The following is a 144,179-nucleotide window of genomic DNA, read 5'->3' on the forward strand; positions in this document are numbered from 1 at the left end:
CTTACTAGTGCCTTAACCATTCCCATATAACAGTTGTCATGGGTTTGGTGGTTGACTTGGCACTAGAGAATTCCCTTAGCATACACTTGCTTTATCACATGTTCATGGCACTTAGCCTCTTGATAAAGAAAAAAATGACGATGATGGTATAATTATTGGAAGCCTCTTGTTGACACTCCAGACCTCACTAACATATGAGATAAACCGAATGATTAAGAACCCCTCCTCTTACTTGTGCCTTAACCATTACCATGTAACAACTTGTTTTTATGTTTCATTAAAAAAAATCATTTAAATTATATAATATGATTTCTAACACAAAACATTTTCTAATATTCATAAAGACAATTATTCATGAAAACGGAATCTTTATTCAATTAATTTTTTTAATCCAATATTTTAGATAGAATAAGTAATGGATGGACTAAAAAACCTAGATATGAATAAAGCAGATGAAAGGTTGAAAGAATTTACATTAGTAAAGTTGTGTCTCGAAATAACTAGAGAAGAAATACCTAAGATTTTAGGTCTTGCAAAGGAAGACTTTAGGAGAAAGCATAGAGTGAATAAATAATGTTCGGAAGGGTAGACGAAGTAGTGAAAGACACTTAAGGTATTTTGAAAAAAAATTTAAAAGAGAATAACTAACAAGTTATTTCAAAGAGGGATTATTTCTAGCTAGAAGATCATTTAAGCAAAGACACTTCTCCTCCGCAGATCCATGTACAGATAGAAGTTCCACAAGATCAGCCAATAGTACAAATTGATCCGATTGAATAGGAAACCGTTGATGATTCTACCAATGATCAAGCAATGGATAACTCTAGTGATGCTACTCAGGATCCTCCTGAGAGAAATAATTGCAGAGATGATAGCAGAGGAGTTACGTGAAGTGGGAAAGACTAAAGATGATGGAAAAGAGAGTGAAATGGATAAGATTGCAGAAGTTGAGAAGGAGAAGGGTGTGCAACCATGACAAAAGCTATTATTCCTAATAAAGGAAAGTAGATTGAAGTTGAAGATGGTCTTTCTCATGGTATAGTAGACTTAAGCACCTTATCCCCTCTTCAAGCACTAAAATTGGTTACTCTTGCACAGATCAAGGCTAGTGAGGACTTACTCAAGTCCGCATCAAAAGAGAAAGAAGTGATATCTTTGGCAACTATAGTTTTGGAGAAAGTCTTGCCTAACCTTAAGTAGATTTCCAATGACTCACCCTCCGGTAAGCTTAAGGATATGTTATAAAGTAGAATCAAAATTTGTGTCATTAGAGAAAGTTGCAGATATAAAGGTTTTGAATAAGTTTAATGAGATGAGGCTTCAATGAAGACAGTTGAAGTTGATAAGAAAGTTTTGAAGACTGCAGTGAAGAGTGTAGAAGATGCATTAGATGAAGGCGGAAAAATATTTAAATCATGTCTATTTTTGCCTATTTACTGTAGATAAGAGATCTTGAAGGGAAACTAGCCAGTATTGGTCATTCATTTGCCCCTCATTCAGTTTTTCCAAGTTCCCTTGAAGCTCAAATAATGGATTTTAATGACAAAATTAAGAGATTGAATAAGGAAAAGGAGCAAGTGTTGAACAGAGTGGGAGAATTAAGAAGTTTGATCACGCCTTGGATGGACACTTTACTTGGATCTTAGCAAAATGCAGTCAGTGCCTTAGGTAAACTAGTGCCATCTGATCTCAAAGGCTTTGAAGTTCATGCATACATGTTTAATGCTCTAATTAATGTTTTAGATTTTTTTTTGAGAGGATGGAATGGGTACTTGCAATCCTTGAAGGTTACTTATGCAGACACTTATTGCATTCATTTGTACATAAGTTGTGGCGGATTCCTACCCTTTTCCATTGATGTCAAAGGGGGAGCGAGTTAGCAAAGAGTAGTGAAAAATGATGCTTATCCTTAGGGGTAGTCAGTTGAGTGTACAAATTTCAGATTATCGGATTGTTTGTAGTTTTTGGAGTTTTGAAACACTTATCATTTTTCACAGTGTTGCCATCAATGCCAAAGGGGGAGATTGTTGGCAAAAGACACTATTTTGGTTATGCTCTAGTGAAGATTGATGATGTCTAGTGCATGAGATTTCTTAGGAGTTGCCATTGATGGAAACTCAACTTGTTGATCTTATCCAGTATGAAGATTGGGATATTTGGTATGGATTTTTGGTGTAAGTCTGTTGATGATACTCGGTGTACAGCTTTGGTGAACAATTCTCATTTTCAGTGATGTGTTTTTTGGTTTCAGTGATCTGAGTTAAGTTGATTGAGTATGAGAAGCAGATTATCAAGCAATCCTATCCTTCGGTGATATTGTTTCCTAAGCATGTTAGAAGGTTTAGTATCTAGTAGAGTAGTAAAACAGGGTTATCTTCATTGTTGATGGTGTAACATGTGCACCAAATTCTTTGAGATGATTCTAGTGGTTGTTGGTAAGCTCAAGGTAATTGGATCGACTTATGGCAAATGTGTGATCATATGTTTTGGATCTAGTATATGGTTTTGTGAAAATTTGGGCCGACTTGAAGTTACACGTTTCATAATTTGACATTGTGTGAAGCCGACTTGTGGGAGAGCAATTTTGGTGGTGCGGATATATAAGGTGGTGTTGGGTGATCTTTTTGTATATATGTATGTGTGTGAAAAAAAAATTTGTGCGATTGAGCATAGTTTCACTTGCGCATCTTGAGTGTATGATTCGATATTTAGTAACAGAGCAGAACGGAGCAGTTTATCAAAATAGCTGCAACAGATCATTCTTGAGCCTAACCATGACTGACTTCTACCGTTTGTAGATGCTATACTCCAATTCACACATTGTATTAGCTTCTATATCTTATTTGTAGGACAGTGAGTCCTTCGGGGTAGCAGCCCTTTTGTAATTTAGCAATGTGCTTGAATGCATGTGCATTCCCCTTATGTAATATTGTTTTACTATTAGTCATAGTATAATAATATTGTGGGTTCAAATTCCACCATGGTTTTTCCCTTTCCAAGTTTCCACGTAAAAATATTGGTGTTATGGTTGTATGTTTATTTGGTTTTTGTTTCTGCACTTTGCTTTCAGTTATTTGCATCTGGTGGTTAAAGAATCAGATTAACAAATTTACAAATACTGGAACACTGATTCAATATTATGTCTTCCCATAAGTTGTCTTTGTCAATATTTGTAAAAGCCTTAAGATGAACATTAGCAAGCTGCAAAATGTGTCCTCTTAAATGTCAATGGGTTCCTCAAATTTACCGTTCTATATCAAATATCTTGATTTCAAGCTAGAAGGATATACAATTTTGATTGGATACTAAACAATCTTCAAGTTATTCAAACAACATCGACATTGATTTTTGTGATAACCAAAGTGCTCTCAAGATGGTGAATAACCCAATCTATCATGCCAAAACCAAGCATAGTGTATTGCATCATCAATATAGTAGCCAATTTATTGATAATAAGGATATTTATCTTTACCATTGTCCTACAATAGATCAAACTCTTGGCATATGTCTCAACAACTTAGTACGATAAACTCAAAATTATTGTGATATAGTCAATAAGGGCAAGTATTAGATTAATGTAGCTTTGAAATAATAATATAGACAATGTTCATATATTTTTTAAGAAGGTAAGGAAGGATTTTGAAAGGGCTCAAACCCTTTAGAAAAAGACGAAAGAAAAGGAATAAATAAAGTGACAAAGTAGATCCCAACCTATGTAAAGTTGTCATAAGGCAAGGCAATAAGCTCAAATTGGCCAAAAATAGAAAAGAAACAACACAACCAATACAAAAGAACAATAGCAACCAACTTGTTAAACAACAAGAAGGGAATGAATGGGTTGGCCTCTTGCCCAACTCTTGAACATGAGTTTGGGGATATGATGTGGGAGGACCTGTCTTCCTCCGTACGATAGTCTAGGAGACACTAACATCTAAATTATTAGAACAAGGTGGGGCAGGGGGGACTCCCTAATATAAATTTTATTAGCACACAAGGAGAGCCATAGAATGGTGAGTTGAAGGGAGGCCATCCATCATGAGTAACTTGGAGATAGTCTCAAGCCAAAGATAGATTGAGTTGTGAGGTCAAGGCAAGGGATCCTTAATAGGGGCTGAGGGACACATCAGATTCGCACTAGAAGCAAAAGTCTTGTGATCTTCCTTTGCATCTTTCCATGTAGTAGAGTCCTTACTATGTGAGAGAGGACAAACCATAGCTAGGTGGTCAATGGAGAAGCATCAATGACATTGAAGGGGGAGTCTCTCTTAATCAAGAGGTTGAATTCAAGGCCTATCCCCAACCATCAAAACTACATCGTTGTGAAGAGGCTCGCAAATGCCAAAATCCACCAAGATACAAACAAAAGTAGAATGCCCCATGTATGAAGTGGAATCAACTTTCAAGAAATGGCCAATAGAGTTGCTTGTGGCCTCAAAATATGAAACCTCCCAAAACTGCAGATGGAAGTTTGGAATCTAACCCACATCAAACACACATTTAGTGGCTTAATAAGATGGTTCAAGGAGGTTGACCAATTCTTAGTGGAGAGGGAGTGCTCCCCACAAGCCCATAGCATGTAACATAATTTTTGTCCTCATAAGAGATAAAGGAAGCAATGAAAAAACCTCTACCACAAGAAAAGAGCTCAATCTTACTCACCATAAGAGGCAAACGAAAAATCTAGCACCATTTGTAAAGATCAAAAAGAAAAGGCCAAATATTGAAAAATCTACACATCGTACCCTTACATCGGTAGAAGTCCTTAGTTATACCCCTACCTTGGTAGAAGTCCTTAGTTTCCACCACATTCTTAACACAAACCACCACTAGAGATAATTTAGCATTAAGAAGAGGACCAAAATTCTCCCTCAAAGGGCAATCAACACTAGAACTAATTGCCAAATAAAAGCTAATTCCACCAACCAAAAATGCAAGCACCAAAGGGGGGACACAACTGACATCCACAACACTAGAGCAAGGTGTGAGTTAACCCTAGGTGAAGAAGGAAGCACATCAACACCAAAGCCACAACAATGTCAACAAAAGGATCTAGCACCAAAGAAATAACCTACGAAACCTAAGGATGTGGATCCTCGATGCAAGTCAAGGGCACATTGGGGCCATTCTTCTCAATAGATTTGAGTAAATGCATTCAAGAAAATGGTGTTGAAATGTTTCATCATTAAATTGACAATTAAGGCAACAAGTGGACCCAATCAATCCTTGTTTGCAAAGATTGTCTTTAGTTAGCACATTGCCATGATATAGCAATCATATAAAGGCTTTGATTGATCCAAAATGGTTCATAAAATTTAGTAAGTTCAATTATCTAAGCCACTAATCTCATTTCACTAGTCAAATTGAATGAAGTGGGTCACTTTAAGAAACTCTTAGTAACTTCCTAACACAACTTTGCAGAAGAAACCAATCCTCCTCGAGGCCACAAGGACAAGTACAAAATATCCCCCCATCCCATCCTAGTTTTTTGTTAAAATTTAGGACATTTCAAGGATGTCAAAAGAATTGCAAGGTATGTTAGGTGATCACAATTTAAGTTACTTCAAAAATTTACTAAAAAAAACAATTGTGCCATGAAGATCTACGTGGTTTTGAAGGTGTTAATTTGGGAAGGGGGAAGGGTGGTGAGGGATTACCCCTCGAACTCTCCCTATATCACATAGAAAATGTCAAGGATGTTGCCCCTAAACCCCATCAGGGTTATTGCCCCTAAACTCCATAGACGGTGTTACCCACAAACCCCTATAAGTCTACCAAAATTATAGACTCATGATGAATCATGATCAAAAAATATACAATATATACATCCCCTATCACAAATCTCCATGTCTTCAAAATATACAATGTTGGCATGCTATAATTATTATACCGTTGAATACGAGTTAAGTCATCTTTAGTAGGAAATGTCATTTTCAAAATGTAAAAATATATTAATCATGCCTCCATAGATAACTCATAGGGCAATCCTATCTATTAGTATCCCAACTAATGTCAAAATGAAACATAACCAAATATCTTTTTACTTAACCATTCCAATTTGTTAATGAGTTTGACTACAAAACATGTAGTCTTAAAGGCTTCAAGAAAAATTATAAATAAATCCCTCACTACAATGTACACACTAGTCAAGCATGTCTTTATTAACTCATGTTCATATGTATAATGAACATCATAATTCCTATTCAATTACCCATGCTCACAAAAGTTCTATAATGTCTATGATCGATGCTTCTTCAATGATATAATGGGTATATCCTCTAAAAAGATGGCCAACAAATCCCCATACTATAAACATGTCCCCTATCATCCCCATCTCAAAAGCTTGGGGGAGCATAGGAAGAAACAAAGTTAGCAATAGACACAATGGTCTTTGAGACGTGTCTTTTTTTTTTTTCCGGGGGGGGGGGGGGGGGGGGCATCTCTGGGTTACTATTGCTAGTATTCAACATTTTAGGAAATCTTTTGTTAGATTTAACATGAGACAAGTGCCTCATGAATGATAAATGACTGCTCATGACAATTTCTTTCCCAGATAATTCAATATGGCATATTTCAAAACCCCTAGAGACTTCGTGAATTCAAATGCTATGACATTCACCAATATCATCCCTGATCCTTATATGAGAATACTATTGCTAGTATTCACTTGGAAGAAGAGGAAGTCTCACCCAAACTACGACCATGTTAGGGGAGTCTTTTGTTGGACTTATAGAGAATTGGACCTTGGAATGGATTATCAGCTGGAGATAACAGTCATTCTCCTTTTTCAAAGGGAATAATAGTCCTTCGACAATGATGATGAATTAAACAATGTAATTCAACCTTGGAGATGTGACTGGTTTCAGGGGTGATTTTCATTCCCAAGTTTGGATTCTCTAGGAGAAAGAATGATGGCATGAGGTGGCAACTATGGACCACTCAGCCAAGGAATATATGGTAACAGTCTAAAATTTATCAGCTGGAGATAGCAGTCATTCTCCTTTTTCAAAGGTTTTCAAAGGGAAAAAAATCCTTTGAAAATGATGATAAATAAAACATATCCAATTGGTGCCATGGGCGACCTTCATTCCTAAGTTTGGATTCTAGGAAAGAGGATGATGGTAAGAGGTGGCAGCTATGAACCACTGAGCCAAGGCATATATGTATAACAGTCTAAAGTTTAAAATGTAACATGATGAAGAGGAGATTATTGGTGTAGGATGGTGCATCAACGGGGAGGAAAGAGAAGAAAGATCTTAATTTGGAACTATCTCAGCAGAATGCATATGCTTAGTGCTTGAAAAGGCTTGCATCTCTACCACTTCATTAATAAATTGCATTGAATGGCATCATTCAAAGAACATCTTCACTTATGAGATGTCTCTTGACCCCATTTTATATTAACTAGCCTTCTTTTTGAAGTACATTATATTACACCACCTTTTCTTATGTAAAAGATTATAATATTATCATATTACAAATTACAATATGCAATCACTTGATGGTTGACAACATAGGCACTTTATTCCACTTCTTCCTCGGCATCCATTTCTCCATCATTGCCCTCATCTGCTTCATCATTTTCCTCATCTGCTTCATCATTTTCCTCTTCATCTTCTACCTGAGGTTTCATTGGCGGGGGTGGTAAAGTACTCTTGACCATTTCAAGGAATTCATCAACAGTTGAACTTGACATTCTCTCCTCACAGTCTTCTATTATCTGTTTGCCCATGATGCAGAATAAAATCATAGATAAGAAAATCCTAGTTTACTCATAAAGTAGCCAAAAGTTCAAAAGCATAGTACAGTGGCTCTGAAATATCCAAAGCTAGTTATAAAATGAAAATAATAAATATAGACCAACGAATAGGAGATCTACCATATGGACTTCAACTGCTGTGGAAGGCCTAAGATTTAGAACTTGAAGTCGTTCTGCTTTTGTAAGTGAAAACTTTTCTGCCTTCAACAAGAACTCCCGTACAATCTCCCGAGTCAGGGTTCCCGCTGGAGACTGCACCAAGTAATCAAAAACCTGTTTGAAAGAAAAAGTCACTGCTGCCTATTAGATGCCATAGTATGCCCTTACAAACAAATAAATTCATAGTCCTTACCATGGACATTTATGCTACTAATGAGAACCAAGGTTGCAAAAACATTTACCTGGCATTCAGATCGAGTTGCAGAGCCAGATGAACCCAAAGGATCTTGAGTGGCTCCTCTGGATCGCAACAGGTCCATCACTTCAAAGTTGGAGAGTAGACCAGTATTAGCATCCAGTCTACATAAATAAAGCATGTTAGGCACAACTTGCATGCAATCGGAATCTAGGACAACAGCTCATGTTATTACTTTGGAGTTATAAAACAGTTTTTAAAAAAACATAGAAAAAATCTTTAGCATCTTTCAATCTTCAAAACAATTTCATAAGAGAATTCAATCCAAAAAATCTTACACTTTCATGATGAATGGAAATGGAATCCCATGCAATATCAATTCTGACCAGACCTTGAAAACCTCGTAATATGAATAAATTTATAATATTTTCAAAGACAAGATGTTTGAGGCATCCTCAATACCAATGAAACATCCATCTGCTACACATGTTCTCTACCTGAATGAGCAAAACAGCATTACAAAATCATAAATGGTATTGTTGAAATTCATAATCCTTAAAGAAAGGTATGTCAAATTCATTGAATATAACTTTAAAGGTTGCAATCATACATATAAACCTCAATACCTTGCATGATTATGATTATATGCCTACTGATAATTTGCATACCATACTTTGTTTGTCTGCGAATTGATCACAGATAATTTTTATAATTGAACAGATACTAGTAATACACATGTTTGTCTGATCTGCTCATCAAATCTTTGTGGGTCACTTCCAAGGAAAGAGCGTCCAATTTAAATTATATATAATAAGTAAATCATCTATTATTCTTCAACATCTTTTGAACAGATATGGATTGGGATACAGCTGGATACACATTTTATATAAAAACATGTGCATGTTGTGTACCTGTGTGCATACATGTGTGTGTATTTGTGTGCATGGATATGTGTGGTCGTGCACATAAGCATGTACATGCAAGTATATTTCATTATAGAAATGAGAAAGTATTGAATGAAATCCATCTGACTAAATGAAGGGTCGAGTTTGCAGAGGTATGAAGAGTTACCACAGTGAAAAAATGTTTATTAAAGGTCAAATCCCCGCTAAATAGTGAATGAAGTCTTTGATAGGCCATAGGACAGTTAGGGGTTCTGTTACTGACCATTGTATTTTTGTCTAATCAGCTGCTCTGTAGCATCAGATAGTGGATAGGACTGTCTTGATAGATGTCACTCCTAGCAAGGGTTTGGGTAGTTGATCCTTTCTATATGAACACCAGAAACTATAAACAGTGAAGAAGACCTCATCACTTTCAAACCCTAAAGCCATAAAAAAACCTGTGCCATCAACAAGTCAAGCAAGCCATTGTTGCCTTGAGGGTTTACAGTCATGCTTCGTAAACAGAATAATTATGATTATTGAAGTCTGTGTGCAATGAGTAGTGTGTGAGCTGTTTCCTTAAATTGGTCCTTGTTATATAATGATGTGAGGTTAAGGCCTGACAGGTGTTATTATCTCTGTCAAGGGATGCATAAGATGTTCTCCCAAACCATATATAGTAGTAAAGGCCTTCACAGGCATGAATGCAAAGGAGCAGGAAAACAGTAGAAGAATGCAGCACAAGGCCAAAGTATGGGAGTTGACAGGTTGAATATAAAAGTTTCAAGCACCACAGTTTTGCAGAGCTATCAAAGGTTTATGGCATAGTGAGAGGAGATCACACAGTTCTAAAACACAGTTTGAAACAACAGTTGTATGCAGAGTCAATGGAACAGTTTAAGGACCCAATTTTGAAGTCTATAAAAAGGTGTGTAAGACCCTAAATTGCTTTTGAAAATCATGCTACAAGCCATTCAGATGGATAGTAGTATGGGATAGTCTAAGAGCGGTATGATGCTACTTAAGACAATCATCAAGGTCTACAAGAACATTGTAGAGTTGGAAGTATCCTTGAAGGGAGTCTAAGGCTGTCAAACAAGCATGGAGCCAGCTAGTATGCAAGGATGTTGAAGAGCTGTGAATACCATACTCTTTGATACATTATCCAAGAACTGCATAGTGGGTTAGATGACAAGGTGTGTGCCAGTGAAGATAGCATCTCTAAAGGGGAGTTTTAAAGGGCAAGTGGAGGTTCCATAGAGAGGTCCAGACTACTATCAAGCACAGAACAGCATGCAGAAGATGAAACTTATGCAATGACACACTAATGATCACCTAAGGGACAGAGATTAAATCAGAATAATAATGAACACTAATGATCACTTAAGGGACATGTTGTGACCTAATCACACATCACCCCATTCACAATGGGGACCCCCTACTTTTTAGGTCTTCTCAGTCTTTTGGTTTTCGTTTTTGGGGTCTTTTGCGGCAGTCTCGTTGGTCTCTCTGAGTTTGCAAGCAGGGTCAATTTGATCAGGCCTGCAGCTCATTCGAGCAAGTTTGGTTAAGTCTAGGGCTGGTTTTGTCAGTTTAGGGTTTCAAATTCAGTCCTAGATTTTAGGGGTTTCCGTTTAGGGTTTTCGAAAACTGAAAGTTGCAATAAAGTCGGGACCCTCTAACGACCCAACACGTGCAATTTGAACGAATTCTGAGCAACTTTCTATTTTTAGAAAGTTCCTATTTTTTAAGGATTTCACTGCCTCCCAGAATGTCTTCATTTCGCCGAAAATCAAACTATTTTTAGTAAGTTTCTATTTATAGTAAGCCACCTTGCGTCCTATTTTGGCCCTAACATTGACATTTTGGAAACACTTTCTATCTTTGAAAAGTTCATTTGTGGCAGGTCCTCGCAAGCAAACACTGAAGATTGAGCATTCACGATCATTTCTAAATCCAAGGAATTTAAAAAGCAGGTAGAGTGATCAAAATTCACATCAGTCTAGGAATGGAAAGCTCAAAAAATCATCTTGTCTGGAAATTCACATCAATTCTTAAAATGGCATTCTAATCTGGAAGCATCCAATTTGACTAAGTCTGTAAAGTGAAGAAGTCAAAATCCTTCATCCAGTGAAATCCACTACCAAATGGGGCACTAAATTGGAGGTATCATGGAAAATCCAAAAATTGCAAAATTCCATCACCAATGGAAATTAGCGCCCAAGAAGTGGATAGGACACCAAATTGACTTGAGCATGGAAAATGAAAAAATGCCAAATTCCATCACCAATGGAAATTAGTGCTCAAGGTGGAGATAGGGCACCAAATAGAGCCAAGCAAGGAAAAATGAAAACAATGAGAATCCTTGACCAAGTAGAAAATGCGCCCTAGTTAGAGTCAGGGTACCAAAACTAAGGTGTCTTGGAAAGTGAAGCAAACCATGAAATTCCACCACCAGGGCAAATTATCGCCCAAGGAGGTTAATAAGCGCTAAACCCTCCAAGTCATGGAAAAACAAGAAGTTGCAAAATTCCTCCATTAAATGAATTTGGCGCCCAAGGAAGGTGAAGGGTGCCAAAACCGGGGTGGCATGGAAAACTCCAAATGCACAAAATTCCATAGCGTAGGTAAAGCAGCACCCATGTCAAGAGAGGGGGCTAATGACTAAGGCAAGAAAAATGAGAATTCTTTCATCAGCTCGATTCCACGCCCAAGTCAAGGAAGGTGAAAATTTTCCAAGGCAAAAAGAAAATTGAGGGTCAGCAATAGAAAGAAAAAGTAGGAAATCCCCTCGGGAAATTTTTAGAAAAATCCATTTTTAGACACAATCTTATCAGAATTTCAAAAATTTTATAGATTTGGACTCGTGAGAGAATTCTCTCTCCTGGACCTGATTCCTAAATTTTACGAAAGTTCCTAAAAATAGGAGATGGTCGAAAAGTGTTGAAAATCCCCTCCAAAGCCGGAAAAGCTAAAAAAACTTCAAGAAAGGTCTTCCCAAGTCGAAAATTCTCTTTCCTAAGATTTTTGCACCAAGTGGATGGATGAATAAGATCAAGTCAAACTTTCAAAAAATCCCTCCAAAATTCGAAGAATGGAAGTTGGTGAGTTGGCGAGGGAATATTCTAAATCATGACACAACTCAATGCAATAAAAAAAGTTTCCAATTTTGAACTCAACTGCGGAGGTGGAGCCCATTTGCATGGTGTCTTGGAGAGGAAAGTATGATGCACAATTAAAACAATTGCCAAATTTGATTCCTCTCAATGTAGCAACACGTCAGAGAAACTCTATATAAGCATGCAAGTACAATTCATTTCTCACATGCAAATTTGGAGAAAGAAGAGTTGGAGAGAAAGTGAGTAAATTCAGACTTAGAGAATTTTTTCATCCTTTCCAAGAAATTTTCTTCGCAGGAAGTGCTGATTTATTTCTGAAATGGCTAAATCAAGCAAGGTGGTAATTGTTACCCAACAGACGCAGATAAAGGTAAAGATGAAGGGCTTTCTTCCGGATTCCAAGATTGTTTCCAGGTGGAAGGAGATCAATGATACAAATTTAGGAACGTTCAACATGGCTGCCTTCAAAATCATGATGTTTGGAGCAGCAGGACATAACCCATCTCCTACCGCTGCCAAGATAGTCAGAAGTGGAATTGTTGCAACAGCCAGGTTTCCCCCTTCTATTCAATGTCCAAACTTGATATTGGAATGTGCAAAACATTACAATCCGGAAAGGAGAACAATGTCAACATCAGGTGGCAAGTTGTTGGCCACCTCGACTTCGAAAGCTATCTGGGAAGCCTTCGGAAATCCTTCACATCATTCCATGACCTACAAGACCATGAATGGAGCAAAGGCAGTATATGAGGCAGGTCTTGACAAATATCATTAACAAGACTTGGTTGCAGAAGCCTAGACCGCACATCTCTAAAATGCCTAAGACACTCACCATTTTCAAATTCAAGCAGGAGTGTGGACCTGATAATGATGTTGAGCAGGATAATGGGGTGTTCACATAACCGTAAATTTTGAGCCATGGATGTTTTTCTACATTGGTGAAATCATGAATGCCAATGAATTAATGGACTAGGCCAAGTTAATCAGCCACTACGTGCATGAGCAGCTGAAAGATTTGAAAGAAAAGAGGTCCCAATCCTTCTACATGAACTCCTATGTAATTTATATGCTTGCAAGGATGGGTGGTTTTAATGGTCTGTCGAGAAAAGGAGTCATGGGTTGCGGACCAGCACGGCTTAAAGTTCACGAATGTTATCCTCAACTACATCTCTACAATACTAATTCTTTCAAGTTGGCAAATGACACTTTCACCATGTACCTGACTAGGCTCATGCAGAATGAGCTCCATACAAGGGTGTCCCCATAGGCCAGGGCTTTAGAGCAAAAATTTGGGGCCACATTCTTGTAGTTTCCAAAGTTTACTTATATCAGGACGCGAGGATTCATGTACTAGCCATATAAATTGCCTAGGTATCCATCTGACAACTTGGTGCTGCTAGAACTCATGAGACAACCGATAGCATACGATCAAATTCAGAAGAAGTTGTTTATTGAATTTCCCATTGTCCTAGATGACTATGAGGAGGTGTGCCTGAATTTGGCAATGGTTGAGAAAGCGACAGAGGAGATGCCAATCTACCGCTTTGCGTTTTACAAATCCAGAGCTCATTACAATATGTTGTGACGTCTTCAAACATCACCCTATTGCAAATGGGGACCCCCACTTTTCGCTTTTTAGAGTAGAAGTTTTGCCTAGTTTCCTAGTGTTTGCCTTTGCCAATGAGAAGGTTTTTGAATTTTGAATAGGATCATGTGTTTAAAATGTCAAAATGTTAGAGTGATCCTGAGTTTTGCCTAAGTCTAGGGGTTGCCTTAGGGTTTTGATTTATTCTTGCTAAGTGTTGACCTTCTTGAGCGTTAACGTGTTTCTAAACACGCGCATCAGTGATTTTAAAGTGCCAAGGTATTCCCACACTTTTTGGAGTTGTTTTCTCGCTCCTAAGGTATTATTTAAGTTGATTTCACACTTAATCTCGACAAATTTCCTAGTGTTTCGCTCAATTTTTTGGAAAATTTGCCTAAGTCCAGCCTAATTTTGAAGTTTCTAAGCGATTTTGAGTGGTTAAAATGCGAAATTCCTAAGGGAAATCCATATTTCAAGGGTTAGAAGGTCAAATTCCATGCTAGAGGTGCTTTTCCCCTCATATTCCAGACTACCCACCCTTTTCCCCCACTCAAAATCCACACTACACATGGGTTTCCCCTGAAATCCATACTAGCTATGGTTTTCCACCACTATTTATCCATGTCTGAGTCGTTTTTCCCCTGGAAGCATTAAAATTTGGCTAAGTGTCAGGATTTTTCCAGACTGCCTTCATTTTTCCACCGAGAGTGCGAACTATAGTGCGGATGAAGTTGAGGATGATTCCATGCCTGGGTCGATTTTCCACCAAGTTGTTTTGTGACAAGTTAGTGCGCATTTTTGTGTAGACTCTCAGTCCATGCCCAAGTCGATTTTCCACCAAGCTGTTTTGTGACAAGTTAGTGCGCATTTTTGTGCAGACTCTCAATCCATGCCCAAGTCGATTTTCCATTGAGAATGCATTTCATGATTTTGAGTCCAGATAACTGTCCAGACAGGGGTCGATTTTCCCCTAGAGGCAAATTTGTGCAAGTTTGATGAAATTTTGTCGAGATTTTTATCCCAACATGGGGCGATTTTCCCCCATGGGTTAATTTTGATCTAAATTTTGGAATATTTTAAATAAATTGACCCCAAATTTAATTGTTTTTACAAGTGTTGATGATCATTTAAAAATTAAAAACAATTATTTAATGACTTGCAATGTTTTAAAAAAATAAAAAAATATTATTTCCCAAGCAAGTTGATTTTTCCAACACAAGTGTAAAAGTGCAAATGTTTTATCCCACATTGCTTGTGTGATGAAAACTCAAAGTGAGAACATGTTTAAAGAGAGGTGACTGGCATTAAAATATCATTATATTTGCTGAGTGTGATTGCTAAGTTGTTGATTTGGGTGATTTTCTCCAGCTGTGCGATTTTGGTGAAGTGTCTACTTGACACATTTGGAGCTGAAAGTTAGTTTTGTTGTTCATTTTCTGCCTATTCGCAGCTGGGCAATATTTCTTGGCAGCCATTGGAGCAAGTTTTTTAGAGTAATTTTCAGATTTGGGAGGTGGCGCCATGGCTGAAGTTGGGCGATTTTATTTGGGAGGCTGATTCCTCCATATCTTGATGAATTTTGGTGATATTTTTTAGTGTTAAGGGGCTGCCATTATTTTCAGACCTTGTTGGGTGCCATTGCTAGGAGTGATTTGACCTCCATTGTTGGTTGGGAACACATTTTCAGAATTATTCTTCATTGCCCAACTCATCCATACTAAGGCAATTTTGGTTAAGGGTTGTTTGGAGGAGTTTTCAGTGCATTTTCAAGGGCTGCCATTGTTGTTACAGTCTGAAACTCCATAGTTGCAGGTTGTCTTCAGACTGATTTTCATTTCCAGCCACTTGCCAACTTGAAAAATTTTACTTGGACGTCATTTCTTATGAGTTTTTTGGACATATGGTGGAGCTTCCATTGCTGATCTAAGTCTGAAACTTCACTTTCAGATTTGTCTTCAGACTTTGATATTTTTTACCAGCCCTTTGTTTGTGCCCAAATTTGACAAACTTCACTTTGGGAAGGTGAAATTCATCAAATACAAGTGTTTCCTATGACTGCGACAAGTTTAAATGACTGATTTATTGAAGTTACAGGTTGTCTTCAGACACTGGGCAGTCATTGTTGGACCTTGGAAGGGTGACTTCAAACTTTAAGAACTAAAAATCAGACTTTTCCACTGTTGGCATTTTGATGATGTTTTGATTGTCATTGATGGACACACACTTTCTTTATGATGGACACACACTTTCTTGATGTATGAGTTATGCTCAACCGGTAATTGTTCCATCCAGTATTATGTATTATAGTCTTTAGACTATCGGTGTTTTGCAGAAGATGTTTACGGGTCATAAATTGACTTAAGACCCAAGCGGTATGAAGACCTCAAGCGGTATGGAGAACTCAAGCGGTTCGAGGATCTCAAGCGGTACGAAGGAACAAATCGGTAGTTAACATTTTCTAGTCTTCATTTTTTACAACCGGTAATCGGTATATTGTATGAACCAGTATTACTCTGTGATGAGTTACCAACCGGTATTTTTGTGATGAGTTATCATCCACTGACACTTTGGCAGTGATTTTGTGTCGTGTTACCAGATGTGTCTAGATGCACTGAACCTAGGAACTTGTAGTTTAATCCTATTGGACCGACATGAAATTAGTTTCCTTTATAAGGACATCATGTCTAGGGTTTGCATGTAAGAGAGATGTATGATGTATGAGAAGGTTATGTGCGATCTTTGCATAGAAGATTAGGTCTGTGTGAAGAGTTAGAGTGTGGAGATATTGAAGACTGAAGTAATGCTGAAATGCATTCACAATGAGCTATCAAAGATCTAACCAAGCATACTGTGCTAGTATCTAGATCACTCACTTGTTGATTACTCACATCTTCGACAAGTCTGAAACTCTTAACGAGGTAGGCCCAGCAAAGCCTTTGTAAATCCTCTAACAAGGTGGTTCACAACTGTGGATCTGAAATCCTTTAACAAGGTAGTCTTTAACAGGACTTATCTCCTAACAGAGATCTAGATTCCTAACAAGATCTGTTCTGGTGAAGAACATTGTATGACCTTAACCGGTCTGGTTTCTATTATGCAGATAGTTACTTGTGAGTTTCTGCTCACCGTGGTTTTTCCCATTTGGGTTTCCATGTCAAATATCTTGTGTTATGGTGATTGTGCTTTTGTAGGTGAATGCTTTGTTAGCTATTTGGTTTGCATTTGTCTTAACCGGTTTATTAGTAAATCTGTTGTACCGGTTATCTGCTAAATTGTTTAAGAGTTTGTTTACAGTATTTTTTGGTATACTAATTCACCCCCCCCCCCCTCTTAGTATTCATCATCCACACCCTTTTCCAAGCATTTTCAGAATTGTGATATTTTTCTGAGTATACCAGGTTGTCTTCAGACTGAAACTTCATTTCCAGCCACATAGTTGTGCCCAGATGTGACCATTTCTGAGTTTTGAAGGTCAAAATAATTCAAATGCAAGCATGTGACATGGCTGTGACCACTTCCAGCCATTGATATTCATCATTTTCAGAGTGTCTTCAGACTTTTTGGAGCCATTTTCAGACTTTCAGAGGGTGTATCCAGATTTGAGAATCAGAAAATCAGACTTCAATACACCATTTTGAGTATTTTCAGGCATTGGAGGGCGTATTCAGACTTTGTCCTCAGAAAATCAGACTTCTATCACAACTTTGATATAAAAAACCAGTCACTTTCTGGGTGTTTTCAAACCTCCAAGTGATATTTTCAGACCTGGACATTCATTTTTGGGCTCCAAGTACTCAATTTTCTGAGTTTACATGGGTGTCTTCAGACTTAGCAATTGTGATCAGACTTATCCCAAGTCTGAAAATCAGGTTTTCTTGAGGAGAATTTTCCAGATTTCAATCCGGACCTTCATATTTTCCAAAGTTGGTGTTACAATTTTCTAAGACTACCTATCACATGTTGGGACAATTGTCAGGAACAAAGTCCTGATGGTGTCCAGATTTCCACTCCATGGAATGGTGATCCAGTCAACACAAGATTTTCAAGGACAATGAGTCTGGATGAGAGTCGGATTTCCACTGCAAGGCGGAATTACAAAGGAAGGAAGTTGTCCAAATAGGCATCAAATTTCCACCAAGGGAAGAATGGACAAGGATAAAGTGGATGGTTTTGAGGAATGATCAATCCATATGTGGATGGATTTCCCACCAAGGTTGAAATCAAGTTTATCACATGGGTGTTTGATTCAATGCTTGTCTGTTTTGCAAGACTGTTATGAGGAAAGGAAGCACAATGATCAAGGCTTGAGGTGAAGGAGGATGCACGCAATGCGGATAAGGAAGATCAATACTTCAAAGATTGGATGAGGAGTTTAGGATAGAGATTCCATAAGGTGAAGATGAGGACTAGATCAATCATGAAGAAGACTTCACTTTGATGGTGAACAAATGAAGGAAAGCAAGTTCAAGAAATGAACACAAAGGATTTTACATCAAGAAAACCAGAACTAGATCAAGGAATTTCAATATCAAAGAGCGCCAAGGAAGGAAATATTTCAGGATTCCAAGATTGGGAAATTTTCCAAAACATAAGGAGGGAATAGTTCATGGAATTCCTTCACATAAGGATGGAATGTAAAGTATCATGAGGGATTCCAAACATTGTGAAGATGAAGAGTGTACAAGGCAAGATGAGGTGGCATCCTAGTCACCATTCGTTCAATCAAAGGGTGCCAAGTCAACATTCATTCAAGGAGGGAATAGGTGACACATGGTGCTACATCAAATATTATTTATCTTACCTACCCTCGTTTCTTATTGGCCAATGTAATGGTGGTTGTACAAACCCTAATTAGGGTTTTATCTTGTAATCTTGGCCGTTGATCTTGAATCAATCTGAGCCATTCATTTCTTTTGAGGCTCTATATAAACCTCATTGTCTCTCATTTGTAAGAGAGTTTTTGTAGAATTGTTGGTATATGTTGCAGCTATTTGAATCATAATCATTGTTCAATTGTTGGTGATTTTGCTCTTCAAGTGTTGAGTTTGCATTCATGGTTCTCAATTCCTCCAAGTTAGATTAGAATTTTAGATTAGAATTTATTTTCATGTATGTTAGATTGAGTGAAAGATTTGTTGAATATATTTGTGTGGAATCCTTAATCCATACCACTAGCCTCTTGCCGCTGGTAAGTGCGCCTTGTGTGGTCAACTGGAAATTTGAGTAAGCTTAACTTCAACTATTACGTGTCCCTTGACAAGCATCAACTTGGATGGTGTCAACGTATGATGGTGATAGTCTGAAAATCCTTAAGTATACCTTAGACGATTGCACTAAGCTTGTGTCAATACCTGTTTGTGAGACCTCGCCTAGTTTGATTCCACTAGATCTGTTCATCATTTCCTACATTCCTAAGCTTAAAATAGATTTCCTGAACCCAATTCCTTTTGCCCATTTTTTAGTAAGAATTAAGTCCGGAGCTTCATTGCCAAATCCTAAGTTATCGGCATACCTATCCTGATCCATGATAAGCTTGAGCATTCATGTACAATGTAAGTCCCCTTGTCATTCCAGCATTATCACATCAAACCACTGAACTTATCCACAAGTCAAGATCTGACATTTCGTAACCTTGGAGTTGTCTCATTTGATCGCGAAGCATAGCATATGAGAGACTTTGTTCAAGAGAGGATAAGATACCTTGGTATTTTATTCTGTGTTCGCATGTGCATAAAAACACATCAACACGATCCTTATCGTAAAATCAGGAAAGTTGCCAGATTAAAATTTGTACATAAGTTCCACCTAGAAGACTACTGGGCATGTGCCAAGGATGACCTTGAGGTCAGGAAGAAGATATATTCCAAATTGCCCCTTGACACCATCAGAATAGGTGAAATAATCCAAGTATCGGATCAAGTGAAGGAGGATTCGGAGTTAACCCAGCCGAAATTTGAAAAGGTGAAAGATCAACCCATTTAGCTCCCAGACTGGTCGGAACTTGAAATTGACGATCTGGACATTTTGGCCAGACCTATTTTGAAATTCACCAAACATTGGGTTGATCGACATATCAAAAAATTCAAGGAAGTGTTCGTTTGAGCTACCAATTAATGGGAAACCTGGATTCCCATAGTGAAGCTACCAAAGGATCTTCACAGGCTCAGGCTAAAGAAGGAGAAGTTCAACAGAAAGGAGTTGAGCTTGATAAAGGAAAGAGTGCTCCGAAGAGGCCAAGGACAACAAGGAAGAAGGAAGCCCAGCCTGAGATTCAACAAGAAGCCCAGCATGAGATCCAACAGGAAGTTTAACAGGAGGAACCCCCACAGAAAAGAGAAAGGGTGGAAAGAATGCAATCGCCAGCTAGCTCTTCCAGCGTGCAAGAGGTTGAAATGTTTGCACAAGAAATTCCAGCCAATCCACCTCAATGTAATGTTCCTGGTAGTGCCCCAGCGCAAGATGTTGGCCTAATCAACCAAGAGTTCAAAGTCAACAACTTCCTCTCCATCCAGAAGAGCCACGCCAAGATAGCTTCGTAGAGGCCATCCTAGGGGAGATGGAAGAAGTTTCACAGGAGCACAAGCAGATGGAGATTTATAATCATCCATTCCCGCTCCTGATTGGCTAAAGGATGTGTTAAGGAAGGAGCCAGAAAAAGAAATTGATCCAGCACGAGAATTAGAAGAGCTTTTGAAAAGAATGGATCAGCCAGCAGAGAAGAAGGCTCCCTGAAAATTGTCCAAGGTGATAACAGATGAATCTGGATCTCGAACTTTACAAATAGCTAAGCCTCCAGCAAAAAAAGATAGGAATGAGATCATGTCGAAAGAGTACCAAATCAAACAAATTGATCTAGGGCATGCTTCCACAAGGCAGGTGATAGAAGACTTTGAAGGATATTCCCTGGTTATGAAAGAAAAGATGCAGAAAACAAAGGCAAAGTGTAAAAGGTTGAAATAAGAAAACAAGGCCTTGTACGAATATATCACGAGGCTCAAGCAACCGCTTAGAGAAGCAGATCCATCCTATGTTCCTCCTTCCTCACTCTCTAAGGAAGTCATTGATGACACGAAGACAATCAAGGCAATGGCCCAATGTTCCAGGGAATGGGTGGAAGACGTCTTTGCTACAGCTGGAAAGTTCATTGAAAACTTGGCTCGTCTTCATTCCAGATTTGTTGCCCTTCTGAATAGATTAGAGGTAGCAGAAGGTTTATGGGAGGATGTTCACATCTATCAAGACTTAACCATTATGTGGCTCAGAGCTCTAATGAAAATTCCGAAGCAAGCGCTAATTGATGGGAAATTGATTCAGGAGAATGCGATCTATGATTTCCCTCGATGGTTTTGCATTGTTTGCATCGGAAAGAATACCTTTGAAAAGTTTAACATGAAGTCTTTGACTTTAAAAGACTCAATTAGAAGGGTGCAAGAAGAGATTATCAGTGTGATCGAAGCATTGTTCGCAAAGAAGTTGAACGAGGATGGAGTAACAGTCAACTTCCTGAGAACTCAGCTGCACGAGTTCTTCTTCGTAGGTTCATTCTCCAAGGAACATTTTGAGAATGTTTCTTCATTTTCTAGCATAATGAAGAAGACACGGGAAACAATGGTGGAATGGGAGAACTTCTCCAAGAGCGAAGAAGAAATCATCTTGATGGAGTTCGACATTGAAAGTGTGCCAAGTGTCTCCGTAGGAGAACTAGAAGCTATCATCGGCAAATTCATCACTTATGCAATTAATGAGCGAGACAACGGTCGTCCATTCCTGGACGAGAATCTTTTGACTAAGTAGTGGTGGCACACTTATTGCTGGAATATCTTGACTAAGCGGCAGCCCAGTCAATGCATGTTGAATTCATGAAGAATCTTTTGCATGCAACCGCCATATTTATGATTTTACGACAAATTCCTTCCGCATGTCGTCATTGCATGGAGTGATGGGCAGTTATGTCTACATGAACATTTCTGCATGGGGAATGTTCATGGTGTGTTGGGCGAACTTGATGTAAATGGTGCATTTAATGCACAAGTGGATGCCATTTTGGGCATGTTTGAATTAATTGTATATGGGTTTCATGGGCATTAATTGTTGATTCCCACCTTGTTGCATCATGTGTGGGGAATCTTTTAGGGTAATACCCTAATTAGGGTTTGCATGTCCTCATGGCTTGAGGCCTATATAAAGGGGTGACCCCCCTCATTTGTAAGGAGGAGAGATTGATTTCAGAGATTGTTGCTATAAGTTTTGAAGCAAATCACTTAATACATTATTCAATTGTTGGTGTATTCTTGTGTTGCCTTAAGGCTTGCATGGTCTCACTCTCTTCATTTAGCATAGATTTTCTTTTAAGTTATTAGATGAATGGGATTTGATAGGATTGCTTGTTGTAAAATCCGAGCTCATACCTTTTGTTTGCAGCTAATTGTTGTCTACTTTGTAAGGTTAGTCTAAGCCTATTTTATGTATGGACTTAACTTTGATTATCAAGTCGATGTTGTTCGAATTGATGGCATTCATTGGTAATCTGAAAAAATTATTTCACAACCCCTGAAGATTGCACCGCCTTCGTGTAGTTGTGCTATGCTGGCGAAGCGTGGTTTGATTTTACACTTGTAATCTCGTCTCTTTGTTCTTCGAATTAGACTAGATTTAGAATAGCTTTCTAAAACCCTATCCCATTTACTTTCTGCATATTTCAACCCCAAAATCCAAAAGGAGAGCTTTTATTGTAAAACATTCGCGAAAGCTATACTTGAAGCTACAAATTTGTTGAAATCTCCTTTGAATATAAGTAAGGCCCCTTGGATTACCAGTAAACACATCAGCCAACTGAGTCACATCCATGCATAAAAGAACCTTGGAGTTAGCGGTTTGATCTTTTTTGCAATCTTAGCATATGGCCTAACCTTGATCAAGAGAGAGTAAGTTGACTGTTGGTAACTTTATTTTGTGTTAGACATTGTCATAAAAACCACATCAACATGACAAAGATTAAAGAGAAGCAATATACTATAAGTCACGATTCTATTATTTTAGAAGGGTCAATGATTAGCACAAAGGCAAAAGAAACAACATTCATATTATGCTAAACAGTGAGGCACCTGAAGCAGCGATTAATAAGTAAACAAGGCAGCGGTTGGTTTTGATTATGAAGAGGCATCATTAAGAAAGCTTGTGACCATTCTTAAGGGTCAGCATCTTTCAAAGGGTGTGTCTCTCTTCATAGAGACATTAAGATATAAAATATAGAGCACATTGGAGGAGCGCATCAAAGAAGATAAAAAGAAATGAGTATTGAGGAAAGAGATCTGCAATTCAGAATACAGCCATATTCCATATAGTAAATATTGTCGTGTGCATGAGAATATGCTTGATGCATATGCCTAGGGTATGCAATGTAGATAAATATTATCATATATATTTATGCTCTTTAAATATCTCTTACCAAGATATTAATAAACTTTATTATGCTTCTTTAATTAATAAATAAGTTGTCTATTCTTTATTTCTAAAAGCAATCATTAAGGAAATGGAGGGAAATATGTTAGGGAGAGGTATTAGACGGATTCCCCCAAATTAAGTAGACCAACCCAAGGGATGGAATTATCAAAGAAGGATGTTCCTACCACTTGTGGGCCAAGGGGCGAGTTGTCTTAGTTGGATGCTCCGTGCCCTTGGGCTTAATAGGGCTGAATAGTCTTCCTCAATAGACCAGTTCCCTTGAATTAAGTAGACCCCCCCAAGGGATGAAATCATCAAAGAAGGATGTTCCTACTACTTGTGGGCCAAGGGGTGAGTTGTCTTAGTTGGATGCTCCACGCTCTTGGGCTTAATTGGGCAAAACAATCTTCCTCAATAACCTAGGTTCCCTCGAAATAAGTAGGCCACCCCAAGGGGTGGAATTATCAAAGATGGATGTTTCTGCCACTTGTGAGCCAAAGGGCGAGTTGTCTTAGTTGGACGATGCACGCTCTTGGGCTTAATTAAGTTGAAAAATAAACGGGTATCCTTTGTGGTTTTCCTCTCCAAACCATACTATGATCAATTATGGGAGATGGAACTATTGATGCCTGGTTCCTAAAGTTCAAAACCCATTGCATGATTATCTAAATAGATTAAGATAATTATTGATATATATGCACTTATATTTGTTGTTGGTTCCTGTTGATGTGTTTTTTAGGCATATGCGAACACTAAATAAAATACCATAAGTATCTTATCCTCTCTTGAACAAAATCTCTCAAATATTGAAGATTAGCTTAAGGATCACTTGAGAAGACTCCAAAGTTCATGAATGTAGGGTCACTACGTGTGGATAAGATCAGTTGGTTTGATGTGATTATGCTGGAATCACAAGAGGACTTACATTTGAATGCCTGAATGCTTGATTTGCTGGAACTTAGGTCCTATCTACTCAATTGGAAGATAAAAAAGTGCAAAAGAGAAAGGCTTTGTCTCACATTCGTCATGTTTCGGTCTTGTCAATATCTTAAGATACCCTTTTATATCTGGTTCCTTCATTAGCATTAAAAGTTCTTGCATGAACTCACATCTAGATGTATCTATTGTAAACATTCTTCCAACCCTATACCAATGATCACTACCCAACAGGCTAGCAAGGAAACTTGTGCTCTGATACCACTATAATGACCAACCTTGATTTTTTTTTAGATATGTGATGCTAAAATTCTAACCAATGAAGATAGATTGCCATTTATTTTGCTTCAGTCTGTATTCATGATAATAATGAACAAAAAGCAGGATATATTTGCATAAAGGCATAGGATAGCAACATTAGATTGTAACTAAACCTCAGTCAAGATTCATAGGACAATGCAAAAGATTACAAATCAGATTTCAATTAACAGTGTTCTGAAAATCAGATTAAACATTCAAATTGCAGACCTGATACAATCACCATTCACTAAAAAAAGCAGCTTAGAGATGTTCCCAGAACCAAAGCAAGGCATAAACGGACTAAGGCGATTTCTTGAATTAATAAATACGTCTCTAGCTGCTCCAAATCTGCTCTAGTAGTCACTGTTTGTTAACAGCAGTATTAAACTCAGAAATTTACCACTTTCTGATGCTTGGAAAACACCTTAAACATTCTTCTCAAAGCCCATGAGCTAGCAAGGGGATGGCACTAGGCTTCTAGGGATGATTGGCATAAATTAATCAGTTCTTCAAATCTTGCAAACAATAACTAAAAAGACAACGCCCAGTCAAGAGGAGCACAGTGATCTCTAAACTCACACCACACTATCAAAAACCACACACTACACCAAAACCAACAAACCCATATCAAAATACTGAATATATCTTCATTTATTCAACTCCAAAATCATCCAAATTAAGCCAAAATTAGTGTAAGATCTGATTACTGAACTCCAACCAGCTAGGGTTGGTCTTTTACCACTGAAACCAGCCATCTAGCAGAGGGTTTTTGTCATACAACCAACAAAGATAAACTTTGGAAGCATTCCAGCAGCATTACTTTATGTTGTCAAAAGCAATCATGTCAAATGAGCGCTCAAAACATGAATATATAGAGTGAAAAGGAAATTAAAGTTGCAAGGTATATGCCCTTGGTCTCCTTGTGTTGTGTAGAGCAATGCTCAGGTTTGCGACATGGCTTAACCACCTCCCGTGGATTCATTAAGTCTCACGATTGTATCAGCCATTAACAAGTTGATCTTTTGGTGCAACGACAACTATGTTTCCAACAAGTGATATCAAAGCCTAGATCATGGGTTCAAACCCCTCGCTTGCACTAGGGAAGATTGTTGCAAGGTGTGTCCCCTTGGTCTCCTTGTGTTGTGCAGCGGAGGGCTCGAGTTTGCAACACGGCTTAAATGTCTCCCATAGATTCATTAAGTCTCACGATTGTATTGGGCATTAATAGGTCGATCTTTTGGTGCCACGACAATTGTGTTTCCAACAATTAGAGCAACCATCCTTCAATTTGAAACCTTTTCCCTCCAAAACCAAAACTTGAAAGCAACTTAAAATCCTCATTGAAGTTCGAACTTTTTTGAGTGCTCAAATAAAACATTCAAAATTTACTTTATGTTGTATTATTCCTCCTTGACATTCCCTTTGGAAGCATAATATAAGCTCAATAAAATAAATATTTTTCCGATTACTTAGGCATCTAGTTTGGATGTCAAATGCCCCATCTTTTAAAAACTTTATGTTTATAAGCCTGAAAAATAAATTGAATGAATGATTCAATAATCGGATGATTACATTGAACGATATACAAGCGTATATAAAGAGATTGCAAGGACGATGTTCTAAATTAAGAACAAGTCCTTTAAAGTGAACTACTAAAAAGCCAAACGCTAAATAAAGCTTAAAAGCTAATTAACTAAAAAGCTAAATGCTAAATAAAGCTTAAAAGCTAATTAACTGAAAAGCTAAATGACCATTAAACAAGGAACTAAATATAGGTGACTAAAATATAATTAAATATTCTAATACCCTCCTCCCTTAATGGTCATTCTATCTACTAACTACCCTACAGAAGACACTGCAGGTCTTTTTATCACAACCGAAGAGAACACTCTGCTGCAGTGGAGACCCTCCCTGGATCTGAAAAGTGTTAATGACCAAGAATAATAAAATCCATTCAACTTGACGTTGGGTAGCCAAACTAAAACGTGAAACCATGATTTTGAGGAAAATCGGCAAACCCTTTTGCAGAAGAGTATCAACTCCAAAACTGACTGCAAGATACCACGATTGCAGATGTTTGCCCTGGCAGGTGTGACCCAAACTAACTGCAACATAGCATGATTTTGAGGAGAAAATCGAAAAACCAAGAAATCTGAGGTTACAAATCATCGTTTTTGTGGAAAAAAATGGTAAAAACCCTTGAAACGATTTTTGTGGAAAAAATCAAACAAAACCCTGAAACTTTGCATGGCAAGACCCAAAACACCACGTGGTAAGACACCAAACATCACGCAGTAAAACATCAGACATCATGCAGGAAAACACCAGACAACATCACGTGGTAAAATACTAGACATCACGTGGTAAAACAGCAAACGTCATGCGGCAAAATAGCAGACATCACATGGTAAAACAACACTCCCTGATTTTTGAGGAAAAATCAAGCAAAACCCTCCCATGATTTTTTTGTGGAGAAAAATCAGAAAACCCAAGCAAGCTTTGCCAATGACAAATAATAATTTTTAAGGAAAAAATTCTAAACCCTGTGAATAAATTTTGATGAAAAAAAATGTGAAAACCTGAGACTTGTAGGACGAGGTTTGGCCTAAATCAATCTATCAAGGCAACAATATTCAAATATCGTGAACATGCACTGTTTCCAAGTGTTGTGGTAGCTATTGAACTTTTGTCTGTGTTCCAACATGATGCTGGTCAAAGATGTCATCACGGAATCCGAGGTTGATCGAGGTCAACTAAGTGAAAGCAAGAGACAGAAGAATCTGATTTTTTTTTTTAAATCAGAACAGAAGCAACTGCTGAAAAAACTGAAACCTTCGGAGGAGAATTTTGGCACAAATTCCAAAGTTCCAATTTTGAGGTTTGGAAGAAACCCAGAAATTAAAAAATTTTGCAAACTTAAAACCTGAAATTTTTCTCGAAAATAATTAAAAAAAAAAATAATAATTTGCAGAAAATAAAAAAATACCTCTGATTTTTTTTGTAAAAAAACCCGAAAAATATTGACGATTTTTTTTCCAAAAAAATGCAAAAAAAATAGGGCAGAAATCCTAGGTCGGATGTACAACATAAACGGCAACTAGAAGACACCAAAATTCCCGACGTCCACAGAATTAGCAGAAATCGGTCTGTTTTTAAATTCCAAAGCAAATTTGCTGCCACAAAATTCAAGGCATGGAATCGAGGAACCTAGAAAAATATGAGACCAACCCAAAAAAGCTCTTGAAAAACCCACCAAGAATCTGAAATCAAAATGCAGATCTAACGGCTCAAAATCGAGGCACGAAAAACGATGCACCTAGAAAAATATGACGATGACCAAGTTGAGGTCTCAAAAAACCCACAAAGAATCTGTATCCAAAATAAAATTTTGACTTGAACTGAAGGGTCAAAACCCTAGTCAAAAATTGCAGAACCTTAGGAAAATTTTCAATCTACAAAAACAACCTCCAGGTTGCAGGCCCGGAAATCTGTAGAACCCTAAAAAAACATGAACTGTTGCCCGCACAAAGAAATTCACCCACGAACCAAAAACCCTCAAAACCCTAAAAAACTTTCAAGAAGGCAAAATCGTTTTTTATAAAAAAAACAATAAAAAAAATCTGGAAAATATTCCAAAAAGAAGGCCATGAATTTTTATTAAAAAATTCGCCAAACTTTAAAGAATCCCATCGACCCGCTCTGATACCTGTTGACGTGTGTTTTGTACACCGTCATACACAGAATAAAATACCTAAAGGCATCTTATCCTCTCTTGAGAAAATAGTCTCTAACTGCTGAAGATTCGCGTAAAGGATACCTGTTGACGTGTGTTTTGTACACCGTCACACACAGAATAAAATGGTTCTCAACCTAGCAAATTCATCCTTAAATACAGAAAGCCAAACTCTCACCATGCATCTCTCATACTCAAGCATATTTTCACTCAAAATGATCAACTGGGGTAATTCGTTAGGACCATGATCAATCCAGATGCAAGTTGTTTTCCCAAAATCCCCATAATCAAAATCATAATAACTTTCAAGGCTAGGATTAAGGAAAGAGACGACCTGGCATATTTCAGGCTCAGACGACATTGTATTGTTGGAAGTGAAGTCACCAGCTGCTTCAGGAGGTCGCCATTGATGATGAACTATTCCACGAGCGTCCACAATATGTTGATCTTGATTAGGAAATTCCTCTTGAAACAAGCTTAGCGCCCCTTCGAATAGCTCAAGATTCTCTGTTTTCACTGAGATATCTTGCATAAACCAAGCATCTTCATGAAACTTTGTAAGCATATCCTCAAAAATGAGAGTCTCCTTGATAGATTGAGCTTCAAACATCTCCTCTAGTGGATCAAAGATAATCTCTTGTGGCCTTTCTTCTTCAAGCATAGTCTCGGGAGGTCGGAGCTGATGATGGATCATATCACTCACAGTAACTTGTTCATCTAGAAAAAAATTTGGCAGTGATTCCATTTGCGTTTCCTCTACAAGATCCTTCAATGCTCCCTCAAATAGTATAATGGGGATGAAATCTTCAAGCGCCCCTTTGAATTGTTCTTCATATCCGGGCTCACTTGTGATGATTTGTATTTCTTTGTTCAATATGTCAACTTGATTATCCTCTTTAATGAGAACATTTGAAAACTCCTGTAATTCAATCTCAAGGATCTCCCTTTGTAGCATAAGTGAGAATTCTTCAAGGAATGAGTCGTCCTCTCCTTTAATTGCTTGTTCAACTCCTGGATCTTCCTTTATCACTATTTGAGTATTCTCAATTGCTTCTTCAACTTTTGTCTCATGGTATTCCTTTTCAGGTGCAAGGCATGGCGAGCTATCCATTGTAACACATTGATCATCAGGTGCACTTGTATTGTCAACGTACACTTGTTCCTTCTCACATTCAGATGCTGGAGCAATGTCCCTTTCATAGGTTCTCCTGAATTCAGCTGCGAGATGTGCACCCCAAGATCCGTTCATGATGCATTCTTCCTCGGACAAAGTTGGCATTCCAAACTGGTTTCTGACTTGATTGATAGCCATTTCACATACTGAGCAAGTAAATTCGGAGTGAGGTGAGTTGTGAATTCTACACCACAATGGTAGCAATATGTTCTCTAAACGCATTTCGCCATCCAAAATGAGTTGACTCTCGATCATCCACATGAAGCTTAGAAGAGGATCTTTGCTCTCTGGGACACTGAAATTGCCTTCTTCCGTTTCTGGCCTTGGGACATCCCAAAAGAAGATTTTTCCCTGCGCTGCCGATTCCATCCTTGATAAGTACTTCAAGCAATGCATTTCATCATGTTCCTCTGTCTCGTGAACTCGACACTGCCTTGGTCTTGCAAACTCGGACAATCTGCGTGGATAAAGTTGTGTATCTAATCTCCACCAAAGTTCAGGAAAATCAACATGTTGCTCCTCGTGAAACTGTTGTCGCTCCATTGAGAAATCTTTCTTTTTTGATTTTTTGATTTTTCAATTTTTTTGGATTTTCTATTTTTCACTTTTTTTTCGATTTTCTGGTTTTTCACTTTTTTTGGATTTTCTGGAATAAGAGAGATCTTGAATATCTCGGATTCAACTTGAACGTTCAACTGGTTCCAGCTTGATTCCTTCTTGCGTAAGTCCAACTGACGACCCAACGATCACCTTCCTTCTTTGTATCACTTCCGTCGAGTGTTGAAAAGGCTTTCCACTGATCTTCCTTGGATTCAAGAGTTCGTGTTCGCTGTCAGGCACTCCTAATTCGATTCTGTCGAGCGTGGACGAGGGTACCTTGATAAAATTTTGAAGTCCAACTGTTCGGCCCTCCTTCTAGCGCCAATTCTGTTGACGTGTGTTTTGTACACCGTCATACACAGAATAAAATACCTAAAGGCATCTTATCCTCTCTTGAGAAAATAGTCTCTAACTGCTGAAGATTCGCGTAAAGGATCAGTTAGGTAGACTCCAAGGTTCTTTGATGTAGGGTCTCTACGTGTGGACAAGCTCCAATGGTATGATGTGATTTGCTGGGATCACAAGGGGACTTACATGTGATGATTGAACTTCCGATCTGCTTTGCTGGACATAGGCTCTTACTGACTTAGATTTGAAAAAAAATGAAAAAGGATAAGGGCGAAGAGAGGATCTAATCCTAATACTAAGAATGTAGGAGCAATGACTTGATTTTTTGATGAAACTCTAACTAGGTCTTGTTTTGACATCAATGGAACATCTACACAAGACTAGTGCGATCTTCTAAGGGAAGCTTTATGATGTTCAAATCATCACCGCAGGCATAGATACCATCCAAGTTGATGCATATCAATGAAAAGGCAACAAATTGAAATTGAGCTTAAGCTGAACGATTCCAGTTGACTACACAAGGCAAGTCTGCAATCAACAAACTGCTAGTAGTATGGATATATGAATTCCACCATCAATCAATCACATTTCCTCCATTCATCTAATCATCTACCATCTAAGATTGAAGACTCAACAAGAAACCATGCAAATTGCAAGAAAACGACATATTTCACCATTACTTCAATGAAAATGGAGTTTGTTTACAATCAATGGCAACAATTTCTTGCCTTGTCCTCCTATTCTACTCTAATTACTATTCTATCCACTATATTCTAACTCTTCCAACTATTTACATACTATCTCTAACTTATTGCTAATTATTGCTAACTAGCCTTTACAAATGAAATGCCTGGGCTTATATAGTGCCCACAATACAATTTGATGGCTTAGATCAATTCAAGATCAATGGCCAAGATTTTACAATGAAAACCCTAATTAGGGTTTGTTACAACCATTACATAACTTTAAATGCTTGACCAATGACAAAATTGTATTGCTTGGACACATGTCCCCTCTAGAAAAATCGACCAATGGATAGCCAGGGTAGGTACATCGGAGTTTGTGCCACCTTCCATGAGTTAAGTACATTGAATTTGGACATGCTGAGGTGGACCACACTGACTGGAGGAGCGATGACTAGGATGCCACCTCATCTGACACTTGTAACTTGCTAGATATTCAATTTGATGTCGTTGAGAGGCTATCTTTAATTAACTCTTGTCCTAACTCCTTTTGTCCTTGATGTGCAGGATGATGATGTACCTCGCCTTGGAACGCTGGATTGAAAGAAGTTGCCCATGTCCTTACTTGATCGTCCTGGCGAAGACCGTCCTTGATCCGGCTTGATTTTCCTTGAAGAGATCTCCATTTGATGCCTACACAACATTTCAAAATTAGTACCATGATTTTGCAATACATAACATAAATTAGAGAGCAAATTTTAGGAAACTTAATGATACGTCCTTTATTAATCATTTCCTAAAAACGACTATTGAGCTATGAATTCAAAATTTAAGCTATGACGATCAAAATTCGGAATTAAAACAAGAGATCTTGCCATACCTTACTTGAGAACTTAACTCTAAAATGCAAAATAAATGGAATTCGCCTAGGCAAAAATCAAAATTTGATGACTTCAGCGTGATCTCTTCTTCAAATTAGGAAATTCGCCACCTTTAGTATGTCCTTGACGTGGTCTCCAAGTTCGCTCAAATGAAACTAAGTTCGCACCCCTTAGATGATCTTGGCGCCTTCCTTTGCTTGAAATGACTCTAACACACAACTCGCACTTCTCCTTCCAAGATCGCATGTAAGATGATAAAAATGTAAATGTGAAAATAACAATCTTCAACACCCTCCTTTTATAGCGCTCACACCTTAATTTGCTTAGGCCGACTTTGGAAAAATTAAGCAATTAAAACGATTTTTACATCAATAACAAGGCCGACCCTTGTAAAATGAAACAAATTTTAAATCAAGCGCCCCATTTGATTTTTTATTAATTAATAATTAATTATTAAATGCCTTTATTATTTAAATTAATAAATTTCGATTTTTATAAAGGCAAAAATAATTAATAAATATCAAGCGCAAATTTTAAATGCCATTTTTAATTAAATTTGCAATCCATCGATTTTAGCATTTAAAATAAATTCAAAAATATTTGCTTGAGCGCCAAATTTTGAAGATGAAAATAATACGTACCTCATCGCCCTGGTCCCTGACTGAGGGACAGGAGCGATCCATCAATTTGGTCTTGATTCTTGCAATTTCGACGTCCAAAGTCTTCATCTCCACGTTCAAATCGACATTTTTGTTAGGTCCTTCGAGCTTGATTAACTTTTCCTTGCGATTGAATGTCCTTTTGTGGTGATATCGCCCTGGTCCTTGTCCAAAGGACAGAAGCGATCTCCATGTTTTCACGTTCAATATGCATCTTTGATCCTTGAACTTTCATTGTAGGGCGAATAACTTCATTGCTTGTTCCTTCTACGCTTGTTCAACTTGTTTGTATGAGGTGTTTGGACGTTTAGAGGGATCATCGCCCTTGTCCCTTGGAGAGGGACAGGAGCGATCCATGTCTTTCTCTCTAATCTTGGCAACTTTTAACTTCAATCTTCGTTGTGATGTCTTCCAAACGCCGTCCCTCACCTTGTCCATCCTCGCCTTGCCTTGACTTTGAAGGAATATGAGTGTTTTTGATGGGATCGCCTTGGTCCTTGTCCAAAGGACAGGAGCGATATGAGCTCTTTAACTTGATTAGCAACGTTTGGACGTTCAAAACTCTTACATGTGATCTTCAAAAAACACCTTGAACCTTGCATAACCTTGCGAAGCTTTGACTTGGCATGAACTTGGAGCAAAACGAAGAATCCAAAGCAAATCGCCCTGGTCCCTTGGAGAGCGACAGGAGCGATATGGTCTCTATGTTTAATTTGATGATCATTTTACGTTCAAAATCCTTTTGTATCACCCTCTAATCATGCCATGGACCTTCTACAATCTCGCAAAACTTTGACCTTACGTATATCTTGCATGAAGTGGCCAATATATCCAACATCGCTCTGGTCCCTTCCTGAGGGACAGGAGCGAAGTTCATCATTATGTGCTTGTTCTTGCTTTTACCAACTTGCAATTATCTTCAATGCGTGAAATGACGTCCTTTCGATTCTCTTGGTAGCTTGACACTTGCTTGTCTTTTGAAATTCATGCCTTGATGGAAATATCGCTCTGGTCCCTTCCTGAGGGACAGGAGCGAATTGGGTCTTAGAGTGCAAATTCCTTCAATGTGATGACCTTGGTAACTTGTGCTTGATTGAAATGCCTTGAAACGTCCTTGCCTCCTTGTTCCTCATCTTGGAAGGTCTTGATCTTGGAGGAACGGTTTTAAACTTGAATAAGAAGCAATATCACCATCATATCGCCCTGGTCCCTTGGAGAGGGACAGGAGCGATCCTGCTCTTGTAGGCTTCACTTGACTTCATATCCTTCAAAAATTATCTTCAACGGATTCGTGATGTACCTTTCCACTGATTCATGCCTTGAGATCGGTTGTAACTTAGCAAGAAAATCATCTACAACAAAAATCGCTCTGGTCCCTCCCTAAGGGACAGGAGCGAACTAGGACATTTGGGTCGCTTGTTGATGTTTGGCAATCTTCAATTTATCTTCAATAGGTTCAACTTGCCCTCTTTCTTGCCTTCAAACATAAAACTTGCTTGATCTTTGCCGAGATCGTACCTTGTGAAGAATTTCGCTCTGGTCCTTCAGTGAGGGACAGGAGCGAATTTGACCCTCTAGGCAAAAACTTCATCATTTCATTGTTTTTGATCAAGTCTGGATGCTCTATCATGCTCATTTCGTCCTTCACCATGCCTTTGATGTCTCGATTCGTCCAAACAAGGTCAGGAATGGCTCAACTAAGCATTTTCGCTCTGGTCCCTTGGAGAAGGACACGAGCGAAATTTGACTTTTCGCACTCTCAATCAGGACAATTTTAATGGAATATAACATTTAAGTATAAGTTTTCTTATACTTTAAGTTATATTCCATATATACTTTCAGGATGTTTGAGAGTGGTTTCAGACCTCCAGGAGTTATATTGCAAAATCTAGTTTTTGGAGGTTTTTCAGTTTCCAGACTTAGTCAAATTTCAGGATCAGGACATTCCAGACTTAGCCAAAATTCAGGATCAGGACCTCACTCAAGCGGGACTTGCTTATCCATGCGATCACCCCGACAGCACTCAAAAATGCAAAGGCTAACTAACAAAACCCTAAAAAACTAACCCTAAAAAGCAAAAAACATGGGTCCCCATTTGCAATGGGGCGATGTGTGAAAACGTCACAACAATACCATGAAAAATAAATTGAATGAATGATTCAATAATCGAATGATTACATTGAACAATATACAAGCGTATATAAAGAGATTACAAGGACGATGTTCTAAATTAAAAACAAGTCGTTTAAAGTGAACTACTAAAAAGTCAAACGCTAAATAAAGCTTAAAAGCTAATTAACTAAAAAGCTAAATGCTAAATAAAGCTTAAAAGCTAATTAACTAAAAAGCTAAATGACCATTAAACAAGGAACTAAATATAGATGACTAAAATATAATTAAATATTCTAATAAGGCCAAGGTCGGAATGTAATGTCCCCAATTTTAGCCTTTAGGCTAATAGGTGTTATAAGGAGAAATTAATTAAATTAATTTCTTATAAAGTCATTAAAATAAATTATTTATTAAAAAGTGACTTTATATTTAATTAATTTAATTAAAAGTGACTAAAGTATAAAAATAAAATAATAATTAATAGTCACTTAATTAAGAATAAATATATTGTACCTACCTCCTTCTAGAAGGTGTCTCATGACAGGTTATGGAAAAGGTTAAATAGAAGAGGGTAAGAGAAGGAAAGAAGACTTGGAATTGATATTGTGGAGTTGAATTGGTTTTGTAGAACCAGTTGGTGTCTGCAAACTAAGGGTCTTTGGGAATGGAAACTCCCATTGATCGCATAACTGAGAGAGTGAAAGATCTCTCGAGGGGTTGCATAGAAGAGGTGACATTTCAGTCATCTCACTTGAGCTCAATTGAAGATTTAAATCAGATTGTTGGAAGATTGCTTCAGATTTCAGATCTTGCTGTTAGGTTTATTAATGATGGTGAATGTTTTCTATTTGACAGCATTTGAACATTAAGGCAAAATTCATTGATGATTGGAAGAGGCAAATTGAAGGATTAAGGGACTGATTTTTTGTTTCAGGTTGCAGACCTCTCCTACAACAATTCCTGGTTATACATCTCCATTGTACAACGATCCTCACATCAGAAGGCAACAGTGACAAGAGCTGGTAAGGGCGATCTTTTAGAGACAATATTGGAGGTGATTCGAAGTCATCTTGGCCTCTGATCAAACTCAGATCAGAAAATTATATCGGACTGTCCAAAACCCGATTTTGCTCATATTTCTCTCAAGGTGCATCAATCTTCACAAACAAGGATTCCAAATTGCAGTGCAGGATATGGTGATATTGTTTGGACAGGTATAGGGCAGTTTGGAGTTTATTTTTAATTCTTTAGAGGGGCCGAACCTTGGCAGGTCCGCCACCCTCTAACTCCTTCAATTTCACCTTTTGAAGCTTGTGATTGGCCAAAGTTCTTCCAAGGAGCAGGCGCTATCATTTAGTGTGGAGACCGATCAGGTTGTACGCAGATTGGGTAACATTGGTGTGCAGTCTCAGCAACATCTCTGAGACAACCACTTACAGCAGTCATGGTGGGATCTAATAAGGGCATCTTTACACATCGAATTTGATCAAGGGTCTTCCTTGGTGTTTAGCGCTATCCTCTAGTTGGCAACCAAACCATTTGAAAGAAGAATTTGGGATGTTAACAGCTGATCGCTTAGTGTTCTCAGACCTATAGTTGCAGCAGCAGGGCGTTAGAGAAAGGAGTTAAAATTGGCATAGTGAAGGCTCTTTGGTACACAATTTGCTTGCCTCTTCCTTTGTTCAACAAGGCAATACATGTCAGGTGCCACCAATTAACATTCCATGTATTATTTCAGTTAGTTATAGTAACCATGACTGTCATAGTCTTCAGAATTTTCTGTCTTAAAGTAGGCTATTGTATGATCATTATAAGGATCCATTGCACATGTTTTGGAGATAATTAAAGAAGGAATCAAGTTGCACCCTTATGTATGAATGTTAACAGGATGTTAGCCAACTATTTGTCAAAATGTCAGCAAGCTGTTGATAGGTGTTTATGGGTCAATATGGGCATAGAACTATATGATTTAATGACATGCATCTTGACAATTGTCTAATCTACTAGTCATCATTAGTTTTTGATGTTTCATGAAATATGCGTTTGACAACCTCCCTCGAAATCTGAAAATTCTGTAAAAGAAGACATATCAGCAAGACATTAACTTGGTATCAGCAGATATTCCTTGTGTACTTAGTCATAATTCTTCAGGGAATATTACAGGGAAATTTTTAAAAAACACTTTATAAAGACAGTGAATAAAATAAAATAAATCTCTTCTGAAAGCCATATAACTCACCAAGTCCAACTAAAACCCATTGTATTGAACTGAGAGAGAAATATAGACCATGACCAAGTGTTAAAAATAGCAAGAATTGCCCAAATTCTGCAACTAAAGATGCTGCACACTAAAAATAGACCTGAGTGAATCCATGGAACAGAGTAAAGAAGCAGAATCGAATTCATAAATAACATCAGTTGCAACCCTATAGTTTGGATTCCATCCACCATTAGAGCAAAATCCTGTAGCAAACATGTCAGAGACTGATTTGCTGTGAGGGTGAAATTCTGATATCTAGGTACAAATTGAACAAACCAGGTTCTGATTTTCAGATCAGACCTGAGTGAAGGTGGGACACAAGGAGATACGAAATTCGAGCATCATTCAAGCAGTCCTAATTCTATGCATAGGCAGAGCAGAGTGAAATACTTCAGGTCAAGGCAGCGATCTTGATCATTTCATTGATCAAACTTACTTCAAGGTGGTGCTATTTTATTTAAGAAAGTTTAAGCTTTACTTGGAGACATTTTTTGTCCTCTTTGAAGGTGATCTGGGCAGAACTGTGTGAAGTTTCATACACCATCGGACCTGTAGCAGAATCAAAGCTCAGACCATGAAGTGGCTAAAAGCATGAAAATTAGACTTCAGGGACTTCAATCAGACCTAAGACATCATTTGGTCAGACAAATCAGAGCACATGAGATGAAAGATGGATGAAATTAGTATGTATTTTGTGTTTGATACCCTCTTGTTTGTTTTGCAGGTAAAAGCAAAGGATCGGGTCTGATTGTGAAGGATCAAAGCAGCACTTCTAGGAAGGATTTCACCGATAAGTAAACGCAAGGAATTGAGTGAAGGAACTCAGTAGCATGAAGAAGATTCAATGAGGAGAGAGATTTTGTATCAAGGAGAAGCTTTGCAATGACAACATCATGACAAGAACAAATTTCAAGATAAAGAAGTTCAGCAATGCAAGTGTAAAGATCAGCATGTTTAAGGTGATGACAAAAGAAGATAATGCAAATAAAGGCTATGAATACAACAACCTTAAATTTTCTTTAAAATTCAAAAGGTCAAGGTCAAGTTCATCCGAGGTATAAGAAGATGATGAAAAGAAAGATCAAGGCAAGAAAGATAATCAAGAGGAAATAATTTTGCTAAGGAGGTAGAAGAACTAGCAAAGTTAGAAGGATTGCTTGACCATGCTTAGGTGATGCCTGCATCGTCATCACACCTAGCTTGGCGATGTTGAGTATCAAGAGATACCCAAGGTATCAACACTCCATGATGATTTATCAAGTCTACAATGCAAGTTGAGTTGGCATACCAGTCATTGATCAACCAATTGGAAGGTTCCAAGTCAAGATGTCCAAATACAATGCATCTAACTCATCCATGGAGGCACAAACTTCAAAATACCTAACCTCATTTTCTATTGGTTCGCATTCCATATTGGACCTAAATGTAATTTTCTCATTGGCCGAAAGGGTGTTGTTGTTACAAACCCTAATTAGGGTTTTATTGTTGAATCTTGGCCATTGATTGTGAATCAATCTCAGCCATTAAATCATATTGTAAGCACTATAAAAGGCTCAATCTCTCATTTGTAAAGGTTAACAAAAGTAGAATAATAGTGGAGTAATCGATAATAGTTCATAAATAGCAATCAATAGTTAGCAATTAGAGTAACAGTTAGATTAGGAGAAGGCAAAGATTGTTGCCAAGACCAAATTGTAAAGATCATATGATTTCATTGAAGCTATGGTGGATTTGATGTGTTATTTCAACAAGTTGCATGGTCTCTACTTCTCATTTGCTTTCATGTTGATTAGATGAATGAAAGGAATTGTGAATGATTAATGGTGAAATTTGTTTATCCATACCACTAACAATTTGCTGATTGTAAGTTTGCCTTGTGTGGTCAACTGGAATCCTTAAATGAGCTTAACTTCAATTGCTATTCATACCTTGATATGCATCACCTTGATGGAATCCTTGTTGTTAATAGTGATTAGAACATCACATGCTTACCTTAGAAGATCACGCTAGCTTTGTGGAGTTGTTCGTTGATGGTGAAGCAAAGCTTAGTTGAATTTCATCCAATCGCTCATTGTCTCTCGCATTCTTAGGAGTAGCACAATCTTCTTAAACCCTATCCTTTTGCCAAGTTAATTTCCAAGTTCCAGCAACATCCAAACATTCAACATTCAAGTACTCAATGTAAGTCCACTTTGTGATTCTAGCAATATCACATCGAACCATTGAGCTATCCATATGTCAAGACCTAACAATAGAAACCTTAGAGTCGTCTTGGTTGATCATCTAATTTAGCATCCGAGGAGATTTTGATCAAGAGAGAATAGAGTGTCTTTGATATTTTATTTTGTGTTGCATAGTGCATAAAAACACATCAAGTCCCGAACAAGAAACAGATCTATCAATTTCAAGGGACTAGTAAAGACGATGTTTGCATAACTAGTTCCCTATAATCAGCTAACCAAGTAAAGCCTTTGTGATCAACAACTAGAATCATGTCATCAACACTCTATCTTTGAGTGTCAAGGGAAGAAACTCAAATATGCCAAGAAACCCAACTCGTTGCAATAAACCAATCATGATCCTGAAGCATGCATACTAAAAATCATGAAATGACTGCAATGACCCAAACTCTCCCAAGTGGAAGTGGAAAATAACTGAAATATACCCAGAGGATCTCCCACAACTGGTTGCACTGAAGTTTGCAAGAGTTCAAACCCAAATTCCCCAAAGATTAATGTCAAAACAATGCGAAAAAACTAGGACAGCAGTAGACAATATGAAATCTCACTAAATACATAGCAATCATGAGTATGAAAGTTGCTGAAAATTCATCTCCTATGATCAACCATGTCCATCATGTCCATCAACCAACCTCCACCATAAAGAACTCAACTGCGGGTCTAAAGAAAACATACAACACAACTGTGCGTCATGAACTGATGTCATGTGTAGGCTGATCAGAAAGTGGACAGCAGTGCTAATGCTCATAGTTACAATTCCATGGGCCTCTAAAAGATGAACCATAGTATAAGGAAGTTCGCTGTCCTGAACCAACTCCAAGGGTAAACTATCAAAGCTTACAACACAAACCTTCATAACGTGAACTCCTTGAGTTTGGAAGGTCTAAAATAAACAATAACTACTACTGTAAATGACTGTAATCAGCAAAGTCCAATCTGATTTAAGTGCTTTACACAGAGGACAACAGCTGCAACAATGGAATCTCCAAGAACAAGCATGAAAGTTGAGCATTGCAATGGTCAAAAATAACTCAGAAGTGGCTAGAAAACACCTCCAAGCAATTTCCAACTAAAAACCATTACTTCCTTGACAAAAGAAATTGTACCAACTCCCTTGAATGAGAGCAAACCATATAGTGAAGTGACTGATCTGCAAACAAGTAGCAAGCTCCAAACAGAATAACAGATCTATCATTTGCCATGAATACTCCCAAGAGTGGCCATACTATCAATGCTCCAATATTAACTTAAAATCTCTCCCCAATCCATTTGTAAATGAATGAACAAATGGAATCACAAGATGGTTGGTAAGGAATAGATTAGCACTATCAATTCGAAAATTTAGAACCTTATCCCTCCAAAAATCACTCCAACCATCCCCAATAAACTCAATCAATTCTAGTTGAGAATCCCAAGCATTGATACATGTTGCGACCTTTTCACACATCGCCCCATTACAAATGGGGACCCAACCTGTTTTTGTTTTTTAGGGTTTTGCCTTGGCGTCGCAAATGCTAATTGCCAGTCTTTTTACAATGAGGATGGTCATCCAAGTCAATTGGAGAAATCATGCTCAACATTGTGTCTGGATGTCACAGAAGTACTTAGAAGGCCCGAAGGATGAAGATCGCAATTGCTTAGAGTCAAATCTGACACCTTCCTATTTTTTAGGGATTCTGTTTTTTTGCTTTTTTACTTTTTTTTATTTTTGGCACTTTGGGACCAATCTAGGAAGTAGCTTTTTTGGCCTGCTTTTTTCTTTTTCCATCTCTTTTGAAAGTTGACCTAGGATTGGGTCCCTCGGGTCATGGCAACAGCATTGCTATCTTTGGAATCAAAAATTTGTCTCCAAGTGTAAAAAGCAAGGTGAAATCTCCAGACAGGGTTTTGTTCTAGATGTTCTAGATAAACATGAATGGTTGAGCGAGAAAATCTATTAAGTGTTTGTGCCAAGAACAAGTTCGAATGGAGATAGCAATGGAAGAAATTCAAAGTGTTTGGCCAAACGTGAAGTTCGCCATGCCAAAGAATGGATGGCAAATCATGTGCCAACTCTGCCCAAGGTAGTAAGCAAAAATGGCACAAGTATGGAGAAAGTCCGCCCAAGGGAAGATGTCCAAACTATCTCAAAGTCCGACCTAGCCATGAATGGCAATGTCTAGGGCAAGTGCCAACTCCACACAACCTTGGCATGGAAGTTAGAAAGTCCGACCAACCTTGGAAGAATGTCCAAGCCATCATGAAGTCCGCTCAAGGTAGGAGTTTCCACATCTTGAACAAGTTCAAAGTCAACTCGAGAAAATGTCCAAACAAGGCTCAACTCCACCCAAGGAAAAAATTCAAAAAATTGGCGTTGTTTTGATACCTTGGGGAGAATAAAAAAATCAAAAAATTGGCCAAGTGTTGATACCTTGGGGAGAAAAATTCAGAAAATTGTCTAAGTGTTGATACCTTGGAGAATAAAATTTCGAAATTTGGTTAAGTGTCAAGGAGATTCCCCAAGCAATGAGCAGCTCCGCCCAACCTTGGCCTGCTGATCTCAAAGTCCGCCCAAGCAATGGGCAAGCATGGCCTAAAGTTCATAAAGTCCGCCTTGGAGGAATGAGAAATGTCCTGCTAAACATGAAGTCTGCCCTCCCAAATAAGGATTGTCCAAGGCAAACTGAACTCTGCCCTAGCAAAAAAGGTTGAAATGGCTGGCCAATGATAAAGTCCGCCACAAAGTAGCTTGCTGATGACAAAATCTGCCCAAGGGGAGATGACAAAAGAAGTGCCAAGTCTGCCCAACAATTGGCTTGCAAATATTCAAATCTGCCTAAGGGTCAAAGCAAAAATGGTACAGCAATCATGAACTCCGCCAAAGAATGGCTCTCCAAGCACCAAGTCCACGAAGGAAAGAATCAAGGGAAGTGGTGGCATAAGCATGTCAAAGTCCGCCACCTCTAAGACACAAAAATGGCACATAAGTACAAACTTCGCTCAAGCATGGCCTAAAGAAGGCAAACTCCACCAAGGAAAGAATAGAGAGGAAATGGCATGCCGAGTACCAAGTCCGCCTAGCACTTGGCTTGCAAATGTTAAAGTCTGCCAAGGAGAGATGAAGAAGAATGTCTTGCCAAACATTCAGTTTGCCATGGCAAGACGACAATGTCTTTGACCACTCAAAGTCCAACCTAGACATAAAGGAGAATGGCAAGGAAAATATGAAGTTCACCGAGGTTTATGGCCAAACAATGATGAAGTCCGCCATGCCATGGCTTAAGGAAAGTGAAGTCTGCCTTGACATGTCCAAGAAAATGTCCAACCAAGGTTGAAGTCCGCCTTGGTCAAAGTGGCATGAATATTATGAACTCCACCCAAGGAGAAAACAAGGGCAACGTCCAAGACAAGTTGAAATCCGCCATGAGGGAGATGTCCAGCCAAAGCTAAACTCCGCCCAACATAAGGCACAATTTGACCTATCATATGATCAAATTTGCAGAGAGGAAACAAAAAATGGTTGTGTGGAGTTTTCCACAACAAATGTGTCAAATTTTGACTCAGTGTTGCAAAGCAAACATGAAGAATGAAGAAGAATAAAGAGGAAAAGTAAAGAGGAAATGAATAAAATCCTCATCCAAGGATGGAGTTTGTCCTACTTCAATTCAGAATTGAAGACAAATCCACAGGCAAAGTTCGTCCAAGCATGGAGATGGCCAAAATTTGGCTAGGTGTTGAAAGGTCCGCATGAAGGTGTTACAAAATGAAATTGAATAGCCAAAATTTGGCAAGTATGGGAAATACTTCATAGAGAAAATTCCAATTTCCTCCATTGTGGCAAAAGCACAGAGGAATTCCAAATTCAAGGCACTTGAAAGAATTTCAAGGCATCAAGAAAGAAAAGTCCTCAAATTTGGTGGAAATATAGAGAAAAAAAAATGAATTTCATACTTCTTGAAGGATTTCATCTCCTGAAGAATTGAAGGCAAGCTCCCAATCAAAATCAAATGGTGACAAGAGGAGTATTCCAAACAAGTTTCCATACTTAGGCAATTTCTTGACACAAATTGGAGGAAATCCAAAGGAATAAAATCAGTCCAATTCAAGCAGGAGGAATTTCAAAGCAATAAGGAAAGAAAAATTTAATAACTTCAAATCCAGAGATTTGCTCCAAGGGGACATTTCTAGACCTCAAAGGTAAAACAGTGCGAGACACGCAATGGATTTCAAAGAATTGATTGAATAACAAAATGAGCAAGATGCTCATAAATAGTACAGGAGTATTTACAAGAATAGCAAGTTTCTAATAAGAAACTGCTGATAAGATCGTAGAAGATCTTACTAAAAAAGAATATACACTATTGAGCATTAATACTAAAAATAACAATATTTTAATATTCTAATACCCTCCCTTAATGCTCAATCTATTAACTACACCTATAGATCCCCTGAATTTTACAAATTTATCAGGACCGAGGGGCTTGGTGAAGATGTCTGTTGACTGCTCCGAGGTAGGAACATACAGCAACTAGATGGATCCGTCTTCAACCAGCTGTCGAATATAGTGACAATGAGTTTCCACATGCTTGGTTCTTTCATGGAAGATTGGATTCTTGGCGAGTTTGAGCACTCCCTGATTATCACAGAACAAGGGAGTTGGCCCTGCCTGGGAGACATGCATATCCGCAAGCATTCGTCGAAGCCAAACCGCCTCACAAGATGCCTTAACTGCTCCCCGATACTCTGCTTCTGTCGAGGAGAGAGCCACTGCCTGCTGCTTCTTACTCGTCCATGTGACAACACCAGATCCCAAACTAAACACATACCCTGTTGTAGATTTACGATCATCAACCGAACCTGCCCAGTCAGAATCTGTGTAGCCACTAAGTGTAGGATCAGAACTCCGAGTGTACAGAAGTCCATAATCAAGAGTGCCACTCACATAACGCAGCATCTGAAATTCAAGACAATTGCTCCGTCAACTTTTAACTATGCTATAAAAAATATGGTGATGTCACTTTGCATATATATTCAGATTGACTCAACATACATAAAATAAAATTGCTCTGAGACTCAAGATAAGGTGCATTTGTCCAAAAAAAACACAGGCAATACAAATACTGATCAGTCATTCATCGGCACAGAATTCTAACACATTCTAATCAATACAAAAAGAAACATCACAAAATACAAACATTTCAGTCTGATAACACTCTACTATAGCCATAATGTCATCACACTATGACATATACATTAAACAAACAGAACCTCTTCATATTAGATAAACAAAGGCTAAGACAAATATTAAGCATATGATGACCAGGATATGCAAGATCTGGAGATTAAATGTGGTGTCTGTAAGAGACCACCATTGTTTGAATCATTTTTTTCTCTCCACTTCCCCAATGCTCAATGTAGGCATTTTGCAAACAGCGTATGCTCGCACATAAAAGTAATAGTTTTTCTGTTTGTCTTTGAGATGTTTGGTTGCAAGTTTAAACTAACTTTTTCTGTAATTTTCCCACAGTAAGCTAATGGGCATTTTATCAAACAGTTTGCATATCATATTATTTTGACGCCATAATATTTCAGATATAGTAGTAAATACTCCTTCAGCTCATAACTGCTCATTTTATACAAATTGATATGATCAAGGTATCAAACACAACAATAAAAGCTTTAATAAATCATCAATATTTTATATTACAAAAGGTAAACCTGTTTAAGGTGCTTGAGGAGCTTGAGGTGCTTGAGGAGTTTGACCTACTTTATGAGCTTGAGGTGCTTGAGTAGTTCGACCTACTTGAGCAACTTGCAAGCCTACTGTTGACTGGTCAATATTCAAATTTCAGACTTTAAGCCCTGCTGATATAGTAATTAAATATTGCAGGACCTCCTTGTGCTTGTAACAGCATCCATATACACCAAAAAATCTCCTTAGAAAGCTCTGATCTCATTCCTTAATATACTGCAGCAGTTTATCCATATATGGGGTTGCCAAAGGAAAGCCATGTCATCAATTTTGGCCACCACTAAATGGTACGGAGGTCCTTTTGGCTGCAGCAACTATCAAAGGGAAAGCCTAGGAAGGATTCACCAGGTTCTTGGTGACACTTAAAATTAAATTGACCTCTCTTGGACAGATTAGGGGGTGTACGTAACCGTAAAACAGCTAGTAAAAATATTTATTCATCCATTTTTTTTAATTTTTTTGTTCTTTCTTTCCCAACACACTACACGATAACCACTGCCAAAATCACTTACAAACACAGCACAAAAAATAATATTTGTCTGCAAATCAGACAATCTTGTACCAGAAAATTTGGCAACCCTGTAAAATAAATTAACTTTCAATCTGCAAAATTCTGTAAATCACTTTTATGCCCAAATGCAAACTTGATTCACCTTTGAATCCATACCATTAATGAGGTTTTTCGTCCCCACTCAAACCTTCAGCACCTTGTCAATCCTTGTGTGGAACTGCTCTGGTAAAGACAAAGGGTTTTCATCCTCGGCTCCAATAAAACATTGGGGTTTTCGTCCCACTGGCAAGAGTTTGGTCCCAAGCACAAATATTTGTATCTTTGCAAAGATGTAAGCTTCTCAATCTTTTGTAAATCCCAAACGAGACCCCTAGCCTTCTTTTATAACCATTTCAAGAACTTTCTGGAAGTGCAATATCAAATCACTTTATAATTTAACTAAACCTTATATCTCTGAAAAGTGATTTATTTAATTATTTTGAGCACTTTAGTCACAAGGTTAAGCATCGAACATTTAACTTTTCATTCTCATTCCAACGAGCTATTCGACTAAGGTGTTTGTTAAATTATTTTAATTAAAATACCAACCTTAATAAAATTAATTAAAACATAGCTCAATAGTACACCCAAGTTGCGGAAACGATCAAAAGGCATCAAAATCAAAAATTGACTGCACAAGACCGATATTAATGATGATATTCAACTTAAAGTAATCTTGCTATAATAGTCAAATAATTTAGTTAGTATATAGAAATTTTCTTTTATGTCTTTTATTCTCTATCGTTTTTGTTTTAGAATCATGGTGTATTCTCTATTTAAGGAGCATTCCTCTCCTTTGTAAATAATCAACTACCATTTCATGGTATCAAAGCAAAGGAATGTTTTGGTTAATTTTTTATCAATAAAATTTGTGGTTACCTAAAAGAAAACAAATTCAGAAGTTTTTTGAACAATTTTTTTAATAAAAATCATGGGTTCTTATTTAGTGGCAAATTTGCAGTTTCTTTAATCCTGAAAGTTGAGGATTCTATTTGTCTGAGAAATCACAGGTGTTTTTCAGAGAAATTGTGGTTTTTCTCTATAGAATTCGCGACCTAATTTTTTTTCTAAAAAAAAAAAGCAGGTTCTCTTTGTCTGCAATTCGCAGCCTCCTTGCACTACAAATCGCAGTTTTTTTCAAAGATAAGTCGCAAGGTTTTTTTCTGTCAAAAATTGTGTCGGATTCTGCATTTTCAAATCGCGTCAAGTTCTGCAACAAACTTGTATTTTTTTTATATTTTTTGCATGTTTTTCCATAAAAAAAAATTGTGGATTTTATGCACCTATTCAGCTCGCACCGGATGCAGTGTTTGTTCAAAGGTTTTTTTCTGAATTTGTTTTGCACAATTTTTTAAAAAATTGTGGGGTTTTCTATTAGTCTTTCATGGCTAAGGGATTTGCAAACTCAAAAGTCATCCTCCTAGGTGTCTACGGTTTCTGCACGCCTAGGGTTTGCAGAAATTTTCTCAATTTTTTAATAAAATTGTGGGTTTCAATCTGTGTATTTTTCTTTGTCGATTTATCAATAAAAATCGAAGGTATTTGAGAAGCTGAGTTTTCTCTCGTTTTTCGTGTCTTTGGATATTGGGATGTGTTGTGACCTAAGCACACATCACCCCTTTCCAAATGGGGACCCCCTACATTTCTGTCCACTTGGTCTTTTGGGTGGTTTGGCAGCAATTTCTTAAATCTCCTCAAGTCCCCCAAGTGTTTTGCTGAATTTTGGCTAAGTCTACAAGTGTATTGGAGAAATTTCGCTAAGTCTAGAAGCTTGTATTATCTATTTAAGGGTTTTTATCCTTCAGATAGAGAAACGGAGTCAGTAGCCTAGGGTTTTGTAAAATCTAAGTGAAGCATTGAAATGAGAACCCTACAAGGAGGCTAACAATGAAAATTGAGTGAATTCTAGAGACTTACTATTTTTAGTAAGTTTCACTGCAGCTTGGATAGGCCTAATTTTGCATTTAAACAAACTTACTATTTTTAGTAGTGTCTATTTTTAGTAATCCTATTTTTATAAGTGTTGTGTCCCAATTGGCCCTAATTTGGTCTTTGGAAGAAGTTAATATTTTTAGTAAGCCTATTTTTGGAAAGTCCTATCTCTCGCAACTGGCATTGACGGCAAAATGTTCTTGAATAATATCTAGTTCAAAATTTGAAAAACTTGAAGAGCAGGCAGATGATCAAATTGTGGCTATCTGGAAATCCTCCTCGAAAAAGACAAGGCAAGGAAAATCTATTCTTGGGCACAATTGCCAAGAACAGGAGGAATCTTCCAAAGTTTAAAAAATCCTTCACCCCACTCGAAATGCACAAGATCCAAAAGAGGGTGCAATCTTGAAAATTCCTCCATGACCCCTCAAATGCACCCATCTCCCTCCTTGGATGCAAATCCCAAGGTAGGGAGGATTTTCCTTGTAGGAGGAAATTCCTCCTTCACCTCCAAAATGCACCTAGGACTACAAGGAGTGCACAAATCACTGGCAATGGAGGATTTTTCCAAAAACACAAAATTCCTCCTTCAACTCCAAAATGCACTCAAGCAAGTTGTTGGGGCGCAAAATCCCAACTGAGGAGGATTTTTTCCTCATGACCAAAATTCCTTCGTTCAGGACAAAATTCTTGTAAAGAGTAAAAAATTGGCAAAGTGTTGGAAATTCTTCTCCTCTAGACTCCAGACAGGACAAAATTCCTTCTTCAGGATATAACATGCCCAAGCATTCACAAAACATGAAATGGCAGAATTACACAAAGAATTTTCCTACTCTAGATTGATATGTGCTCAAGAATTCCTTAGGAATGGAAAAAGACCACGAAATCTTTCGAAGGAAAAGAAATCCCTCCAAGATGTCCCTTATACACCCAGGATAGAAAGAATTGTGTGGAAGACAAGTTGGCAACATGCAAAATGGAATATTTCGCATTAATGAAGCATAACTTAAGAGATTATGGAAGTTCCTATTTTTGAAGTCAAGAATAATAGGTGGGCTCCAGCAGAATGACAAGTTGTCTCTTTCTCGTTAAGGAAACATGAAGTGTGATTGGAATGAATTAATGAAACTATTAAAATTATCTCATTGCCAACTTCACAACTTGGTGGACGATTCCTATTTAAACAAGGCTTTAGACTTCATTCTTCACATCACATTTTGAAGAAATTGAAGCAAGAGCAAAAGTGAAGAAAAGCTAGGGCATGATTTTTATCCACAAGTTCTTATTTTTGGAGGTTTTTATTTATTCCAATTTTGGAATTGGCATAATGTAATTCTTCCCTTGGTGGATTCCTAAAAATCTATTATTAAGAATTTAATGTTAATTTATTTTGTAGGAATGGCAGAATCCACCAAGGTGGTGAATACTTCCCAGCAAGCACAGATCTAGAATGAACAAAAAGGATTCCTCCCTGAGACAGATTATTTCAAAATAGAGAAAAGTCGGTGATACCAACTTAGGATCTTTCAAGTTGGGAGAATTCAGAAAGAGAATATTTGGTCGAGATGAACATTCTCCATCAACTACCGCCAAGAAGATAGTTAGAAGCGGAATTGTGGCAGCTGTTGACTTCCTTCTTGCCATCAAGTGCTCGGAGCTGATCATGGAATGTGCAAAACATTATCACGTTGAAAGAAGAGTGATTTTGACACCTGATGGTAGACTCTTGGCAAATCTTGCAATTGGTGAAGCTTTTGGAATCCCCACATTCCAATCCATGATGTACAAGACCAAGGAAAGAAAGACTTTGATTTATGATTCTAGCATTGAGAGATGCGCTAGAATCATCAATAGAAAATGGATGCAAAAGAAGAAGCCTCACATTTCAAAGATGCCCAGGCAGCTCACCAACATTGACTTCAAGCAAGCATATGGTGATCTTGTGTTGATGAGCTGAGTTATGGGATGTCCACAGGCTTACATCTTTGAATCTTGGATGTTTTACTTCATTGAGGAAGTAATGGATGCCATAAAGGTGTTAGATTGAGTGAGAATAATTAGCAACCACTTGGACGAGCAGCTAAGGAACTTGAAGCAATCCCAATCCTTCTACATGAGCTCGTATATTGTATACATGTTGGCTAGAATGCGCAAGTTCAGCGGATTATCAAGCAAAGGACCCATGAGATGAAATTCGGGATAGTTGAAAGTCTATGAGTGTTGTCTGCAATTGCACTTGTTCAACCCTACTTTTAAGAAAGCTAGTGACACATTCACCATGCATATTGTCAGATCTTTGTAGGGAGGTGTTCACACAAGGTTATCATAAGAAGCAAGGAAGTTGGTAAAGAAGTATGGGGCCCAGTTCATTCAATTTCCAAAATTTACTTGCATCAGAGTCCAACGATTCTTTGCCCAGTCCTAGAGACTCCCAAGATATCCAATAGATATGATGGTGTTGTTGAAAGTAACTAGATAGCTGACTGCCTATGACAAGAAACAAAAGAAGAAGAAGAAGAAGAAGAAGAAAATTGGGCTCGAATTTCCAATTGTCATGGCAGATTATGAAGTAATGTGCCCATCAGTTGTAATCGCAGAGAGGTCAACGAATGAACTATTATTCTACCACCTCGCACCTCACACCGCAAGGTTGGATTTCAATCCATATGATAAGATAAGGATGGTAGTTGGCGTGAGGCACAAGCATAGGATGCAGCTGGAGGATTATTGGGTTAACGCCAAGGATGACTATAAGATCAAAAGAAGAATGTTCTCTAGATTGCCTCTAAAGTTGATAAGAATATGTGAAATCATCCAAGTGTCAAACCAAATAGAAGAAAATGTGAATATCGTTCACCTAGATCATGAAAAGGAAAGAGATGAGCCAATTAAAACACCTAACTGGTTAGAACCAGAAATTGATGATTTGGATATCTTAAGCAAGCCAGTTATGAAATTCACAAGCCACTAGTTTGAATGTCACATCACTAAGTTGAAAGCAAAGAATGCCCGCTTGACTTATAATTTGATGGGAGACTTGGAATCCCATGATGAAACCACTCAAGGGTCATTAGGAGCCTGTTGATGTGTTTTTCATGCACATGTGAGCACAGAATAAAATACCTAAAAGGTACCTTATCCTCTCTTGAACAAAGTTCCCGACTGCTCAAGATCTCACCCGAAGGATCAGTCGGAGTAACTCCAAGGTTCTTGTATGTAGGTTCTCTACTCGTGGATAAGCTCTTTGTGGTATGATGTGATTTTGCTGGAATCACAAGGGGACTTACACTTGACGACCTAAACGTTTGATTTGTTGGAATCACAGGTACTATTAACTAACTGGAAGACAAACAAATGGTAAAAGATGAAGGGTTCAGGAAGTCTACTCTACTACCTAGAATGCGAGAAGATGGATGAACGACTAGGTGGAGTCCTACTGGGCTAGGTCTTCTTTTAACTGCAAGACAAACCGAAAGATGATTAAGGACACATAATAAATTCATTTCAACATAGCACTTTCTACCTTAAATCATCAACAAGAAGATGTTAAAATGAAGCATGCTCAATATTCCTTCTAGGGACAGGCCCTATAAGGATTTTGCCCTGGACCCTCTGGAAGGGTCAGGAGCGAAATTTGCATTCCTGGCTCAAATTGTTCTCACTTTGCAACTGTACTTGCTTAGATACATGCCCAAAGATGCCCTCATTCTCAACCAACACCAATCTTGATGCAAATTTGGGGCAAAAGAGAGGTTTTTAAGAATTTCGCTCTGGACCCTTTGGAAGGGTTAGGAGCGAAATTCACTTTTTAGGACAAAATCTATCATGTTTCCTCTCCAAAATACCTTCCAAGGCGAGCACACACTAGTTTTCCTTCCTCTGGAGCCCAAGGATCACGCCTTGACCTCTATCATGAGCAATTTGAGTGAAATTGGGAATTTCGCTCTAGACCCTCTGGAAGGGTCAAGAGCGAAATTCACCTTTTAGGTCACAACTCTTCATTTTCTTCACTTCAATTCATCTTGCAAGGCAAAGTAACATCATTTCAACCTCAACTATGCCTTAGGACTCCTAGTCTTGACTTGACACAAGGAGAAAATTGGTAGATGAAGAATTTCGCTCTGGACCCTTTGGAAGGGTCAGGAGCGAAATTCACCTTTTAGCTCAAAATTCACACTTTTGAAGGTCAAACATCTTTCCAAGGCATTCCAAATATCTTTTCTCACCCTAGTCTAGGCTTGACTTAGCACAAAATTTGGAGGATAAGATGATTTTTAGGGTTTTCGCTATGGACCCTTTGGAAGGGTCAGGAGCGAAAATCTTATTTTAGGCTTATTTCCTCATCTTTTCAACTCCAATCCACCTCCAAGATCAAGGACACATCGCGTCACTCCTATCTAGGCCATAAAAACCAAAAAAATTGACTTGATTTGCAAGGAAAAAAGGGTGATCATAGGAATTTCGCTCTGGACCCTTTAGAAGGGTCAGGAGCAAAATTCTCATTTTGGCTTCAAAATTTGCATTCTTGGTGACTAAAATCCACTCTAAGGCAATCCAAATGACTTCTCTCACCCTTGTCCAGGGTTGACTTTGCTCAAATTTTGGAAGAAAAGATGGTTTTTAAGATTTTCGCTCTGGACCCTTTGTAAGGGTCAGGAGCGAAATCCTTGGTTTGGGCTAATTTCCATCATTTTTCAACACCAATTAACTTCAAAAGGCAAGAACATGTCTCCTCGCACCCATCCAAGCCATGAAAACCTAACGTTTAACTAGACTTGCAAGGAAAATAGGTGGTTTTAAGATTTTCGCTTTGGACCCTTTGGAAGGGTCAGGAGCAAAAATCACTTTTTGGCTCAATTCCTTCAAGTTTGATAATCATTGCTAAGTCAAAGTCATTCCTGAGGACCTCGCCCTAGTCAGCACTTGGCTTGGCAGAAAATTGGGAAAAAAGGTGATTTAGAGAAAATTCGCTCTGGACCCTTTGGAAGGGTCAGGGGCGAATTTCTTAATTTAGGCTTATTCCTCCATCATTTCAAGTTGAATTCACCTCCAAAGGCTAGAAAACACTTCTCCTCTCACATCCAACCCAAGTTTGACATGATTTTGCAAGGGGAAATAGGTGGTTGAAGAATTTTCGCCCTGGACCCTTTGGAAGGGTTAGGAGCGATTTTCATCATTTGGCTCAATTCCTTCAAACTTGATAATTATTGACCATTCAAGGACATGCCTAAAGACACCTCTAATCTTGACCCACACTAGACTTGGCATAAATTTGAGGGAAAAGATAGGTTTTGCGAAAATTCGCTTTGGACCCTTTGGAAGGGTCAGGAGCGAAAATCTCATTCTTGACCAAAAATCATCATTCTTTCAACTTCAAACTTCATTGCAAGGTAAAATCTCACCTCTCTTCACCCTAGGAACAAGGTTTTAAGCCTAAGAAAGGTCAAAAAGTAGGCTTGTAAGGAATTCCGCCCTGGACCCTTTGGAAGGGTCAAGAGCGAAAATTCCTTTCTTGGCTAAAACCCTCATTCCTCAATGCTATCAAACACTCTCAAAGGCAAGATCATGTCCATTTCCCCTTTCAACATGCTTTGGACATCACAATTTGGTCAAATAGGGAAGGAAATGAGGTCTAGGAGGATTTTCGCTCTGGACCCTTTGGAAGGTCAGGAGCGAAAATCATGATTTGGGCTTGATTGTTCATTTCTCCAACTCAAAATCACCTCAAGAGGCAACTAAACATCATTCTTCACCCAAGGGACAAGGTCTTAAGCCAAAACAAGGTCAAAAGAATAGGCTTGCAAGGAATTTCGCTCTGGACCCTTTGGAAGGGTCAGGAGCGAAATTCACCTTCTTGGCTAGAATCCTTCATTTTTTCAAAGCTTTCAAACATTTCCAACGTCCAAACATGTCCACTCTTCCCTTCAAGATGCCTTACAAATCAAAATTTGGTCAAATAAGGCAAGAAATGAGTCTTAGGTTGATTTTCGCTCTGGACCCTTTGGAAGGGTCAGGAGCGAAAATCACAATTTGGGCTTGATTGCTCATTTTTCAAACTTCAATTTTCTCTTGGAGGCAAATATAGATCATTTTCCATCTAAGGAGCAAGGTTTCAAGCTAAAACAAGGGAGCAAATGAAGTTTATAGGGAATTTCGCTCTGGACCCTTTGGAAGGGTTAGGAGCGAAATTCTCCTTTTGAGCTAAAATCTTGATTTTTCAAAGCTTCTAACTCCCCCTCAAGGCAAAAACATACCCATTCATCCTCCATCAAGCCAACGCCTAGCCAAAATAAGGAAGAAAACAAGGGTTATAAGGATTTTCGCTCTGGACCCTTTGGAAGGGTCAGGAGCGAAAATCATGTTTTGACCTTGATTCTTGATTTTTCAAACTCTAATCTTCCTTGGGAGGCAAACATAGATACTTCCTCATGCATCTCCGTCTTGATCCTGACTTTGGCTAAGGGAGAAATTAGTGTTTTCAAGAATTTCGCTCTGGACCCTTTGGAAGGGTCAGGAGCGAAATTCACATTCTTGGCTAAAATCTTCACCTCATCCACCTTTACCCACCTCCTAAGGTTAGAACATGTCAAGACACCCCCAAACATGCCTTAGAAACTAGGAAATTGGTCTTGACAAGTGAGAAATTTAGGTGTATAAGGATTTTCGCTCTGGACCCTTTGGAAGGGTCACTTTGGACCCTTTGGAAGGGTCAGGAGCGAATTTGACATTTTGGACTCTCCGTCAGGATCATTTTATGGAATATAACATTTAAGTATAAGTAAATCTAGTTTTTGGAGGATTCTTCAGTTTTCCAGACTTAGTCAAATTTCAGGATCAGGACATTCCAGACTTAGCCAAATTTCAGGATCAAGACATTCCAGACTTAGCCAAATTTCAAGGCATTTGAAGATCAGGATGACATTCCAGACTTCATCACTCACCAACTTGACCTAGCTCGGACCTTCAAGAATGACACTCACTCACCAAGCAAGACACAATTAGCAACAAGAGCAAAACCAAGCCTTAAGGAAGACTCTCAAAGAAACCCTAATTCTGGGGCCCCAAAGACTCACCTCGGCTCAAGCAGAGCCTGCCATCCTAGTGATCCCCCTGGCGACACTCGAAAAGCAAAGGCTAACAGACAAAACCCTACAAAGCGAAAAAAGTAGGGGTCCCCATTTGCAATGGGGCGATGTGTGAATACGTCACAACAGAGCCTAGGCCAAAGAAGAGACGATTCCCTTGGAGAGGACAAAACGTAGAGAGGAGAAAAGTGTCCCTAAGAATTCAAAGGCAAGGAAAAGGAAACAGGTTCCAAGGGCGGAACTACACCAAAAGAGACAAAGGTTAGAAGAAGCAAAATCACCTGACAGCTCCTCAAACATGCATGAAGTTCATATGTTCACAAGAGAATTAGAAATCAGCCACAAGAAGATGACCAGGACATTTCACAGACGTGGGATATTCTCAGTGTTAGTGCTTCCCAAAGGCCTGTTCAGCAAAGGAATGAAAGACAAAAACTTCCTCCGAATACAGAACAACAGGTTCAGGATTGTTTCAGGAAAACAACAATGGGAGACTTAGGACCTTTTGAGGAAGTTACACAAGAACAAGAACACCTTGAGATATTAAATCAGCAAGTAGTCGCTCCAGATTGGCTAAAAGAGAGAATGAGGAAAGAGCCTGAAGAATAAACGAATCCCACACTTGAGATTGAAGAATTTCTGAAAAAGATAAGCAAGCCAGCAAAGAAGAAGGTGGCAAAGAAATTCTCTAAGGTTACAACTTACAAGAGATGAATTGGGATCCAAGACTTTGCATGTGGTTGTGCCCAAAGTAAACAAGGATAGAAATGAGATTACTCCAAATGAGTATGATGTTACAGCAATTGACCTGAGTGTGCCACCAAGGCACAAGTGATGAAGAATTTGATGAGTCTTCCTTAGCATTGTCGGAGCAAATGAAGAAAGTGGAAGAGAAAAATAGGAAGTTGAAGAGTGAAAACAAATCCTTATGTGAGTATGCACAACTCTTGATGCATCCTTTCAAAGAGGAAGATCAGACTTTTGTTCCTCCCTCTTCTCTTCTAAAGGAATCCGTGTATGGACTTGAAGAAATAAGGAAAATGGCTCAATGTTCTAAGGAATGGGTAGAAGACGTCTTGACTACAGCTTGCAAATTAATTGAGGACTTGACTCATTTCTACTAGAGGATTCTAGCTATCCTTGGCAGATTTGAAAATGTGGACAACTCATGGGAGGATGCGCATATTTATCAAGATTTGACAATTCCACATCTTAAGGCACTAATGGAAACCCCCAGGCAAGCATTGATTAATGGAGAGGTCATCAAGGAAAATGAGGAATATCATTTCCCACGATGGTTCTTTGCAATAAGCATTGGAAGAGAATTTTTTGAAAGATCCAATATGGAGTCAACACTATTAAGGACAACGGTCAAGAAGGTTTACGAGGAAATCCTCAATGTTGTTGACCCATTGCTTGCAAAAAGACTAATTGACGAGGAGCAAAAACTAGACAACCTGAAGGATAGACTGCATGATTTCTTCTTCGTGGAATCCTTCTCGAAGGAATATCTGGAGAACATTTCTTTGTTCTCAAGCATAATAAGCAAGACCCACGAGACTATGCTGAGATGGGAAATGATTTTCTCCAAGTGTGAAAAGGATGCTGCCATGTTGGAATACAAGTTGGAAACCGGGCCAAGTGTCTCTGTAGGAGAGCTCAAGGCCGTCGTGACTAGATTCATCGCATTTGTTGTCAGGGAGAGAGATAATGGTCGTCCTTTTTTGGACGAGAATCTATTAACTGATAGGTCATTTGATGCATAGTGGGCTCTTTGATAGATTAGTGGGTTATTTAATGCAAGGTGGATGCCAAATTTAGGAGTGATGGGCTATTAATTGCACATAGGTATGATTCCTTATTAATGAGCATGTCCACTACTTGGCACCACATATGGCCATTCTTTGTCAAACCCTAATTACGATTTTGCATGTGTGAATCTTAGCCATTAATCTTATTGTTAATACAGATGCAAAAGCAGATGGATTTCAAAGAATCGATGTTGTTCAATTAATCAAGGAGACAAAGCTCCTTTAAATAGAGTTACAAAGACAATGTTTCTAAAAGAAACAATCGTTAACTAGAGGCAAAATTAGAAACAACTTAAATGACCATTAATAACACAAAGAGAAAGATATTATTCTAATACCCTCCCTTAATGGTCATCGTTCTAATTACCAAGAGAAATAACAGAGAAGGTTGCCCCCTTCTTCTCAGAACACGCTGCAACAGAAGACAAGAGCCCGCCACTAACTCTACCACTTGAGATTAGTCTGCCACCAACCCTCCCAGAAACTACAGAACTTCTGGAGATACAACAACACCAACCGTCCAACCTGATGTTGGAGAACTGTCCCTCCTTGTAACCAGAGACACCAAGAACAGCTATCACGATTTTGAGGAAAAAATCGGCAAACCCTCCAAACTATTGCAGATGAGCAAGATGCCCGAAAATAGACTGCAAATAAGAGACTAGTGCAGATGTTCGCACAACAACTCCAGGTGCGACTAAAAACAGACTGCAGCAAAGTACAATTTTTGAGGAGAAAATCATAAACCCTCCCATGATTTTTTTTCAAGGACAAAAAATATTTAAAAACCTAGAGACTTTTTTTAAGGGAAAAAAATATTAAAACCCATCAGAATTTTTTTCAGGTTAAAAAAAATTAAAAATCGAAACAAACATCGATGCCCATAAGCCATCTTCACGCTTTTCGAGGCACGAAAAACAAGGTATTGAGAAGATGCTAAGTGCACAAAACCTGACTGCCTTCCAACATCAAGTTGGTCAATGACACCATCTTGCACGTTTCCCAATGCACGGAAAACGAAAAAACTAAGAAAAGGTGCTAGCACAGAATTCAAAAAAATCGAATCCCAATGCAGGAATAGAGGCAAATGCAAGTACAGACTTCAAAAAAATAAAGTACGGCGGGCACGAATCTCAAGAAAAAATTTCGGCTAACCCAAAAAAATCCGAAGACAACCCAAAAATCCTTGCGAAAAACCTAGAAAGAATCTGCTGTCGAAATCTGGATTCGCTGGCTCGAAAATCGAGGCACCCAAAAAATTCTAACGACGACCCAATTGAGATCTTGAAAAACCCACCACAAATCTGTGCTCAAAAAAATTTCGACCGAATCTGGAGGGTCAAAACCCTAGCCGAAAATGCAGATTTCCGTCCAAAAATGGCAGAAAAAAATTTGCAAGCGATAAAAAACGCGATCACAAATAAACCCACACGCACAGGCACAGGAAACGAAGTCGCGCGGCCAAGGATGAAAATCGCGATTTTTTACACAGCAAATGCAGGCGCCTGGAAAACACGCGAACCGAAAATCCGCGGTTTCAAAAAATCCGAACAGGTTGAAACAAATCCGCAATTTTGTGGAAGAAAATTCCCAAAAAAATTTGAACAGAAAAAAAAACTTTCGATTTTGTTTTTCAAAACAATAGAACAAAAAAAATTCACAGAATTTTTTACTTTGAAAAAATTTCGAATTTTTAAGGAACCAAGCTCTGATACCATAATACAGATGCAAAAGCATATGGATTTCAAAGAATCGATGTTGTTCAATTAATCAAGGAGACAAAGCTCCTTTAAATTGAGTTATAAAGACGATGTTTCTAAAAGAAACAATCGTTAACTAGAGGCAAAATTAGAAACAACTTAAATGACCATTAATAACACAAAGAGAAAGATATTATTCTAATAATTGTAATCTGTGTCATCCATTTTCATTTTGGGGCCTATAAAAGGGGTTTACCCCTTCATTTGTGAGGGAGAATTTGTAAGAAAATGTTGCTTTAAAATGTCAAGATAATAAGAGTGATTCATTAATTTTGGTGATTACTTAAGGTATTTTAAAGTTGCATGGTTTCTCTTCCTCACTTAGATCAAATTTGCTTTCAAGCACTTAGACGAATAAGATAGATAGCGTTGTTTCGTGGTGAGATCATTCGCTCGTACCTTTTGCAAATAGATGATTTATATTTGCAATGCAAGGTTGGACTAAGCCCTTTTGAATGTGTGTGTTTAACTTCTATTACCGAGGGATCATTGTTCTTTGATGGTGTTCATTGGTAATACGAAAATCTTTTGCACAACCTTTGAAGATTGCACCTCCCTTTGTGTAGTTGTCTGATGTTTGCGAGACAATGTGTGGTCGATTTCACCTGAGCCTTCATTGTCTTATGAGTTCCTTAGATTAGATTAGAATCTCTCTAAAACCCTTTCCTATTTACTTTTTGCATTTTATTGAGAAAAGTTCCAAAAAACACTTATCATTGCCAAAACATTCGCAAAATTCCTTTAAGTATAAATTTGTTCAAGTCCTTTTCACTGCGCATAAGTCCCACTTGTATAACGAGCAAAACATCAAGCCAAACGAGCTCACATCCAACATAAAGTTGCAAGTACGCATTAGGAACCTTGGAGTCACCTCTATGATCTTCGCAATCTTAGCATATGAGGGGGTCTTTGCTCAAGAGAGGATAGAGTGACCGTTGGAAACTTTATTTTGTGTTGGTGTGGTCATCAAACACCCGTCAACGGGAGGGATGCTTCATTATCCAGCACCATGTTGAAAAGCAACCAAAGGTTCAACAACAAGAATTATAATACCAAGAAATAGCGGATGCTCGCCATTTTCAAGTATTGGTGCCTTGACCGTATTGTCCTTGGTATGTACACTCGTCCCACAATTGCAAGTGATGACCAGGACAAGTTTGATGAGTGTAATCTTGAAGCGATTATGCTACTCAAGTTATTTTTCACCGATGAAATGCTTCCAGAAGTGTCATCTACCAAGACCTCTACAGAATTTTGGACTCATCTATAATCTTTGCACGAGACTTCAAATAAAGGCACATCCCTCTTTCTTAAAAAATATGTTGTTTTACATAATGATGGATGAGAAAATGTCTTTGTCAGATCATTTGATAAAAATCAAAGACATTTGTGATCAATTGGAGGCCATTGGTCGCAAGATTGAAGAAGACAATATGTGTTAAGGAATCTGGACCAGAGATAGAGAAGATAACAGTCTGATAATATTTAGGAAGGATGCACTTTAATGAGATCATTGCAATGAATATGTTTTCCTCCACTGCGTATCTATATAACTTTGTTATATTAATCTTCTACAATAATGTCGACAGCTTGCTGGGTCATGAGATTGCCACAGTTATTGATTTCAATTACCAGCAAGTTGTCGATGCCTTTGTATATATAAGGATGGAGAGTCATGTCCACGTAGGGGCATGACTTCTACGTGGCTTATGTCACGTAGACATAACCCTCCGTCCCTTGTTCATCGTTGATGTTCATTAGTTAACAATGATGGTGCTCGGGCTCACTAACTAATTCGACCCCAATACTTAACAAGATTATTCTGAACCATATCGATTATTATATAAAGTAATATATATATATATATATATATATATATGCATGTATATACAGATTGCTTCAATCCGAATGAAGCTATATCCTTAACACTCCCTCTTAGCATAAGAGGATTGAAATTCATAATTGAGTTTTAAGGAACAACCTTCTAGATATACATATTCATTTGACATGATCATTCACTCAGTAACACTTACTAGTGAAATACTTCATATCTATCTGATATCCAGCACTCTGGGACAACAACTACTTGAAATCTTATTAGATTACTGTAATATCCCAGTAATTTTTTTATTTTTATTTTTAACAATAAGAGATACAAGCAACACCACAACCCGTTAAGGTTAGAGAAATAATCCAAACTGCTGAAAGGGAACCCTTCCACTTTTTGTTCACCGAGAGCCCAGTCTGGGAGGGTGAGAGCATACGGTGTTCCGAGGATCGTTAGCACCAATAATGAAACTGAAATTACAATGCCTGGGTGACAAGCCAGCCCCTTCTATTTATCCAACAGGATAGAAACCAAACTCTCGACAGTAAACCAGCGAAGGGAAAAAGACAAGAAACTGAAATTCAATCACTCTACCGCATATTTCAGCGGGAGGACATTACATTAAACTATCACTCTACCGCATATTTCAGCGGGAGGACAATTGCATTAAATTGATCACTCGCCCACTTATTCAGTGGGAGGATTGAGTACATAAACTGAATTACAAAGCAAGAAGGCAGCGAGCCAGCCTCTTCCACTTATGCAGTGGGAATTACAAAATAAGGACAGCAAGATTGATTGATCAATACTACTGAAACAACCTTACAAAAATATAGATGAAAGGAGAGTAATGCAGATTTCTACATCAAGAATATAATTTTCTGTTACAATCAATCTGCAGGCTGAAAGTACAAATCAGCAGCCCATGGAAACACCCAAATGCTCATAACTCCCTCATTTTACATCCAAATTAACTCAAACCAGTCCCAAATCCACCATATTTCACTTGCAACAGCAACCAATCAAAACTACAATCCAAAAAAACCCAATAACTATTTGGCACGCATCCCAATGCAAGCACAAAACCCAACACTAGACCTAGGAAGTTCGATTTTGTCTAGAAAAATCATTGCTTAATTAAACTTGCTAAAAACTTACACAATGTATTGCCATGGCTAGGAAGGAAGGATGAGCCGGTACCCAGAATGATGGAATCGCCTGGTCAAGAGGTGTGAGCAAAATTCACTTTCAGCAGTCCCGCGACCAGCAACCAGAAAACACTCCAATCCCACATAGAACACTCCACAATCTGCAACTCACTCACCAACAGCACTAGGAATACATGGACACAGCTAGGTACTATGTTGCAAGTATGAAACTCAGACTTAGCTAGGAAGCCACACTTCGAAGCTCAGATTTTCAGTCGCCAAACCGGCAGCATAACGATGCAATTTTCATAGATATCTGAAATGAGAGCCCAAGGCTCTTATTTATAACTCTTCAACAACCAAATTCAAATGCAAATTCCTCCAAACTCCACTCATTCATTTGCATTTCATTTCACCCTCATGTGGACCCAAGTGTAGCGCCACTTTTCATAAGTCAAACCTCACGCCAAAAGGGAAAGGACCCACGTTAATCACTTGGCAAATAATGGAGATGCAATGTAAAATAATATTCCTCTAAAATATTTCAACATCCCATAGTACACATGAATTTCGCCAAAAACTTGGGATAAAATAGGCATTAATCCCAAATTTAATAAATCAGTAGCAAATAATCAGATTAATTAAATATTAAACCTTAGGATAAGGAAATAATATTTAATTATGTCGCAAATGACTCCCGTACTAATTATTATCACAACTAGGATGAAACTGAACCAGGACGACCACAGAACTGCTGCAGAATCAGAACCATGTCTACTACAAAAAATAGAATTGTGCCACACTGCCACTTACTAAAAATAGTAAGTCAAGAACTAATGCTCAGAAAAGCATGATCTTCATGTCCAGAGGCAAAGCATGGAGAGCTCAGTAGGACAGTAACACCAGAATGGTCATTCCCTGACTTACTAAAAATAGTTAAGTCCTCGTTTCATCAATGTTGGACCCTCATTCTTCATTCCACCTAGCCTACGGGTCTCAGGAATAAGCTAATGGACCACTGGAAGGTCATCAGTGAGAAGGGGACATTACAATTACAACCTTGATTCTAGTGACAATTGTAACATTGTCATTATCATTGGTGAAATAATTTTAGTATCATGATATCCGGCACATTCCGGGACAGCAAATTAATGTAGTCAATCATGATATGATTGTTATCATAATTTCCTACATATTTCAGAACAACCATTTAATGATAACAATTCAATAACTCATCATAGAAAAATTTAGTATCAAGATTTCCGGCACATTACGGGACAACAACTTAATGTAGTCAATCTTGACAACAGATCATGCTATTGTGAAAGTCGTCACCTTACAATAGGGATCTTACACTTACATCACATGAAAGATCGTCACCTTTCATGACATAGCACATACATGCAATATTGCATCCAAGATATTCATGAATATATCAAATTACATATGAATCATATTAATATCAGAAATTTCCATTATAATTTAGTCATAACAAGTTTACCTCTAAAGTATTCCACTTTCAATTTTGTAAGAGGTTCGGTGAATATGTTGGCACTTTGCTCTTCAATGCTGATGTAGGTCAATTTGATAACATCTCTGTCTACCATATCTCATATGTAATGGTATGGGATTTCTATATGCTTGGATCGATTATGAAAGACTGAATTTACAAAAAGTTTGATGCAGCTTTGATTATCACAGTGAATCACAGTGGGGTCTAGGGGTTTCCCAAATAGTCCAACTAGCAATTGCCTTAACCATACTGCCTCACCTGCTCCCATGGAGGCAGCCATATATTCGGCTTTAGTGGAACTCTGAGTAACTGCTGCCTATTTTCTACTAAACTAGGATATCATAGCTGATCCAAGACTAAAACAACACCCCATAGTACTTCTACGATTAATGGAACTGCCTGCCCAATCGAAATCCAAATACCCTTGTAGTTGTATCTCAACATTTTTATATTTCAGGCCAAATCCAATAGTGCCACACAAGTATCTCAAAATATGCTTAGCCGCCATTAGGTGAATCTTCTTAGGTTCGCACATGAAGTGACTTAACACATTAGTACCGTAACAAATATCAAGGTGAGTGTTTACCAGGTACATGAGAGATCCAATAATTTGTCTGTAGTATGTAGGATTTGTAGGTTTTGAATCTACTGCTTCACTTTTGAGCTTATGAAGATTTGTTTCCATTGGAATGGAGAGAGGTTTACAATCCATCATACCAAATCTGGTCAGGATATCAGTGGTATATTTTCCTTGATTTAGGAAAATATAATTCTCCTTTTGCCATACTTCTAGGCCCAGAAAATAGTGCAGTAGACCTAGATCTTTCATATCGAATTCAGCCACGAGATCTTGTTTGCATTTTGCAATGAGGTGATCTTCTCCTATTATCAACAAGTCATCAACATAGAGAACAAGTATTAGCATCTCACCATCCGATATTTTGAAGTATATGTTAGAATCTGCTTCATTTTTGGAATATCCTAGTTTGGAGAGATAGCTATCTATCCTTCCGTACCATGCCCTGGGAGCTTGCTTAAGGCCATAGAGAGCTTTTCTTAGTCTACAGACATAGAGGTTTCTATCATGTGTAGCAAAGCCTTCATGTTGTTCTATATGTACTTCTTCCACAATAATACCATTCAAAAATGCGGTCTTTACGTCCATTTGGTGTATCTTCCACCCTTCGGAAGCTGCAATGGCAATGATGGTTCTCACAGAAGTATATCGAGCAACTGGAGCAAACGTCTCTTCGTAATCAATGCCAGCCTTTTGAGAGAACCCCCTGGCAACGAATCTGACTTTGTGTTTTTCAATACTACCATCTGGTGCATATTTAATTTTGAATAGCCACTTTGATGAGACAACTGATTTGTGTTTTGGTCTAGGTAATGTTGGAATAGTGCCTCGAATTCACTTGGCATGTTCGAGTTGATCGGAGGAGCCTACACCGATGGAGTAGCAGAGTGATACCTTCTTGGTTGTTGATCATTTTCTAATCAGTCTGACTTAGATCGATGTCTTTCTCTCTATCGGGTATCGAAGAAGTTGTTTCCTTGTTATGCTGATGGCCGATGGTTTTGGTCTCAAGTGGATGGTTTGTCATCGGGTATCGGAGGTGCAGCTGGATTGTTATACCGATGTCTAATGGATCCGCCTTCGGAGCCATCAGGGATCAGAAGTTCATGTTATTCCTTATGTCGAAACCCGGTGAGGTCGCCTTCGGCGATCGGTTAACATATCGGCAATCAGGTTGACATTTTGAATGTCATGCCGATGTCTGATGAGTTCGCTTCTGTCTTGGAAAGTGCTTCGCTTATCAGGATAGCAATTTTGGGCGTGAGCCGATGACCTGATGAAGCCACCTTAGGTCATCGGGATAACAACGCATATCGGGATAGCCAAGTTTTGGTTATCCCGATCTCCGATGGATCCTCCTTTTGTGTTACTCTCGGAGATCAGGGTAACATTTCAGTGTTGGTTCCGATGAGCCAATGCGGTTGCCTACTGGTTATTAGAGATCGGGGTAACTTATTTTGTATGTCTTCCGATGGCCAATGGGGAAGCATCCAACTGCGGATGGTCGCCCGGACCGAAGTCCAAAAAGGCAAGTAGGCGGACACTAAGGATGAGAATGTTGGAGTACTTGTATACGCACTGACCCGACTTTCGGATGCATGTGGGATAAATGGTTTTCCATGAATTCAAACCGACAGGGACAGTTCGACTTCCCAACCGACTCGCACAGGTGTAACAGTCGATCTGTTTCGTATTTGAAGCAAAATGCAAACCAATGTAAGGTTGACGAACTGTAATAGCTATTGAGCATTCTGCAACTGTAATTGACCCGAGTTTTTCTTTATCTGGAACAACTGTTCGACAGAGTGAAGGAAGTCTGCAGACTGGAATTTATTGTATTTGACATACTATTAATAAAGTTATTTTCTGTTGGTGGTGGGTTTTTCTCCCAAAAGGGTTTTCCTACGTTAATTCTATGTGTTTTGTCTTTGTGTTATTTAATTGTTTATGCTCATGCTTGTGTCGTATTCTGTAAAACTTGAAAATTTGAAAACACTATCCTGTTTTCCCCTACAAATTGACATTAGGGAAGCGTTTTTCCGCACTTGCTTTCCTTTCAGGTACAATGTCCCAGACATCATTCTTTAAAATAGATTGGTATTCCTCAATCATTGCATCTTTCCAAGCTTGACATGTTAAGGCTTCTTCAACATTTGATGGTTCAGATTTTGTAAGTTCGGTCATGAGTGCAACATAGCATGATTGACTTCTTGTTTTCTTATTCTCTTTGAAGATTTCATCAGGTTCCACATTATTTTCTTCAATCATCTTTCTTGCCCATAGTGGTCTTTTCTTGTTGTTAGGATTTTCAGCATTCTCGAAATTAGGTGATTGAAGTTCATGACTTTCTATGCTATTCTCCCTCTGATTCTCAATTGTAAGATTTTCATCTAATTCTGTGGTTAGATCATCTTCTGCACTTAGAGAGAGTTTATAAGCAGCATCTTCTTCAAATTTGACATCTCTACTGATTTCAATAGATCTTCGTCCTGGAATATAAACTATGTATCCTTTAGTGGTTTCATTGTAGCCACCAAATATGCCTTTCTTCCCGGAGGGTTCTAATTTGGTTCTCTTTTCTATGGGAAGAGGGATGGAGGTATATCTGTAGCTGCAAAAGGTGTCAAGGAAGGTAGTAGACATGAAGCAGGAGAAGCTGTAATTTTTGGGAGACACTTTTCATTTAAAAATTAAAATAAATTTACCTTATCAATGGGGTAATATTGTTGTCTCTATGACTATCATTAAATTAAAGATTATATGACGATCATTAAAACTGTTATGCAATATAACCTAGCTAAGCTCAAATAAAAAGAAAGATTTTAGGCTAGGGCACAATGCTATTTCTAATAAAGATACTCACTTTCTATATCTATCATTAAAAATGTAAACTTGATCATTGGATCCTTATTAGTGAAAGGCGATATTGTTATCCCATAAAGATAAAGGACTTTGTTAATAAATGGTTAAGAGTTTATTACTTTATTTTCTACAAATATTAGTAAATTGATGATAAGGATTTATTTATTTATTAAGTAATGTTTTTCATTGTTATTTAAATATAGATGCTTCAAGGATATAACAGGAAATAGTATGTGTGTGTGTGTATGTGTCTGATTTTGAATGTTTTTAGTATGGATGAACCCAACCCCCAAAAACACTTTGCCAAATCCATGAATCAAATTTGTGAACCTAAACCAAGATCTCAGTCAAAACTAGTAACTTAGGTGAGAATCAAATCAGAGAACATTTCAGGAGAAATTACTCCCTTAAATAAGATGTGAAAGTAAAATTAAAGTTGTCATTTGAAAGTGAGTTTCTTTCCTTGAATAAGACAACCTTGCTAAGTCCACACACAAAGAAAGATTATATAATCAATGCTTTAGAAGTTAAAGTAACTTCCTTATAATCATCAATGCATCAATTAGAGGTAACGTACCAAGCTGGAAACGCATTTTCAAGAGAATCTAGTAATCTCACTGAATCTTTTTAGAGTGTTGGCTTCAAACATGTTTTTAGGGAGGCAAATTAAGCTGCTGATTTCATGCCTAATGAAACTCACTCTCCACCTTGTCAAAATGTTGGAGAAGAAGGATTTCCATGATGCCTCCTATGCACTAGTTATATTTGACAGAAGGGTATGCAAAGCATTCAGATTTGTGATGGAAAAACCAATAAATGGTAAAAATGTGTTAGGTGCAGATGGATAAGCTAACACTGGTCTAAAATACATAAAGCCAATGATAGATGAGAATTTCAAGTTTAAATCGGCAGATTTGGTTAAATGCAAGGCAATTTATATCATGATTTTGAAGGAGGTCTTATCTACTAATAAAATTAACCCCTTAGAGTAGGTTAACAAAGGCATGGATTCTGAACAGAAGCCTCATGAATAGCCAAATTCTAACCACCCTGAAGCTGACATAGTGGAAAATTCTACGGTTCTTCACAAGGAGAAATGGGAATCATATGGGTAGCAGACTGTGCCAAGGAATTAAGCCAAAGGTTTATGTAACTACCTTAAAGGTGGACAGGGATCCACCAAAAGGGATCACTAGAAGTGGCAATAACTGAAAAAATCCACTTCTCATTCAGGGTTGCTCATACCTACTCAAAAGCACACTTTGTTGTGAAATTTCATCTTCCTCAGTGACAAAACCAATAACCTTCCACAATACCCGGAAGTCCTTCCTTCCTGTAATATCCCCTTGCTTGTGATGTTGCATTCAATGGTCCATTGGCCTATTCCGGAGACCCGTAGGCTATGTGGAAAGGTGAATTAAGAGTTCCCATGTTCCTTGGAGTTCCAACCAGACTTGTCAGGGGTGGAATGTGAACTTACTATTTTTAGTAAGTTAGGGTTTGGCCGTCAGGATGGTATAGAGTTGCTAAGCTCGCCAAGCTCTTTCTCTGGTTGCGAAGATAACGATTTTTGGAGCATTATTTCGTGACTTACTATTTTTAGTAAGTAGCAGTTTGGGGCATTCTATTTTTGGCAGTCCTAGATTTGGTCCTATTCCAGCACAATTCAATGATCCTCATTGCTCAACTTCATCCGAATTCTGTTGATAATCAATACTGGAGTTATAAGCAATTTAATTAAATATTATTCCTTATCCTAAGGTTATTATTTAATTATTTTATTACTGATTGATGTTATGAGGAATTGTGCAGAAATTGATATTTTTCCTAAGTCTTGCCTAGGCCAGTTATTTAATGAATATATGAGACTTTATTTTCGATATACTCCAAAGTTATATCATGCCAAAATCGTGGTCTTCTTCCTAGGCGTGATTTTTGGACTTAGGAAAGTGGGTGCCACTTTGGGTCCACCACTTGAAATGAAACACAATTTGAATGAGGCGAATTTGGAGGCAGTTTCATTTGAATTTCAAAATGGAAAAGCTATATAAACAAGTGTTTGGCTCCTCATTTGTTCATCCAGAGAAAATATATCGTTATGCTATCGGAATGACTCCAGACTTCTTTGAGGGTGAATACCTCCTAGATCCTTCCTTCCGGTTTCGAGTGTGAGATATCACTCCTAGCTATGGTTCGTAGTTGTGAGCTATTTGGTGACTTTTTGGGTGTGCTAGTGAAGTGTTGTGTGCTGCTGGTTTTTTGGTGTTGCTGGTGTGTGTCGGCTGGAAGTGTATTTTGCTCGTAGCTACCTGTGTGTTGAGTGCATCATTCTAGGTGAGGGCTTGTTGGAAGCGCATCGGAGAGACAATAATTCCCCTACATTGGTGTGGCAACTGGAGAACTCTCCAATTTACAATTGCAGATCGAACTATTCAGCCAAAACGCCATTTCCAAAATTGTCTTGGGTTGCGTGCATTGGTGTTGATGCTCTCCAATTGTAGTTTCAAGGTATTGTTTTGTTTGCTTATGTCATACACTTCATTAGCTTCTGATTTGGCATGATTCTATTGGGTTTTGAGAGAGTTACAAGTGTTTTAGTGGGTTTCGGGATGGTTGGTTCTGCGTTTTCCTTGTATCTGATTTCAGAACAGCAAGTAGTGTTTTTGGTTAGAGTGTGTTAGTGAATTCTTGAGATATGTACTTCATTCTATCTTCTTTCACATCTCTATTGTTGTAAGAGTTGCTTCAGTAGTACTGACCAATTCATTCTATGTTGCATTTCCCGCAGAACAAGTGGAAGAGGATGGCTTAGCCGCCTGTATGTTTTGTAATTCAGTTTTGTCCTCCCACTGAGCAAGTGGTTGAATGATATTATCCTCCCGCTAAGATATGTGGTTGAGTGATGGTTTTAAGTAAAAGTCCTCCCACTCCATAAGCGGTAGAGTGATTTGGTCTTGTTATGCTCTTGTTGCCTTGGCTGGTTTACCGTCAGGTTCTTGTTCTTCATCCCGCTGAAAAGTGGAAGGGGTTGGCTTGCCGCCTGATATTGTATTTGCATTGTAATTTCCAGCAGATTAGTGAGCTAACGAACCCCTTATCACCGTATGCTCTCACCTTCCCACATTGGACACTTGGTGATCAGAAAGTGAAAGGGTTACTTTTCAGTAGCATTGGGATTATATTTCCTAACTTTAATGGGTGCATTGTACTATTTGTTGTGCTTGAAAACCGAAAAAATAAGTGGGAATATTACACTTCTCGAACCAATCATAGACATCAAATGTTCTCAATTTTCACCTTGCCGATATTTAACAAATGTAAATGGGACCATGTCCTCTTTTCTGGGTCATGTCCTAAGACTTTACAGTTTTAGTTCTTATCAGTCTAAAACTCTTCATATTGGGTGTGTTAACCATTTGACAGCTTTTCTCTCTGAGCAAGACATGTTTAGTTATAGTTTTTGTAAAATCTGAGGATTCTAAGTATTTTTATTAGTCTACGTAGGTCATATCCATACTTTCACACCAAAAGATAAGTTCATATGCCAGAACCGCTCTCCCCCAATAAACCCTCAATTTTGCAATAAAAATAAATAAATAAAAAGATAACATGAATTATAGTTTTCACCTTATATGACAGAAATTAAGGCAAAACATTTATTTAAGCCACAATGAAAGATACATAAACTGAATATAAATTACATAGCTGTTGTCCCAAGACAAAAAATAAAATAGAAAACATGGAAGTCAAACAAAAAAAGAAAAAAATCACTTACATGAATCCATTTATATCATCACGCTCAGTGGGCTGGTCCTTTCCACAATGAGTGCACCAAACCATTGTGTTGAGGGGGCCAAAAAAATTTAAGGGTCCCTCTTAATTTAATACCTGTGAAAAAATATCATTGGCTTATATAAACATATGGCTATATAGGTAAAGGTAAGAGCTTGAAAACAGAATCTGAGCTATCATTCTGCAGCATCAATGTAGACTGAATCACATACACGGGAAATTATTAGGAAATATATCTGTCGTGCTATGTATGAAGAAATTAAAACCTGCTCATGATTATAAAATTAAAAGGAAATGATGCAAATGTTCATAGCAACACTATGTTGCAAATGGAGTACCCAATGGCCGTGACTCAAGCCTCAAATAGACATCATTGGAAAGTACGCATTAGTCAACACAAACCCTTCTTCCATAGAATTACTACAATGCACCTTTATATATTTTTGGTGATAGCTGCATCTATTTATCAAACTTCAACACATTATTTAGGACTGATACAGTGATTTAGGACTTCCGATATTTTTGCTTTTGTTGTGTGTTTTGTGGCCTTAGGTACTGTTGATGTGTTTTTCATGCACATGCGAACACAAAATAAAATACCTAAAGGTACCTTATCCTCTCTTGAGCAAAGTTTCCCGACTGCTGAAGATCTCGCCGAAGGATCAGTCGAGGCAACTCCAAAGTTCTTGTATGTAGGTTCTCTACTTGTGGATAAGCTCTTTGTGGTATGATGTGATTTTGCTGGAATCACAAGGGGACTTACACTTGATGACTAAACGTCTGATTTGCTTTGAATAATGCTGGAACACAGGATTTCACTAGCCTAGATTTTTGAAAAAACGAAAAAAGGATGAAGGCGAGGGAAGGATCTAATTCTGACACTAAGAATGTAAGAGCAATGAATGATCTTTGATGAAATTCTAACTAAGTCTTGTTTTGACATCCCAGGACCATCTCCACAAGATTAGTGCGATCTTCGGAGGAAAGTTTTATGATGTTCAGATCATCGCTACAGGCATTGACACCATTAGGCTGATACATATCAGTGAAGAAGCGACAATTGAAGTTAAGCTTAAGCTAAATGATTCCAGTTGACTACACAAGGCAAGTCTGCAATCAACAAACTGCTAGTAGTATGGATATACAAATTTCACCATCAATCAAACACATTTCTTCCACTCATCTAATAACATGAAATCAACTATGAGAAGTATAGAGACCATGCAAATTGTTGAATCGACCCATAGATTTCACCATTTCTTCAATAAATTTTTACAAGTCTTTTACAACAACATCTTGGCAACAATCTTTGCCTTCTCTTTCTATTCTACTTTAATTGCAATTCTATCAACTAACTATTCACTATTTCTAACTATTCACCTTCTAACTACTGACTAACTATTATCTATTAGCTAACCATCAGCCTTTACAAATGAGGAGCCAGGGCTTATATAGCACCCTCAATACAAATCGATGGCCCAGATCAACTTGAAATCAATGGCCGAGATTTTACAATAAAAACCCTAATTAGGGTTTGTTACAACAAACTCAATTCTGGCCAATGAAATAATTGCATTATTTGGACACGTGTCTTCTCTGGAATGTTCGACCAATGGATAACCGAGGTAGGTACATCGAAGTTTGTGTCATTTTTTATGAGTTAGGTACATTGAATCTGGACACGCTGAGGTGAACCAACCCAACTGGAGGAGTGATGACTGGGATGCCACCTTGTCTGACACTTGGTTTATGCTCAATTTGGTGATGCTGAGAAGCTAACTTTAATTAACTCTTCTGAAACTATCTGCTTCTCCAATGGACCCTTGCTTTAACCTTTTTTGTCTTTGATGTGCAGGATGGATGGTGTACCTTTCCTTGAAATGTTGGACTGGAAGATGTCGTCCCTGATGATGCTAGACTGGAGAAGGTCATCCTTGTTGATGCTGGACTAGAGAAGGTCGTCCTTGTTGATGTTGGACTGGAGAAGATCATCCTTGTCATGGTCTGGTCTTGTGGAGGTCGTCCTTGATCTGGCCTGGTCTTCTTTCATCTGCAAGAAAAACCATAAGATGATTAAGGACACATAATATATTTATTCTAACATAGCATTTTATACCTTAAATCATCAACAACAAGACATCAAAATGAAGTTTGTTCAAGATTCTTTCCAGGGACAAGCCCTATAAGAATTTCCCCCTAGACCCTCTGGAAGGGTCAGAAGCGAAATTTGCATTCCTGGCTCAAATTGTTCTCACTTTGCAACCATACTTGCTTAGATACATGCCCAAGGACGCCCTCATTCTCAACCAACACCAATCTTGATGCAAATTTGGGGCAAAAGAGAGGTTTTTAAGAATTTTGCTCTCGACCCTTTGGAAGGGTCGGGAGCGAAATTCACTTTTTAGGGCAAAATCTATCATGTTTCCTCTCCAAAATACCTTCCAAGGCAAGCACACACTAGTTTTCCTTCCTCCAGAGCCCAAGGATCCACGCCTTGACTCTATCATGAGCAATTTGAGTGAAATTGGGAATTTCGCTCTGGACCCTCTGGAAGGGTCAGGAGCGAAATTCACCTTTTAGGTCACAACTCTTCATTTTCTTCACTTCAATTCATCTTGCAGGGCAAAGTAACATCATTTCAACCTCAACTACGCCTTAGGACTCCTATTCTTGACTTGACACAAGGAGGAAATAGGTAGATGAAGAAATTTCGCTCTGGACCCTTTGGAAGGGTCAAGAGCGAAATTCACCTTTTAGCTCAAAATTCACACTTTTGAAGGTCAAACATCTTTCCAAGGCATTCCAAATAGCTTTTCTCACCCTAGTCTAGGCCTGACTTAGCACAAAATTTGGAGGATAAGATGGTTTTTAGGATTTTCACTCTGGACCCTTTGGAAGGGTCAGGAGCGAAAATCTTATTTTAGGCTTATTTCCTCATCTTTTCAACTCCAACCCACCTCCAAGATCAAGGACACATCACCTCACTCCTATCTAGGTCATAAAAACCAAAACTTGACTTGATTTGCAAGGAAAAAACGGTGATCCTAGGAATTTCGCTCTGGACCCTTTGGAAGGTTCAGGAGCGAAATCCTCATTTTGGCTTCAAAATTTGCATTCTTGGTGACTAAAATCCACTCTAAGGCAATCCAAATGACTTCTCTCACCCTTGTCCAGGTTTGACTTTGCTCAAATTTTGGAAGAAAAGATGGTTTTTAAGATTTTCGCTCTGGACCCTTTGGAAGGGTCAGGAGCGAAAATCACTTTTTAGGCTCAATTCCTTCACATTTGATAATCATTCAGAAGTCAAAGTTATTTCTAAGGACCTCTCCCATCAAAACTCACCTTAGTCAGCACTAGGCTTGGCACAAAATTGGGAAAAAAGGTGATTTTGAGAAAATTCGCTCTGGACCCTTTGGAAGGGTCAGGAGCGAAATTCTCATTTTGAGCTCATTTCTTCAACTTCAATGATTTCTAGCAACTTGAAGTCACTCTTAGGGACATCTCCTTCTTGATTTTACCTTAGCCCACACTTGATCTAGCACAAAGCTAATAGCAATGAGAGGTTTTGAGAAAATTCGCTCTGGACCCTTTGGAAGGGTCAGGAGCGAATTTCTTGTTTTGAGCTCATTTCTTTGTTCTTTCAACCTCAATCAACTTCAAAAGGCAAGGACACACCTTCTCACTCCCACATCCAAGTTATAGAAACCCAAGTTTGAGTTGATTTTGCTAAGAAAATAAGGGTTTTTAGGAATTTCGCTCTCGACCCTTCCGCGAAATTCACTTTTTAGACCAAAATCATCACTCTTTCAAACCCAATCTTCATTGCAAGGTAAAATCTCATCTCTCCTCGCCCTAGGAACAAGGTTTTAAGCTCAAGCAAGGTAAAAAATATAGGCTTGTAAGGAATTTTGCTCTGGACCCTTTGGAAGGGTCAGGAGCGAAATTTCTTTCCTTGGCTAGAACACTCATTCCTCAACTCTTTCAAACGTCCTTAAGGGTTTCAATATGCCCATTCTCTCTTTCAACATACCTTGGAAATCAAAATTTGGCCAAATAAGGAAAGAAATGAGGTCTAGAAGGATTTTCGCTCTAGACCCTTTGGAAGGGTCAGGAGCGAAAATCTCATTCTTAACTTGATCCTTCATCTTTTCAACTCCAATCTTCTCTGGAAGGTAACAAAACATCATTCTTCACCCAAAAACAAGGTTTGTGGTCTAAGCAAGGTCAAAAAATAGGCTTGCAAGGAATTTTGCTCTGGACCCTTTGGAAGGGTTAGGAGCAAAATTCACCTTCCTGGCTAGAATCCTTCATTTTTTCAAAGCTTTCAAACATTTCCAACGTCCAAACATGTCCACTCTTCCCTTCAAGATGCCTTACAAATCAAAATTTGGTCAAATAAGGCAAGAAATGAGTCGTAGGTTGATTTTCGCTCTGGACCCTTTGGAAGGGTCAGGAGCGAAAATCACAATTTGGGCTTGATTGCTCATTTTTCAAACTTCAATTTTCTCTTGGAGGCAAATATAGATCGTTTTCCATCTAAGGAGCAAGGTTTCAAGCTAAAACAAGGGAGCAAATGAAGTTTATAGGGAATTTCGCTCTGGACCCTTTGGAAGGGTCAGGAGCGAAATTCTCCTTTTGAGCTAAAATCTTGATTCTTCAAAGCTTCTAACTCCCTCTCAAGGCAAAAGCATACCCATTCAACCTCCATCAAGCCAACGCCTAGCCAAAATAAGGAAAAAAACAAGGGTTATAAGGATTTTCGCTCTGGACCCTTTGGAAGGGTCAAGAGCGAAAATCATGTTTTGACCTTGATTCTTGATTTTTCAAACTCTAATCTTCCTTGGGAAGCAAACATAGATACTTCCTCATGCATCTCCATCTTGATCCTGACTTTGGCTAAGGGAGAAATTAGTGTTTTCAAGAATTTCACTCTGGACCCTTTGGAAGGGTCAGGAGCAAAATTCACATTCTTGGCGAAAATCTTCACCTCATCCACCTTTACTCACCTCCTAAGGTTAGAACATGTCAAGACACCCCCAAACATGCCTTAGAAACTAGGAAATTGGTCTTGACAAGTGAGAAATTTAGGTGTATAAGGATTTTCGCTCTGGACCCTTTGGAAGGGTTAGGAGCGAAATTCCTAATCTTTGCCAAAATCCTTCACATTTTCACATTTCCTCATTCAAACAAGCGTTTTTACCTTCATTCAAGCTTGGGAATGCGTTAGTTCTAGGTTTTGGTCAAAGTAGAATGTCTTGTGGAGAATTTCGCTCTGGACCCTTTGGAAGGGTCAGGAGCGAAATTCGCTTTGGACCCTTTGGAAGGGTCAGGAGCGAAATTTGACATTTTGGTCTCTCCGTCAGGATCATTTTATGGAATATAACATTTAAGTATATCTTTCTTATACTTTAAGTTATATATTCCATATATACTGTCAGGATGTTTGAGAGTGGTTTCGGACCTCCAGGAGTTATATTGCAAAATCTAGTTTTTGGAGGATTCTTTAGTTTTCCAGACTCAGTCAAATTTCAGGATCAGGGCATTCCAGACTTAGCCAAATTTCAGGATCAGGACATTCCAGAAAGCCAAATTTCAGGGCATTTGAAGATCAGGATGACATTCCAGACTTCATCACTCACCAACTTGACCTAGCTCGGACCACTCACCAAGCAAGACACAATTAGCAACAAGAGCAAAACCAAGCCCTAAGGAAGACTCTCAAAGAAAACCTAACCCGAAGCCCCGCAGACTCACCCTAGCTCAAGCAAAGCCTACTATCCAGGTGATCCCCCTAGCGACACTCAAAAAGTAAAGGCTAACAGACAAAACTCCAAAAGACCTAGAAAACAAAACCCCACAAAGCGAAAAAAGCAGGGGTCCCCATTTGCAATGGGGTGATGTGTGAATACGTCACAACAGGTACATTGATGAATCTTTTAATCAATGGTAAATAAACAAATGCATAAACAAACAGTTAAAAAACCCTTTTTGACATTAATAGCAAATGAATTCTCCAATGTGATTATTTCCTAGAGTTGCCCAATGGGCAGCAACATGAACTTGCAACAGCAGGAGAAATCACCACATGATGGGTGATTTTCCTATGTTTGAGAGACGCAGCTTCCTCCCATGATGTAGGTTTTGGGGTTTTGACTCGTGAATCTAGCTAAAGTTTCTAGCTATACTCACTATCTCATTTAAATAAATATGCTTATCGAATGAATCTACGTAGGGTGGTGGTGTTAGAATTTTGCTAGGTTCATCATCATCCGAGCACACATATTCTATACCCCAAGCTTCTGATTGGGGTGCAATTAATAGTTCTTTTGTACATGACTAAACAACCTACTCGCACTTGGTCCCTTTACTTTATACAGCCCATCCTCTATCATTTTTTACAACTGCCTAAATGTCCTACATAAATGGTTCCTCCACTGTGTAGCCTCCTTGGTGTGTGGTGTGTTCATTCACATTGTGATTTTCGCACTTCTACTAGGACAAGTGTGACTTCATGTCTCTGGTTCCATCGTAGTCTTGTCACTTTGCTGCGAAATAGTTGCCCTCCATAATTTTGTGCTATTAATATTGTGTGAAGAACTTGCTACTCTATCTACCATGCACCTTTACATACAATACGAGTCTACTCCATGCTAATGGTTTTGATGCACTTTTCAACAAGTAGCATTTTGACCCAAATTGTTAACTACTTTAGAAGACTATGCTGATATGGAGTGAGGTGAGTAACTTACGCAATGCTTCTTAGAATAATTGAAGGTTGAAACAATGAATTCCAAGTTCCAACTCTTTATGGCACCTTTAACAAAGGTCTCAAAGATGTGCATTCAAATGGTATCCAACTACCATAAATGTTTTAAGGGTTTCATGTGTCCTCTCGACTACATCCTGATACTTAGTCCAATGCTTTTGACGCATGCTAAACAACCAATCAAGTAACTTCTCTAGCAATTCCACAAAGAACATACAATGGATCAAACAGCACTGTCATGTGCCACATTGATATGATGTGCGGGTGCCTCCTAATGCAAAAAATCCTCAACCTCACTTGCAAACCACTAACAAACTTCCGTGTATGTGGCTTTTAACAAGGCATAACTATAAACAATGCATGGTTCATGAGAGGGTCTTGAGAATGGAACCCAAATGTTAGCTAGAAACTCCATGTATGTTGATGACCTATTGACTAGCACTTAATCAAATGCCCATGTGTGTTGATAACCTATTGGTTAGGACTTAGCACTTAATTAGACTCGTGCATTAGCACATCAGTGCATAGGATTCTTCACTTGAGGCACATGAGAGTCTTAGTACCCTCAAACAGATCCTCTAATGTCCCTTACTAGGTTTAGGCCGGTTTTAACCATAATTAATCTATTTCAAAGTACTGATGACTTAAACTATTTCAAAGTACTGATGACTTAAGCTATCTTGATTAAGAGTAAAGGCTATCTTAACATGAAGCAGATCTGTGATATTCTTTCTTTAGTCTATCAAGTACTAGATAATTTAATCTTATTCCAGTTCGTCTATAAATCATTTACATATTTTTTAATTACTAGTTTTATGGATTATTATACGTTACTGCAGAGCAGTTTCTAAAAGATATTACATTAATTATATTTGTTGTATTAATATCTGTTATTGTATAAATATCCTAATTAATAACTCTTATATTATTCCTTAGTGATATATATATATGTTGACAATGATTTTAATATTTCCTAATAACCTATTATTATTACTACTGCTGCCTAAAATATTATTAGTGATGGATATATTTAGTGGCTGGTAGTGGGAGACAGATCTGACGCATGTCAGATCTGGTCTGCCACTTTCATGAAATTATGTATTCCTATAATACATATTTCAGACTGTTAATATTATTCTGCATAAAGAAATCATTGGGATTCATATACTAAGCATAAATATTAAGCACACCACCATGCATGCCACCGGAAATAAGCATGTCCTGCCTGTGACATTAATAATAGTTCTGATCTGTTTCAATCCTTCCTGATTGATGTCTAATATTTTGTACCAAACTATTAGATAGATAAGCAGATTCACTGATTAATATATCTATATTTATGTTTGAAGTTTCCTCTAAGTCAAATGCCTTATGCAATGGCTGTCAAGAGCGTTATTACTGAATTAGAAACAAGAGGTAAGTTCTCCCGATATTATGCCTATGGTTTTTGCTTACTGATAGCCATCCAACTGAATGAGAAAATAAGAATATATCTTCCGACTGGAATAGAATTAATATCCTCCCATTTAGGAATCGACAGAAATATAAAAACTTCAGACACAGTATTGCTTCTAAATTCTTTCATGACTTATCCACAACATTTATTTTGATCAAGTAATTAGTTTATACCAATTTCTCCACCTGTCGATTTTTGTCAGGCCAAGGTTGATTTCCTTAAGGACCATATTTGGCTTGTAATACGATATTCAATCTAAAATTATTATCATACAATATCCTCTGCATCTTCTGTCAAAGATTATTCATCTCTACCTTAAGTGTATGAGAGGGGTGATTACGTATGATTCTCTTCTACGATGGAAGATTGCTTAATTATAACCGCCACCCTAATAGTTCCACAGTCAAGAACCCATTGCTGGGTATATATACTGCTGTGATAGATACTCCGAAACCTCAATTGCACCTTCATACAACTCCGTGGTTGAGATAGTTCTACTAATTCCTATTCATTCACCTCCTCCCTTCCTTCCTAAGAGATCCTATTTTCGATAGATATATAGTAGTATCTTACCAAGGAATTAAGGGTCACGACTTCTTAAAAGAGTCGTGTCTTACCTGCTGAGTCACGTCCACCTCAGATGGACATCTGCCTGGGTCGTGACCACCTGAAGGTGTGCATACCCAGTGCGATTTGCCCCAAAGACTTACTAAATATGATAAATACTAGTTATCATTACTTTGTAAATAATATCTCAATTAAATAATTAATCAAAATATTATTTCCTTAATTTAACCAACATTGAATAATTAATAATCAATTTAATAAATTGTTATTATTAATATCAAAAATTAGAAATCATAGTGTTACCCCATTATTTGTTTTGAACAAAATAATGTGTATTTAATTTTGTTTCACTCATTCGGTTTGATCCGTCTTTAATCATGCACCTTTTGTTCCTTTATGATTCACCTTTTCTGCCCCATTGAACCTGTCGGTTGAACCTGCGAGTTGGTTCAAGGTTCAAGGTTCAACCAGTCCCCTTGCGCGGGTCACGGCTTTGTAATGTTGGTAAGTGAGCAAGTGTGAATGTGTTAAGTCGGTCTTGAACTTGAACTTTGAACCATTTCTAAATTGGTTCAAGGTTCAAGGTTCAAAGTCTTCCTTTACGTTTGTTAAGCGTCTTCGCTCGTTCCCGGTGTTGCGTTGAGCCGCAAGTTGAGAGTTCTTTTGTTTTTCTTCGGATTGAACTTGAACCATTGAACTCCTTGCGAGTTGGTTCAAAGTTCAAAGGTTCATTCCAAGTTTGGCCCCGAGGACATTAATAACACTAAAGGTGGCGCGGCAAAAGGAATATTCTCGACATCTTATAATTTAAAATTCTAAATTTGGAAAGAAATCATGAAAACGTAAACCGTTTGTGCGGAGTTGATGTGTAATTAAGAAAGTTGTCAGGTTCCTATCAAATCATTGGTTATCTCACACATTTGAATGAATCATTATGAGGCGTGTGCAGATGTTACTCAATTGTTTTCCATTTCTTAACATGTGAATTCTCGAAATTGTGAAAGTAGCAGCTGTTATTGTTGAAGGAGCAAAAGACGCCGAAGGTAATTTCAACTCCATACTTTCGAGGGTTTCACAGATTTCATGGTGGTAACAGGTGAGTTTTGATAATTTCCCTCCGTTGTGTTACTAGCTCAGAAGATCAGTCAGTGTAGGAAAATTCTTTTGTTTTGGAATAAAATTTTGTCCTGATTAGGAACTGTTTGATAAATGTAAAAGTGGCCATTATGAGGCCGACTCTTCCAAAACTTGGTCGCACATCATGCCTAGTTAGTATACTTCCAGAGCTGAGTGACACCTCTTTGGCCCAAGCTGACTTGGGAGATTTCTTAGAAAGAGCTAAAAACCCTGGGGCAGATTCGACGATGGAGAGAATAGTTAGAAGTGGCCTGATTGAAGCTATTGCTTTCCCAACTATCGCTCCTTATCCAGATCTAGTAATAGCATGTATGAACAGATATGATGCTGATAGCACGTGCATTAGGACCAGCGGTGGCGAACTGTTAGTGGAAATTAACAGAGAGACGGTGATGGCTGCAATGGGAATCTCTCATAAGGAACCGTAAGAAGACTAGTCAATTGGAACCTCATATGCGTTTTTCTCTGAGAAGAAAAGCACATACAAAAGCGTCATTGCAAGGAATTGGCCTCTGAAGGTTCAGAAAGGGGGGTCCCAGTTACCTAAGCCTCTTACCAGAGAGCATTTCATCACAGAGGTGCGAGATATTGTCATATTGTTAAATAGACTTAAAGGGAACTCGCACTCTTTCTATTGGGAGGATTGGATGTACTTCTATATTCAAGTGTTGGTAGCTGGTGAGAAGTACCTTGATTGGGCGCAGGTTATTGCCGAAAGATTCCATGAGGGTTTGAGCAACTTTGTTGGAATGTCTAGCTTTTACATATCCTCGTATTTACTCTATATATTGGCCTGTACCAAAGAATGGCAAGAATTGCATAATGACCCTCGGGTAGACGGCATGAAGGTTTATGATTATTACACTTACCTGCAACAACAAAAACATGCAAAACATTTCACTAGATGGAATGATGTTTTCGCGGGAAGGCTTGCCTTTGAGTTGCAGGGAGACATTAATAAAAGAATGTCAGCCAAAGCCATGGAGCTGATTAGCATATATGGAAGCTATTTCATTCAATTTCCTAGATTTAATTATATCCGAATGGGGGGTTTTGAAGGTGAACCATTCAAATTGCCAAGATATGCTTTTGACAATTATGTGCTTATTGAAGTAAGCAGACAGTTAGCTCGTATTGACAAAAAGTTAGGAATGAAGGATAAATCCGGAGTTGTCTTCCGGATTGAACTTGGTTACTACAATTGTAAATTTGTATCTGATGCCTTGAACCTAGAATTAGAGTTCAAGAAAATGAATTCGCAGCCCTACATTGCCAGGCGAAAGTTTGATAGCAGGGGATATGCTGTAGAAAATCAAAATGTTGATGACCATTTCTTCCATGAACCTCAGTTAGAAGATTACTGGTAAAACTGTTGTGATGAATTTGAAGTGAGGAGGAGATTATGGTCAAGATTCACTTTATAGCAGGTTATTACCATGAAGCTGCCCATTAATGTGTTTGGAGTACAAGAAGAAGAAGGGGAAGAAGTATTGGATCCCGAATTCAATGAAAGGGTTCAAGGGCAACCTATTCCTGAGATTGACTGGGATAGAAGGGAATGTTGGGAAAAATGGTGTCTCAACCTTGCATTTATGCGAGGTTACTATTTATAGTAAGTTTTTATTTGAGCACGAAATGGTGCGAAACTCTCCCTGAAGCTTCTGGTTGGCTAGATAAGCATTCCGGTAAAGTTGCGTCGCAAGGTCACAGCTAGTTTTGAAGATATTAAAGTTTTCGTCTTGGAGGGGTGCAATAAAATGTTTAAACTTAATTTTGGGGACTTTAGAGGCTCCGAAACGCCCTGAAAAGTTGCCGTAACCGGCGAAGCGGTTACGAGGTGATAGAGCACTTCGCGAGCTTTCCGGCGCTTCAAACGGTTCGTCAATCGGACACCCGGTTCTCAAGTTATGGCCTCCGGAAGTTTGTACTCCTGAAATAGGAAAAATAATTTGTATCGAATACATAAATGAGCTGTAAAAGGGAGCGACACGTGTTGATGTGTGCTTTAACATGTCATAGGGCATCTAGAAGGGAGATAAGGTCGGCTACACCTTATTGGGTGGTTTTAGCCCATGGTTTTGTAATACCGTTTGACGGTTTCTTGTATTGTATCTCCTATTTATGAGGTGTGTGAGATAGAGGTTGTGTGTAAGAGTCTTATGGCTATTGAGTTGCCTCTGAATCTCTGATTAGTGGTACTCCTGCGAAGAGCTTGCTCTGCAAGTATGTTGTAATCTGTTTTGATTGCTGAATAAAATATTGAGCTGCTTTTGGAGGGTGGGGTTTTTCTCCCGAAAGGGTTTTCCCCACGTAAATCATTGTGTTGTGGTATGATTGCTATTATATCTATTTCTATTTTCTGTAACTGTTGTAATGATCTGAAAAAGTTTTGCATTACCCTCCTCTCAAGGTTAGTGTAGGAAGTTGTTTCCGCTACTTAACTTCCTTACAGGGAAGAGGAAAATATTCAAGCCAAGTCCTTCAATGTCATAAGAAGGACGGAGAAGTAGTTAAGAGATCGAAAATTTAGAAAGGAGTCGATTGTCACTCCTCATGAATTAACAGTTGGTCCACTTGCTATAACTCAAATTCCCATTTCCTATAACAAAATTGTTGATGTTGCAGGTGATACAAGGTCTATTATTGGAGAGGTTCAATCCAGAAGATCAAAGAGGTCCCCATTGAATTCTTCAGCAGTTCGATTTACTCGCTCAAGGAGCAAAAAGAAGAACAAAGAACCAGTAGCGAATCAAATTGTTGTGGACTTGGATCCAAGCGAAGAAACCCAAGTGATCATGGATCAACAAGTGTTAAACAACCCTTCGGTAAGCTTAGACACCTCCACCACCTAAAGAAACTTCCAGTACTTCTCGATGGCTTGGAGCTTCAATTGGGAAGAAACGCAACATTGTTCCTATTACAATCCGCATGGAGGATATGGTGAGTAAATGCCTTGGGAAAATATCTAAACCCAAGAAGCTCAAAACACGAGCAATGATGGAAGTTGATGATGAAACGGGTCATTGGATAGCGGAAGTGGCTAAGCCCATCTCAGATAGAGATCCAGAAAAGGCCACAGAGAATGATTTTATGGTTGAAAAGATCGACCTGGGAGTTGCTTCAAGGGTTGTAGATGCTAAACATTTAGAATCATCCACAAAGAGAATGATATCAAGGACCTAGAAAGATGAAAAGGACAAACGGGAGCTGAAACAAGTTGTCACCCAGATGGCAGAGTATATCAACGCCATACATCACCGGAGTCCTCAGCCCCTAACACAGATGGCATTGTCCTTTGATCCCAAATCACCAGTGAATCAAAAACTATTAGATCAAGTCCAGAGAAGCCGCATGATAGCTGAAGTATTTGATGAGTGGCTTGATTCTGTAGTGCAGTAGGGTACGGACTACATTGCTAGCCTGGTCAAGGTATATGACAACGCCATAACTATGAGAAAAGAGTTAGAACTAGAAGCTATTGCATGGGAAAAAGAAAGAACCAAATGGGTAGCGGTCTTGGCACAGATGAATGATGTGCAAAAATTTGGCGTTATGAAATTTCTAACTGAGAAGCCAGTAGAAAACCTGGATGACAACGTGATGTATGTGTCAAAGAAGAATATTGAATGGAGAAATTCTATCATTAAGCAAGGTCATGAAGAATCTGCCAAATTACTAAAAGGATTAAAGGAACTGATTGATACGATGCAAAAGGATCTAAAATGCATCGATATACAACTCTTGAAGGAGGATGGATAGACAATTGAACCTGCGGCAGATATGGCCAAAATCTTCCAAGAAAGAGTGCAGCTTGTTAAAGAGACAAAGTCTCTAACCACAGACGACTTTTCTAAAGTGGCAAGGATAGAATCGATGCTAACAGTCTGCTTTGATCACTTGGAAGCGCATAAAGCAAAAGTTATGCAGGTGAACATGTACAATGAAGTTAAGTAGCGCATTCTACACATTGGACTCCTACAATATCAGGATATCCTGAATTTCTCAGCCGCACATTTGGAATGGCAAAATGTGCCTGGTACTGCGGCAAAACAGGACAAAGCTTCCTCTTCCACGATGGAGTCTTGATCGGCTTATGGATGAGCTGTCATCCTATTTACGGCCTTTGTTCATTTAAAGTTTTATTCAGTTCAAAACAAAGAGTTTCTTTTAACTTTGGGGTAGAGTTTAGAAGTTTAGGGTTATTTTTCAAACGAACTATTGGCCTGGGGGCTATAAATGTAATTAAGCAAGATTTGTTTAAGGTCCGAAAAACTTTGATTTTAAAACAGACTTAATTTTCTTTGAATTTCAGTGTAGACATTTCTAGTACATGAATGGAATGATATTTTGATACAATCTTCAAATCTGTGTGTTTGAAAGATAGAGCAATCTCTGTTGGGATGTATGCTTATGTGCAAAATATTTTATTTCATTACCAGTTCTTTCTAAGTCTGTGAATTCATTGATCTTTTTTTTTTAAGTGCTACATTGTTGTTTAAATGATTCTGATCCCCCTTGTCCTGTGAGGCATGAGTGAGTATCGATCAGCATTTATGCTACATTGAGTATTCTTGGTGGAATAAGTTTTTATATTGAATAGATATGTGCAGGAGTAAAGTCTATGAGCTTTACATTTATTGATAATCATCTTGTAGCATTCTTTTGTGTTGACAAATGAATGTGAAAGCCTTTCTCGCTTTCTAGTGAAAAGTGTGTTTCTTTTTTAGTTATTTGCATAAAAATTCATTGAATATCTTACGAGGAGCTGCACTCTTATGCAGAGGGTGAACCGAGTTTATAGATATGTGCAGGAGTAAAGTCTGTGAGCTTTACATTTATTGATAATCATCGTGTAGCGTTCTTTTGTGTTGACAAATGAATGTGAAAGCCTTTCTCGCTTTCTGGTGAAAAGTGTGTTTCTTTTTGAGTTATTTGCATAAAAATTCATTGAATATCCTAAGAGGAGCTGCACTCTTATGCAGAGGGTAAACCGAAACTCGGTTCACCCAACTGATTGGTTCATTTGCTTTTTCATGAAGGGTATGCATGAGTCATCATTTTAAAATATATAAATATTAAAGGAAAGGCAAATCTGTTATTTCGGATATTTCTAGTAGAGACGTGTATCTCATTAATATCAGAAATTAGAGTACAGTTATATAGATATATTTTGAATATTTTTGGAATATTATTATTATTAATGAATATTAATTAAATAATAATATTTAATAAATAAATAAATATTTAATCATTTTAATTAATCCTTCATTAATAATTTTTAAATTAAAAATAATTATTTCATTTAAGTTTTATATATATAATGATTAGAGAGGGGACATGACATCCACACACTATTAAGTAAACCCTAGAAAAGTAGTCATAAACACATATGCATGAAACAACTCTGTATTATGCAGAAGTTATCAAATTATTACAATCATGGGATTTACATATAATTTATGTTGTGCACTGGATTCAACTGCCTTTGGATTACTTTAAATCTAACCTAGCTTTGTTATATACTTGGAATTTATTTGTAAAGCTTATAGGTTCATATTTCCATGGCTTCTCCTAAAAGCTACCTAACAATATTGTTCTAAACAATCCATATTTACATGTTACTCAAACATCAGCCTTCTAGAAATTTTATCCTAAGTTGTGCTTTGTGCCTAATTACAGATTAAATACCCTTGACTTGAAATACAAGCTTACATAAAACTGGTTTGAAGGTGTGAAATACAGACTTACTCAAAAGAGATTCCAACATTGCCCAAGCTCAACTAGGCCCAATTGTAGATGGAATCATGGAAGGAACTAGGAAAGCTAAACATAACATCTAGCAACATAAAAGTGAAAGCATGTTTTATTTCGAAGTATGGCTATGATAATGCAAGATTTATTAATGTGTTTGGGAAAGATTGCCTTACCTTGATGAAAATCATGTAGGCAAGCAAAATCATGCAAAGGATAGCCTGCAAGACAAAAGGACAATTACATTGTCAATTTATATGACAATATTTGCTTTTGCTTTAAAAAACAAAATTTCATAGTGCTTGTCATTGGCAGTGTTTCTATGGTGAAACTGCTAAAAAATGCTATACACAAATTGCAATTACTTCATAGTGCAAATAAATTAACTAGAAATTAAAAAAATGATTTTGAGAGGTTTTACTATTGCTTATGTTTTGAGTTGCCAATGAGGAGTCCTTGGTTTGCGCTAGGGCTTACAAAATAACACTATCATTTTGCTCAATGACAAGTGATATATATCATTCGTCAAATTTAATCAAATTACCAAGAAAAGACAATTTTGAAAAATAGAAGCAAAGTTATTGACCAAATAATTGAATGTGGTTGGCTTTGCATGCTTCCACTAGGCCACAGTAAAAAACATTGTATATCAGCAAATAGAGCCTTCAATGTTTCCTTCCAATAGCAAAAACACCTTCAACAATGCCTTCTAACAGCTAAAACACTTTATACAGTGCCCTCTAACAGAAATAAAAACAATTTCAACAACGGTTTCTACTTTGAAAAATGCGTCCAGCAGTGTTATACACTAAGAATGTGAAGAGAAGAAGATTGAGAGCTATTTTGGGAGACTGGAAACAAAACTTGTAGTCAAGGAGGAATAATGGAAGAGGGAAAAAAGGAAGGAAAAAGCATGTGCTTTGATACTAATATAGACCCAGGAATGAAATGTAAGTGAAAGTTTAATAAAATGAAATGGACAAAAAATAAAGAAGAAGATAATATTCAACGTGACTCTTATCTCATTATTGAGTCACATATGTATACAAACATACATAACCACAAGGGAGACTCTTCAGTTCATTGATGACTATTAAACTTCTGTTGTCTGTGGATTATTTACAATAAAATATAACCACCAATATTAAACTGCTGAATATCAGACTTAGAATTAGGAATGTTAATTATCGAGGAGAATCAACTTAATCGTTACATCTTGAATGTTGTAGAAATAAGCAAAAAAAATGCTAGAAGCACAATAAATAGCTGAATAATTATATTTTCTGATAAAACTGCAAAAAATTGTTTTGAGCAATTGATACAATAAACTCACATATAATTTAGCCACGACTTCTCCTAAGTCAAGTAAGAGTTTACCAATTGTTCAAACCACTCTAATTAGGGCTTCATCTGTGGTTTCTCTTGGTAGGGGTAGGCCTCCAAAGAATCGAAAGACTCAATTGGAAATTGATGCTGGGATTCAGCAAATTTTGTCTCTTTCTCTTGGTGTTGGGAAAGGGAAGCATTCGGTTTCTCTTAGTGACGCTATGAAAGGAAGTGGTACTCCTAAGGGTAAGAGGAGTAAGAGGTCTATTATCAGTCCTGTGACTAGGTCGGGGGCTGTGAAGCGTAATCTTCAAAGTAGTTTTGGAGAAGGAAAACCTTCTCCGTCTAAAGGAAAGAGGGGAGCCTCAGTCTCCCCTCGAGAGCAATGAGAATTATATCTTGGAATGTTACAAGAGGCACTTAATTAAGTCCCAGATGGACTTAGTTAAGTATGATATTTTCATGTTGCAAGAGACAAAATTGTCAAAGGAGTCTGCTGATTTGGTTTTTTCTTCTTGGAGAAAGTGGGAATTCCTCTCCTCTCCAGCTTGTGGTGCGTCAGGGGGTTTGGCATTTCTTTGGAATAACTATAACATTGAGGTTGAGCTAGTTGCTTCTACTGTAAACTGGATGTTGGCCTTAGTTAAAAGCAAGCTTTCGAAAGTTAAGTTTTGGCTTTTTAATATTTATGCTCCTTCTGGTATTCAAAGGAAGACTAAATTATGGGGAGATCTTAAGAGAATTTCCTCCCCTTTAAGACATAGTCCCTTTATAATCTTTGGGGGGGATTTTAATGCTATCACTGACTTGGGAGAAAAGAAAGGAGGTATTCTTCCTAATAAAAAAATTATGGAAGACTTTGGGATGTTCATTAAGGACATGGGTCTTTTTGATTGTCAGTTTCAGAATGGGATTTTCACATGGACAAATATGCGACGAGATTTTTCTCAGATTGCAGAAAGGTTAGACCGGTTTTTGTTATCAAATGTTTGGATTGATTCAGAGTTCGAATTTTTTTCCTCTATTCTTCTAGTTTCAGGATCAAATCATTTTCCAATTTCCCTATCAATTCTGGAAGATAAAGCTCCTTTTAAGTCACTTTTTAAATTTGAACCTATGTGGTTTAGAGATTCTTCGTTTTTGCCTTTGCTCAAAAAATGGTGGAGTTCTGCTCCTTATTGCTCTGGATCTCGAATGTTTCAGATTGCTAAGAAGTTGAGATTTTTGAAATTTAATATTAGAGAATGGAATATCTTGCATTTAAAGAACATCTTTCAGGAAAAATAGAGGATTCAAGATATGATTGAATGTCTTAATTCACATGTGATTCAACATGGTATGGTGCCTCTTGTTTTTAATGAACTAAAATTGCTAAAAGTAGAGCTTGAAGAAGTTTTGTCCAGAGAAGAAATCTATTGGAGACAGAAATCGAGGGAGATCTGGCTTTCAGATGGTGATAGAAATACAAAAAAATTTCACTCTTCAACAAAAATTAAGAGAAGTAAAAATAGGATATCTTGTATTGAGTGTCCAAATGGCAGACTTTTAACAGAACAGGAGGATATTGCTTCAGAGGCAGTTAGGTTTTTTAAGTTACTATTGTCTTCGGAGCATGGATATCTTCATAATAACATTTCTTCTAATATTCCTTCATTGGTATCTTTAGAAGATAATAAAATGTTGATGTCTCGTTTTTCTTTGGATGAAGTTAAGAATGTTGTTTTTGCAATGAACCCTGATAAGGCTCCAGGACCGGATGGCTTTACTCCTTTATTCTTTCAGAAATGCTAGGATTTTGTGGGAAATGATGTTTTATTGGCCCTTGAGGAAGCTAGAAGGAATAGGTCTGTTTTGAAAGAGCTCAATAATACAATGATTGCAATTATTCCTAAAAAAGAGGTTACCAAGACATTTGGTGATTTTCGCCCTATTGCTTTATGTAATACTTTGTACAAGATTTTTACCAAGGCTATTTCTTTAAGGTTGGCTAAAATTCTACCTAAGATCATTTCTTTAGAACAAGGTGGTTTTGTTCCAGGAAGGGAGACGGCAGAGGGAGCTATAGTGGCACATGAGGTTCTGCATTCTATTTCTACTCAGAGAATCCCGACCATGATCCTCAAATTAGATATGATGAAAGCATATGATAGAGTAGAATGGGGGGCATTGTGTGTTGTTCTACTTAAATTGGGTTTTTCCAAGGCATGGGTCAAATGGATTCGTGCTTGTATTTCTTCTGCAAGGTTCTTAGTTCTAATTAATGGCTCCCCTTGTGGTTTTTTCTCTTGTTTTAGGGGTTTGAGGCAGTGGGATCCCCTGTCTCCTTTCTTGTTCATTCTTCTAGCTGAAACGTTCAGTTGGGCTATAAGAGCCGCTAAGTTGGGAGGGCTTTGGAAGGGAATTAGGATTCAGAATGTTCCACAAAGCATTTCGCATTGCTTGTTTGTAGATGATACCTTGTTATTTGGTCAGGCCTCTTTGGGTGAGGCAAGAGTGATAAAGAGGATAATACAGAATTATGCATCGTTTTCTGGTCAAAGAGTCAATATTGATAAGTCAAAGATTTTTTTCCTTCATGCTTCACAATTGGTTCAAGATAGATTGAAGATTTTTTGGGGATTTGCATCTGGAAATCTTCCTTGTTCTTATCTTGGTATACCTTTCTTCATTAAGCAAGATAGAGTTGAGTTTTGAGATAAGATCATTTCAGTTATCTCTAGAAGGATCCTAACCTGGAATCATAGATGGTTATCTTTGGCTGGTAAGATTGTTCTTATTAAGTCTGTCCTAAATGTTGTTCCTATTTATCTCATGTCTGTTTTGCAATCTCCGAAAGCGGCTCTTGTTAGTTTTCAAGATACTCTTAGGTCCTTCCTTTGGAGTAATAATAAAGATGGTAAGAAGAAACTCCCTCTGGTAGCATGGGATAAAGTTTGTTTGCCTAAAAACCTTGGGGGTACAGGCATTAGGAGTCTAGAAAGTCAGAATTTAGCCTTAGGTGCTAAGTTGGTTTGGAAATTGTATGAGAGACCATTCTCCTTTTGGGCACAAATTATGTTTGCTAAATATTTAAATAACGGACCAAGAGAATATGTTTTTCAAGTTTCTAATTTACCCTCTGGTTCAGCTATTTGGAATTTTCTATGTAAATGTAGATCAATGATTTTGCCTCATCTCTCATGGATTGTTCATAATGGTAGAAAGGTCAGGTTTTGGGAGGAAGTTTGGAATAGACATCCCCCTCTAGTGAACTCGAGGGATTGGTCTCCTTTAATTTCCACTCTTTCTTCCCTTTGGGGTGTCTTTGTGGCTGATTATTTTGAAATTGAGTATAGTGGGAATCTTAAGGTGGCAAAATGGAAATCAATTGAGTTTTTAGATATTGATCAAAATGTGAAATTGGAATATGAAAAGATGTTGGCGGAGAGAGTAATAATTTTCTTTTATGCTGACAATGAGCTTATCTGGACAAGGAATATCTCTGGTAAGTACACAGTTAAGGATGGCTATAATTCTCTCTTGGTTACTAAAGATTTGTCTACTTGGCCATACAAGTTGTTTTGGCATATGGCTTGCCTCCCAAAGGCTAGTACTTTTGCTTGGTTAGCAGTGCAAGACAAGGTCCTTACAGGAATGAGGTTGGACAGGTTGGATATTACTACAGTATTTTCGTGTGTCTTTTGTAATAAAAATTTAGAATCCTCTGCACACTTGTTTCTTCATTGTGATTTTACCTATGCTTGTTGGCAGTGGTTGTTTGAAAAGCTTAATCTATCCTTTGTTATTGGTAAGGATCTCCTTTCCCACTTTAAAGCTTGGCCTCTCCTGTTTGCCTCATCTTTCTATGCATGTCTTTGGATTATTTCTCCATCTATTGTGATTTGGAATATTTGGTTAGAGCGTAATAATAGGATTTTTAAACAAACAAGTTCTTCCTTGGCTGAAGTTTTATTGAGGATTGAATCTTCCATCTCTGAAGTTGCTTTGTCTTTTATCTATAAGAATTTGGAAACCCTTACCTCTTTTTCTCATTGGGATGGTAGGGTAACTCGAGTTTGGAGAATGTTATCAATCTTACCTTCTCATGGATCTATTTTAAATAAGACTAATGCTATAAGTAAGAGAAATTTTGTTTGCTGGAAACCTCCTCCGCAAGGTCACTTTAAATTGAATTTTGATGGTGCTTCTCGTGGGAACCTTGGCCTGGCAGGGGCAGGTATAGTAATTTAAGATCATAAGGTAAGATTTATTCAGGCTCGTTGTCATGCGATTGGTTTCAAGTCTAACAATTGTGCAGAATTCTTTGCTTTGTCCTTTGGTTTGGATATGGCTATATCTTTGGGAATTAAGGACTTGATAATTGAGGGTAATTCTATGGTTATTATTCAAACTGTCATGAAAAAGAAGTCGAATTGTTGGCAATTACAATATATACTTGATCATGTTTTGCAAAAATTAGACTTTTTTTATTCCTTCTTGATTTCCCACTGTTATAGGGAAGTGAATAAGATTGCAGATTTCTTGGCTAACTTAGCCATTGATAGTGATGCTAATATGCGGGAGGTAAGTGTGGATGAGATCCCTTCCTCGGTTTTGGAATATTTGAAGTAAAGAAGGGCATAGTTGTAGTCTTCATCAACCTCCTTTTTTGGTGTGGCTTTTCTTTGGCGTGGGTTCTGCTATGCTTGATCACAATGTTTATTTTGACAGGGTGTCTGATTATGGTTTCATTTCTGCTTTGTGGTATCATTCTAACTAGTGGTTGGAGAATTGTGTTTCATAGACAGGGGTGGTTCAGACTGGTGTTTTTTGGCAGCAATGGATAGGCATCCTTCAGTGATCATACTTTAATCTTCCTTCTATATGCTTCTATTGGCGGCTTCCTTTATATCTAATGCGGCTTATGTAATTGGGATGGGTTTTTTGATGTACTATGCCAATGGGCATTTGGTATTGGGTAGAATAGGCTTGTGTTACTTAAGCAATACTAAAGGGTTTTCTTACTGGTTCTTTCCCTTTAGTGCTTTTTGAACCAGACACTGTAAAAAACTTCTAAAATTTAATATAGTTCAGTGGTTCTATCCACTTTTATCAAAAAAAAAAGAAAAAAACTCACAATATTATAAACAAAAAACAACAACAGGGACAAATGCTGATTAATTGCTATTTTTTTGGCGATTTATGCCATCATTGTCTTTGCAATAGTAATTGAGCAATGTAAGAATTAAGAACGTTAATTTAGAATAATAGACTTAATCGTTACAAGAATGCTGTAGAAATAAGCAAAAAAATGTCAGAAAGTGCAATAAATAACTAAATAGTTCTATTTTCTTAGAAAATAGTAAAAAATTGTTTTGAGTAATTAATACAAAAAACTCACAATATCATAAACAAAAAACAACTGTGACTAGTGCTGATTAATTGCTATTAACACATGTTGGAGGTAGTGGGATGGCTCTGTTGTTGGTTGTGGTTCAAAGGAAATTGAACAAACTAATAACTTAGATGCTTGGGGGCATGGCGAAATGCACATTTTTGTGATGTCATTTAAATGCGGTGACTAATTGCTTTAGATCCTTGGATAACTATTAACATTAAGAAATATGGGTGCTAGAGGGGGTATTGTGTTTTGGTTTTTAGCAAAATTTGTGAGTGACAGTTTGGACTCGCTTGTAGTTGAGTACAATTATATGGCGGTTAGCTGTCTGGTTTGTGCTTTACTTATGTATATTGTGGTGGCTGTTTCAGAAACCTAGCAAAGGAGATACATACATTACATGCTCAAGAATTTTGAGCAACTTTCATTGGAAAATTGCCTCAAGAGACCGTGTTTGTAAAAAACCATAAAGAGATATCGTAAGAAGTGGTCACGGGCGATATCATGGAGCTTGAAGAAGTGCTTGATGCAGTAATATTGGACAACTGTGCGGTTGTTCGTCTGGACCATGATTACGTTCTGCCTGTCAACTTACTGTTGACCGAAGATAAGTTGTAGAGGACTTTAAAGTTTGTGGGTTTGTTCCTAAACACTCAAAAGCAAATCCATTGGCTCATTGCTGCATGTCTAAGCCCAAAATCAATTGCAAAAAATTCAGAGCAACAAAATGGCAGTCACAGAAACTGATACTTTTTCACTTACCTATTCCCTTTGCTGAAATGCCTTCTTACCTTCGACCAATGTTTCAGATCTCCTGTATCATCACCACCATTAAACCAAAGTGGCGAAAATAGCACTTGAAATGAATTAACGCAAAAATTAAGAAACCTACCATACGAATGCCAGAACCCTGCGGCCTTGATGTTGACATTAAGAAGCATGTACCTACACGCGCAGGACAAATATTAAAAAGTTTCCTTTCATTTTTCCTACTCCAAGTATCTCGTGCAGAGTAAGTATTTTATATTTTTGCTAGGATTGTTGTTTGACCTATCAAAACATTACATTAATATAATAGATTAGAAGTTCTAAATTATTATAGAACTTCTAATCTATTATATTAATGTAATGTTTTGATAGGTCAAACAATAATTTTTTTCAAAATATTTTTAAAACCCTAGCAAAAATATGACTTGTCAATGAGAAAAAAGAAAAATTAATAAAAAATTAAATATAAAAATAAAATAATTACAAACTATGGTATATCTTTAATTCTTATTTGTTGACATAGTTTCCAAAATCTCCATTAATTAAAAAGAAGTGAATGAAAACATTAGTCTCTTGCCTTAAAGGCGGGGACTAACAATCAACTATCATTTCATGGTATCAAAGCAAATAAATGTTTTGGTGATTTTTTTACTAATAAAATTTGTAGTTACATGAAGAAGAAAAAATTCAGGAGTTTTTTGAACAATTCTTTTGATAAAAATCATGGATTCTTATTTAGTGGCAAATTTGCAGTTTCTTTAATCCTGAAAGTTGAGGACTCTATTTGTCTGAGAAATCACAGGTGTTTTTGAGAGAAATTATGGTTTTTCTCTATAGAATTCACGACCTAATTTTTTTCTAAAAAAAAAAAACAGGTTCTCTTTGTTTGCAATTTGCAGCCTCCTTGCACTACAAATCGCAGTTTTTTTCAAAGATAAGTCGCAAGATTCTTTTATGTCGAAAATTGTGTTGGATTCTACATTTTCAAATCGCGTCAAGTTCTACAACAAACTTGTGTTTTTTTAATATTTTTTGCACATTTTCCACACAAAAAATTATGGATTTTATGCACCTATTCAGCTCGCATCGGATGCAGTGTTTGTTCAAAGGTTTTTTTCTGAATTTGTTTTGCACAATTTTCTAAAAATTGTTTGGTTTTTTGTTAGTCTTTCATGGCTAAGGGTTTTTCAAACTCAAAAGTCATCCTCCTAGGCATCTACGGTTTCTGTATGCCTAGGGTTTGTAGAAATTTTCTCAAATTTTTAATAAAATTGTGGGTTTCAATCTGTGTAATTTTCTTTGTCGATTTATCAATAAAAATCGAAGGTATTTGCAAAGTTGATTTTTCTCTCATTTCCAAATGGAGACCCCCTACATTTCTGTCAACTTGGTCTTTTGGTTGGTTTGGCAGAAATTTCTTCAATCTCCTTAAGTCCCCCAAGTGTTTTGGTGAATTTTGGCTAAGTCTATAGGTGTATTGGAGAAATTTCGCTAAGTCTAGAAGCTTGTATTATCTATTTAAGGTTTTTTATCCTTCAGACAAAGAAACAGAGTCAGTAGCTTAGGGTTTTGTGAAATCTAAGCGAAGCATTGAAATGAGAACCCTTCAAGGAAGCTACCAATGAAAATTGAGTGAATTTTGGGGACTTGCTATTTTTAGTAAGTTTCACTACAGCTTGGATTGGCCTAATTTTCCATTTAAACAAACTTACTATTTTTAGTAGTGTCTATTTTTAGTAATCCTATTTTTATAAGTGTTGTTGTGTCCCAAATTGCCCTGATTTGGTGTTTGGAAGAACTTACTATTTTTAGTAAACCTGTTTTTGGAAAGTCTATCTCTGGCAACTGGCAAAGCATTGATGGCAAAATGTTCTTGAATATCTAGTTCTAAATTTGGAAAAGTTGAAGAGCAGGCAGATGATCAAATTGTGGCTATCTGGAAATCCTCCTAGAAAAAGACAAGGCAAGGAAAATCTATTCTTGGGTATAATTCCTAAGAACGGGAGGAATCTTTGAAAGTTTAAACAATCCTTCACCCCACTCGAAATGCACAAGATCCAAAAGAGGGTGATATCTTGAAAATTCCTCCATGACCCCTCAAATGCACCCATCTCCCTCCTTGGATGCAAATCCCAAGGTAGGGAAGATTTTCCTTGCAGGAGGAAATTCCTCCTTCACCTCCAAAATGCACCTAGGACTACAAGGAGGGCACAAATCACTGACAGTGGAGGATTTTTCCAAAAATAAAAAATTCCTCCTTCAACTCCAAAATGCGCTCAAGCAAGCTCCTGTGGTGCAAAATCCCAACTGAGGAGGATTTTTTCCTCATGACCAAATCTCCTTCCTTTAGGCCAAAATTCTTATAAACAGTAAAAAATTAGCAAAGTGTTAGAAATTCTTCACCTCTAGACTCCAGACAAGACAAAATTCCTGAAAAAAGGAAAAATGGTTAAATGTCAAAAAAAATTCCTTCTTCAAGATAGAACATGCCCAAGCATTAGCAAAACATGAAATGGCAGAATTTCACAAGGAATTTTCCTACTCCAGATTGATATATGCTAAAGAATTCCTCAGAAATGGAAATAGACCACGAAATTTTTTCGAAGACAAAGAAATCCTCCAAGATGTCCCTTATACGCCCAAGATAGAAAGAATCGTGTGGAAGACAAGTTGGCAACATGCAAAATGGAATATTTCGCATTAATGAAGCATAACTTAAGAGATTATGGATGTTCCTATTTTTGAAGTCAAGAATAACAAGTAGGGTCCACTAGAATGACAAGTTGTCTCTTTCTCATTAAGGAAACATGAAGTGTGATTTGAATGAATTAATGCAACTATTAAAATTATCTCATTGCCAACTTTGCAACTTGGTTGACGATTCCTATTTAAATAAGGTTTTAGACTTCATTCTTCATGTCACATTTTGAAGAAATTGAAGCAAAAGTGAAAGTGAAGAAAAGCCAGGGCATGATTTTTATCCACAAGTTCTTATTTTTTAAGGTTTTTATTTATTCCAAATCTAGAATTGGCAGCATGTAATTCTTCCCTTGGTGGATTTCTAAAAAATCTCTTATTGAGAATTTAATGTTAATTAATTTATTTTCCAGGAATGGCAGAAACCACCAAGGTGGTGAATACTTCCCAGCAAGCACAAATCAAGAATGAACAGAGAGGATTCCTCCCCGAGACAAATTATTTCAAAATAGAGAGAAGTCGGTGATACCAACTTAGGATGTTTCAAGTTGGGAGAATTCAGAAAGAGAATATTTGGTCGAGATGAACATTCTCCATTAACTACTGCCAAGAAGATAGTTAGGAGCAAAATTGTGGTAGTTGTCGACTTCCCTCTTGCAAAACATTATGACATTGAAAGAAGAGTGATTTTGGCACCTAATGGCATACTCTTGGAAAATCTTGCAATTGGTGAAGCTTTTGGAATCCCCACATTCCAATCAATAGTGAAGCTTTTGAAAGAAGAGATGTGTCTTGCATTGAATTAAAGCTCTAACAAGTTATATCTTACATGTTATCCCATTCTATGTTGTACCCAAAGGTGCAAACTATAATGCAAACAACCCATAAGGTTTGCATTTTGTAGATGGCATGATTTTATTTGGTAAAGCAACTAAGAAAGAAGCAACAACAATTAAAAGAGCTTTAACTACCTATTCTAAATCTTTGAGGCAACTTATCAATTCACAGAAATCTTGAGTTTTTTTTTCAACACTAGATTATGCCAAGAACTTCCAGCCTTTGATCTAGGCTTTGAAATAAGAGCCTTCAATTCAAATATATGGGCATTCCACTATTGTGGGCACATGCAAAAAAAGTCATTGGAATCGTCCTGAAAATAATCAAGACTTGGATTTCTCCTTATAGAGGTAAAGGACTTAGTCTTGATCGTGGACAGATCTCAATCAAGGCAATTTTCTAATCTATGTCTGTCTACTTCTTGGCTATGAAATCTCTTCAACATTTTACTAAATCCCTATTTAAGAAATTTGGAACTTTTTATGTCAAAGTCCTACTGAATGGAAATTCCCACTAGTAAAATGGGATTTGGTCTATCAGCCTCTAGTTGACAACAATGATGGCTTAAAAGGTCTCTACAAATAAAATATGGCTATTGGAGCAAGATTAACTTGGAGGATCTTTGAGGAGGTACCTAGTCTATGAAGTCATATCCTCAAGACCAAAAAAAATAGAGAAGGATATCACAAGAGCTTTTCTTCAAATTGCTACCAAAGGGCTTAAGTATTTGAATTTTATAAAAGAATGCAAAATAACTATCTCTAAGAAACTCCCTCAGGGCATTGGACATAACTCTAACACTCTACTCTAGGACTAATCATGGATGGGACTTCAATAATTTTATAGAACTTAGACCTTGTTGAAATTTGCCTGACAACTATAGATTTGAGGAGATAAAGTAGTTACTTCTTCAACGCAGACAAAAGAAATTTCACCTTTTCGAAGCACTTTGATCTTACTGAACTTCCAAAAGTCCAGAAGAGTAAACAATAAAAAATTATAAGAAAAATATTCTTAATGGTGAACCAAAATCAAGATCGTCTACAATGGATGCAACAGTAAACAATAAATATTCAATCAAGTTGGGTTATAATCAATTAACCATTTAGTTAAACCTCCTAGAACTGGAATTGGTTTGAAGTTCTAGTTGAACCTTTGCAATCCCAAATTTCTTTCTTTGTGAGGTTAGTGAAAACGAATATGATGTTAACTTAAGATAAACTTCATAAATAGGAGTTTGTTGGTCCTAGCAATTTTGTTCCATGTAAAATTAGGAGATAAAATTAGATCATTTTTTTCTCAGATTCTTACTTTACTAAAATGTAGTACTAACTTTATAGAAACTGGATTTTTATTGGAGAATGCCCCCCTCTCTATCAGGCTACTAATTTTTTTTGCAAGAACTAGGTAAGAAAACACACATTGAAGCACTTTGGATTGTCTTACCTCCTGTAATTCTATCAATAGTTAGAATCTTTGTTGTTGAATCCATGGGATATGCAGCCAAATCGTGGCCCAGTTCATGATCCAAGTTGAGTTGACCGTTGAATTGCTTGAGAGGTGGGAGAATTTGTTGTCCTTGTTTTTTGTTTTCAAAAATAGGACTACTACATTGAATTTTTTATTAAAAAATGAAAAATTTTACTCTAAGGCATGCTTCCCAAGTTAAAATTTTGCATTGCCCCTGGACTGGACTAACCCTCAGTCCATCCTCGATCCAGGAGTCATATTTCATTGCATTTCCAATTAGTTTGCTATGTTTTTCTTCAATTTCAGGTGTTTTCTTCCTGGCAGCAGGTAGAAAATTTTCCTTTGGTTGCAAGTTTTAATTTTCTTCAGTTTTAGTGTTGTAGGGAAATTTTAAGTCAATTACAAGTGCATTTTATGTAATTTTAGAACTTTTTGTATACACCTAAAAATGGTCTAAAGATAATTAATTAAATACGCAGTTATTTAATTAATCCCCTTCCCAATTAGTTGAATTCATAAGTAATTTGATTAATTTCCCTATTCATCTACCAGTAAATAAATCCACGTGATTTATTTATATCATTCATTTCATATCCCCTTTTGATTAATTAATCCTTCCCCCACTTAAAATCAATTCTTCTAATCCCTAATTAAAATGAAAAAACTCAAGTTTGTTAAGATTAATTACCATTTTTCAAATATTTAATTTCTAAATTCAAACGAGCACGTGGCTCCTAACTTTTAACCACCTAACCTAACCATCCCCTAACCTAACCCATTCCAGCTAACCCTGGGTTTAACTAACCCTATCCTATCTTGCGCATCCTAACCTTCTATGGTGTGGATATTCTCCCCTTGGGATACATGTCTCCTCCCTTGGACACTTGCCCTCTCATGAGCAAGGATCCTTAACACTTTTCACCACAGAGATGACAAGTGTCCCTTCCTCCAACCTCTTCTCCAACTTCCTCAATCTCGACCCTTGATATCTTCAAATCAAATCTGGACCATCGATTCCTACCACCTCATCTTTGGCCTTGGAATTCCTATAAATAACTCTCATTTTGGAGCAATAAGGATCCCTTGCATTCATAGTTGTAGCATCATTACTATAGAAATTTTTTATTTCAATCATCTAGTAATTAGCATTTTGGATTAATCATAGCATGTTAATCTAGTTTCTTAGATCATGCATTTCATATCATTTGCACAATCAATCATGAAGTAGCTACTCAACTCTTGAGTTGCCACTTTGGAGGTCATTGCTCCGCTGAGAGCCAAACAATCCAACACCTTCAAGGTCCTCAAGAATAGAGGAAAATGAGACATTTCAAGGGAGGCTTATGGTTTGCATCTTTAATTTAGTTTTCAATTAAGCTTTCCATTATGCTTTATTGTCTCATTATATGTGTATGCCTTTCCTATTTACCACATTTTTAGCATCACACTTGTAACTTACTTTTTATTTCCCCCTTTTATGTTTTATGTCTTTTAAGTCATTGTAGGAACTTTTTGGACACATTGGAAGTGAATTTAAAATTATAAGTTTAAAAAGAACTTGTAATTTCTTTAAAAATTTCTTACTTAAGTGATTTTAAGTTGTAACAGGGATTTTATTTCCCTAATACAAGTTTTAAAGTTACTTTTTTTTAGTTGTAGCAGAGATTTTATTTCCCTATTACATGTTTTTGGTCTTTTTGGTTGTTTTTGACTTGTAAAAGGGGTTTTATTTACCTATTACAAGTATTTGTGACTTGTCTTTTCTCTCACAAACCTGAATTTGCCTTGGAGATGGAAAAGTAAACAAATTAAAACTTGTAAAAGGGTTTTAGAAACCCAATTGCATGTGTTCTTCAAAACAAAGCACTTGTTTCTTCTCCTCAAGAACCCGACCAACATTCTCCTTCCTAGAGTTTGATTTTGTAAAGACATAGTCCGATTTTGGTGGAGAATCCTTGAAGCTAGGGGGGCGTGGCAAGTACAAGTCAATTTTTATGCATTCCTAGCTGCGTTTTGAAACACATTGTTGTTTTTGGAAGGCATTTTTCGCCAGCAAAAGTCATGGCTTTGAGAACCATGTTTTCCTTCATTCTTACCACGTATATCCCCTTTTCCTAGTCATTTTGGCTCCTATCTATCATATGTGGGCTTTACAAGGCGTTTGACCTATTCTTCCTCCTCTTTGATAGTCATTTTTATTGCAATATTAATTATCTTTGGACATGGTGGTGCAGGAGCACCTTGATTTCTTGCTAAATTCTCAAAATTTTGGAATGGATGATCCTTAATAGGATCAATTAATGAATATTGGATTGTTGGTAGGTCCAAAAGAGTGTTTTAGGGTTATTTGAAGTGTGTTTGTCTCTAGTGTTAGTTTGTTTTCTCAGTTTTGGCGAATGTGCCCTTGTAAGCCAAAATGACATCATTTTGTAAAATAGTGTAAAACTCTTTTTAAGGCCTCAAAAGGATTTTGGAAATTTTGTTTTAGTGTTAGGGAACCATCCTAGGGGGTTTGGAGTGAGTAAAGATGCATAAGTTTCAAAAATGCAAAGTGGAGCAAAAGTTGTCATTGTTGCTTGACAACTTTTTGCAACTTTTGGAGGAACTTTTTAAAAATTGATCAAATCTGTGGTTAAGAAACTGATGGGGGGTTGGTTATGAGAAATGAGGCATACAAAATTCTTTTTAAATCATTATAAACGGGTTGGAAGATCCAAGAGCAAATTTTGAATAACACTTGAAGGCAATTTTCAGATTTTTGCATAAAAGTTGTAATTTTGGTTATAGCAGTCCGTACCAGATGGATTGATCTTGGTACTGTCCTTTCATGGTGGTTTAACATACCTTTTTGTGGTGATTAGGAATGTTTATACTCTTTCATAGTGTAGGTTTAGGGCTTTGTTTGTAAATTGTTTTGAACCGCACTATTCTTGGTCTACGCAAGGGATCAATACCCTCACAATGGCTCCTACTTGAAATCCCATTGTGTTTTCTTATTGGCCCTTGGGATTAAAGTAATGGAGCCTATTTAAAGTGTGTAAATCCATTTTGGTGCCTTGGATATTTCTTTGAAACAATTTACTATCAAGTCCTAGGCGAGCTCTGTCATAGCCCGGCTAGGGAACTTGACTGCTATGTGCACTTTTGTTTGCAGGGATGATCAAATATGGTTGTGTGAAGTGTTTGGAATGGAAGAAGGAAGCCTAAAAGAGTCTCATTATAAGTATGGAGGTGTGACAGAGTGTGGGAATCAACAAATCTTATTGGAGAAGTCTCTTAACCCTTAAACCCTCAAAAAGAGCCATTTTGGGGTTTGTACCTGTACGTACGTATCAGACAAACTAACCTCCTCAATCTAAAAGATTGTCCAAAAGGGTATTCAGATCACTAAATCTCTTAGGAGGTCTTTTGGAGGTTTTCTGAGCAATTGAAAAAAAAACGGTGAAGGTAGGGCTAATAGGGGCTCTTAGGGCTACTAGGCCTAGAAAATAGGAACTAGTGAAAGTGATGGAGAAATGGAGTGAAATCAATCATAGAAACACACGGTGGGAATTGATACACCATCTCAAAATACTCTTAGTCCCCTGCAAGTGAATGTTGAAGATTTTGACAACTTGGTGATTGGATTTACCCTGGTGAATCCTAGCCATGATCTTGAGTAATGGGAGCAAACAAGTTGATAGTGAGTTTTCAAAAAGAGTTTAGTTGTTGGGATTAATACAAGAGAAGAGAAGGGAGTAAACAAACATGGGAGCCCACTATGAGACCTCTTTCTAACCTACAAACTAAAAATTGCAACTCTTTTGTGAGATCCTCCCTATCACATGGTTAGGTTTGGAGTTTGGTTTATTATATATTTAAAGAGCTTCATTTTTCCTATGAAGGATTGATTGCAACTTCTTGAGAAGCATCTTGATCAAGCAAGGTATGTTTTTGTTTCTTGTCTTGTTTTCATTTCTTTACTTATTGTTTTTCTTTTCCTTGTTTGATCAAGTTAATGTATGGTAGCTCTTGTTTAAATTTGGTTCTGTGAGAGATTTTCCCCTCTTTTCCAAATTTGTAAAGCAATTTGGGAATGTTGGTGTGATATTTTGCCAAGATCTAGAGGCAATGGAAAGCACAAATAAGAGAGAACAAAATAGATGATAGGAATAAACCGTATTCTATCAAGATGAAAATACTGATCAACTAGATCATCAAACATTGTTCAATGGTTATTACATACAATGAATATGAACTTGCTTATATAGGCAAGGCTATATGGATCTGTGAGCACACAAACATGACATGTGGCTCAATAAGAAACAAGGGTAGGTAGGAAATAGGTGTGGTAGGTAGGAGAAACAATAAAATATTCCACATGAGGTGGATCACCCACCAAAGGTGGAATTATCACTCCATAATAAGTGGATATGATAGAGTAGTAACAAGATCAACACCATAAAAGGTTGAAATTCTCCTACACACACTATCCCAATGTGGCACAAACACCCAAGTGTCTCATACCCAAACTACGATGAAATGCATTTCCTAAGTAAACTTAAGTAAAGTGTAATAATATCCAAGATGAATAATTATTTACACCAACAGTTGGCATTGTGTTGTCATTGATGTCAACCGGTATGCAAGTTTGATGTCAACCATCAAGACTCCCACCAGATGAAGATGGTGTCACCGAATGTAGAGGTAGCATGATATGTGTCATAAAATACAAGAGCAGGTTGACAATGATTGTGCAAAGTGATATTCATGGCTGAGTACACTGATGTAGGTGTTTGAGGTTCTAGATGAAGAGAAGAATGATAGAAATGGAGAGGAAGTTATGCAGCCTCAAGACAACTATGTAGTCAAGATGGATGCCTACCCGATCATTTATCGGGATGAAGATGCTTATGCAATACCAGATCATATGTCTGGTTGAAGATGTATATGCTTGATTTTAAGAAAGTCATATTAGTGCAATGCTAAAAGTAGAGGGAGCAATGTAACCGGTTCCCACCGGTTGTTGGCTGGCAGGTGAGAAAGATCTACTCCTACAGCTAGAGTGCAATAGTCTATCTACTCCTACCAGTTGGTGGTAATGCTTAGCTTATCTCACAACATGCATGGAATGCATCATAACCCTCTGGGATAAGACAGTCAAAGAAGTTAAAGGCAGGTGGTTGAAGGCTTATAAAAGATGACCAAAGTGAAACATGAGGAAGCCTCTGATATATCAAACCAAGGATATGCATCAGATCAACAAGAGAAGGCATGATGAGCCACCTGGACATAAAATGAGCGGTAAGAAGTGATGAGTTTGCCACTTTGGCAAACCAATTGAGATGAGGGTTTGGGATAATGATGGAGAAGGCAAGGATTGTGATTTACAGACATAGATTTATCCTTGGAGAGTTATACAACTTGGCAAGTGTGGTCCAAGATAACATGGACCTAATCTTGGACCTAATCGGCACCGGAAATGCATAACATGAAGTGGCGTCTAATCGGTTGTGTTGGATCAGACCAGTAGTGCATATTGTCGATGACCAAGGTTGACCCGACAACGTGGATGCCGAAAGAGATGACACGTGGCATCTAGGTGGTGAATATGCAAAGGTCGGTGATTGTGCATTGGTGAGGTAGTTGCATCGGGACAGGTCGACATTTAATGAAGAACCCGTAAATCATGAATCTGTTGCAAATGATTAAGGATCAATGCAGATCGAAAGGCAAATATTTTTGGTTGCATGTTCCATGTAGGACATCTGAACGCATTTCGATTTAGAAAAGGAAATAGTTGGATCATTTATGGTGATCAACAAAAATCAAGTCTGATGAACAAGTTAAGTTTTGCTAAAAATAACAAATGTGCATTGGAAGGATCGAAAAGGCAAAAATTTTGCATTTAATACAAGTTGTCGATCCAAGAAGGAAGATCATATCTGATACGGATTGAAGTCAGTGAAGAAAACCCTAGGCGCAAAAAGTTTGAATTGCATTTTTGGCAAGAAAGCAGACATAATTACGGTGAACGAAAACCTAAGTGATTGATGTCTTTGGGAGCTATTCTCAGTTTGTGTGTTGATTGTAAAAGTGTGAAGTGACTGAGTTTGAGAAAGTGATAAACAAAGGAAGAACCGACAAGAGGCAACCAGTAAAATTGTTGCAGAGTATAACAGTCACTCAAACCGACAGAGATTCAATCGGTAAGGCAACGACAAAGAGTGAAGGGGATTCAATAAATCTTATTGAGTGTGTGAGGAGATCTAGCAAGCCAAAAAGGTGAAGAAGGAGATTCGGTGAAGCAGAAACAGAGTGTGAAGGAAATTTAAACCGACAGGGGCAACCGATAAAGTAGAAGCAGAAAAGTGTTGCAGGGGTTACAAAACTCATTTGTAACAAGGCTTATACTTTTGTATTGATTTTATATTATCTTGTAATCACTGAGTGGGTGCTCAATGCAAGGGTTGGTGTTCCTTGGGTTGGTGCCCAAAACTGATTAGGGGTTGGTGCCCTAAAATTTGTAATACAATTTTTCATTGTGAGGCTGGATTGGAGCAGTAGACCCCAACAACGTTTCTCACCAAGTTTTTTCCTACATTGGGTTTTCCTCGTATATCTAGTGCTATGTGATGGGATTTTGTGTGTGCTTGCGTTCTTTGTTGATCTTTTCTTGTATCCTACCAGGAAGCACAGTTTGTTTTAAAATTATTGGTTATCACTGATTCACCCCCCTCTTAGTGATAGCTTATGTTCCACAATTGGTATCAAAGCCTAGGTTCCCTATTAGATAATATTTCTCTAGCTTGGGTAGATTATGGTGTGTGAACACAATGGTTAAGTTTGAGTTGATTCCTCCACCGGTTTTTGATGGTTGAAACTATTATGTTTGGAGTTGTAGAATGAAAGTCTACCTATCCTCTTTAGGTTTTGATGTCTAGAAGTCTGCCAAGAATGGATTCTTTGTCCCTACATGTCCTCCAACTAATCTTAATGCTATGAGAAAGTATGAGTGCAATCTTGAAGCAACGGTGGCCATAATCGATGGATTATCTAATGCAGTGTCTTCTGAAGTCAAAAGATGCAAATTTGTAAAGAGCATATGGGATAGATTGAAGAAACTCTATGGAGATGAACCTAGCATAGCAGAACCATATTGTGGAAGCAAGATGAGTACTAAAACATATGGTCATGCAGATGATAAGTATAAGTCAGTTAGCTGTTGCAACAAAGATAAAGAGGAAATTCATATCCTTATGGCTCAAGAGACTCAAAGTGAAAAACAAACATCAAGGAGTGACAATGAAGATCAATCCTACCAGCAAGATGTTTTTGGTGGTGATGAAGAAGAAGATAATGAAACTGAAGTTGTAGTAGATCTTGAAGGAGAACTTGTAAGTGCACTTGAGGAACTCAACAAAGTAAGAAAAGAATACAAAAAATACAAGAAGGTTGTTGCTGAAGAACAAGACCGGTTGAATAATTGTTTTGAAGAATCTAAGGAATGTATTTCGGATCTGAAAGCTCAAATGGAAGATGCCAAGAAGATAAATAAAGAAACAAAGTCAGATCTAGAGGCCAAGGAAGAAGAGTGTGTGAAGCTAAATAATGAACTGGAGAACATCAAGAAAGAGCTTGAGAAGTACAAAGATGAACTCAAGACAAGAATCTGGTATGGGGGCAGTATCGATGCTTTGGATAAAATGTTAAGTAAACAAAAGCACTCAAAGGATACCAGAGGAATTCAATATGATGTCGGTCAATGTTCAAAAAGTGCTAAGACATCTAAGAAGCAAATACATTTTGTCTCTCCAAGTGAAAAAGGTAATGATCAGACCTTCACTGTCAGGAATGCCCCAAGAAAGAAGGTGGATTTGAATACAACTATTGAGAGTTTGAGGACAAAAGCTTCAACTACAAGGAAAAACAATGTTGATTCAAAAGGAAAAGGTAAGATTCTTGAAGATGGCTTCATTGGAGAGAAGGATGTAAGAAGACAATCTGGCAAACCTCCAGCTGGTAGAAGACCAAGAGATGCTACTGCTCACAAGACAAAACAAGTGTGGAGAAAGAAGGGATCAGATGAAAGGGTTGTAGCAAATGAACAACTCAAGATAAATCTCCAGAGAAGTAGAAATGGAGAAAACAAGCTTGCAAGATCACCACATGTTTGGCAAAATAAATTTGTAAGTTATAAGTCCTCCTTATCTTATTACTATTTTTCATGTAAAGGATATGGTCATAAAGTAGATGAATGTAAAAAGAGGTCTAGGAAAAGTCAAGTTGGTTGTTCCGGGTATTGCAATCTAGTTTTTCATAGATGTAATGCATATGGGCATAGGAATTTAGAACGTAGAAACATGCATATGCACTCTCCTAGTTATGTAAACAAGAATTCTTTTGCTGCCCCAAGAAATGTAAATGCTATATGTTACCAATATAATGGACTTGGCCATAGAAGTTATGAATGCAGAAAGAAAAAAATTCAGTCATATGGCAACCCCTACTCTTCCTCTTTCAACAAAAGTGCAAAGTGTAACAGTCATGCTCAATATGAAAGAAATTATAAAGCATATGAGAATCAAAGACCTGCATGGAACAAAAGGAGAAGTGTTCCTACAAGATCAAGAAATCAATTCGTTTTGGTAGTTGGTTACAATAACATGGTCTAGAGAAGAGGAACAAGTCAAATTGATAGAAGACCCTCTAATCATCTATTTGGCATGAACACAGTGTGCTACAATTGTAATAATCTTGGCCACATTGCAAGATATTATAGAGCTAGGGTTGTCTATCAAAGAAAGACTGATCCTGCTCAAGAAGTTACAATGAAGAAGAGGAATGAGATCAAGAAAGTATGGAGAAGGAAGCAAAAGGATATGGCCATGGGCAGGCATTGCGCATTCAATGCACAAGTAATATCTCCTAAAATGTAAGGAGATGCAGGACCTTAGGGGGAGCCACGTATTGTTCACATCATTCACCCCCAAATTTCTAAAAAGAACAATTGTAAGGACAGGTTGCTAACGGTATAAGAGAGAAGATGAGATGGTAGTGTATATAGTTAGTGCCTTGGCCACACATCTACATATGCGAGATGGATTACTGCTACAAGTGTCAATGGATGGTTTAAACGATAATATGGTAGCAGAGGCATTTGACTCGGGAAGATGGAGTTTAGTGGATAAAGTGTTCTAGTGGAGATATTGGTTTGGAATGGGGTTAACTGGAATTGCAGATTATGTAAGTTAATGTATTCCAAGATAATTGTAGTGACTCTAGTGGCTTAAATTGAAGAAACCATGTCTGAGGCAATATTGGAGAAGTATTATGTGAAAATGTTTTGGTCTGATAGTCAACCTTATGTACATATTTCACTATGATTCAACCAGTTTGGTAGTTGACTTGATGTTGATGTGATTTGGCAATGTGGACATGCAAGATTATGATTACAAGGTTGTGATGGATACCATGGGAGTGGAAGAACATCTGCAGATCATACATGCACATTTCTACTGGTATAGGAGCAGATTGGAGCTCTGGTTTAAGGATAGACCAGTAGAGAAGACCAAAGGTGTTCAATGAGTGAATAACATGTGCATATGATGCAAGTGTAAATTAGGCCAAGATGATGGTTCACCGGATGTATATCAGACCAAAGAGCCATGATAGGAAATTTATTGCATCTAAGACACAAGTTGGGAGATGTTCCCCTCTCCTTCAGGACTTAAATTCATGAAAAGATCTATAGTTCAAGGGGAGTGCGTACCACCGGTTGGTTTGTGTTTTTCATAGTTGTGTGAGTTGTCTCTTCAATTCATAGGTTGGAAGAATAACCATCAACCAATAATTGTGATTGTGATAATTGTACCAGTTGTCTATTCAATTTGCAGATTCACAGAATTTTGGTATAAAGAGGAGGAGATTAACTTCAGACTTCAAAGTAACTTTCCAAGGGGGAGAATAACAATTTTTGCTACCATCTTGGAAGGTTTGAGATTTGGAGAAGTTGTCTATTCAATTTTTCTTTCTACAACAACAATAATTGGCTTGAAAAGGTATGAATGCTTTATGGGGCGAGTATCTTAAGGAAGAAACAAAATTGGTATGAGACTTGGTATTAGAAAATTAGTGTCAAAACAACTTTAGAAGAATAATTTCAACATACTAAAGGGGGAGAATGTCCAATCTGACCGGTAGCAAAGTGAAATTTATGAGCACCCTCATTCACAAAAGGGGAGAGTAACTTGCAGAGGAGGATAACTCAGAACACTGTCTTGGCCCTTTGTCATTGTTGTCAAAGGGGGAGATTGAACCGATTGTGGAAATGCAGAGTGTTTTGACATCAATGCCAAAGGGGGAGATTGTTGGCATTGTATTGTCATTGATGTCAACTAGTATGCAAGTTTCATGTCAACCAACAAGACTCCCGCTGGATGAAGATGTTGTCATTGGATGTATAGGTAGCACGATATGTGTCATAAAATATAAGTACAAGTTGACAATGGTTGTGCAGAGTGATCTTCATGGCTGAGTACTCTAATGTAGGTGTTTGAGGTTCCAGATGAAGAGAAGAATGATAGAAATGGAGAGGAAGTTATGAAACCTCAAGATAGCTAAGTAGTCAAGATGCATGCCTACCTGATCATTTATCAGGATGGAGATGCTTATGAAATACCAGATCATATGTCTGGTTGAAGATGTATCTGCTTAATTTCAAGAAAGTTATATTAGTGCAATCCCAGAAATAGAGAGAGAAACGTAATGTCAATTGGTTCCCATCAGTTGTTGGCTGGCAGGTGACAAAGATCCATTCCCACCAGGTGTTGGCAGGTTGAGTGCAACAGTCTATCTACTCCTACTGGTTGGTGGTAATGCTTATCTTATCTCACAACATGCATGGAATACATCATAACCCTCCGGGATAGGACAGTCAAAGAAGTTAAAGGAAGGTGGCTGAAGGCTTATACCAGATGACCAAAGTGAAACATGAGGAAGCCCTCGATATATGATGATAGACTTATAAAGCACTAAGAGGGGGGGATGAATCAGTGACACCAAAAACAATACTACTTTAAAAACTAACTGATAGATATACTTAACAAGTTTACTCAACACTATGCATGCAATCCAAGATGATATTAAAGCATCCACAATAAGCAAAACATTCACCATAACACAAGTGTTTATACGTGGAAAACCCAAATGGGAAAAACCACGGTGAGATGAGACTCACAAGTTCACTATCTGCAGTAATAGGTAACTGAGCAGTTAAGGTCTACAAAAGTGCTTTGCTAGGAGCGAATCCTGTTAAAGATCCCAAAGCTCTATTAGGAGCTATACCCTGTTGAAGGTAGTACTCTATTAGGAGTAACCTTGGTAGAGGATTTATGAATCCAAACTAATGGATCACCTTGTTAAAGGATTTGTATAATGAAGATTGTTAGAGTTTACCCGGTTAAGGGATTTGACTGTTGTAGTGATTAGAAAACAACAGGTGGTGTGATCTAGAAGTAGCACAACTTGCTTGAATAGATCCTCTTCTGCGCACTCAAAACTGCATTACCAACATATTCTGAAACTTAGCACTTCTTTCTTCGCATCAAATCATCCCATATCATATCTCTAAAATAGTTCATCATAATGTCATTATATAGACATTTAGATTTCATGTCGTCTTGGAAATCATATCACAATTTCCTAGGTGCAGTGTATCTGGACAATCAAACATAACTCATCACAAATTATCACCAAAATTTGTCGGTTAGGATAAGTCATCATGACTGGTGATAACTTATCACACAATCAATAAATATCAATTGGAACACCGATACCAGTTAGAGTTAACCTATGTCAACATATAAACCAATTATCGTCCATTGCTTCTTTGATAATCTTTGTTGGGTCTTCAAGTTGGTGTTGGGTCATTCCTGTATATACCAATTGTTTACATGTACCGGTTTGACACCATCATAAACTAAGCTTTCAATATCGATTGCAATACAAGTAATATTTAGAAGTAACTCTGGTAGTCATGTGAACATATGTGTGTGTGTACATGTTCCATCAATGACAACAAATGAAGTCATTCATTACAATCATCATCAAGCCAACAATCTCCCCCTTTGGCATTGATGGAAACACTTAGAAAATTTTCAAACTATACAGCTAATACATACAAAATTTTCACAATACACATATATATTACTACTCCCCCTTTGACAACAATACCAAATTGAAAAGTAAAATATATACATATATAGCAAAAATTTGCATCAAAAAGTTTACATATACAAAAACTTGAAAATCTGAATCAAGGATTGTTCATTGCAATTCTCAGAAAAATGTCACTAAAAGTACACTTCAGTTGAGAAAAATCATTTTCCCATGTCTCTAGCAAGGTTTCAGTGATCTCTATTGTAGTCATGATCTGTGTATAGAATTTTTCCATTGCATCAAGTGTACACATCTCTGGATGTGTGTCAAGTGAGTGTTCCTTCCATGACACTATGTACTTTCTCTGCACCTTCGATGTTCCTGGTTCTTCGTCATGTAGTTCTTGTTGGCCATTATTTTCAGTGTACCTGTCCCTCTCCCTCTTCAGCATTATGGGGAGGTTTGTCCTGTTGGTTCTAATGCTTCCATGGTTCGATTGATTAGCTCTTCGGGCTTTGGTTTCTCATGCCATCTGTATCTTCGAGTTCAGTTGTTTGCCTTTGTTTGCCTTCTGATTCAAGTAGTGTCATTTGAGGGCACTCATATAGATTACAGTCTTCTCTACCTGGTCATGTTCTATTTCAGTGTTTCTTCAGATCAACAATTATTCTTCAACAATGTTTGCAGGTTCTTCATGCTTCAATGATTCTTCTGATCTTCTCTTGTTCCTATCTTTTTGGAACATTCTTGTTTGGAGGATTTTTCAGTCCTTCTCTTGCTTTTCCATCTCTGTTTGGAGTAGAGTTTTTTTCCCATGTGGTTTTCTCTATTTCTCCGGTTTATAAAGATTTGGTTGTATTTAGGTATCTGATCAAGCTTTGTTGTCGGGACCCATCTTTCCTGCTTCCAGTAGTTGTTCTAGGTTTTAGCTTCTTCCTAAGTCTAGCTTAAGGGGGGGTGTTAGAGTAATCGGGTCTTTACTTGATTAATAAAACAACATTTGTTTAATTATTTAAGTTCCCTTTACCTCTTTTACACTTAAGCTAACTTTAGGTGTATAATAATTAATTCTTTTATTAATTATTATGTGCAAGCCTAGGTTTTCCTTTTTAGGGTTTCTTGACCTATTAGAGGTTAACTCTTTTCTTTGTATCATTGTATTGATGGATTATCACATTACACATTTTGTGAATATTGATCTCTCATCTTTTGAGCATATTTTATGTGTATTTGTTTTTCTGTTATTGCTTCCTTGCATCTCCTTGTAACAGGTTTATTTCAGCTTGCAGAGATCTTTTGGGCTCCCGTGGTGTTGTATTTCTCAACTCTCACACTAGTTATATTTGACAAAAGGGTATGCAAAGCATTCATATTTGTGATGGAAAAACCAATAAATGGTAAAAATGTGTTAGGTGCAAATGGATTAGCTAACACTGGTCTAAAATGTATAAAACCAATGATAGATGAGAATTTCAAGTTTAAATAAGCAGATTTGGTTAAATGCAAGGCAATTTATATTATGATTTTGAAGTAGAACTTAGCTACTAATAAAATTAACCCCTTAGAGTGGGTTAACAAAGGCATGGATTCTGAAGAGAAGCCTCATGAATAGCCAAATTTTGACCACCCTGAAGCTGACACAATGGAAAATTCTCCTGTTCTTCACAAGGAGAAACGAGAACCACATGGGTAGTACACTGTGCCGAGGAATTAAGCCAAAGGTTTATGTAACTACCTTAAAGGTCTACAGGGGTCCACCAAAGGGGATCACTAGAAGTGGCAATAACTAAAAAAATCCAATTCTTATTCAGGGTTGCTCATCCCTACTCAAAAGCATAGTTTGCTGTGAAATTTCATCCTCCTTAGTGACAAAACTAATAACCTTCCACAATACTTGGAAGTCCTTCCTTCCTGAACCAATCATAGACATCAAATGTTCTCAATTTTTTCCTTGCTAATACTTAACAAATGTAAATAGGACCATGTCCTCTTTTCTAGGTCACGAGTCTCCAATTCCCGAGTCTTTACAATTTTAGTTCTTATTAGTCTAAAGCTCTTCATATTGGGTGTGTTAATCATTTGACAACTTTTCTCTTTGAGAAAGACATGTTCAGTTATAGTTTTTGTAAAATCTAAGGATTCTAAGTATTTTTATTAGTCTACGTAGATCATATCCATACTTTCACACCAAAAGATAAATTTGTCTTGTATATTGAAAAATGGGAATGACATGTAAAAGATATCCGTCAGCTGCCTTTTCGTATTTCTCACTCCTTCATATCTAGTTCATGGAACCCTCATAGAACCCCTCCCCCCCAATAAGCCCTCAATTTTTCAATAAAAGTAAATAAATAAAAAGATAACATGAATTATAGTTTTCACCTTATATGTCATAAATTAAGGCAAAACATTTATTTAAGCCATAATGAAATATTAAACTGATTATAAATTACATAGTTGCTTTCCCAAGATAAAAAATAAAATAAAAAACATGGAAGTCAAACAACAAAATAAAAAAATCACTTACATGAATCCATTTATATCATCACACTCAGTGGGCTGGTCCTTTCCATAATGAGTGCACCAAACAATTGTGTTGAGGGGACCAAAATTTTTTAAGGGTCCCTCTTAATTTAATACCTGTGAAAAAATATCATTGGCTTATATAAACATATGGCTATATAGGTAAAGGTAAGAGCTTGAAAACAAAATCTGGGCTATCAATTTGTAGCATCAATGTAGACTAAATCACATACACGAGAAATTATTATGAAATATAGTTGTCGTGCTATGTATGAAGAAATTAAAACCTGCTCATGATTATTACACCGAAGGTGTTTCCTACTATGGAATGCACCGGCTAACTTTTGCAAATCAACGGTCTATAGTGCGTTTTAGGAGTTGCACGACGATCACAAAGATCGTGACCATCAGATCTTTGATGGGTTGAAAGTACTGTGGCCATGTCAGACGCCGATATTTTTTCTCTGACTAATTGCAGGTCACGATTTGATGGAAAACTAATGTTGGTAGCGTTCTCGCTTTCCCTTTTTCCAAAGACATCTTTGAAAATGGGTTGCAATTTTCTAGCCGTATACATCCGCCTCGAGCCTACGTCAATCATCACCTCTATTCCTTGCGATACGTGCTATCACATGTCACATCTATTGTTTGTGATCGCCAAAATTTATTTTTCAGTACAATTTTGTCTACTCCAATGTATGTGTCCTTCGAATCAAATTAGCCATCGGTAAATAGCCCAAGAACGAACAATTTTTTTTTACGATATTATTGGTTTTGAGGGACTTGAGTACCTAGTGCCACGACTTGGATTTGTCCGCAATAAATGTGAATTAGAGATGATATGATCTATCCTCCATAAATGCGAATGAGTTATTTTATTTTTAAAAACTTTGAAACTTCTCCAAATTATGTGTATAGGTATTCATTTTAAACATCTTTAAAAAGATTCTCATCTACTTTTTAAAAACGTATCAATTTAGTTTCCCTAAAAAAAGTCTTTTTATCATGTAATGTTTATTTATATTTATTTTCAATGATATTTTGTTTTATAATTTATAATTTTATTTTTATTATAAATTGTTATAATAAAAAATTAAAAAAATATAATTATTATTTTGAATTATTTTTAAAAAACATTCAAAAAGTTATTTCTATATTTTTTATAAGATATAGTTAATTAAATTTTTAATTTGAACATATATTTTTATTAATGGAGGATGAAATTTTAAAATAAATTTATTTTTGAAAATACGTATATAAAATTGTTTTATATGCAACCTCTAAATATTATATTTCTTATCATGTTGTCATTGTCATTGTGGTTTTTGTTTCTAGTAGCATACTTACTTACCAATAGGCACTAGAATTAGAGGTGTTGAAATGGCCCAACTGCAATGTTTTACCTTAAGATTTTTGCTATATTATTATGTGTTGACTATCTAGGAGATGTCAGGGGATTTATTATTTTGCATTCATTTTGGATAGAACATGATTTATTTGATATGATATCATTTCCTTTGTGTGTTTCTTCTTTATTCAAAGATTTTGTTTCGATCATGTTTTGATATATAAATATTCAATATCTGATACATTTATTATAATTTTATGATTTCACCATGACAAGTCTATCTTAAGGATTAGTGATGAGAAATTTAAGAAATGGGAAAGGGGTTCAGATTCAAAATTTATATTTAGAAGCTAAATCAATAATAATGTTAGATCAATGACTCAAAGTAGTCAATAAAGTATGCAATACAATGTAATTCATCTTGACCATTTGAATCACAAAGTACACCTTAAAGTGTCAATTCAAAAATTTATCATGGTGCTTAGATGATTAATTTTTATGATCATGGAATTAAATCTACCACATTTATTGACTGACACATGATGTCACTGTTGGGTCCTAAATCTTATCTCCAATCACTCTCATTCCTCATCCTTGAGAAACATGTCACCTTTGTCAAAACTATTACATGAGATCATCTTTCTCATAACATTAGGTATCTCCTCACACTTCTTCATGGCTTTCATGTGCTTTCCCAACTTCTTCTTCACCACTTTAAATGCATGTTTATCCTTCCCTACCTTCAACCGCTCTATGACTTAGAGTCGCATACATACAACATATTATAACCTTGACAATAGGGATTTCATGCTATTTTTTTCCCTTTTATGAGCACATCATTGGAGGAACCATTTAAAGAAGCACGTCAAAGCAACTCTTCACCATTTCATCATATGTAGGATATTCACCATCACATTCTTCATTCTCTGAGCTACCCTCATAGGCTCAAGAACCAGAGGACCCTCCTCCATCATTAGTGGCTAGGGTTTTTGTTGCCCTCGCTCTAGCTCTCATTTCCATAAGACTTATTATTGATTACATGTTGATTATATTTCTTTTTCAATTTTATAGGTTCAACTTTAATAAGAAAAAAAACTCTAATACAACATATTAATCTATTATTCTTTACTTTTAATTTTATATAGTTTTGAAATTTGACTGATGCACAAAAAACCACATTACACATTTTAATTTGTATTCTCTAATTGTAGTTCACTTTAGAGCAACTTTCTTCCTTATTTCCAAATTTCAAAAAATGAACCATTAATATATAGAATATTGTGTCTATTAGGTACATTGTTATATTTCCAAAATTTATGGATGTGAGTAATATTTATACTACTTTACCATTAATTCTACCATCACCGGTTTTCCTGCAAAAGAATTCGCACAAATATTCATATTGCGTAGCACTTCTCACGTGAATTGATGAACACGCAATAAACTTCTCTCATCTCCCCATCGGTATCGAATTTTCATTTAAATTTCTATTCATTGTATTAAAAAGTAGATAACTTAACTTTTTTACCTAGTACCACATATTGGGGAGTTTACCAAAGGGAGTTCTTCACTAACCAATTATCTATTTAATTTTCTCATACCTTTTTATGCACATCTTATTTTGATTTTCCCATACAAAATATTATGCCACTCGATTAGTTTTTTTATTGGGTGTTTTATTTAATTTTTTATCTAGTATTTTATGAATGTTATTTTGAGATTTTTAAAAATTATTATTGAATTTATATTATTATTAAATGGTGAATACATATGTAATATTATTATAATATTAAATTTAGTTTATTCATATAATGCCATTATTAAATTGTGTTAAAAGTAAATCTTTATAAATTTTTATTCTTGATGTAGAAATTATATCTCTCCCTCTTTCTTTCCCACTCCCTCTCTATATATTTATCTATCTCTCCCTTTGTCCACCCTCCTCTTCTTCTTCTCCTCTCTCCCTATCTTCTTGTATTTCCTTATATCTTTGTCTCTCTATCACTCTATCTCATCATCTATATCTATATTTATCTCTCCCTCTTCGTCCCCCTCTCTATCCCCTTACATTAATCTACCTTAGCTCTCCCTCTATCTCTCTCTCCACCCCTCTATTTCTAGATATGTCTCCCTCTCTCCCTCTTCCTAGACCTCTATACCTACATGTTTTTGTTTCTCTATATCTATCTCTCCATATCCCTCTACCCCTATACTATTCCTCTCTTTACTCCTCTCCTTATATCACTTCCTACCATGATCCATCTCTTTCCATCTCTTCCTCTCTCTCCCTCTCTCTCCCCCTCATTATACTTATCTCTTCTAGCTCTATGTCTCTTTGTCTTATCTCTCTCTCTTTATCTCTCCTTCTCATTCTCTCTATATCCCTCTTTACCCCTCTATCTCTCTGATCCTCCTCTCTCCTTTTTGCAAGTATAACATGACCTTGTTGGTAATTGAACTTGATTATCTTCCCAATTCAAAGATTTTTCATTCATCTTTAAATCCTTGTAAGTGGATGTATAATTGATTTGAAGCTATCACTTCTCCATTCATACCTATGCTAGACAAACAATATTATTTGATAAATGGTCAACCTATTGACCTCATCTACTACACAAATGTAGGCAAAAAAAAATCAAAATTTACTACAATTGTCCTATGCTTATTCGGCATATCCATTGCACACCAAGGTGCAATTGCTAGTAAAATTAAAAGCAAATGATGAAAATGTTCATAGCGACACTATGTTGCAAATGAAGGGCAATGGCTATGCAACGAACAAAATGGTTCACCCATGCCATGCCTTTTCCATGGATGCCCCCATGCCATGACGCCAGTCCATCATCGTCCAATCAAATGGTCCAATCAAATTGTACATCAACAATCTGCACCGATCTCCCTACCATTAATCCTCAATGCATAGTTTTACCTGCTCTTCCTGTCATTAATCCTCAACGCGTGGTTTACCTGCTCTTTCGCTAATGCATTGCGCACCTAAATTTCCCCCTCCAAATGGACTGGGAGCAGCAAAAAAATCCCATATTCTTCCACAGATTTTGGCAAACAAGCAGCAATGGAGACTCAGACAACCAGAAGATAAAGTTGATTGATGAAAAATGGTTCCTTAGTTCAGAAAGTTTTAACAAATAGATTACCCTAGTCATCTTAAACCACGTTAGGTGTGTAATTTTAGACTGCATTTTACACTGCCAATGTTTGCAATTTTGTAAATATGAAAAACTAAGCTATTTTCCATTGTAAAGGCTAGCTCTAATATTTAAATTTGAATGGCTGAGTGTTTTTTCTGCTGATTTGTCAAATATGAAAGAAGCTATTGAAAATGGAGATTCAGATTCAAAATTCACACAAGTTCTTGGTTTCATAGATTTTTCATTATTGTTAAATATATATCTTATATAATAATTTTTGTATTTTTATTATTTGACTTTTGTTTACACTTATTTTTTTAGTGATTAATTACTGTTTAAACTTATGTTAATGAATTTTAAATTACTAATCAATTATATTTTTAAATATTTGTAGGCAACTAAAAGCTATTTCCAAATCAGACACGGTGAAGGAAGGCCATCTCTACATATTGCACTCTAAAAATCGGGTAAGTTTGTCCATAGTTGCTTTCTTCTTCAATCTTTAAAATGCATTATCTTTCATGTAATAACCCCATTTTCTATGAATTTAAAAAAAAAATGTTAATTTTTTTATAAGGAGTTCAATGGTTTGGTTAATTTTTCAGTTTGATATCTTATAAATTATATGTTTTTAATTTGTCATTTAATCCAACTTACTCTTGTTTTCGAAGTGTCATATCATAACTTGATCACATCATTGTAGACATTTATATCATAGGTTTGATCACCATCCATATTGTTGCCATCCTTTTGTCCTATCAAAAGGGCATCATGTATTTATTGGCCTCCATATCTGAAGATATAGACATCATAACATGTTATGTCTGCATCCTTATACACTTCCATTATTATTCTTTTTGCAAATTAGGTTGAAACCTCCATAAACATTTATCTCCTAGGTATAGACCCATCATAGTATCCATCTTAGGTCAAACCATCACACACACACACACACACACACACACACACACACACACACACACACACACACACACACACACACACATATATATATATCAACACATTTAATCAAAACCATTTGCATGTAGACATGATCAAACATTAACCTTCATCTTGGATAGTCAAATTTTATCCAAAAATAACTTTAAAAAATGAAAAAATAAAAAACCTAAAATAAAATAAGAAAAGTAGATTCCATAGGCACATGCCATTCATTACTAAACCACACAAAAGGAAAAACATGAAACAAAATATCTTACATCTGCTTGTAACAAAATATCAAACAAACCTTTGAACCTTTGAACCACAATATATGAAATTCTATATTATCGAGGATTTAATATATGGATTCCACATTCTCAACAAATAAATGGATTCCACATTCTCAACAAATAAATATATGGAGTCCACATTCTCAACAAATAAATATGGTGTAAGTAAAATAATGTTGCCCATATTTATGTATCTTAAATTAATCTTTGATATTTCTTTTCTATGTATTTCTTCATTTATATCTTTTATTTATTGATATAGTTTATTCATGTGCAGTATGAGTTATATACATTGCTTGTATTCAATGAACAAGAGGCCGACATACCTATTGCATGGGCCATATCCTCAAGAAATAAAGTTGAGTATATAAATGAATGGCTTACAAAGGTTTATAAAAGAGGAAAACAAAGTAAAGAATATTGTCATGTCAATGCATTCATGACGGATGATGCTAGTGCTCAGATTGAGGCAATCAGGTTTTTATCGACTTTAGTTTTTTTTTAATTTAAAATAACTTCAACCCATTTTAATTACTTAATATTTAGTTTGAATGTTACTTATGAACACTAAATTTTGTTTCAATGTTACTTGTGAACTTTTATAATGTAACTTGTAGATTATCCTTTAAATGTCAGATACTTTTATGTATTTGGCACGTGTGAAGGGCATATACGAGGTCAAATATTACATAGTGCAAAATCATATCTAAGTGATTTTTTTTTATAATTTAGGTATGTCAGCAATAAGGATATTGCAACAAGTATGTTCAATAGATTGGGTGAAATAATGTACACAAAGAGTGATGATGAAGGCATTATTACTCAGTCAATAAAAAAATTCATGGAAGATTTCAAAGAAGAAAAAAAAAAATTGAATGCTTTCAAAAAACTTGGTGTCATGATGAGAGGCGTATTGGTAAGCTCACCAAATTATTCATTATGGTTTCTATGTATTTACATCATTTTAGTTGATTTTTATTTGACATCATTATATTTGTTTGTTTAGAAATGTGGGCCAAAAACTTTCGAAGCTTTCTTCATGCAAATCAAGAAACTAATTCTGCCATAGAATCGTACCACTTCCATATCAAGAGTCACCATTTAAGTGATCGTGTTAAGAAATGTACAAGGAGAATGGACTGGCTATCTATGTACTTCTTCATAGGGTAGATCCCTTCTATAAAAATAAAAGATATTTGCAGCTATCTGAGTTTCTAACAAACTTCAAAAAGGAACGATATTACATAACTACATTAGAAAGATAAAAAAAATACCAGATGCAGATTGTCATCCATATGATCTTCTCCATAACACATATAAGATGAGAAGCCAAACTGTTCCAACCAAATGGTATTTTGTAAGAAAATTTGGACCTGATTTTTATGCGTGTGATTGTGAGTGGGCAAAAAGAGGAAACACATGCAAACATATGTTGAAGATTTTAGATCTTCTAAAGAGAAACAAAACAAATGAGCAAGATCAAGGTATTGGTAAGGTCCATTTGAGATATAAGTTTAATATTCATATTTTTAATGATTATTATATTTTTTCACAAAACTAATTAGATTAATCTTATTAAGTTACAGAAGGTGTTACTCTATTGGTTGATGATGACCACGATGTCAGAGGGAGTCTTATTCATGAAAATATCACTACAAGTAATGTTGATATTGTCTTTACAATTAAATATTAAATAATTTTATGGTTATCAAAATTAATTAATTCTTATTTCAAATGCAGATAGTTGTGTTCAATTAGAAGATCAAGATGTGTCTAGAGTTGTCATTGGTGAAGACCAAAGAATGGGTAAAATTCTAAATCATCATTTTATAATCAAATATTTAGATTCTTTTAATTATTTTTTTTCTTAATCATATTTTTTTTATAATACAGATGATTGGAATTCATTTGATGCTTCCTCTGATAAATTTCAAAATTTTGTTCATTATTTGAATTCATTACTCCAAAATTTACCAACAAGAGCAAATGAAAGAAATATTTTCAGTGAATGTGTTGAGAGATTTAGAAAAGATATTGATGCATCTCTTTCTTCCAAATTTACACCAAACCCTGGGTCAGAGAACATGCCTATCAAACGAATGCCACCATGGTTTAGTCCAAGTAAAATGCACAAATGTCATTCTATTCATCAAAGACGTAATGCCATTTCTCAAGACTTGAACAAAAGAGTCGAGTGTGAAAATTTCCAATTCCCCTCCATAGGATGTAGAAAGAAGAAGAAAAAGAAGGTCATTAATCGCTCAGGCATAGCGATAGAAGAAGTCTTATTATCATGCAACAACAAAGTGGGTACATTTATTATAAAGTATTTTGGTAATTTACATAGCAATGTCTTATTTTTATTTCATATATTAAACATATGTTATTGTAGGTTTGGATGATCAAGCAAATACTTGACGACGTCGATTACCTTTATCCATTGATCTAAAGCAAACAATAACGGATGAAATAAACCATATAGATGGTAATTTTTTAACTATTAAAAGTATTTATTAATTATATTAAAAAATACTCAATTCATATGTCTAATAACTTTTATGTCCTTATTCAAACAAACTAGATAAAATTTGTGGAGATCAACCATCAATGGCCAATGTTATCCCCACTCATACATTTCGACAAGCCATTCCAGGTATTAAATAATATAATATTCTTCATATTAATTACATAATGTGGCTTTACGGTTGAACATTTTATCTAAGTTGATGTGCATGTTTTTGCAATTTTAAATGATCAACAAATACATGAAGAACATATGTTGCCCTTTCATACGGATCTTAACCAAACAACAACAATGGATGCAATGCAAACTAGAGATGGTAAGAAAATTGAAAATTAAATTTTAATCAAATTTTGGATCTTTAACTTGTAAATTAATTTTATTTAAGTTGACATGTTAAATATGCATGTTATTGCAACTTTAAATGATCAAGAAAATAATGATGAATTGAACTTCAATCAATAATGAGTCTTTTACTTGTAAAAACATTATGAATTGAACTTCAATCAACAATGATTCTTTTACTTGTAAATTAATTTTATAACTAGCTCATTATATGTGCAGGTATTGATGATACTATAATTGAGGATCGTGGTCAATATTTTCCTGGATAACCATTATAGTGTATGATACTTTATTGTAATGGATTATGTAGTCACATAAATCTGTCCATTTTAATTAAATGAATATTTGCTATTTATTTGGTTAAAAATCCACTAGCCATCAGTTAATTAAATTAATATTTAATTAATTCATCTCCAAACATTCTTCTATTAATTAAATAAATTATTCAATTTATTTTAATTAATTCATTAAAATCAAATTCCAATTAATTAAATAAATAAAATCTATTTATTTAATTAAAATCCCCCTTTTCCTCTTTTAAATAAATTAACATTTATTTAAATCATTTTAAATCCCCACCCCACTTGCATTTTCCTACAAATGCAACTTGCACATATTTATTGAAATAAATGAATTTTTATTTTAATAAAATCCTATTTTCCCTCACCCACCAAATCCACTTACAAAATCTAATCCCCTTCTAGATTCTTCTAATCACTTCTAATTAGCCTAAACCATCTTCTAAACTTTGTCACATTCCTAAGCAAAATGGAGTCACTTCTCAAAGCCTAAAAGTCTTTGATAACCATTAAAGGCTTTCAACCTTCAACCAACAAAACCCTTAAAGTCTTTGAAAGCCATTAAAGGCTTCCAACTTTCAACCACTTAATCCCCAAAGTCTCCAATTACCATTAATGGTTAATTCAACCCTCCCACATGGTTAAAACATTTGTTTTGACTCAACCTCTACCCAACCCAAGGGTCTCATCAAGCCTTTAATGCTTTGACCATGATTATCTCTTAATCATTTGCATAAAGGTTTATCCTTGAATTAACTCCTAATCCAGTGGGTAAACCTAACTTAGACTTGACCCTTAGCCTTTAGATAACCATGAGGTCTTCTCAGGCCTTTAATGCCTCCAACCTCTTCTTTCAACCCAACCCTATGTTGACATTTGTCACCATTTCGTTGGTGCAAATTGTGCACATGGATCCCCAACTTTCAAACTTGGCCCTTGATTAAACCTTTCAATCCTGGCCATCCATTGCTCCATTTTTCCTATAAATAGAGCCCATTCCTTCATAATCCAGATCCTGAAAACTTGTATGCATCTAAGCTATAGACATTTTAGGGAGCATTTTAGCATAAGCAATCTAGCATCTTGTCTTTTGGTTAAAATATATCATTATTAGCATCAATAGATTAGTATTAGCTTTTCATTTCATATTTGGAGCTATATTACAATCTCAATCCTCCATAAGCATCCATAGTGCAAAAAGCTGCTGAGAGCTACACTATTTTGGAACTTGGAGAGGAGAGGAACAAGGGAGAAGAAGCTAAGGCCATGCTAAGAGGTAGTTGGAGATGTCTCATGATCTTTGTTCTACTTATTAGATATATTAGCATGTCTCTTTGTGTCTCTTTTGGTATGCCTTCATAGTTTAGTTTTAGATCGACTAACACTAATGTTTTGTGTGTTTTTGTGTTCTTTGATCATAAACTAACCTTGTGCCATTTAGGAGGGCATCATTTGGTGAACCCGACGTGAATCGAACATGCAACCTTCTGATCATTTTTTGTCAAACTAACATATTTGCTTGTTGAAACTGCCACACAGGTCGCGCTTCGGCGCTAATGAACACGTTTTAGCGCTATCGAAACAATTTCTTTTAGCGCTATTGTCCATAAAATAGTGCTATTGAAAAAGTTTCAGCGCTATTGACAACATTCTAGCGCTTTTGTCACAATTCTGGCGCTATTGACAACATTCTGGCGCTTTTGGCCCCTCGGATTTTTTTTATTTTTCCAGCGCTACGGTGTAAATTAGCGCTTCTATAAGCGCAGACTAGCGCTATTGTATAAATTAGCGCTTCTGTCTAAAAAAAGCAGACTAGCGCTATTGCGACAGAGTGTTGTCCAAGTCGCTTTGTAACCAAAAAATTGAGTATCTTAGGCTTGTGGAAGCCCCCCTTGAACATTGATTTTTACTAACTTGTTTTTGCTCATGCAGGTTAACAACCCAACATAAAAATCACAAAATTGTCATTTAGTGCTTAAAAAGAACTTGAAAAGCACAAAAAAAAATATTCATTGTTTTCTAGTTAGGACTCATTTTCTTTTGGGGCTTAAAATCAACAACACAAATTTGATTTCCTTGCATCAATTTGGACCTAAAATTTACAATACACACTTCAAAATTTTGGTGCAAATAAAATACACAATCCACTTGTTTTGATTTGTTTTGCAAACAAATTTTACTTCAAGCAAAACGTGTTTTTAATTAAGTTGACCAGGATTTCTAAATTTTTAGATTACAACACATTTTGCCATTGAAGTTAAAACGAACACCATGGCTGTTGGAGCAACATCTCCAAATAGTTAAATCACATTTGCAAATGCTGGATTAAAAAAAAGAACAAGTGAATTTCGTGTTTGGCGCGCTTGTGCACAAAAGTCAGTCAAGTGGTCCTACTTCTAACACACACTATCCTCTCCCTTGGCTTTCGTGGTCCTAGGTGCAAGAGAAAAGTGTTAGTAACACTCAAATTTTATCTTTTTAAGAGAGGCCTGCCAAGGGATCGATACTCTTGGGAATGACCTCGAGCGGTAAAACCTTCGAGCCACTATAGAAATCAGTGAGAGCGAAAGCTGTAGCCTTGGGTATAGTTGTTCCTACAGTGTAACTGGCCGAAAGGACAAATGGGCCCCACCACTAGTTACAAGGCTCTTAAGTGAGTCACTGCAGAATGAACTTATGTCCAAAGCCATCAAACATGACTAAACACCTTTAAGTAGTAGCCCACCCATTCTATTGATTGAGGATATTTGAGATATAATTTAGTGCAAGAGCATAGATGGTTTTGCTCCCAAGATACTCACCATACATATTTCCTTGAGTAGAAACATAGCTTTTTGAAAAGTCACTTGTGGCTTGATAAAAGTGGTGACTCCCCCATCATAGGGATCATCTATTTGTTATGCTCGTGCAAGACTTAGTATATCACATCCTTACCTGCTACGGCGGGATTCATAAGGTATGTAGTACCAAAGTCGAAGAAATATCAAGATGTGGGCTAAATTTATCACAACTGGCCATTTGACCTTAGGGATAAAAAGTGTTTGAAGTGTGTTCGTTTTACAGACCTCGTGCAAATTGAGCCGACTTCGGGCTTTGGAAATACACCTTAAAATACATCTAAAGGAAGGGTCATATATAAGTCCAAGGATTGGGTTGATCTAGACCCATACTCATTTGTGCCTCTGGGGGCAACATTCTTGTGTTTGTGTGCTTGCTTTGTTTTCTTGTCAAATAAAAAGTCAGAAGATCAATCCCAACAACAAAGTATTCATCCAACATTTCTCAAAACAACCAAAAATACCAAAAACACAGTGCAAACAACAAAGAGTCAAAATTTATGACCATTCTTCACATCTTGCGAAAGAAGAAGTGTCATCAGAATATCAACTTGAAAAGGAGACCATTAAGCTCAAAGGCTTTGATCAAAAGAAGGAAGTTCTTCTATATCAATCGAAAAATCTTTGTCTCACATAGAGTCTTTCTACATCGCATGCGTCTATACCTTCAAGGTAAAACAAATGAGTTTGATTCAGAATCATTGAACCACAGAGCTTTTATGCAATATAGAGCTCTGAGTTATCACAAAAATCAAGGAGGAAAGATCAATCCCAACTTCTTCCCAAACGTCTGTATCACCTACAACACAGCTTGAGAAGTGCCACCAACGCCTGAAAGGGAAGAGATAGAGTTTGTCCCATTTGTAACACAAAGTTTTTATTGAAGTTGAAAACAAAACATCCATCATATTACTCATACATCATCATTTCATCATCAATCCGTTCCAACTCTCAAAACATTTGAAGGTTCTTGTCCCAAGATCCCTTTTTCAGATATTGCTTGAATCAAACGCATCACATCACTTTTAGATTGTTTCTACATCTAGGATAAGCTCATCCTAAGAGACACATCTATGCAGGTTAAAACTAGTTCATGAGTGAATCCTCTCATTACTAGGTAGTCAAAATCTGTAACACATCTCAGATTTCTCTACACCTTATCACATTCAAACTTATCAAACAAACAAGCAATTCGAAGAAGGAATTTCAGTTACATCTACTTTAGAGTGCTAGAGATCTACATACCACACAATCACCAACCATCAAATTTCATCACATTACATCGACAAACTCATCATCATCTTCAATCAACTTCAAAACAAAACTTGTAAACAAAATGGCTCAAACCCGATCGCGATCAAGGCAACGAGAAATAGAAATTGAGGAAGAAGAAGACGAAAATCTCAATGAATTTCAAGAAGCACTTGGAGGAAATGTGAATGACGACAACCCAAGTACTCCCACTCCTGCAACAATCGAAAGGGCTCAACATAACCCTCACTTTAACATATTGTTTGATGAAATTCTCAGGAGCAATGTGGGTGCTCACTTCTTAAAACTCGCTCAAGAAGGAGCCAAACTCCCCTCTGACTTTGATCTTGCCCAATTACGACAAGCATCAGAAAGACAAAGTCGCCATGAGGAGGAAAGAGGTAGAAATCACACTAGATATAACATTCCTTGAGGTAACCCACCACCTCCTCCTCCAAATGAAATGGAGATGTTGTGACAACAAGTCGAGAATCTCACCCAACAACTTCATAGTGGTGTTAAGACCAATCAATTCTCACTTAATGACATCTGTCCCTATCCGTTTGATAGGAATCTTTATATGCCACCCTTTCCACGAGGATTCGAAACACCAAAATTTGAAAAATATCGAGGAAAGGGGGATCCCCGTGATCATGTCCGAGAATTTCATTCCGCTTGTCTTGAAGTGGCTTATGAGGACACATACCTAATGTGCCTTTTTCCCCAAAGCTTGGGAGGAACAACCACATCATGGTTTTCCCGACTACCAGGTGGCATTAGAACATTTGAGGAACTCATCTAGAAGTTTCTATCTCATTACTCTTATAACATTGAACGGGACATCACCATGGTTGATCTGTGTAATACCAAACAAAAACCAGGTGAACTATTCTCAGTATTCCTGCAACGATGGCGCCAAATGTCTAGCAGATGTTCTCTTCAGTTACCTGAATGAGAACTAGTGGAAATTTTCATTTCCAACTTAAACGAAGAAATGGAATTTCACCTGGATGTCAAAGACACAGACTCTTTTAACGATATGATCACCAAGGGTTTGAAATGTGAAAGGGCACTCATCAAGAAAGGACTCATCAAAATCTTTAATGAACCAAAAGATGGTCCTTGCCCGCGCTTCAATAGTGATAAACCAAACTTCTGGAACAAGAACAAGAATATCGTCAATGATGGGGTTGTGGATGCCAGGACTGTCCAAAATGCACAACCTGTGGTTCGGTTTGCAGGACAAAATCCTCCACCTCAGAATAACACAAATGTTCCTCCTAATCAAGGTTGCATCACATCTCAAGATGAACCAAGACCTCGTCCACAAAAACAAAAACATACATACACTCCCTTAGGGGAACCCATTGAAACAGTGTTGCAACAACTTCTTTCTCAGAATTTGGTCACTCTACCTAAGCTCTCAAACTATGAGCCTCAGGTCAAACCAGCATGGTGGAGAGATACTGAACATTGTGAGTTCCATCAAGGAAGAGGACACAAGACAAGTAATTGTCACCGATTGAAAGATCTCATTCAAGATCTTATTGATCGAGGAGAAATTGAGATTGAAGGACATGACCCAAAAACAACAAATAATGATCATCCGATGTTCAAAAATCCACTTCCATCACAAGATCAAAGGGGTCCTTCCACTTCCAGGTGAGGTGCTGATACCACAGATTATACACAGGCTGCGTATAACTACACTGTAAATCATCTGTATGATGCCAGTGAACAAGTTGCAACTATAACCTTCAAAAATCCCAACTCCAATTGCAATGTTGTTACGCATCGCGGCAAGGTCACCATCAAGGCAGCTCCACAAGGCACCACCTCCGTCCCAAAGCAGTACAATCTTGTGGAACAATTAGATAAAACACTTGCGCTCATATCCATTTTAGAGCTATTACGCCTATCACCATCTCATAAAACTATCTTGGATCAAGCACTCCAAGAGGTGTCAGTCCCTGCTAACCTGAATACGGACCAATTTCAAGCCATGGTTGGAAACCTAAAGTCCTCACCTTGTCTCACTTTTTCTGAAAGTGACAACTCTTCCTTCCAACAACCTCATAACGCTTCACTACACATTGAAGGCTTCATCAACCAACATAGGATCAAGCGAGTCTTGATAGATAATGGAGTAGGCCTGAATATTTGTACACTACAATTGGTCACAGCATTGGGATATGCAATAGAATCAGTGGATCCTCGCAAGAAGATCACCATCAAGGCCTATGGTAATGTAGAACGTTCATCCAAAGGAGCTGTGGTACTACCAATCCGAGTGGGCCTTGTGGTAAATCACATCATCTGTCAGGTTTTGGACCTTCCTCTGCCATATAATCTATTATTAGGGAGACCTTGGATACATGTCATGCAAGCTGTTCCATCTTCCTACCATCAATGTATCAAGTTCCCACATAACGGTACAGAGATCACAATCCTGGGCGATGCAAATCCCTTTGCTTTTTGCCATAATATCAGCCATCAACCAAAGATTACTGTTCCTAATAATAGGGAAGCCATTTCCTCCACATCATATGTAAGTCCCGCCTCTCTTGCCAGTTCGAACACCTCTATACCCAAGAAAGAAAAGCTTAAGATGAAAGTCGCAGAGGAAGGTCCCGGGGAATACAACTTGAGTCAACTCTTTTGTGTGGGACAGATGCCCACTTCCCCTAGAACATATGGTAAACCACAGCAGTTCCTCCAGCAACCATTAATCACGTCTGCATGTGCCTTGACGCCTTTCATCCTTGGAAAGAGTCAAGAGGAAGAAACACAAGATGAGGACCTAGCGGAATGGATCTATAAAGATCCCATCACCACTGATAAACCGCAAGTTACACTTCCTACGGAACAGTATGGTAAAGGCCTCCTCATTATGCAAAGAATGGGATATGATAGTCAGAGTGCTTTGGGATACTACAAACAAGGATGACACGAACCTCTGCTACTAGAATTCAAGCCCAAAGGTAATACCGGCCTAGGCTTTGAAAAAGAGATCCTTCCTAAACTCAAATTCAAAGGAAAACCCAGCAAACCATTTTGCCCACCTACTGCAAAGAGGACACCTTTCATAATCAAAGCACCATCAAGCACTATTCCCACTGTCCCATCAAGGCTCACAACTCCACCGCAACCATCACCAGTGCCAAACATCCCACCAATCAAACCAGTAAACCCATCCATGGCAGCCATCACATCAATAAAACCATTCGTAGCAGCAACTATATCAGAACCTGCAGCAGCATCTATGGCACCAGCCATTCCAACAGCAGCCACCAAGTCGACACTGTCGATACTTTCCGCAACAAAACCTTTAATCCCCATCACAGTTCCTGCAGCACCGGTCACTACAAAGGTACATAAACCAATCACACCTGCAGTGTTTAACTCAAAAGACATCCCAGTATGGTATAGCAATCGGATGCTGGAAAGTGATTCAGAGACCGACTCACATGAGTGGGAATTTGATTCGGTGCAGCTTAATACTTCAGACGAGGAAGACACATCATCACCTCCGCCACGCAAAGACATCCCTGTTTACGGAGAAGCATAGATAAAGACCACTTGGGTACCTGAGCTGGAAACATCTTCCACAAACCCTATGTCTCATCCTATGCCCGATTCTGATAGGGAGAGTATCATCAACGACCTTCACCACACTGTCTTAACCCTCACTGATACATCTAACGAACTTAACCTAATCGATGACGTAATGCCCATTATCCACCTTGAACTCATCGAATGGACCCAATCAAATCGCCCATGTCTTGACCTCTTCCAAAACAATGAGGCTATCATTGACTTTTTGGAAATAAGGGATAACCTACCAAGCGGAGATCACAAAGCTGGATTCGCCATTGAACTTAATAGTGTAGCATACTTCGGGGCGGATGCCAAACCTTTCAGCTGCAAAAACATAACAATAAAACATGGATCTTCTAGTGAAAACCACACTGTGGCACTGTTTGATCCGACAAAAGTAAAAAGAAAGAGCATATCCAACGATGAAAACCTCTCTGAGGTGCCTGAGGATGAAGGGTTTGACATTCTCCCTGCTAATGCACAACAGGAACGATCAACGATCCTCATTGAGGAGACCAAAGAATACAATGTGGGGACTCCTGAAAATCCTCATATTATACATCTGGCATCTCTTCTCACTCCAGAGGAACAACCTAAATTTATAGAGTTCTTCCAGCAGCGCCAGATCAACTTTGCATGGTCATATGCAGACATGCCTGGGCTTGATCCGGATTTAGTCATGCATCACCTCACAGTAGCAGAAGGAGCCAGACCTGTCAAGCAGAAGCTTCGTAAGATGCATCCCCAGATTGCAGTGCTAGTCAAAACAGAACTCAAGAAACTCCTCGATGTTGGTTTCATTAGGCCAATTGATTATGCAGAATGGATCTCCAACATTGTGCCTGTCGGCAAACCAAAAGGGGGCATCCGCATTTGTACTGACTTCAGAGATCTAAATAAGGCATGTCCTAAGGATGACTTCCCCCTACCAAATATCGACATCATAGTGGATTTGACAGCAGGACATGCCATGCTTTCACTCATGGATGGCTTTTTAGGATACAATCAAATAAAAATCGCACCAGAGGACCAACATAAGACAGCCTTCACATGTCCATGGGGCACATACTACTGGAATGTGATGCCTTTTGGTCTAAAGAATGCAGGAGCGACCTATCAAAGAGCAATGACCACCATCTTCCATGACATGATGCATACTATGATGGAAGATTATGTGGATGATTTACTAGCAAAATCACTCACTAGAGATGGGCATCTCCACATCTTAGATCAAATCTTTGATAGACTGGAACAATACCATGTTCGACTCAACCCAAAGAAATGTGTCTTTGGAGTGACCTCCGGGAAGCTTCTAGGATACATTGTCTCAAGCAAAGGCATTGAGGTTGACCCAGCAAAGGTAAAAGCTATCATGGACATGCCACCTCCAAAGAATATCAGTCAACTAAGGACATTACAAGGGCGGCTTCAATCCATCCGCAGATTCATTGCACAATTGGCTGATAAGTGTCACCCATTCACACATTTGCTACACAAAAACATTTTCTTTCAGTGGGATGACAAATGCCAACAAGCATTTCAGGTGCTTAAAGACTATCTCATGAATCCACCATTGCTAATGCCACCAGATCCAAGTAGACCATTGTTACTTTATATCTCAGCGACAAGTATAGCATTAGGTGTATTACTGGCACAACATAATACAGAAGGCAAAGAGTGTGCTGTTTACTACATCTCTCGCACACTAGTGGGCTATGAACTCAATTACACGCCTATTGAGCGAGCTTGCCTAGCAGTAATCTTAGCAGCCACTAAATTGCGACACTATCTGTTGATGCACAAGGTACAACTCATCGCAAAGATTGATCCACTCAAGTACTTACTCAGCAAAGCAGCATTGACAGGCCGCTTGGCCAAATGGGTGATGATTCTAAGTGAATTTGACATCGAGTATGTAGACCATAAAGCTATCAAAGGTCAGGTTATTGCAGATCAGCTGGCTGATGCACCTCTCATAGGTGATCATCCTCTCATTTCCAATTTTCCAGATGAAGAGATATTCATGATCACAGAAGCACAACCATGGAAACTGTATTTTGATGGCTCATACACTAGGCACAGCTCAGGGGCAGGCATTTTATTTATTACACCTCAAGGTGATAGCATCCCGAAGTCTTACAGGCTCACATTTCCATGCACAAACAACATAGCAGAATATGAGGCCTTGATCACAGGACTCAAGCTAGCCGTACAATGGAAATTACAAGAACTGCAAGTATATGGCGATTTCCAACTAGTCATTCGACAAGCAATAGATGAATATCAGACCAAAGATGATAAACTCATGCCGTATAAGCAAATGGTGGACACTCTAAAGACATCATTTACTACTATCACTTTTGAGCAGATACCAAGAGATCAGAATCGAGCTGCTGACGCTATGGCTACCATCGCATCTCTCCTAGATCTTCCACAAAATTCAACACGCTACGAGTTCTTGGTAGAACAGCTTTGGATCCCTGCTTATGATATCCCCAAATCCAAGATGATATGTCGCCTTGTCGGTTCTGAATCCCCATGGTATGGTGAGTTCTACACCTATCTCCGCGATCACACCCTTCCTCCCAACCAATCAAATAACCAACGTAAAACCTTTATTCGCCAAACTGCTCGATATACCATTATTGCTAAAACCCTATACCGACGTAGTCTTGATGGTACTCTCCTTCGATGTCTGGAACAGGATGAGATAACAAAGGTTTTGGAAGAGGTACATGAAGGAATTTGTGGGACTCACTCAAGTGGTCCATCACTAGCCAAGAAGATCATGCGAGCTGGATACTATTGGCCATCTATGGAAAAAGATTCCTACTACTTTGTCAGGAAATGCAAGAAATGTCAAATTCATGGTGACCTGATACATGCACCTGCACAGGAACTGCAACCAATCACAACACCATGGCCTTTTTGTCAATGGGGCCTTGACCTTGTGGGTAAGATTCATCCATCTTCATCCAACGACCATAAATTCATTATTACCGCCACCGAATATTTCACAAAGTGGATCGAAGCTGTTCCACTTACCCAAGTCACCGGCAAGCAGATCACCTCATTCATCCTGAACTACATCATCTGCCGGTATGGTGTACCCATGTCCATCATCACAGATAACGGTCTTCCTTTCAAAAATCAGGATTTCTGAGAACTTTGTGAGAAATTTCATATCCAACACCGCTTTTCCACCCCCTATTACCCACAAGGCAATGGTCAGGCCGAAGCATCGAATAAAAACATATTGCGGATCCTAAAGAAGACAGTAAATGATGCCGCCCGTGATTGACATGTTCAATTGAATCCAGCATTATGGGCATATCGAACTAGCATTCAAACCCCTACAGGCGCAACTCCCTACTCATTGGTCTATGGTGCTGAAGCTATCTTACCTATTGAGGTTGAGATACCATCATTACGGGTTTCCTTGCATAATCTGATAGATGATGAAGCATATAGAGTATCCCGTCTTCAGGACTTGGAGTTACTAGATGAGAAGCGACAAGGTGCATACAACATCTCAAAGCCTATCAGCAGCGCATGAGCAGAAGCTACAATCACCGAGTTAGATCTCGTACATTTGAGGTAGGTGATCTTGTTCTACGAGAGAATCCTCGCAACCAACCAAACCGAGAACATCAGGGCAAGTTTGAATCAAACTGGCTGGGCCCATATGTTGTCACTACTGTGTTCGGGTCCGGGGCATATCAGTTGGCTACATCAGAAGGAGAACCGCTTGCAGATCCAATCAATAGCATGCACCTCAAACGGTTTTATACCTAAGCTGTACAGAGCATCAGGCTCCCCTACATACCAGAAAATACCAAAAACATTCAGAAAAATGTCCATGAAGAAAATACAAAAACATTCAAAAAAGTAAAGAAAAGAAAATCATGCATCCAAACGGTGAACAACCACTTTGGTGGCACCTTGGGTAAGTGCGATGATAAAAACTTGGAAAACAGACACCACTCATAAAGGCTATGGCTCCATTATCTTTCAGGCTCGTTGCGATCACAGTCATGCATACACAACATCCATCCATCTAACCATGGCTTGTTATTTGATTTGCAATAAAGAGATAGTACTTCATGCATCTTGCATCCCACTTTTTTAGTCATGTCTAAACTTGGGGGCAATACCCTTACAATCTAGATGATGGAAGTGGATTCTACATTACTTATGATTCATTGGCAAAAACATTCAAAAATGTCTCACAAAATCCAAAAACATTCAAACAATCATCAAAATCCAAAAACATTCAAAAATGTCTTACAAAAATCCAAAAACATCGAAAAACCATCGAAAATCAAACAAAAACATGCAAACACATTGTACATATTCATTCACATAGATACAAAACAAACATTGACAAAACACTCACATAATGACCGCTTATCAATTGACCAAAACAATTGACATTAACAATCCAAACCTGTCTTTAAAACAAGGATGCATCCTTCCTTACCAAAACAAAGACAAAAGATGACGTTTTCTCTGACAAGAAAATTCTGTTAAGCTATCAAATACTTGGTTGATTTGTGAGTACAATCCTTTGTTTGTCTGTATCGAAATCTTTCAGCATTGTTTTGTATCATTTGCACATTGTTTTCGATGAAGTTCTGGGGCATGTACTAATGGTGTCTACGTGGGAAGTTCACTAAGCTACGTGATCTTATGCCAAATGCAGTCATAGATCATTACGGTTTGCTGACTACAGCGTATACCTCGACCATATGGGCATGAACCATTACCAAGGATCCATATTCTTTATTCTTTATGTATATATTGTTTGCTTGCAGGTACAATGCTCATTCTTTGGTTCCTCTTCCTCCAAATTGGATAAAGGTTTTATTTTCTTAGTACGGTATGCACTTGTCTTAGGATCTGATCAGCCTAAGATCAAGGAGGACGATCCAAGTCATGCATGAAAGGAGATAATCCTTGTCTGTTCCGCAAGCAATACTCTGGTCGACTTGACCCTTATATCAAGTCGTTTGTATTAACTTGCTATATTAAAATCCATGAAAGGAATACTCAGGTCATCTTGAATTTTTATGTCAAGATGCTTGTATTCTCTTCCAACATTTTAAAGCTCAATGATGAAAATAGAGCACTATGGATCGTCATCTCATCTCATCTGTTTATACATTGCATTCCATTGCATATCACCCATCCATTCATTCATTCATATGAAGGATTTACATGCAAAAGTGACCAATAAAGCTGGTCTTGGATGCAATCATGACCGAGTACTCTGATACATCATCAATGCATCATGCAAAGTCTTACAAACCTTGTATTCCTCATGCTCATATCATCCTTACATTTAGTTGCATCTTGCATTTAACATTTAGTTGCATCTTGCATTAAACATTTAGTTGCCTCTTGCATTAAAAATTTAAGCTGCATCTTGCATTAAACATTCATGTCATTTTTAAACTGTCTTTGATTATATAGTTCATTTTGGACATTAGTTTTCATCAATCATTTTGCATCATTGCATTAACCATCAATAGGTCGATTTATTCGTAAGATTAAATTGTCTTTGATTGTATTAAGCCATTTACTATGCATTCCTTTAGTGTCAGTTATCCATTTTATTATCATTTTTGCATCCTTTCATTAGCGAAAAAGTGCATTCATTTAGTATCTTATTAGGCACATTTTAGGATCCATTACATTTCATTATCAGTTTTTTAATTGCATTAAGGTGCAGTTATTAACAACATAAGTTATAGTATCCTCATATTATCATTTTTTACTTAAAAAAATATATTAATCATTTAGAATCATAAATCCATTTGTTTACCAAACATTGGTTCATACCATTTCATATATCCATTTTACCTATTCCATTCATTTAGGCATTATCATATAAATATGTGTACTTTACATTTTGTTTATCCATATTACATTCATCTAAAACACATCTAGATGCATATTCATACATAACATCATTCATTCAACCATTGCATTAACATTATCTCATCATTACATCGCAATAGGAAACACCAAAATCCTGTTCATGCATCAAACATAAGCATATATCATCATGGCATTACATACATAAAGCATTATATCAAAAATCAAATACATCATATGCATATAAACCTGCACTCATATGTTAGTATCCCACATCATAAATCATCATAAAAACATGCATATAGGAAACATCTCATCAAATGCATACATATACACACATCCATCTAAGCAATAAATCATCATCATGCATAAACATCCATACATGATCAAATGCATATCATCACAAATATGGGATCTCCTCATATATATCATCTCATATATCCAAGTACAATGAAGTCTACAAAATCGGCTACCAAGAGCCATCCAAGATACAGTCCATGAATAAACAATGATACAATACATATATGCAAAAATGCTCTCTCAAATGCCGCTCTGGCCAGATGCTGTCCCACCACCTCTACCTGCTCCACCATTGGTGCCTGTACCACTTGATCCATCTCTCTGTGGAGGCCTCATCGAACCCCCATTCCCTCCTGCATCTCCTGATCTATCCTGCCTCAAAGGACCCATCACTCCCCCACTGCTCTGCATTCTCTGTGATCGCTCTGATCCCGTCTGCCGCATCTGGGTATAACTGAGAGCTCGCTGACTGAGTGGCACCACCTGCTCATATAAACCTCGCCAGTACTCTATCTCAGCCTGTGCTCGCCCAAACTACCTCATAACCTCCCCTGTAGGACCCTGTGCTCCTACTCCATCTCAGACTCTCTCCTGCAGCTCCGCCAATCTCTCCACCACAGTATCTCTCTCCCGCAGCACCACCGTCAGCTTTGACTCTCATGCAAACAGCTGAACATCCCTAGCTGCTACCTCCTCCTCTAATCTCTCTATCCGGGTCTGCAAATGAACTATCATATGATCCCGCAGATCTCCAGTAGCTCCCTCTCCCATGTCCATGGCTGCAGCACCTGTATCACCCCCTCCAGTAGGTCCCTCCCCTGCACCACCCTCCCCTCCACCTGTATCCATCAGGATCTCTCTCTCCATCCCCCTCCCACTCAGTTGCACTCCTCCCTGCATCAAAGGTCCCTGGGATATCTGAAGAGGTAGTCCACCTCTCCCTCTCCGCTGCCTCGGAATCCCCAACCCACCTCCTCCTCCCCCATCTCCTCCTCCGCCTCCTCCATCTCCTCCTCCTCCCCCACCGCCTCCTCCATCTCCTCCTCGACCTCCTCTCCGTCCTCATCCCCGTCCCCTCTCATCCTCAAAGGCTGGGATCGGCTCTGCCGGGTCTGATATCCGTCGGATCGGGTGCACCGCCTGATACTGTGTATACTCATCTGTCACCCCTGCATCAACGACCCTCGGTCGTAGGTCCCATGGCCTCGCCTATAGTGTCCGAAACTCTGCCAGTGCCTGATCATACGGTAGCACTAGACCCCATGCATACTGCTCACGAATCACTCGTGCATACTCCCCTGATCCGCTAGGCAGTCCCTGCTGCCGTCCGAACTGCCTCATCACTCGTCCTGGCACCTGTCTCTCTACATGATAAGCGGTCCTCCCAATGAGGAATCAGGTCATGAAGACATAAGGTAGTGCCTCCGCATCATCCTCCCATGGCTCACACTCCAAGTATGGCCGCCAGATCACTGCATCTAGGTCATCCAATCCCCGTCGCCACCACTCTAACTTCCCCAAGTGGGGCTGACTCATCATGCCACTGTACATAAACATATATGGCTGGTCCACGGCTCGGAATCTGAGGCTCACTGGTTGAGTCACTGGTAGGTGCTTCCATGCCCACACATGTAGCAGCGTCATGCCCACTGCTAGAGAACCCCTCCCTCGGTACACTACCTCGTGCAGCTCCTGATACATGTGCGCTAGCACGCATGACCCCCAGGCAAATCGGGTCCCCTCAGTCATCATCATCTCTATAACCTGTCCCCATCCCACCGCCAATCCATGTGACCGCCTATCTGGACACAGAAGTCCTCCCATAATCCCTGACAACACTGCTGGAAGGGGCTCATATAGTGCCGCTATATCCTCCCATGCGATCGAGCCATCGTCAATGTATACATCATCATCAAATATCCTCTGACATGACACCGTCCCCTAGGATCTATCGTATGTCACCAGCTCCCCCTGAATCGGAATCCGAAGGATACGCCACACGTCCTCCAAAGTCACCGTCATCTCTCCCTGGGCTAGATGAAACGTGCATGTCCCACTGTGCCATCGCTCTGCCAAGGCTGTAATCAAGCCGTGATTCATCCGAATCACGGGCATGTGCATCACCTCGTACAACCCAGTCGCTGCTATACAATCAATCTCTATCTGCGTCAACCGGTCCCGCAACCCCTATGTCGCAGGATGGCGCTCGCGTAACTGCAACACGCGCAGATCCTCCTGCACATAGACATTCATCAATCACCATCAGTTGTTTTGTTTTCAAACTTTTTTAAGTTTAAACCTAGACTATCATCAGATACTTTGATCAAGTATCTTCGGGTCTCAACAAGTAAGCAATCATGGCCACCTAGACTTCAACAGGCATTTATCCTAACAAATGACCTAAGTCTCATTGGGCTGCTATGGTTCAAAACAATTCCCACCTCACCTCGCCTTCCATCAATCATTGGCATCAGGAGATTTATTTTGTCCAACACTGGGGCATCTCTTTATCCTTAGCAAAAGCGCTATTTTATCTACAACAGCGCTATTTTCTACAATAGCGTTACAACCCGAGCAAAAGCGCTCAAAAAGCTATACAAAAGTGCTACAAAAACAAAAGCGCTAAACCAGCTATACACTAGCGCTATTTAACATCAATAGCGCTCAATTAACCCTACAATAGCGCTACTTAGTTCAAAGCGCTAAAACTTGTATACAATAGCGCTAATGCATGGCAAAAGCGCTCAAACAATAGCACAATAGCGCCATTGCGGCACAATAGCGCTAGTTTATGGAGCAAAAACGCCAAAACCAGAGTTTCAGCGCTCTTGCTCCGACTTAACTTGGACTTAGCTAAAAACCTATCAAAAATGTCTGAAAAGTGAGTTTTCGAATTTGTGTACCGCTGGTCCGTAGTTGTCTGGCCGCTGGAATCGCCGGACTTGCTCAAATCTGTGCTCGGTGATTGGGATTGACATAGTAGCTCCTCTTTGCTCCTCCAAATGTCACTGTCAGAGCTCTCGTTTTCAACTGGTCGCGGTCACAAATGATCCTATTTTCACCCCTTTCACCCCATTTATACCCCCCGCCGTCACCGTAACTTCGCCCCGCTCATCGCCGTGGTCCCCGTGAACTTTCTGAGTCCCCCATTTCTCCCTGTTTCCCCCGATTTCTTCTATTTTTCACCAATATACCTAACTTCTTCTCTTCTATCACCCTGCCAATTTTCATTCTTTTTCGAGAGATCGCCCGATTTTTCAAAAAAATTTCGGCCCATCTCTCGAGGGGGCATACCACCCATTAAATTTACATTTTATGGGGCATTTTCTTCACACCTATTTTTCTTTCTTTGAAACGACGCGATAAACCGCACTGTTTCAAAGAGGGGCAAATGTAGTCACATAAATCTGTCCATTTTAATTAAATGAATATTTGCTATTTATTTGGTTAAAAATCCACTAGCCATCAGTTAATTAAATTAATATTTAATTAATTCATCTCCAAACATTCTTCTATTAATTAAATAAATTATTCAATTTATTTTAATTAATTCATTAAAATCAAATTCCAATTAATTAAATAAATAAAATCTATTTATTTAATTAAAATCCCCCTTTTCCTCTTTTAAATAAATTAACATTAATGAAAATTTAATGTAGCTCTCAGCTTTCAACCATAAAAACAAAACAAAGAACTAAAAACCATTCCAAACATATCAAGAGAGATTTTAAAAAGCATGAAAGAAGTTTAACAAAATAAAAGAAAGGAGAAGAGCCTCCCTAAGATGCTTCCATGATGCCTTTTGATGCTTCTCCCTTGTTTCTCTCCTCTCCAAGTCCCAAATGAGTGTAGCTCTTAGCTTTTAGCACTAGCCATGGATGCCATATGGAGATTCAAGATGGTTGAATATGATAAGCAAATACTATGCAAGAGTAGATAGTGATGCTATGAAAAAGCTCTATGCTAATGCCAGTATAACAACAATAATCTAAAATGCTTTCTTTTTGCTTGAGGAGAAGGGTTCTATTTATAGAAGAAATGGGGAAATGAAGGGTTAAGATTGAATGGTTTAATCAAGGGCCAAGTTTGAAAGTTGGGGATCCATGTGCACAATTGGCACCAATAAAATGGTGACAAGTGTCAACATAGGATTGGGTTGAGAGAAGAGGTTGGAGGCATTAAAGGCCTGAGAAGACCTCATGGTTATCTAGAAGGTAAGGGTTAAGTCTAAATTAAGATTACCCATTGGATTAAGAGTTAATCCAAGGATAAACCTTTGTGCAAATGATTAAGAGATAATCATGGTCAAAGCATTAAAGGCTTGATGAGACCTTTGGGTTGGGTAGAGGTTGAGTCAAAACAAATGTTTTAACCATGTGGGAGGGTTTGAGGTAACCATTAATGGTTATTGGAGACTTTGTGGATTAAGTGGTTGAAGGTTGGAAGCTTTCAAAAGTTATCCAAGACTTTGAGACATTTAGTGGTTGAAGGTTGAAAGCCTTTAATGGTTATCAAAGACTTTTAGGCTTTGAGAAGTGACTCCATTTTGCTTAGGAATGTGACAATAATTAGGGGATGGATTAGGCTAATTAGGAAGGGGTTAGAAGAATCTAGAAGGGGATTAGATTTTGCAAGTGGATTTGGTGGGTGAGGGAAAATAGGATTTTATTAAAATAAAAATTCATTTATTTCAATAAATGTGTGCAAGTTGTATTTGGATAAATATTCAAATAAATATTAATTTATTTAAATGAGAAAAAGGAAGATAAAGCATTAAAATGCTTGAAGACTTTGAGGGGAACCATTAAAGGCTTGAAGACTTTAAGGAAAACCATTAAAGTCTTAAGAAGACTATAGAAGGAAGCCATCAAGTTTGAATACTTTAAGGGAAACCATTAAAGGTTTCAAGTGGGTGAGGATAAATAGGATTTTAAATAAATAATTTATTTAAAATAGTTGTGCAACTTGCTTTTGTAGGAAAATACAAGTGGGTGGAAGATAAAGGTGATTTAAATAAATGATTTATTTATTTAAATGTGAGAGGTGGGATTTTGGGGGATTTAAATAAATATTAATTTATTTAAATGTGAGAGAAGATTTAATTAAACAAATATGATTTATTTATTTAATTAATGGTATGAATTTGGTTAAGTGAATTAAATCAAATAAATTGAATAATTTATTTAATTAATAGGAGAAGAGGGTTAAGATGAATTAATTAAATATTAATTTAATTAATTATTAATTGATGGTTAAATAATCAAATAAATACTAAGTATTCATTTAATTAAGTGGACAGATTTATGTGACTACAAAATCATTTTAAATCCCCACCCCACTTGCATTTTCCTATAAATGCAACTTGCACATATTTATTGAAATAAATGAATTTTTATTTTAATAAAATCCTATTTTCCCTCACCCACCAAATCCACTTGCAAAATCTAATCCCCTTCTAGATTCTTCTAATCACTTCTAATTAGCCTAAACCATCTTCTAAACTTTGTCACATTCCTAAGCAAAATGGAGTCACTTCTCAAAGCCTAAAAGTCTTTGATAACCATTAAAGGCTTTCAACCTTCAACCACCAAAACCCTTAAAGTCTTTGAAAGTCATTAAAGGCTTCCAACTTTCAACCACTTAATCCCCAAAGTCTCCAATAACCATTAATGGTTAATTCAACCCTCCCACATGGTTAAAACATTTGTTTTGACTCAACCTCTACCCAACCCAAGGGTCTCATCAAGCCTTTAATGCTTTGACCATGATTATCTCTTAATCATTTGCACAAAGGTTTATCCTTGAATTAACTCCTAATCCAGTGGGTAAACCTAACTTAGACTTGACCCTTAGCCTTTAGATAACCATGAGGTCTTCTCAGGCCTTTAATGCCTCCAACCTCTTCTTTCAACCCAACCCTATGTTGACATTTGTCACCATTTCGTTGGTGCAAATTGTGCACATGGATCCCCAACTTTCAAACTTGGCCCTTGATTAAACCTTTCAATCCTGGCCATCCATTGCTCCATTTTTCCTATAAATAGAGCCCATTCCTTCATAATCCAGATCCTGAAAACTTGTATGCATCTAAGCTATAGACATTTTAGAGAGCATTTTAGCATAAGCAATCTAGCATCTTGTCTTTTGGTTAAAATATATCATTATTAGCATCAATAGATTAGTATTAGCTTTTCATTTCATATTTGGAGCTATATTACAATCTCAATCCTCCATAAACATCCATAGTGCAAAAAGCTGCTGAGAGCTACACTATTTTGGAACTTGGAGAGGAGAGGAACAAGGGAGAAGAAGCTAAGGCCATGCTAAGAGGCAGTTGGAGATGTCTCATGATCTTTGTTCTACTTATTAGATATATTAGCATGTCTCTTTGTGTCTCTTTTGGTATGCCTTCATAGTTTAGTTTTAGATCGACTAACACTAATGTTTTGTGTGTTTTTGTGTTCTTTGATCATAAACTAACCTTGTGCCATTTAGGAGGGCATCGAATTATATATTGAGTGTGTAACTCTATTTAGAAATTGGATCTGGGATGGAGTGGCTTGTTTTTTCAAGATAGAGACATTATTTGCACACTATATTTTTGAGTTGGACTAAATTGGCTAAATCCATTATGAATTTTATTCATTTTATGCCATTAGCATGCAATTTTCTTTGGGTCATGTTATTTTTACATGATACTTCAAATATTTTTTGACATTTAACATGTCATGTGTTGTGTGATTTTTTAATGATTTTGAGGTGTACACCAAAGAAATTATCACTTGATTAAGAATGCAAAACTATAAACATTCACCAAAACTAATAGAGACATATACTAACTTGTCTAGAACCCTTGATAGTAAACAAGTCAATAAAACACTATATAGGTGTCTAGTAGGATTTTGATTTATTTGACTAGTACTTGTCCATACATATCTTATCCAAATAGAATCTTGTCCCAATTTAAAACTCATTCAAACTAATAATTGGTTAACTATGAAGTGGGTTCTATTTAAATCTTCAAGGAACATAGAACTTCATATTGAAATATTCAAAGAATGCAGACTTCAAATATGCTACTTTTTCATTTAAGGAACTCCATCTCCATTTTAGAAAAGAAAAGGCATCATTAAAATGAGATTATTGTTTATTTTATTCTATCGAATTAACAAGCATGAGTATTTGGTTCTATTCTTTATAAGTAGGGCAGGATGTATAATTCACTTATTTTTCTATTTATCTTATATCATAGTCCAAAAATAAGTTGTCTAGAGCTTGATCTGGTATGACTAAGTTATCAATGACAAACATAAGTACAACAATAAATGAGAGAAAAAGTGGTTAACTTATTCATGTATGAAACATCAATTTAATTTTATGAATAATACCACTTTTATTGTATAAAAAAATTCTATTTAATTTTGTATAAATCATTAATTTAATTTAAAATTATTAGTACATTAAAAATATAGTTGTTGAATAATATTGTCTACAATCAATTGATAGAAATATGTTAGAAAAATTAAAATATAAACATGGAAAAAATAATGATATATAATCATTAAAATAGTAATTAACAACCCGTTTAAATAAATTCACTAAAATGAAAAAATATTTTTACATGCAACGACAATCATTATAAATTTATTTCGATTAAAAAAGAAACATGTTGAATTAATATATTTATTTTGATAATATTTTTTTTAAATCAACATACATTTTTTCCAAATTTCTTAAAAAAAAAAATGATTTTTGATAGTTTCGGCGTTCTGATGAAGCGGATTTGCTGACTGGATCTCCCCGACGGCTTCTCATTTGCGGTCTACAAGCGAGGAATTTCTCCTGAGGTGTTGACGTGGGTCTGGAGGAGGTCTCCCTCCTCCACGTGGTTTGCACTTTCTTTCCCCCTCTTTGCTCTGCATTTATGATTCCGTAATTGCTTATCTTTTTTTCGCCCCTTCTCGAGCGTGTGTTGGCTCTGCCTTTAATGGAGGCAGATACAGATGGGAAGCCCCACTCCCAAACCTCTCTGCCCTCCTCCAAACCCCCTCTGCAACAAAAGTCATTATGTGAGGCAATGGGTGGAGGCTCGTGCTCTGTCGCGAAGGATGCTAGGTTCGTGGCTGCCACAGATGGCAATGGAGCAGGTCCACAAGGTAAGGATCCTGATTCCGGCCCCAGTCCTTTCACCATCTCCCCTAATGAATCCATGGCAAATGAAGTTACTTTGGAAAAAAATAGGTTGAAAGATTCTACCATTTTCTTTGCTTGTGTGGATGCGGATAAATGCCCTCCTCGGAAATTCATGGATGATTGGTTTTACAATTATTGGAACCTAAAATTAGGACTTTGTTTTTCTTTCTGTAGGCAAATTCAGAAGGGGTTGTTCATCATTTTTTTCAAATCACATGAAATGTAATCAAAAGTTCTAAATAAACTATACTTGAATGTGGGTAAAATGGCTTTTTGTGCCCTAGGTTGGTCCCCTGAAGCTAATCCTAAAGAAATCTTGGCTCTTTCGAGCCCTAGATGGGTAATTATTAAAAATATACTGCCATTTTTATGGAAGTTTATCCCTCAAATTGTCAAACCCTTCGGCAAATTCATTCGCATGGATGAATCCCCACATCTTGTTCCCCATCTCGATGCCAACGTACTCATCTCCATCCTACCTGGGGTTAACCTGCTCAATTCCCTCCACCTCAATATTGTAGAGGACTCTTTCTCCTACCCGCTGGAATTTTTGGGAGGTCTGAATGCATGCTTCCTTTGTAAAAATGAGGGACATGTGAGGAAAAACTGCCCCATCTTGAGGAAGAGAGCTTCCATCGCAAATGCTACTAAGCCTAATCCCATCCCCAATGGTTACTTTGTCCAGACCGCTCAGCACACCATGGAATCCACCCCTACTATTCGCCTAGAACCTTCCATTCCCGCCTCGAACCCCCTGCT

At 37.4% G+C, this 144,179-nt stretch overlaps 1 protein-coding gene across 7 annotated transcripts; it reads right to left on the bottom strand.

The window, feature by feature from the left end:
- Window positions 1-7,287: 7,287 nt before the first annotated feature.
- On the bottom strand, window positions 7,288-93,073 carry LOC131029413 (uncharacterized). Of its 7 annotated transcripts, none has more exons than XM_059207819.1 (8): window positions 92,931-93,072; window positions 92,801-92,852; window positions 85,512-85,556; window positions 69,642-69,754; window positions 8,450-8,608; window positions 8,158-8,275; window positions 7,877-8,029; window positions 7,288-7,717 (listed from the first exon to the last, which is right to left on the bottom strand). In XM_059207819.1, exons 5-8 carry the CDS (start codon window positions 8,455-8,457, stop codon window positions 7,520-7,522), a joined length of 477 nt encoding a protein of 158 aa, XP_059063802.1. In that variant the 5' UTR covers window positions 8,458-8,608; window positions 69,642-69,754; window positions 85,512-85,556; window positions 92,801-92,852; window positions 92,931-93,072; the 3' UTR covers window positions 7,288-7,519. The 7 variants fall into 7 exon arrangements, with proteins under 7 accessions (XP_059063802.1, XP_059063804.1, XP_059063800.1 ...); XM_059207821.1 differs by lacking the exon at window positions 69,642-69,754 and adding an exon at window positions 85,333-85,420; XM_059207817.1 differs by lacking the exon at window positions 8,450-8,608 and having other exon boundaries at window positions 92,931-93,073.
- Between the last annotated feature and the right edge of the window lie 51,106 nt (window positions 93,074-144,179).

The sequence above is a fragment of the Cryptomeria japonica genome, chromosome 7, assembly GCF_030272615.1.
Source record: "Cryptomeria japonica chromosome 7, Sugi_1.0, whole genome shotgun sequence".
Taxonomy (NCBI): domain Eukaryota; kingdom Viridiplantae; phylum Streptophyta; class Pinopsida; order Cupressales; family Cupressaceae; genus Cryptomeria; species Cryptomeria japonica.

Excerpts from the sequence above, each read along its gene's own strand:
- LOC131029413 (XM_057959887.2), bottom strand. The coding sequence starts at position 69,706 with ATGGTTTGGTGCACTCATTGTGGAAAGGACCAGCCCACTGAGCGTGAT. Across the intron at positions 8,276-69,641 it reads GATGATATAAATGGATTCAT|ACTGGATGCTAATACTGGTC; the intron begins GTAAGTGATTTT and ends TTATTTATGTAG. Across the intron at positions 8,030-8,157 it reads CAACTCGATCTGAATGCCAG|GTTTTTGATTACTTGGTGCA; the intron begins GTAAATGTTTTT and ends TCTTTCAAACAG.